Source organism: Pinus tabuliformis, chromosome 7 (genome assembly GCF_031772625.1).
Source record: "Pinus tabuliformis cultivar Carrire ecotype Pingquan chromosome 7, CPIR1, whole genome shotgun sequence".
Lineage (NCBI taxonomy): Eukaryota > Viridiplantae > Streptophyta > Pinopsida > Pinales > Pinaceae > Pinus > Pinus tabuliformis.
The window spans coordinates 891125481-891269659 of NC_142293.1; positions in this window are offsets into that span (position 1 = coordinate 891125481).

Consider the following 144179-nt stretch of genomic DNA (forward strand, 5'->3'; position numbering starts at 1 on the left):
CGTGAACCATCATCCCTATTAGTGCTAGATTAGGCTTTTCAAGTTCTAGAGGGCTTATAGCATTCGTCTCATATTCCAGCCTTGGCAGTGCCTACATGGTTAGGTTCTTGCATGTGGTCCTATACACCCATAGAACCACTGGTACACGCAGGTCCCAGTCAGTTTGTTTTTCATTATGGACCCTGTTCAGTACTTTGCACACTTTGTCAAAGGCTGCCACGCAGATAACCTTCTATGCACTTAGTCTTACCATACCTCCTGGTCCCAAAAGGAGGCATTGTCCACATCATTGTATTGCTTTCTCCTTCTATCGATCATGTTTCCTACCGCGCGGACGGTGTGCCTTTGTGCAGGTTGCGCACCATATGCGTGTATCCATATGGGAAGGTGGGCACGCAGGTCGTTCTGTCCATCATATTTTTCCTTTATCCGCATCTGAGGCTTTCCAAATCCTAGGCGCATCATCCTTCTACATTCACGCCAGTCCTCAAAATTCTGTGGGTGCATACCCCACCACCTTGTGGGTGTAGGCACAGTACCCATTGCAGAGCATCGAAACGTTGTTGTTCCTACTACTTTTTCAAATTTGTTCAGGAACTCCTCTACCTCACTTAACTCGTCATATGTAGGCAGGTCTCTTGTCTCCATTGCTACGCAGTGAAATGACCTTATCATCATGTTACAGTTGAGCGTGGTTACCTCGTGTAACTAATTCTACCATCGTTTTATCTCTTCGTCAAAATCTAATGTGCAGGAGCTTTCGCACTCCCATGATATTTGGCCATCCGCAGTGGGATTTACCCAGTCTTTCTCCAATGTGGTTATCTTGTAGATGCAGTCCAGATTGTCATTGTTGTCATTGTTGTGCACTGGTTTTGTGTAGCGCGATCCTTCTGCAGGGTCTAAAGATACCAATATGCGTAGTGACTTTTTCTCAAAAATCATCTTGCATTTCTTTATATTTATCACTCCATTCATGTCAGTGACCCAATTTATTCCCAATAACGTGGGATAGGGATTGTTGTCATCAACAATCTCTATCACTTCGAAATCTACTAGCGTGCTCGCTCCTTCGATATCCATTGCGATTCCCTGCAATCTCCCCATAGGCAGGATCTTTTGCTAGTTTTCCATTCATAGTTGGATAGGAGACCATTGCAGTGCAGGCCTACCCATGCACTCCTATGTCTACTTTGGTAGGACCTTCACGTCCGATCCTAGATCCAGAATCACTTGATCCAATTCATATTCCCTGATCTGCATGGTCAATCTCATCTCCATTCCTATTTGCATCTTGTGCTACCCAAGTTTTTGGACTACACGCGGCTCTCCTAGCACGGTCCCAGCACAACTAGCTATGAGTTCTTGTAGCCCCTTCACAGCCCTGCTTGTAGGTTTACAATACATATTTATACATGCCGAAGCATCCAATACCATGGACCGAAAACCATCGCGTCCAATACCATGGACCGAAAAACCATCGCGTCCAAAAAACATGTGCGAAAATCATGCACAAAACCATAGGTGGGTCCGCCCAACCTAACATATGGTCCAAAACCAAAATTTTCCAGGGCGCTACCCCGGACCCCATAAAGTGGGGTTACGGGTGTTTTTCAAACCCCCTATTAACTACGTGGAAAGAATATAACACAACCCAACAATCTCCCACTTGTTGTTTTCTTTCCACAGGAGGCCACATGAGAGCTTAGTCATTTTTTCAACCCTGAGATTCCCATTGCTTCTCTACACCAAGAGAACTTCTCAGAGCTCACAGATTTTGTCAATGCATCTGCAATATTCTTCAAAGTGTCCACCTTTACCAGCATCACCTTTCTGTCTTCTATCATATCCCTCACAAAGTGATACTGAACATCAATGTGCTTTGTCTTTGAATGATAAGCAGGGTTCTTTGCCAAGAAAATTGCACTTTGGTTGTCACAGTCTATTCTTATAGCTCCCTTTACTAACCCCATACTTGAACACAATCTCTGCAACCAAACTGCTTCCTTGCTTGCAGGAGTGGCTGCCATGTATTCTGCCTCTGTAGTTGATAGTGCCCCTACAGATTGCTTCTTACTCATCCAACTGGCTGAACCTCCAAATAGGTTAAACACATACCCACTTGTAGATCTTCTCTGATCCAGATCTCCAGCCCAGTCTGCATCAACAAAGCCATGAATATCCAACACTCTGTCCAATCCTGGTCTTCCTTGGTAGCACAAACAATAATCACTAGTGCCACGCAAACACTTGAAAATCCACTTCACTGCTGTCCAATGCTCCTTCCCAGGTTTTGACATAAACCTGCTCAATACTCCCACTGCATGTGCAATGTCTAGTCTAGTACAGACCATTGCATACATCAGGCTACCCAATGCACTTGCATATGTGTTATAGACATTTTTGTGCCTTACAGCTCTAAGCATGAAATGTCCATAAACCAAGGGATCCTAAGTCCCTAAAGGTGTTGTTCCAGCTCCTAAAGAAACACAGTCAACAAATTACAGCTTCTCCCAGAATTTCTCCACCAGAAACTGCTCAGAACTAGTCAAATCGGGATCATTTCAGCTGCTCCACTAGCTAGCTGCGTTGCAAAGCACCCAAATACACTGGCTAGGTGTGTTGCAATGCACTTGAATGCACTACCAGGGTGCGCTGAGCAGGAAATGACAAGTGGCAGAGTCATTCCAAGAGGTGGAGAGACAATGGAAGCTTCCAGGATCTTCTCCAATGACACTTGCCTCACTGAATTCGAACAGTGATGAGTATGAGGCTCTCAGTCTCCAAGTGGAAGCAAGAACTGACAGAGAGAGGCCACTAATCAATTCATGAGCTGACTCATCCCCTTTGCATACATCTATATATGGATCCCTCACCAAGAGATCCAGAGGCTGGAATTTTGTACATTGCAGAGAATTGTTGTTGGTTTTGAGATAGATATCAGAGTATTGGGTGATTTATGCTTTGTTGGAGGTGAAGAGGGGATTCTATGCTGGGAGGTTGATGCTGGATCAGGAATCATTGGTTGTAACTCCTCCTGGATCTTCTTGTTTTATCAATAAAACTATTTGAGTTTCTCCTGCATGCTTGTATATCATTGATGTTTGTTATATTTGTATGTTTAGCTTAAATCTGATCCTAAGCTATTTATGAACATAAATCCATGTCTTTGTGTAGTTTCTTTCTTCTGTGATCTTACAGGAACTTAGTGAAGCTGGGCAAGTAAGGGAGAAGGTAGCTGGAAGCTGTCAAAGAGGAGAGAGATTGGATCAAAGGACTAGTGCAAGACATAGGTTGGTTCATCCTATTCCTCTTCGTTTATAGTTCATAAAGGAGAATACAAGAGTAGTTTTCCCTGTTTGTTTCTGAGGTCACTGTCACACCTCAGTGGGATAGGGTCATTCTGAATAGACACTTTTCCCGTTAACAAAATGGCGACTCCGCTGGGGATCGTGTCTAGTTAGTTTGTTTGTGTTTCTCTTGTTGTTTGTTTCATAAACTTAGAAGTAGCGAATCGAACTGCATTTGCCATTAACAAATGCAAAGTAGACATCTGCTGCTTCAATCCATTCACTAGATCTATTTATGATTTGAACAGATGGTTCACAAATGATCTGATTACCCTTTATGATAGCTCTTAAACCTTCATTAAATCAACACTCTGATTGTGCATTACTGATTGATTTTACCCGGCCAAAAACCATAGATTAAACTGCAAACCGTGACCCAGAACCCAGATAGAATTCTCGTTTCTGCCCCATCGCAGGTGCTGTGAAGAGTTCCTGCATTTCAGCGCAGTTCCCAAGAGGAAAACCTGCGTTGCAATCCAGTTTCTCTGTGTACCATGTGCGTTGATCAGCTTAGCCCTATGCAACTGAGGTTCTTTGCTCATTTTTTCCAGTTTTGTCTCTGATTTTTGCAGCCTGTGATCAGTGTGTGTGTCTATTTAAAAACCCCTTTTCTTTGCCTTAATTCCGCCTCAGTTATATAAAAGAAACTGTATTTGTTTTTGTGTGTTTGTTGCATCATTTACAGTTTCCCATTGCAAAAGTAGAATAGCCATAGTGTCGTCCTTTGATTTAGATCTGTCGTAAGTGTCGATTTGATCTTAGGAGAAAGTTTATTTGCTGTTGACAGTTGATTATGCTTTTACTTTTGTCTTTGGCTTGAATTTGTGAATTTCTAGTGTCGAAAAAAGTGTTTACTTCAAAATAATAAAGTGTCGTAATCGTCTCTACCTTTTGATTTCGAAAAGAAGCTTGTTTATGTTTTTCGCTTGAAAACGAATTCAAATTTGTACAACAACTTTCTTTTTAAGCATCAATATTAAGAAAGTGAAAAACAAATACATGCACATGTGCATTTGCATATTGACAGTCTATTTGGCTTGATTTAGGAAAAGTGTATTTACAGTGTGCTCTTTGCTCTTTGAGAAAAGATTGTGTCTTTCTTTTCCCCTTGTAGCTAGGATTTTCATTGCTGAAAAGAGATAAAAGCTTGCTTATCATCTTTAGATTGCATTTTAGGAATTACATCTACATCTCGTGGTGAACCCAAAAGGCAAACTTCATAAGAAAGATCAACCTAAAATAAATTCAATGAACTTAACAACGCTTTGTAACTTAACGCACAACATCTAGAGGTCTAGGCTAGAGACGTATTCCGACGTCGTAAAGCCTGGTAACTGTTGTCCTCACTGATGGTTGGGTGATTCCTCCACTTTGAGGCGATAAGTGCCAGTACGGACTTGTGCTCCCACGTACCATCGAGTATATATTGGGAGACCCCTATAGGCATAAAACCTGTATCCATAGGAAGCCGTGTCGGCCGCCCTACTGATCGCAATGCACCGAACACAGCATTCGGGAAGATTGACTGCCGTACCGTAAAAATTATTATGCAGTTTTACGATTGGTTTGGTACTCCCTCTACCTAGACCTCCAGAGCAGTCCCTTTCGTTCCTTTTTAGACTCCTTAAAGGAAAAGGTCCATCTAAGCACTTGTCACTTCAGGCTCATTAAAAATCGAAGGAGACTAGAGTCATCTTTTGTTTTTTCTCGACTCTTAAAAACTGAAAAAACAAGTTGTGTCAAAAGCGTCTAAAATTCATTTAATACGGAAACATACTTTCCCTTTTATTTTAGTTGATCGAGTAATCCGCAATCGTGGAGGAATGTCAATTGAAACCCCGTCGTTCGCGGAGGCTTACGAGTCAACCGTCTTTGTCTCCGGAAGCGAAACCAGTACGGACAAAGCGAACTCGTTTAACCGGATCCAAGTCTCCTATCAAAGTTAGAACAAGTGTTCCAACAACATCAGAGACTCCGGTTACTCCAAACATTTCTGGAATCCCTGCCTCAACAGAAGAAGTTCAACAGCCACAGAAGGACAGTGGTACTGATCCTAGTTTGAGAATAAACACTTGTGTTACTAAACCAGTTCCATCTATAACCGGTTCAGAGAGTCTTACTCTTCAAACATCTGTCGCTGCCTCTTCGGCACCAGAAATATTTTACGGACCTGACGGTCTTCCCCTTCCACCTGGTTTGATTGTGATAGAATAAATTGTAGAAGATCCTCAAGCAAGTACTCCAACGCACTTTGGAGTCAGGATCACTCTATTTCCTTCGACATCAGAAGTTAGTCTACCACCAGCGGAAGTTCCTGTAGAATCGCTAGGTAATCTTTTGGATAGACTACAAATGTCTGAACAACCGTCAACATCTAGGACTGTGTCTTCTGACACAGCGACGGCAGAACTCCCTGCTGTCACTCCAACAATGTTCGCCGGCATACCATCTGTCCCGACTACCTCACAACTGCTAGAAGGAGCCCATCCAGGGGCTATTTCGACAGTCTGGTTCGTTCCTGTTTGTTCATCCGGAATTATATCCGGAAACTCTTATGTTAAGTCTCAACAAATTGATCCATTTGGAGGTCAATTTGGGTAGTCCGGGCCCCAAGGGCAAACAATTCCCTTGAGTTCTGGATTACCACCGTATGGGGGGCAGTATGCCCTGTCATTATCCCCTCTGGGAGGATATCCATACGGGAGTTCACAACAGCATTCAGGTTATACTGGAATTACTTCAAGTGGTTGGGTACCTATACTACCTCAATAACCAAGAGTTGTATATTCGATGCAACATTGCGTAACTGTGTCGAACATACCGACTGCGCCAGCTATTGTGACGGTGTCGCAAGTTCAAGCGCTGCCTGTTGTATGTCAACCTCAAATTTCTCAGGTTGTAATGCAACAACCCCTTGACCCTGGGACTCAACCACAATCGCCGACTAGTGGGGCGACACAGGCCCAGACGAGTACAATTACCCCTCACCTTGGTCAAACGGTTAGTATCGGGCAACAGCACATGGCTGGTGCAATACCAACAACCACAATTCCAGCAAGTATACCAAGGTGCTGAGCAGCAGATCTTTGCGAACAGTGGACAGCCATACATTTAAAACGGTTAAAATCAACCATTTTATAATGGTCAAGTCCACCAACCTTACCAAACATACCAGCATCAAATGCATTATGCCGGTATGCAAAGACCAACTGCTCAGGCGATTCCATCGTATCCTGGGTATGCTTCACCTAACCTGAATCAACAGTTACCATTCGTGGCAACTTTGGAGTTACCTAATTTAAACCGGTTAACAAACGATCCAATTGCTTACGCCCCTTGGTGGCCAGCGATTCCGCATAAACTTCCATCAGATATTCCTAAATTTAATGGAAATCTGGGTGAAGATCCATCGAATCACGTGATGACATTTCATCTATGGTGTTCATCAAACACTTTAAATGATGATTCGATAAGACTTCGCCTTTTTTAGAGGACGTTAACGGGTCCAGCGGCAAAATGGTACATTGAATTGCCTAGAGCTTCGTTCGACAACTTCAGCACCTTAGCCACAACCTTTTTAACCCATTTTCAATTACCGATAAGGTATGAAACGAGAACAGAACTTCTTACCAACTTTAAACAGACAACAGCCACTCACATATCTGATCATATACATGAGTGGCGACGTCGTCGTAGGATGGTAAAAACGTACGTTCCCGATCAGCTATTAGCTGAATGGTTTATCAAGTCATTACTACCTTCCATCACGGAAGATGTGGCAAAGGGGGGAGTCGTAATGGAAGAGCAAGTGATCGCTCGTGCACAATATCTGGACTTGATTTACACTCATTCCGGCATGCTCTACGACAAAATACCTGACGCCCCTAGACCGGAATTCTCAATTCCTCCTCCTCCTAAATCGAACAATGACTCTCACGCCGGCGATGGCGTGATTGGCACAATAGACACGAAATCGACAAAGGCTACGTCCAAGAAGGCCTGTAAGATTTCAGATCAAAATGCAAAAGATGAACTCCTTGCTTCGGAAGTAAATGTTGTGTCGTCAGATAAGGGCAAAGAAACCAAACAACCAGGAAGCAAGAAGAAAGGCAAAGGGAAGAAGAAGAAATAGGATGAGCAATCACCTGAAAAATCTTCTTCAAACCCTCCTGGAAATAGGAAACAAAAATATCCATGCATGATATGCGATGAGGATCATCGGACTTTAGATTGTCCACACAGAGCTGAGCTTAAAAAATTCTTTAAGAGTTCGAAAACCTCAGCAGTGTTAACTGATCCGTTTCCAAATCTAGGAACAAATCTGGTTGAAAGTGGAAATGCTTCCCCGTCTCAAGTGCTAATGTTGTCGATTTCAAAACAACAGAATGATGCTTTGATTTCGACAAGGAACAAAGATTACGGGAATCTGAACCTGTCGAACAACAAGGATAAAGATCAACCGAGTAGTTCGACAACAACTTCGACAGAAGTTGTACCACCCACCATCCCTGAATTGACAATAAAACCGCCTAAGGGAGTAGTACACAAGTCGACATTTAATCCCCGCGCTAGAGCGGCGCAGCATTATAACATAGTGGAAGATTTGGCCCAATCGCCATTCGCTATGTCGACTCTTGAAGTACTACAAAATTGCCCATCCCAAAGGCAGGCGTTGTTATCAGCCATTGGTGGGATTGATCCAAAGGATTCCAATCTTGTATCCTTCGACCACAAAGGGTACGATCCTCAGTTACCAGCTCAATTAGCTTTCCTTGTTCAAGTGAAAGCCCTCAACAAAATTGTTCACTGAACGATTATTGATGAGGGGGCATCTACATGTATTATGTCGATGAGTTGCTGGAAAACTTTAGGATCTCCAACCTTGTCGCGATCTGCGACAACATTAAAAGCATTCGACGGAAGGACATATACCCCATAAAGTATCCTAAATAACTTGAAAGTTGAACTAGGAGGGAAAACAATAGAAATAGATGTTGAAGTCATCGATGGGAATCTTGATTACAACATCCTACTAGGACGACCATGGATATATGCCATGGCAGCTGTTGTGTCGACCTATTTTAGAAAGATTGCATTTCCCTTTCAGGGAGGGATTACAATCGTCGACCAACAAAACTTCCTCCCCAATGGTTCACAAGTTACAGGAAGCATTCCCATGATCCATGGAAGCCCCCATTCGCTTCAGAATATCGGAGTAGGCCTACTAAAAGATCCTATACTAATGGGAACTTTCGCTCTTCCACCTCCAATCAATTTGGCGGAAGTAGCGTCGATAGGAACCTGCAACATGATATCTTCCACAAAGATCTCAGAAAACGATATCAACATGGATCATGCAATGGTTTTGCCCCCGAGCCTAATAGAAATATTATAGCAATCAATGTTTCTGGCATGGAAGGCAAACCCAAATCAATGCTCATCAAGCATTTGGATGGATAGGTGTAGAGAATATGGTACTCCTTCAGATCCTTGGTCGCAAGTGCATGACACCGACGAAGGAATTCTCCAAGCTATGGTAGTTGAAGGAGCACCATGGAATGATTCCCACTATCATTCTCTTCTTCCGAATTATGAAGAAGATACTCAAAATGACCTCTACCATCCTTTAGTAGTTGATTTTCTATCAAATACTATAAATACGGTGGATTCCGAGCGAAACTTATCCAACATAGAAGAGACTATAGCCATAAATATCTCGACCAAAATAGATGTTGTAGAGAATATTTATGTCGGCAAATGTTGTTCTCCGTCAGAACTGGAAGTGTATAACGCTCTTTTTCGCGAATTCAGAGATGTCTTTGCTTGGTCATACAGTGAAATGCCAGGCATCGACTCAAGTATCGTTGAACACGAAATTAAGATGTATCCAGATGTTAAACCGGTACGGCAACGACTGAGGCAGGTGCACCCCAAGAAAGCCGCTGTCATTAAGGCAGAAGTTGAAAAACTTCTCCATGCTAGTTTCATCTACCTGGTTCCTCTAACCGATTGGGTATCGAATATTGTCCCTGTTATGAAAAAAACAAGGGACAATTATAGTGTGCATCGATTATAGGGATGTAAATCAAGCTTGTCCAAAAGACAACTACCCTTCACCCTTCATTGACCAGATAATTGATGAATGCGTCGAATGCGAAATCTTTTCATTCATGGATGGATTCTCCGGGTATAATCAAATAAATATCCACCCACAGGACCAGTCAAAGACTGCATTCATTTGTCCGTGGGACACATTCGCATATCGAAAATTACCCTTTGGTTTAAAGAATGCAGGGGCAATGTTTCAGAGGGCAATGAATTATGCCTTCCATGACATCAAAAACATCGTTCAACCTTACCTCGACGACCTTCCGGCTCATTCGCGAAAGCGGACTGATCATCCGCAACATTTAAGAGCGATATTTCTACGCTGCCGACACTACAAGATACAACTCAATCCGCACAAATGTGTATTTTGCGTCAGTTCTGGTCGTTTACTTGGCTTTGTAGTCTCGAAGGATGGGATTTGTCTCGACCCGTGTAAGGTACAGGCAATCATAAATTTGCCTCCACCTTCAAATTTTCTTCAGATTCAGAAACTCCAAGGGAAAGAAAACTTTCTGAGGAGGTTCATTCCAAATTACGCCGAACTTGCTAAAGGTTATACTCGTCTCTTGAAAAAAGAGGTACCCTTTGACTGGGATCAGGTCGTGCAAGCTTCCTTTGATGCTTTAAAAGATTCCCTAATGAAATCATCATTAATGTACGCCCCTGATTATCAAAAAGACTTTAACCTGTATCTGGCTGCAACAGATATGACCATCGCAATGGTTTTAGTTCAAGAAGTCGATGGAATTGAACATCCTATTTATTATTTAAGTAAGAACTTAAATGATACAGAAAGCAAACATTCTTATGTTGAAAAACTAGCGCTTGTAGCTGTTCAAGCGACACAAAGATTTTGACACTATGTCCTCTTCCGGAAAACTACCATTCTGTCAGATTGCAACCCCATGACTTATATATTGTCGCGAAAGTTGCTGGGGGGAAAATATTCAAAATGGATAGCAATCCTTCAAGAGTTTGATCTGGAATTTGTGAAATCCAAGTCAAAGAAAGCTCTAGTTTTCGCAGAATTATTATGCGATCTCCCATCGTCGTCCAACGATGAAACATCCGAAGAATCAATCGTGGATGAAAGTTTGTTTCTAATATCTACAAGCAATGAGTGGTATGGGGATATAATCATTTATCTCCAAACCCAAAAATTTAGGCCAAACACCACCCACTCTGAACAAAAACGTATTCGATACCAAGCAAAAGACTACATGATCGTCGGTGATACACTTTACCGTCGTGGTATAGATACGGTTCTGAGGAGGTGCCTCACCCATGAGGAAGCCGAAAAAACCCCGAATGAGTGTCATTCAGGCGCGTGTGGGGGGCATCAATCTGTATATGCTACAGCACAAAATTTTTTACGAGCAGGATACTTCTAGCCAACAATGTTCAAAGATTGCATAACCGCAGTCAGAAGTTGCCATGCTTGTCAAATTTTTGATAGCAAAACCAGAAGACCACCCGCACCTCTACAGCCAATAGTTGCTATTGGGCCATTTTCCAAATGGGGCATCGATTTCATGACATGTAACCCCACCTCGACCGGGGGGCATGGGCATATTATAGTCGCAGTTGACTATTTTACCAAATGGGCCGAGGCGATGCCTACATTAGATAATACTGGTGAAACAACTGCCCTTTTCTTTTTTAATCATGTAGTCGCCAGATTCAGCATACCACAAGCTATAGTCACAGATCATGGATCGCACTTTCGAAATCACATGATGGTTGAATTAGCTGCCAAACTAGGGCTATCCCACGACAGCTCTACTCCATATTACCCGCAGGCCAACGGACAAGTTGAAGCGATCAACAAGGTCCTGAAGCGCATGCTACAAAGGATGATCGGAGTTCACAAAAGAAGATGGCACCTAATCCTGTACTCAGCTTTGTGGGCTTACTGAACATCGGTAAGGAATGCAACCGGGTTCACACCCTTCCAACTGGTATATGGCCTGGAAGCAGTCTTACTGGTCCAGTGTGAAATCTCGTCTCTCAAACTCGCAATCGATCTCCTCCCTGTAACTTCAGAAGAAGAAGCTCATTTCTTGGAATTAATCTAATTGGATGAAACCCTTCTTGACATCGCGTTGGCTAACGAAGCCCATAAGAAACGAGTCAAGGCACAGTTCGACAAAAATGTCAAACCCCGTGTCTTCTCAGAAGGTGACTTGGTCTTGCTTTACGACCAAGAATCCGATAAATTCGGAGCAGGTAAATTTAAATCTTTATGGATGGGCCCTTACATTGTTAAGCGGGTGTTAGCAAAAGGAGCCTACGAGTTGATGGATTACGACGGGATTCCACTGGCGCAACCTCGTAATGGGTTGTACCTCAAGCGTTACTACGCCTAGTAGTAACCAATATGCTTTTGTTATATTTTTGTTTTCGCTAGAGTGTTTGTTTTGGTCGAGTAATCCAACTTTTTACATTTATTGCAGATGTCAAACCCATTGGAGCCATGTGTTGGATATGCCGACGGAGCGAGTCGTAGTTCGCAGAACCTGTCCTCCGCAGCCTGGGCCATTTTTGATCCAAGCGGTGAGTTAGTAAGTTTCAGAGGTGTATGTATTGGTCGATCAACGAACAATATCGCTGAATATAGCGCGTTGATAGAACTTCTCTTTGATGCCATCACTCATGGTATACGCCGACTAATCTTCAGGCTAGACTCACAGCTCATAATACTACAACTCAATGGTATATATTCCGTCCGAAACCCAGCTATTTATCGCATGTTCCTAAGGGTTAAGATTTTGGAAAGACAATTTCATCTTATTCAATACCAACATATTTCCAAAAACTTAAACACATTAACCGACTCATTAGCAAACTATGTGTTAGATAGACATTTGCAACATTTATAAAAAGAAACACACCATCAATGTTTTACATGTGGATCACATAACTCAACCAGAATAAAACTCCGAAAATCAAAAATCCATATATAGCTGTTTATGGTTTACACATAATGTTCTGTAACCAAGACAAAATCGGTCACATGACCCAAAAATTCAAAATGCTAGGGGGTACATGTTTAGTCAATTTAGTGTTTCTAAATTGATGTCATTAATTGTCAACCCGGGGCTCGTAAGCTGATGAAGTGAAGGTGTACTATATGTACTTAAGCAACCTCTTAGAGATTTTTGTCGTTTGGGGTGTTGTTTGTGGTTAATTTATCTTCCTAAGATGGAGTGATGATTTTATAAACAGATGAGTGATAGTGTGTGTAAGGTGAATTCTAGATGAGTGAGGGTGTGTGATTGGTGGTTTCTAATTACTTGCTGAAAAGGAAAAGCTTGAAAGAAATAAATAACTTGAAATGAACTGAAAGCAAAGAACCACTTTCTAATGGCATTAGTCACTACTCATGTTGCTGCAAATAAAAAAAGATAAGAAAATCACTTCAAAGACCAATGATAATGTTTATCTCTTCCTAACTCTCTGCTTCTAACACATAGTACTGTGTAAAACACGATTAGGAAGTAGCTAAAGATAAGTCTAAGAAATGATAAAAAATGAGAAAAATCTACTTTAAAGACTAGTTATAATGTTCAGCTCTCTCTAACTCTCTGCTTCTAACATATGGTACTATGTAAAGCACGATTAGAAAGTAGTTAAAGATTAGTCTAAAAAGTACTCAAAGCCAGCTGTAATTCATTAGTATTCTGCTCTCTTAAAGATAAACAGTTTATGATAAAGAGACCATTAATCAGTTAGCATACAACTTGAGAAACTAAACTAAAAGCTAAACTAGAAAACAGAGAAAACGACAGCACTATGAATAAGACAACTGAAACTACCACTAGATATAAAGCAAATACACAAACACACACACAATCCCGGGTTTAAAAACCTGCAAAAAGAATACTGATCAGTTTAAAATGAATGCTGGAAATAAAATGACATGAAATCAAACTATTATACATGAAAATAAATAAATATTGCTGAAAGCATGGAAATGAAACAAAACACTATGTACACGGGCTGTCACAGATGGGGGCCCTCCATCCACGTAGCCAACTTGAAAGATCAGCTACTAAAAAGTGAACAGAACAGCACTGTCTTCTATTACTCCATATGCAGAAAATTACAGTCAAGAGTGCTAGAACAGCACTATCAAAACAGAGTCTTGAAATGCACTAAAATTATAACAAGTTCATAAAACACAGCAACTCAAAAGTAACATTAAGCGTACACAGACGCTAGTTTTTATAGGCATCTAAACGATTGCCTAATGCGTAAAGCTAAAAACTGAAAATTAACTAATCTGTCATGCGTAATAAAGGTTCAGAAACACGTCATGAGCCTCGTGGATGAGCTGGAGGTTCTGGTCGTTATGGGAATTGAATCCAGGGTTGGATTATGTTTCCCACAACCTACGTAACATGGACAAATCACCAGTTGCATTGACGTGACCCAACATCTTACGCAACACTATTTAAGCTGCCTTTGTTGACCATGGATTGACCCTCGTTGACCGGAGGTGTAGATGATGTGGCTGACCGAACCAATAGCACAGGAACCTTGAGCACCTTTATTCCCACGTGCCCATGTGGCTCGTTTTGCAAAATGACACGTGGAACCTTGAGATTAACAAAAAGGCTGCGAAATCACTAGATGGCTGCGGAATCACTGAATGGCTGCGGAATTGCCAGACAGCTGCGGAATCTCTGTAAATATGTCAAAATCTAAACAAAACAGTCACACATTAGCAAAGTTCACTTAATCATGCTTAAAGACATCAAATGTAATGATCTGGGTAGGTTTACAAGGAAAATAAGGCAAAAGAGAGAGATGAGTGAGGGAAAACTGTAGGTAATGATGGATAATCAAGTGCAAGTTAGAGGCTCTACATACCCCCACTACGAGGGTGTTGCATGTCCTCATGCAACAAAGACATTGTTTAGTCCACCTGCTGAGATGCCTCTGCTAAGACATCCAATCTTCTCCTCTTCCTCTGTGTGGCCACATTGACTCTTGGTCTTTTCATCAAACACCTGAATTTTAAGTTGATCAAAGCTCTGTTTAACTTCCTGCATCTCTTCTTGAGCTTTTTGTTTTCCTTTTGCCAAAGGCCCATATGAAGCATGGTATTATCTTGGACCATCTTGTCCACATTGCTTCGTTCCTTCAGTCTTTCATTTTCTTGTTTGATGTGGCGATTTAGTACCTCTAACTCAAATACTTCTTGCTTCAGTGATTGAACTTGCTGCTCCAAAGGTTGAACAGTGCTTGGACCAGCAGCTGCTTGTTCTAACGTCTCCAGGTAATTATAAACTTTCTGCTGATCTGGGTCAACCTCTGGTGACCTCTTTGGGCTAGGCTCATGCTCAAATTCAGGTTCATGTTCAAATTCAGGCTCATGCTCAAAAGGACTTTCCTCACGTGGAGGGCTAGTCTCAACCTGCTCAACATGTGGGGAGCTTTTCTCAAAGTCAAGTCTTGTAGCAACCTTTTGAGGTGTGCTCAAGTCAATAAAGAATGAATTTTTGTTCTCTGTGGCCCCCTTTTTGCTTTTTAACCTGCTGCTCCTTCTCACGGTGGTGATGCTCTGTTTTTCTTTTTGTTGCTTCTGTTTTTGTTTTTGCATTTTTTTGGAGAGGGCAGCCTCATGAAGTTGGGCCAACCTATGTGCCAATGGCTGAGTGTCCTCCTCACTAGAATTCTCAGGAGTAAAGTAGGTTTCTTGGGCTATGGATTTTCCTTTATCTTTCTTTTATTTCTTCCTACTTTCCTTTTTCTTTTGAGCAGCTTCTTGTACAATTTCTTGCAGAGTTTCTGTGATAATTCCTTGGGCTGTTTGATCAATGTCTTCAGCAGGTTCAGGGTCAATTTCATGTTCAGAATGATGGGCAACATTTTCTTCTTCAACAGGGTCTTGGACAGTTTCTTCTTGGACAACAGTTTCAGGGGTAGCCTCTTCTCTTTTTCTTCTACTCTTTCTAGGCACAGAGGTTTCTCCTGCCTCTTCGAAATGGTTTCTCACAAGAAATCTCTCCCAGGTATCTCCTTTTGCTTTTAACTGTTCCTCAACTAGCATCTTAACAAGACCATGACGATATAGATGTGGTTCAATGTTTCTTGGGTTCCTTTGGACAATTGAACACATTTTTCTAAGACTTGAGAGTAGAAAATATGGAAGGTTAATATCATCTCCTAAGAAATGCATCATGACTTTGGCATGGTAAACATATAAAACTCCAAACCTTCCCTCACAAGTAAAGAATTTTTGCACTAATAAAAGTAAAGTTGTCCATTCTTCCTTGACATAAGTAACAGGAATTCCTTTTGTAAAAATGCTGGTATCCATACCTGGATTCTTTAAGATTTGCTTCCACTGTTGGTCTTGTACTGATCTGTTTTTAAACCATCTTTCTCCAGTTTGTGGGAGTGAAGTGGCCTGTGCTATACTGCTCTCAGTGACTGTAAACTTTAAGTCCCCTATCTCCACTTGATTGTCTTTGTCTCTAAAGGAACGTGCAAAGGCCTTCGTAACCTCTTTGTGGTAACCTCTGAATTTCTGGATGCATTGGAGCCAGTTTGCTTTCTGCAAAGCCTCTTTAACTTGAGGATATCCCTCCAGAAATTTTGAACCCTCTGGTTCTGCTCTTAAGAGTTTACCCATTGGCTCTACAGCTCTGTTCTAAAACTTTTGGAAAAAAAAAGGTTACACGGCTTCAACAGTGGCCTTAACACAGTAAATTTACGGCTCTAATGTAACAGCCGTAACATACTTTCACTGATAATCAGAATTAGCAGAGAGGAAGAAGTAAAACAGAGTATGGCTAAGGTAGCAGCGTAGTGAGCACAGCGGAATAAGGGAACTGTGGAAATAAAACAGCGTGAATGGAATGATACAAGCGTAGGAGGGTTATGAAATGATGGGTAGAAACAGTTAGGTCCTTAGGCTTCGGTCATAGGTTTACACTTGGCTGCAGGATTATGACGTAGAGAGACGTAGTACAGTAGTCTACGTCACTTAGGTACGAAAACCTTAATGGAGGAGCAGCCGCAATTGAGTTTCAAAATCTTGATGAACAGGACCGATAAGTGTGGGGGATACGTGGATTTTTGTTTGCATGATGGGAAAGACTGGTAATCATTACATTAAATGGCAAAAAACATAACCCGGAAACTTTGCAAAATGAGATAACCGTAAGTTTAGGATTTAGATCATACCTCATATCCGCGCTTGGATTGCCTTTGATCATTTGCCACTAACCCTTCATTGTTTTATTGCTGTTGCATGACTCTTTTCCACTTATTGTTGATGACTTCTGAACTATAAATTTCTTTTCAAACAGACTGTGTTTCTTTTATGCAGGCGCAGAGAGCTGCGGAATTGCTGAATGGCTGCAGAATTGCCAGACAGCTGCGGAAACTGCAGTGGTACCCTCCGGCTGCACAAAACAACTTTAGTTATCTAAAAAAAACTTTATTGATGGAATGAAATGTAATGGATGGATGAATGAAAAGAAATGAGGTGGAGTGAGAGTGGTTGAATGAATAAGATGGTGAATGAAGTGGATGAAATGGCGAAATGAGATGGAAGAGAGAGAGATTTTTTTTTTTTGGAAAACATGAGGTGTCAGGTGACCCTAATTTTCACCTCAAGTTTTCTGCATAAGACCGCCAATCAGAAATTGGTTTTCAGGCTTATACACTTATTCTTTTTTTTCCTTTTTTTTTTCTTTTTTTTTCTTTTTTTTTTTTTTTTTTTTTTTTTTTTTTTTCAAAAACCAAAGATTAGGCTGATGGAGGAGAAGAATCCTTCTCCACCAACCTGATTGCAGAATCTTCTTTAAACAATTTGACAAACTCCTCTTTTGAGAGTGGCTTCTGGTAGACTTTCAGGCGACGGCCATTCACAATAAGAGGAGTATGAAATTCATCAATAGTTTTCACTCGAACTACTCCATTGCTAAAGACTTCATCAATCTCATATGGCCCAAGCCAATGAGTTTGAAACTTTCCTTTGAAGTCTTTGAACTTTGAATCAAACAATAGAGCCCAATCTCCTTTCTGAAACTTTCTTTCTTTGATATGACGATCATGCCATTTAGATCTTTGGTGCTGAACTAGATCGGTCCTTAGAATTGCATCTTGTCTTATTTCATCTAGCTCATTTAGCTGGTCCATTCTGTGTCTTTGGGCTTCTGTGAGGCTCATTCCCAATTGGACTACCATCTTGAAGGTCTTGATTTGGAACTCAATGGGGAGCAGGACTTCCTTCCCATAAACAAGTTCATAGGGAGAATGTCCTGTTGTGTTCCTCCATGTGGTTCGATAGGCCCATAAGGTTTCAGGAAGCCTTTCCGCCCAATCTCTTCTATGAAGATGAACAGTCTTGGTGACAATGCCTTCAAGAACTTTATTGGTAGATTCCACTTGGCCATTGGATTGCGGATGGTAGGGAGTAGATGTTCTGTGCTTGATCTTATATTCCTCCATCAGCTTCTCCATCAATTTAGATGTAAATTGGCTGCCATGATCTGTTACAATTTCCCTTGGGACACCAAAACGAGTGAAAATATCCTCAAAAAGAAATTGAACAACTGAATTTTCAGTGGCAGAAGGCAATGCCTTGGCTTCTACCCACTTAGTAACATAATCAGTACAAACCAGTATATACTTCTTTTGCTTTGATGGTGGATTAATTGGTCCAACGAAATCTAGAGCCCATTTCTCAAAGGGTTCGATGCATACCTGAGGTTGTAGTGGCATTTCATTTGAAGGAGTTGGTTTCCCAACTCTTTGACAGCTGTCACACCTTCTAACATACTGCTTTGCATCTTTGAAGAGAGAAGGCCAATAATATCCTAGAGAAAGGATTTTATAGGCTGTCCTCTTGTTAGCAAAGTGCCCGCCGCATGGTTCATCATGACATGCCTTAAGGATGTCAGGCATTTCATCTTCCCGAACACACCTTCTGATTATACAATCTGGCCCTGTTCTGAACAATTCATTAGAAATCCAAGAATAATGTGAACTCTCCTGAATATTTTCCTTTTTTCATTAGGAAATAAGTGTAGAGGAAGCTTCCCTGTAACTAGATAATTAGCCATATCTGCATACCAAGGAGTCTTGGTAGTCACTGCAAACAAGTATTCATCTGGAAACTTATCTTCTACTGGAGAATCCTCATTAGTGTTTTGGATACTAGACAAGAAATTAGCTATTGTGTTTTGTTTTCCAGGTCTATCTAACACAGTAATGTTGAATTCTTGTAAGAGTAAAAGCCATCTTGTAACTCTACCATTAGTAACAGGTTTGTTCATTAAATATCTTATGGCAGAGTGATCAGTATGGACAAAGGTTTCATAGCCGGTTACGTAGTGTCTGAACTTATTGATCGCATGTACCACAGCTAAGAACTCTTTTTCTGTAACAGTATAATTTAACTCAGTGGGAGTCAAATTTTTACTGGTGTAATAAATGGCATAAGGGATCAAATCCTTTTGTCCCAAAACAGCTCCTAGAGCTGTATCTGAAGCATCAGTAGAAATGTGGAAAGGGAGTTTCCAATTTGGCCCCCTTAAGATGGGTGCTTCGGATATTCTAGTCTTTAAAGCTTCAAAGGCAGATTGACACTCAGGATCCCATTTAAACTCACAGTCTTTGGTAAGCAATTTGAAAAGAGGAGATGCTATCTTAGTGAAGTTTTCAATAAATCTTCTGTAATATCCAGTAAACCCAAGAAAACTTCTAACATCCTTCTGGCAATTTGGAATAGGTAACTTAGAGATGACTTCAACTTTGGATCTATCGACCTTAATCCCATCTCCCGAAATATGATGTCCTAAAACAATCCCTTCAGTAAACATCATAAAACACTTTTCATGACTTAAAGAAAGATTTGTTTCCTTACATCTTACCAGTACTTTTTCCAAATTTTCCAAAGCTTCTTCAAATGTATTACCATAAACTGTGAGATCGTCCATGTATACCTCTACACAATCATGAATCAGATCTGAAAAGATTCCTAGTACAACCCTTTGAAATGTAGCGGGTGCATTGCACAATCCAAAAGGGAGTACTCGGTAGGCAAAAGTTCCCCAAGGACAAGTGAATGTGGTTTTGTCTTGATCTTCAGGTGCTACCTGAATTTGATTATACCCACTAAAACCATCTAGGAATGAGAAATACTTTTTACCTGCTAAAGTGTCTAGTACCTGATCAATAAAAGGTAGAGGGAAATGATCCTTTAAGGTTTCCTTGTTCAATTCTCGATAATCAATGCAAACTCTCCATTTACCATTGTTTTTGGGCACTATAACCAAGGGAGAAACCCATTGGCTATCTAAAATGGGGTAAATGAAGTTTACCTTGAGCAATTTCTGGAGTTCTTCTTTCACAATTTCCCTAAGGTTTGGATTCATCCTTCTTTGTGGTTGCCTAATAGGTCTGCTATTTTCTTCAATATAGATGTGATGAATACAAGTCTTAGGATCGATTCCTTTCATGTCAGTGTATTCCCATGCAAAGGCAGTGGAATGTTTTTGCAACAGTTTAGTTAATTCTTCTTGTTGTGGTCTTTCCAAGTTTTTGTTAATGTTCAATGGTTTTCCTGGAAGGATTTCAACTATAGAACTACCAAACTCTTCCATTGAGAAGAGAGACATCTGTCTAGAGGAGAGATATTCAATGTCTGCATCTAACTGAAACTGTGTAGAGTCATATTCTAAAGGTATTTCAAAATTTTCTAATGTATTTAGAATTTGACTATCCTCACTGATCTCAGAGATGGTTAGAACAGGTTGAATAGTATCCTCATCATCAACCCACTCATCTTCTCCTATTTCTGTTATTGCCTTTGCTGGAGGATACAAGTTGAATTTCTTGGTGGAATTACCATCTGATATATACATGTCCCCAGACCTACAGCTTATGAAAGCATCAACTGTGGCCAGCCAAGGTCTTCCTAAAATAAGAGGATGTCCTCCTAGATTGTTCTTGGGAGTTAAAATCATAAAATCAACTGGATATTCCCAAGAATCTAGAGAGACTGGAATATCTTCCAATACACCATCAGGTTTAATGATTGATCTATCTGCAAGTTGCAGTAAAGTAGGTGTAAAGAGAAGGTTAGGAAGCTTTAACTGATCCATGGTCTGTCTACTCATGATGTTGATAGCGGCTCCTAAGTCAATCAAAGTATTTGGGATTTCAACCCCATTAATATGAGTTTTGACAATAGGGCCACCGAGATCCACATATTTTTGCATGGTAATCTTACCCATCATAATGTCTGCAATTTTTCCAACTAGATGTATCCTTTTAGTATCTCTGGTTCTTTTTCCTGTTTTCTTCAAACTCAACTCCTTTATTGTCTTCGCTAGAATGGGAATTTCCTTAATGGATTGTAACAAGGGGATCTTGATACAGACATTCTTCAATTCATCTAGAAAGCTATAGTCAGGCACCCATATTTGCTTTTCCACTCCTTTGTCAATTTGTAATCTTTCAGGAAAAGGAGGTGTAGCTAAAGGTGTAGGTTGCTCAACTATGGGAGTTGTAGAGGTTGATTCTTTTTCTTTTTATTTTTGGATATTTTGGTTTTGAAATGATACTTCAGAACCTTTATTGACTTTGAGAGATTCTTCCTCAGAAATGCTTGGTTGTTGAACACTTGTAGAAGGTTGATCTAAGATTCTACCTGATCTGAGTTGTACTTCATTGAGAGGAACAACAATATAGGTAGGGAATGGTTGACCTTCCATCATGTAAGCATTTTGAGGGTTCCTATTATTTGGATTTGGTAATGGCTGAGAGGGAAGTTGATTTGATTTCTGCTGGGATTGAAGCGAGAGTTGAGAATTTTGATTTTGTGGAGGAGGTTGTTGTTGTTGAGGGTATGGCAATGATAGTTGTTGACCTTGATTTGGAAGTTGTGGAGCTTGCTGATTCTGAAATGATGGAGGATATTGATAGAATTGAGCAAATCTCCCATAAGGATTTTGCATGCTTTGCATCCATGCTTGAAAAGCATTTTGAGGTTGAGGCCAAGATTGTTGCCAAGGATTCCAATTTGGTTGGGGTTGAGAATTCATAGAGTTATTAAACCCTTGATTCTGTTGCCCTTGCCAAGGTCTCCTTGCAATAAAACAGAGAGATTCAAGTGTACTTGGATCCTCTTGAAAGACTGCTTTGAGGCCAGGTATTGAAGGACAATCCTTGGTCTCATGAGTTTCTGAGCAAATTACACATGTTTCTACAACGTGTGCATCTAAGGGACATTCCCTTAAAGCATGTTTCTTTCTACATTTCGGGCAAAAGATAGCCAAAGCCTCAGCTTCTGCTTTTTGTTTATTGTGAATCTTAAGGGTATCTAGTTGTTCACTAAGACTCCCTAAGATGTCAGTTTTAAATTCATCAAGCATATTGCCGATTTCAGCCCTACTTACTGATCCTGTTGCAGATTTATTTGCCCTACGGAGAGAAGGATCTCTAGGCCCTTTTTGAGTTTTTGATTTGCCCCTTGAGAGATGGATACAGAGTTCTGCTATATCATTGAGTGAAAGTTGAGAAATATTCCCTTTCCCCATCATGTTTAGGATATCTATCCATTCATCCCTAATGGCTTTTAATAAGAGGGCTTTTAAGGTCTCTTCATCCAAGCTACTCATTTTTGCTCTTTTCAAGTTATATTGAAATCTTTCAAGTAAATCTTCTAAGCTCTCATCTTCTCTTTGTATCATTTTAAAAACCTCGTCCTTGTGATTAGTAGGCATACAATAGTCCAAATACCTATCCAAAAATGTCTGTTTCATTTCATCCCAAGACCTAATGGATTGAGTGAGTAACCCCATGAACCATTTCAAGGCTTGATCCTTCATTGTTGAAGGGAACAATTTTAGTTTCTGGGAGTCATCCAGGTAGTCATAAGTTCGACACACCACTTCAAACTCAAACAAAAATGTTTCAGGGTCCTCAGTTCTTAACCCATGGAAATTTGGGAGGACAGATGGTGATATGTTTTTCATAGTGGCTTGGGAATCCTCATTAACAATGGGAAACCCAAATGAATTATCCCCATCTCTATTTCCTCCTCCAAGGGGACCTCTACCTCCATTATTGTTTTTATTTCCTCCTCCTCCTCTACCTCTACCTCTACCACCTCCTTCTTCCTCTGCCATGATGGTTCTCCTAGGGATTTCAAAATATTCTGGTTCTTCTACAAAAGGTGAATGAGAAGAGATTTCTCCTTCTTCTTCAGATGATTCCACTTCCTCAATGACAATTGGTTTTTCTGTAGGAGAAAGAGAAGAGTCTCTTCCTAGTTCAAATTCAATAGAAGGTGTAGGAGAGTCAACTCTTGGCTCTTGAATTCCAGGAATTCTAGGACTAGGAGTGTCGGTTGGAGATAAGGGGGATGTCTCTTGTCTATCCCTTGAAGCAGATGGACTTGTAAAAATTGAACTTCGAGCTCTAGCTAAAAACCTTCCTCTAGAATCTCTAGCTCTATGCATGTCATTTTTTATTATTTTTCTTCAAGTCAAGTTAATAGTTCTTTTTCTGATCTTCCAGTTCACTCTAGGTGCAAGAAGAGAGCATACTCAAGAAACTATCAAATCAATAACTTTCTCTTTTCTGATCCTCCAGATCACCTTGCAGTGCAAGAGGAGAGCATACTTTGATAGGTTATCAACTTCTTTCCTTGAAATTTTTATGTTTTTTTTTTTTAAGAATATGGCTACTTAATTTCACTTCCCCGGCAACGGCGCCAAAATGTTTAGTCAATTTAGTGTTTCTAAATTGATGTCATTAATTGTCAACCCGGGGCTCGTAAGCTGATGAAGTGAAGGTGTACTATATGTACTTAAGCAACCTCTTAGAGCTTTTTGTCGTTTGGGGTGTTGTTTGTGGTTAATTTATCTTCCTAAGATGGAGTGATGATTTTATAAACAGATGAGTGATAGTGTGTGTAAGGTGAATTCTAGATGAGTGAGGGTGTGTGATTGGTGGTTTCTAATTACTTGGTGAAAAGGAAAAGCTTGAAAGAAATAAATAACTTGAAATGAACTGAAAGCAAAGAACCACTTTCTAATGGCATTAGTCACTACTCATGTTGCTGCAAATAAAAAAAGATAAGAAAATCACTTCAAAGACCAATGATAATGTTTATCTCTTTCTAACTCTCTGCTTCTAACACATAGTACTGTGTAAAACACGATTAGGAAGTAGCTAAAGATAAGTCTAAGAAATGATAAAAAAAAGAGAAAAATATACTTTAAAGACTAGTTATAATGTTCAGCTCTCTCTAACTCTCTGCTTCTAACATATGGTACTATGTAAAGCACGATTAGAAAGCAGTTAAAGATTAGTCTAAAAAGTACTCAAAGCCAGCTATAATTCATTAGTATTATGCTCTCTTAAAGATAAACAGTTTATGATAAAGAGACCATTAATCAGTTAGCATACAACTTGAGAAACTAAACTAAAAGCTAAACTAGAAAACAGAGAAAAAGGCAGCACTATGAATAAGACAACTGAAACTACCACTAGATATAAAGCAAATACACAAACACACACACAATCCTGGGTTTAAAAACCTGCAAAAAGAATACTGATCAGTTTAAAATGAATGTTGGAAATAAAATGACATGAAATCAAACTATTATACATGAAAAAAAACAAAGATTGCTGAAAGCATGGAAATGAAACAAAACACTATGTACACGGGCTGTCACAGATGGGGGCCCTCCATCCACGCAGCCAACTTGAAAGATCAGCTACTAAAAAGTGAACAGAACAGCACTGTCTTCTATTACTCCATATGCAGAAAATTACAGTCAAGAGTGCTAGAACAGCACTATCAAAACAGAGTCTTGAAATGCACTAAAATTATAACAAGTTCATAAAACACAGCAACTCAAAAGTAACATTAAGCGTACACAGACGCTAGTTTTTATAGGCATCTAAACGATTGCCTAATGCATAAAGCTAGAAACTGAAAATTAACTAATCTGTCATGCGTAATAAAGGTTCAGCAACACGTCATGAGCCTCGTGGATGAGCTGGAGGTTCTGGTCGTTATGGGAATTGAATCCAGGGTTGGATTATGTTTCCCACAACCTGCGTAACACGGACAAATCGCCAGTTGCATTGACGTGACCCAACAGCTTACACAACACTGTTTAAGCTGCCTTTGTTGACCGTGGCTTGACCCTCGTTGACCGGAGGTGTAGATGATGTGGCTGACCGAACCAATAGCACAGGAACCTTGAGCACCTTTATTCCCACATGCCCATGTGGCTCGTTTTGCAAAATGACACGTGGAACCTTGAGATTAACAAAAAGGCTGCGGAATCACCAGATGGCTGCGGAATCGCTGAATGGCTACGGAATTGCCAGACAGCTGCGGAATCTCTGTAAATATGTCAAAATCTAAACAAAACAGTCACACATTAGCAAAGTTCATTTAATCATGCTTAAAGACATCAAATGTAATGATCTGGGTAGGTTTACAAGGAAAATAAGGCAAAAGAGAGAGATGAGTGAGGGAAAACTGTAGGTAATGATGGATAATCAAGTGCAAGTTAGAGGCTCTACAGTACCCTAGTCTAATGATGCTCGTGATAGCAGGTCACAACCTGTGCGATCATGCGTAAGAGACAAGTCCATCGTCTGGGCACACTAGTAGTGTGCCGCTGTAACTGCAAAGGTAGCTCGTCGATCCTCACATCTGGAATACCGAGAGTAAGGCTCTCAACCTGCTCCTGCACAGCTGTAAGAGTCTCGGCCACATCAAGGTCACGAAGAATAACCCTTCCGGCTGCCTCTCCTATTGGGGCAACAACTGGTACTCTTAGGCGAACTACTGGACGAACAGGACCAAAATCTGCATGTACACATGAGTTTGATTAGAGTCTTGATAGAACAAAGTAGAAGGACATTATAAACAAAAAGAGTAAACAACAATATGGTCAGAGATTTACCAATAACACCCCACTGCTCGCCATCCGGTAGTACCAAATTTGGATCACCCCGGAAGTCCATGCCAGCATATGGATACTCGGAATAAACCATCTCCTGACGATCAAACCACCTGAAGAAGGTATCAGAAAATGAAATCTGAGACTGACCAGCATGCCTAGACATATGGTAAACCCATCTCTGCGTACGTGGTTCAGTAGGAGAAGGAAAATCGAGTGCAATGTATTGCGGCTGCATCAGTGGTATCTTCTCCAAGGCAAAGGCGGTCAAAATAGAACCGAACCCAAATTTCTTCAACCTCCCGTTCTTTATCTTGGTCAGCTATTCTTTCATTACAAGAAGTACTGCGTCGCACCAGTTGAACACCTTCGGTTGGAGGCATTCCAAGGCATGCTGCATATAGGATCTGTTGGCTACATGAAGAGATGCGCTGCCGGCCATCCTACCAAAAGTAAATAGGATAGTCCTAAGGGACCTATCAGTGACATCACGGATGATGATCTTGTCGTCTTTACTCGGCTGAGATCCTTCCCTGCAATACTGGCGGACATAATCTCTCACAGAATCACCTCCTCGGGTCGAACCTGACAAAGAGATGGGGGCACCCCGCCTCGACAAGCCAGTCAAGAAATAGATGTCTGCTGCATTCAAGGGGATAGATTTGCCCCTAATCTGGAAAACCTGGTTGATAGGATCCCAAGAGTCAATCAAATACTTCAGTAAGTTAATCTGTTGTCTCATGCTAGAGATGCGGAAGAACTTCAGCAAGCCGCAATTCCGCAGCGCGTTCACTGTAACAGGATCATGTAGGGCAATCATGTCCTCTTCTTCATGTTCTCATTCTCGCCATGTAAGGGTCATTTTGCTCCAAGATCTCTGAAAAAACAAACAAGAGAGGAGATTAGATCCTGATTTTGATGAGAAACAGGAAAAAATTCCACCAAAAACTGTGCAACAAATCCTCTTTCTGCGCCCAACGCACCTGCAGCAGTGTTACAGGTGCGTTGAATGTCAAACTGCCTTCATACAGGCCAACATTCAACGCAGGTTTCGATGTGCTCAGGGTGCGTTGATGGCAGAACGAATCCATCAAACCCCAGGGACTCAGAAAATCAGGGAATAAAGCACAGAATGCAAAAAGGAAACCATGAAATGAAAGAGCTTAGGTTTAGCTCCTACCTGGTCCAGACGGCGCCGAGAATCATCCACAGAATCTCCCGAAATCAGCTGATGAAAATCAAGGGGGAAAACACCTCCAAAGCTCCAACAAACCAAGTTCAAATGAAATGGTAAAATGAGAGGTAAAAAACACTTTTTAAATACTTTTACGTAGTTCAAAGTAAAGTATTAGCGTTTTAATCTCATTTTCAAAGCAAATATTGTTCATTTCTAACTAGTTTGATGAAGCAGTTGAAAAATACAGTATTATCTTTGGAAGGAAAAAGCTATTTATGGTAAAAAAATCAAAGCAAGACCATAAGATCGAGTAGTTTTTAGCGCATAGTTCAAGCTCGTTAAAAAATAAACATAAGACCGAGCAAATGTTTCCACCCGCGTTTAAGCTCGTTAAAAAATGAACTATCCCCCCGGTAAATAACCACCATGAGTGAAGCATTTTCAGCCATTAAAGCCTTGGTCGTGTTTGCATCGTCACCTCCACTTTTCCATTGGCCGATCATTCACCTCCATTTGATTGTTTACCAATTTTGAGGAACAGCTGCGAAGAGTGATTTCACTAGCCATCCTTGTGACACTGTCGTGATTGGAAAATTCCAAACCTTACCTGGAATCGGCTGCTACCCTTTTTATCGCTCGTTCCTCAAAAGACGAGTCTTCTTTAAGCTCTTTTCAACTGACTCGTAAAATATGAAAATATTGCCGAGTTTTGGCCTTCTAGCTCATTAAAGCGACAGGAAGTGCTATCCCTCCTCTAGATTTTAATCTTTTTGGACCTGAGGGATTATTGCACAAAAAGATCGAGCGCTTGTTTTGTTCGGCTCGTTAAAGCTAATCGAAAATTCATCCCTTCTGTATTCTTTTATACTTTTTCGGACTTAAGGGATTAGATGACGAAAAAGGAATTTTGGAGTTACCTTTACGTACCTTTTCAGAATCTCTAAAAATGAAAAGGACCAAGTTATCTTTGTCGTTAGACACGTTAAAAAGATTAATAGTGACAAACTTGTCTTTAGGCGAGAACGAGTTTCACTATCGCTAGGCTCATTAAAACATAGCGATGGGTTTGCCCGAAGGGAAAATTATAGAACAAGCATATGTTATCCTCCTCAAGCTTGACAAAAATAAATAGGTACTGGTCAACAATGACTAGGGAAAAATTGGGAAGAAAACTCAAAGAAACTTTATTGGTAGCAAGTTGCTCTTGAACATGACACTTCCACTCCATGCCTGAGCCGGGTTGGGTTGTTTCATTCACCGGTCACATCACCATGGTCACGCCATACCATCCACATTTGGGGTAAATGCTACCAATCCATCACATAAGTGTCGCCGACATGTTCAAGAGAAGTCATCCAGAAAAGTCACCCGTGTCCCATCCACTACCGTACATTATACTTCATTCTTTCGTGACCGCCACCCTGAACCATATATCACGAGATCGTTTTCACCTCCATCAAAATCATTTGCTCCATTCCGCGTCATTGATGTGGGATTCATTAAGGCCCTCCTTTGACGGATCGCTTCTTGTCGACATCAGCTCATTATCCAAGAAGTTGATTTAGGAACAACCCCTTCAGTACTTTGAAGCTTGCATGCCTCAATGGCAAGTTTCTCACTTCCGGTGACAGGTATACATCAATGACCTTCAACCGAAAGATTTTGCGTGGTGTTCGACGCCAAGTCCTTTATTCACACCACGTGAATTGTACTGCAGTACCTTGAGGGTCATTATCATTATCGGTGATTCCTCTCACGCTTGTTAATAGTTTACATCATTGACTGGTAATCAAGCGATGTCTTTCCATGTTCGACTTCAAAACATTTCTCACATGGATCGACTTGTACTTCGAGTGAAGATCAGACGAGATTGAAGACCCTGGATCTAGTTTCATCCATCCGGGCTGCGATATATATTCAGGAAAAATAAAGACATTGAAATGTACAGCATTGCAGCATAGATAATCATCCTACCAAAAGGATGATGACTTCATCAGAATCATCAGTCTACCATCAAACGATTGTCTGTCCTATGTACATGAAAATGAATTTATAAAGCTCAGCATGGGAATTCCCGCCTCAGCTAGATCATGAAAACAGTATGAAGATAATGTATTGTATTGTATCTTATTACAGGTCTCCTCCCAGCATTGAAAGAACTTCGGATCCTCCTAATAAAGCATTTCACCCGATAAACGGCCTCATACTTTAGGGGGCAACTGTTATAGACATTTTTGTGCCTTATAGCTCTAAGCATGAAATGTCCATAAACCAAGGGATCCTAAGTCCCTAAAGGTGTTGTTCCAGCTCCTAAAGAAACAAGGTCAACAAATTACAGCGTCTCCCAGAAGTTCTCCACCAGAAACTGCTCAGAACTAGTCAAATCAGGATCATTTCAGCTGCTCCACTAGCTAGCTGCGTTGCAAAGCACCCAAATACACTGGCTAGGTGCGTTGCAATGCACTTGAATGCACTACCAGGGTGCGTTGAGCGGGAAATGACAAGTGGCAGAGTCATTCCACGAGGTGGAGAGACAATGGAAGCTTCCAGGATCTTCTCCAATGACACTTGCCTCACTGAATTTGACCAGTGATGAGTAGGAGGCTCTCAGTGTCCAAGTGGAAGCAAGAACTAACAGAGAGAGGCCACTAATCAATTCATGAGCTGACTCATCCCCTTTGCATACATCTATATATGGATCCCTCACCAAGAGATCTAGAGGCTGGAATTTTGTACATTGCAGAGAATTGTTGTTGGTTTTGAGATAAATATCAGAGTATTGGGTGATTTATGCTTTGTTGGAGGTGAAGAGGGGATTCTATGTTGGGAGGTTGATGATGGATCAGGAATCATCGGTTGTAACTCCTCTTGGGTCTTCTTGTTTTATCAATAAAACTATTTGAGTTTCTCCTACATGCTTGTATATCATTGAAGTTTGTTATATTTGTATGTTTAGCTTAAATCTGATCCTAAGCTATTTATGAACATAAATCCATGTCTTTGTGTAGTTTCTTTCTTCTGTGATCTTACAGGAACTTAGTGAAGCTGGGCAAGTAAGGGAGCAGGTAGCTGGAAGCTGTCAAAGAGGAGAGAGATTGGATCAAAGGACTAGCGCAAGACACAGGTTGGTTCATCCTATTCCTCTTCGTTTATAGTTCATAAAGGAGAATACAAGAGTAGTTTTCCCTGTTTGTTTCTGAGGTCACTGTCACACCTCAGTGGGATAGGGTCGTTCTGAATAGACACTTTTCCCGTTAACAATATGGAACACGAGACATGTCCTCTTCCTCTTCTTGTGTCTTGGGACACTGTTCAGCAGATAACCTCACATCTACAAGAATAGGAACCTTCACCGGTTTACTATCCTGCATATTAAACCTCTGCAGTATTGTCTCGACATACTTCCTCTGGTTTAACCAGAGCTTCCTCTTTGACCGATCTCTTTTAATTTCCATGCCCAAAATATAGTTTGCAGCACCAAGATCTTTCATGTCGAATTTGGAGGAAATTGGGTCTTCAAATCCTGGATAATTTCTTTGTCATTTCCAACCAGCAACATATCATCCACATACAAGACCAGATAAATAACACGGTCACCAATTAATTTAAAATACACACAATGATCTGCTTTGCTTCTGGTGAAGCCAAGTCCCCGTATAAATGTATCAAATTTCTGATACCACATCCTTGGTGACTGTTTTAACCCATACAGAGACTTCTTTAACTTGCATACCAGTTCTTTCTTACCCTTCACTGCAAAGCCTTCAGGTTGCTTCATGTAGATTTCCTCTTCCAAATCCCCGTGAAGAAATGTTGTCTTCACATCCATCTGTTCTACCTCAAAATCAAAAGCAACAGCAATAGATAAAAGTAATCTAATAGAAGTTACCTTGGCAACAGGAGAAAAAATATCACCAAAATCAATTCCCAGCACCTGGGAATAACCTTTTGCTACCAACCGAGCTTTGTATTTCTCCACCTTTCCTTCTGCATTCATCTTCTTCTTGAACACCCATTTGTTGCCAATGGGTTTCCTTCCAGCCGGAAACTCCACCAGATACCAAGCCTCATTTTTGTGCAAAGATGCCATTTCATCAACCATGGCCTCTTTCTAGAGTTTTCCATCCTCTGAATCCACTGCTTCCTTCATAGTTCTGGGATCATCATCAGTAACAGACAAAGCAAAATTTGAACTGAAAGCAGATGGACTATACATTTCTGGCTGCCTTCTTTCTCGAACTGATCTTCTCACAGCCAGAGTTTGTGGCTCTTCATCTTCTGATTCCTCCTCTGCTGCAGAGTCTGATTCTTCCTCCTTTGGCTCAAACTCTATCTTCTCAGGTTCCTTTGGTTGGACTTCATTTTGAATAAAATATTTTACCTCTCTGAACAACACATCTCGGCTGTACACAACCTTCCGTGTGATTGGGTTCCAAAGCTTATAACCCTTTAAACCATCCTTATACCCAATAAATATGCACTTTTCAGATTTACTATCCAACTTGGTTCATTTCTCCTTTGGAACATGTACATATGCATCACATCCAAATACCCTTAGATGTGAAAGAGAGGGTTTCTTACCATTCCATACTTCTTGTGGAGTCTTATCCTCCAACACTGATGAAGGTGATCTGTTGATCAGGTAACATGCAGTATCCACCACCTCTACCCAGAATTCTTGTCCTAACCCGACACCATTGAGCATGCTTCTTGCCCTTTCCATCAATGTTTTGTTCATTCTTTCTGCGACTCCATTTTTCTGAGGTGTATATGGAGTAGTCTTCTGCCATGCTATACCACACTTCTTACAGAATTCTTCAAATTCCTTGCTGCAAAATTCTCCACCATTATCTGTCCTCAACACCTTTATCTTCTTATCTGTCTGATTTTCTACCAGAGCCTTAAATTCTTTAAACCTGTCAAAGACTTCAGATTTCTTCTTAAGGAAATATATCCATGTATTCCTTGAGAAGTCATCTATAAATGATACATAGTACACAGACTTACCTAGTGATGGAACCTTCACAGGTCCAAACACATCACTGTGCACAAGCTCTAATATCTGTTTCGTCCTCTTACCACCAAAGGGGAAACTCACCCGATTCTGCTTCCCATATACACAATTTTCACAGAAATCAAAATCCAGAGAGCTATTATTCATACCTTCTACCATACCTTTACCATGAAGTATTCGAAGGCCCTTCTCTCCAATATGTCCAAGCCTTTAATGCCACAACATGGTCTTCTCTCCAAAGACCACTAGATTCTCTACTCCATTTTCAGGAACCATAGAACTATTGCACCCATCAACAACAGTGCTACCTTGTAGCTTGTACAGAGTTCCAATCTGAACTCCCTGCATTAATATCAGTGCTCCTCGAACCATCTTGCAGGTATCTTTCTCGAACACCGTCTTTACACCTGCATCATCCAACTTGCTTACAGAAATCAGATTTCTGGCCAATGCAGGAATATGTAGAACACCCGGAAGTGTTCTAACCCTTCCAACTTGCAACTTCAACTTTACTTTTCCCCGACCAATGATTCTAGCCTTCCTATCATCTCCTAAGAAGACATCACCACCATCGTATTTCTCATACTCGCAGAACCACTCTCTATGAGGAGTGAAGTGAAAGGATGCACCTGAGTTAATCAACCATGTCTCATGATCTACATGTGTACTTGAAGAAGCCAAGTACACATCCCCACCTTCATCTGAGGTGGTTTTCGCCTCTGCAGAAGGAGCATCATCAGATCCCTTTCCTTTATCAAGAGCTTTAGATTTACAATCCCTTCTGAAGTGCCCTTCCTTTCTGCATTTCCAGCACACCACCTTTGTAGGTTTTCCTGGAGATTTATATCTCCCGCTCGATGACTTATTCTTGTTTCTATTCTGGGACCGTCCTCGTACAGACAAGGCATCACCATTCTGGATTTCCATATTTTTCCGTCTCATCTCCTCCGTCAGCAAGGCTGAGACTATTTCATCAAACTGCAAAGCAGTTGCATTGCTACCTATTACAATAACCAAACTATCCCACGAATCTGGTAGAGAACACAACAGACTGATGCACTTATCTTCATCTGAAATTTTAATATCAACAGATAATAACTGACTTACCACAGTATTAAACGCATTTAGATGCTCTGTCACCGAGTCTCCATCTTTCATCCTCAGGTTATACAGCTTTTTCCGCAGGAACAGTTTATTCACTAGAGACTTAGATTGGTACAAAGTCCCTAACTTGACCCACAAAGCCTTTTCTATAGCTTCCCCTGATACATTCAGCAATACTGAATCTGAGACACACAATCGTATTGTGCTCTTTGCCTTCCGATCCAACTTCTTCCATTCTTCATCGGTCACTCCCGATGGTTTAGTACCCGGATCTACTGCGATCCACTGATCTTTATCCACCAACAGATCCTCCATCTTGAGTTTCCACAACTCAAAATTCTGACCATTGAACTTCTCAATCTCTATCTTTCCACTACTCTCCATCCTCTTTCACCACCAGAATCGATCTCGCAGATCTCCCACTGAACAGGGTCTACCACAGGCCCGAGCGAAACCCCTTAGCAACAAAGGCATCCCCTTGAAGCCAAAACAGCTCTGATACCAAATGTAGGTTTTAACCCTGTACAGAAATTACCTGCATACGAATTCTTAAACAATGAAAATAAACAATGCGAGAGCATAACCCATAAAACACATATGCACAGAGATTTTTCCCTGGATCCCAAAAGCGGGACTACCAGCTTGATTTTTCATTATATTCCTTTCAATGTTACAATACATATTTATACATGCCGAAGCATCCAATACCATGGACCGAAAACCATCGCGTCCAATACCATGGACTGAAAAACCATTGCGTCCAAAAAACATGTGTGAAAATCATGCACAAAACCATAGGTGGGTCCGCCCAACCTAACATATGGTCCAAAACCAAAATTTTCCGGGGCGCTACCCCGGACCCCATAAAGTGGGGTTACGGGTGCCTTTCAAACCCCCTATTAACTACGTGGAAAGAATATAACACAACCCAACACTGCTATCATGCAGCAGCTTCATGCATGTCTCTAAGAATGTAGTGAGCATCGATGGGTCCATTTCTGGTTCCAATCTATCTTTACTACCTAAAGTGGAGGCATCCACGAAGCTCCTCTTAGTTTCCATGAATGTCTCTTTAGGGCACTCCAAATCACATTCAGGTTCCTTCGTTAGAGCCTTGTGAACCCAAGTACTTTCTTCGGGCTACGTGCTCTTATCATCCCCTATGGTAATATTGCTTCGAAGCATGATATTTACATTATGTTCTTCCTCGCGTGGCTCAGACCTCATCATTTGCAAGTTCTGAGTTAAGGGAGGTTGGAGTGCTCCTTTATCACACATCCTCGCTATCAATGTTGGACAGTCCTCTATCTCATGATTGAACAATGTACAATACAACCACAATGGTCGCATTGGATTTTTACAATTGTGGTTATAATGTCCTGGCCCTCCGCAGTTGTAACACATCAGTTGGTTGTGACCTCTTCCTGGTCCCATTCCTCCTCAGCTTCGCCCGCACCCCTGAAATCCAGTGCACGCCATTCCTATGTTTTGATCAAGGGTCCGTGTTTCAGCTTGAACTCTGTAGGTAGGAGTTTAATCCATCATCAGTTCATAACTTCTACAGGTGCACTCATCATGTCCCACCGATCTGCAGAAATTACAGAACAATTGTTGGGAATTCTGTGTATACTTATATAATAGATGTTATTCATCTGTAGCATGCTTCCCTCCTATCTGACTAATCGCACACCACAATGCAAGCACCGCTCTTGGTCCTACTTGTGCCTCTGGTCTCAATGGCATTGGTCCTCCTCCCGCAAGGTAATTCACGAACACCAAGCAGTGGTCCCACGGGGTTTCGCCTAGTAGCATTGTGATTTCCTTGAATCCAATGATCGACTGTGCTTCTGATTTTGGTCTACTAAATTCCTTGTTTATCGCGGCTTGGATATCCGTTATCCCTGCATTCAGATTGTCATTGGAATGCTTAATGTACCAGGTCAGCGCACGATCCTACAGAGTGCTAAGCAATGTTGTGTTCTTTATATTGTCGTCCATGACACCCTGTGCTTCCCATACCACTTTTACCACAAGCCAAAATTGGTATGGATCTTCATTCCCTACTCCCTTAAACACTAGTAGCTTTATCGCGTTGGCCATACTACTTCGCAGTGGTGGAAGAGGTGGTATGGGTGAAGTCGAGGGTGAAGATGGTGAAACTGGTGGTGGTGTGGGTGGGGGTGGTATGCGCAGAATTATCTACTTTATCACATTGATCGCACTTCTTGGTGAAACCTTCGCGAGTTCTTCTTCGCCTCTGTGCGGAGGTGAAATCAAGGGGCTAGTTTCTAGTTCTATGCTACCTTTATTTCTATAGATCCTCTCACTCCGCATAGCCCCAAACATCAATCTATTCACATAACCCGCTTTTCACACAATAACATTTTAATCTAGGTGTTCAAAGATTTAATTTACTTACCTCGTGGCCCCTTGAGGAAGCATCATTCTGCCTCACTATAGCTTACTAAAGTATCTATCGCAAACTCAGTGATGAATCCTCTGATGATTTGATCCAACTAGTGATCGACAGTGCGTGTGATCCTATCTTCTGATGCTTCCAGTTTGCGTACCAACTTTGGAGTCCACACAATAGGTTTGTGGAGTTTACACCTTCCTTGGCTATCTTCTAGCTTCGCGATCCACTCAAACAACTAAGAGGGGAAGGATGCAAAGAAAATTTCGTGGATCTCTGTATACAAGTAGAAATCTAACCACTCTTCCTTTGATAATCATGGATTCCTATTTTCCTGCATTGTGAACTCATGAATCTTTCTGTCCAACCACTCATCAATTCCTTTCTTTGTCAAATTCAAGTGGTATGACATCAGAAATCTTTATGTAGATCTCAGTCCCAGCAACAAAACCATTTTTTGGCTTGTTGGGGCCTGACCCAGGTTCAGATTTAGTTAGCCAAACAAATCTCGATACTACTAGCTCTTTCGGTAACAACCCATAGAGCGTGGACTGAGGCCTCACCCGAAGTAGTATGGGAGGGTGCTAGAACTAGGTTTCTGCACCCTGGAGATGTCTGATGAGTTCGATTGGTTTGTGGTTTCTCCTTGTGTGCAGGTTGCTTTGCGCACCTTCCCATTCCTCGTGACCTAATACATTGCCTTCGCACAACCCTATCCAGGGGCTGTGTCGCATTTTGCACTATTACCTGAGACCTTGCTTATATTCAAAAGTTAGTTAATTATATTTGTCTACTTGAGTGCTTTGAGTTATACTTAACAACATAAAACATTCATATAGGTGCGCACAATAAATAAATAGTATAATTGTAAGTTATATCAATCATGCATTAACCCAAGAACAGATACACAAAATTATAACCAAACTTCTCTTTATTAATTCTTTCCATGGTTACAGACTCGACTCACCCTACGCACTCAGCTGCTGGGGTCCGCGCACTCAACTGTGGACTACTAGGCCTCTTCACACTCAGCTGCAGAGCCTTCTCCTACTCTACAACCCAAAGACACCCTTAACACTGCAACTTAACCACTTAGAATTCTCATGTTAATTATTTATTCCCTATTCTATCTATTCCCTTTACACTTAGGGCCTTGCTCTATTTATATAATCCCATGGTATGCGGACCATGGGTAGGTCTATCTGGCCGACATTACATTATAAAACTAGGGTGGATAGCCCTATGACTCTATCATACTTTCGCGGCCCGCGCCCGCAATTCACATAGCTTAAGATTCGGTCAAAAATTGGGCTTTGAGCCCTAAAACATGCCTTGGGGGGATTCCATGCCCAACATTCCCACAAGACAAAAATTGGGAAGATAGACATCAAAATGATCACAAATATTCCATTAAGAACAATTATCTACACCATGGTTTGAATGCCTGGGGTACAATCCCTACATGAGGCAAGAAAATCCCAATTCCAATAAGCAGTGGATTGCCTCAGCCCGACCATGTTCAACTGGTGTGAAGGATTACTGGTCAATATGAAATACCATCTCACCAAATTCAAGACAGGTAAACTCAAATAATTTGGCGACATATCAATTCTGGTAATGTTTCTAGAGTGTGTTCCAATGTTCATATATCAGTGGGTGGAGGTAGAATCTCCCGGACCCAGGGATCCACATTTACTGCAGTGGGGAAAGTTGATGTCTCGTCATGGAGGTGGTCAACAAATGTCCTTTCTACCTGCGTTTTTTATATGGCTACGTCAGCAGCTCATCATGGTGGATGATTGAGCCTATGTTGGGATAGATTTTTTAGGAGATCTCGATCTCCCAATTCCACCTGGAGCGCATTGGAATGACTCAGGGAAAGAACAACTTCTTTTTTTAAGTTTTTCAACATTTTTAATGTTTTTTAATTATGTGAACTAAGACTGAGACTTGTCATATTTTGCAGATGTGGGACCAGAGAGACCTCCAGGGGTTTCTTCGATAGTGAGGAGGGTGGAACAACAGCTCGAGGATGCACCATATGTGGAAGGAGTCGATCCTACAGTGGAGGTGGAGCACAATCTAGAGGCCTTGACTAATGGTATTCCAAATTATGCTACTATTGATGAGGTGCCACTTCGGTATTAGAGGCATACCATGGGGGTATCACCTAGACTGCATCAGCTATTAAGCTGAGTTGTTAGGGCTATATCATGCTATCATGAGAATCATGTTGGCAGATAAACATGTCTCTAGTCTTATTTTTGCACTTATGTAGGCTCAAGGATCCATGTGTCTCAGAACATAAATTTTGTTTTTGATGTAAGAAAAAAATTGCAAAATCTATATGGTGATCTATATATACATGTTTTACCTTATGTGCCTAATGTTCCTATCATACCATGGCTTTTATTTTTACATATGTTTCAAATGTTGATCTAAAACACGATTAGCTAATGCATCTATGTTGTGGGGAAAAATGCCTATGCAGGACGATCCTATCCACCTAAGGTGTGACAGTGCCTTAGCAACAAACAAAGACAGCTATTCTAGTATTCTTCCTTTATGAATTAAGAATGAAGAGAGATGGATGGACTAACCGGTGTCTTCCGTTTGTCCCTCGATCCGACTTCTCTTCTCTTTGGGAGTTCACAGCTACTTGTCTTCTTGCTCGCCCAGCTTCAACAGGTCTCTGCAAGATCACAAGAGAAGAACACTACACAAAGACATAGATTCATAATCATAACTAGTTCAGGATTAGAAGTGAACTAAACATACTAATGCAATCATACATCAAATATACATCAGTATATAGGAGAAACCAAGATAGCTTTATTGATGAATAACAAGGTTCAGGAAGAGATACAACCCAGAGGGCTCCAATCCAGCATCTCCTTCCCAGCAAAATGGAATTCCTATCTTCACCTCCCTTCAAAGCATTAAGCACCCAATGATTTCAATCTCAAACCAACAACAATTCTTTGCAATAACAAAATTCCAGCCTCTAGATCTCATGGAGGAGAGATCCATATATAGATGTTTGGAGAGAGGATGAGTTAGCTTGAGATCTAACTAGTGTCCTCTCCCTCTGTCAGTTCTTGATTCCACTTGGAGGTTCTTGCTTCCACTTGGAGATTTGGAACCTCTTACTCATCATAGTCGAATTCCCTGAGGCAAGTGTCATTTTGGAAGCTTCCTGGGTTTTGACACCTTGAGAAATGAGCTTGCCACATGTCCACTCTCGCTCAGCGCAGGTAGCCAGTGTTGGCTTTGACATTCAGCACAGGTAGCCAATGGAGGCTTTGACATTCAGCGCAGACAGCTAGTGGAGCCACTGAATTGATCCTGAATTGACTTGTTTTTTAGCAGTTTCTAGTGGAGAACTTCTGTGAATTGTTGTGGTTTGTTAGCCTTGTTCCTCTAGCGGTAGGAACAACATGTTTAGGGACTTTGGATCCCTTAGATTATGGAAATTTCATGCTCAATGCTGTAAGGCACAAAAATGTCTATAACAGTTGCCTCCTAAAGTATGAGGCCATTTATCGGGTGAAATGCTTTATCCAGGAGGGTCCGAAGTTCATCCAATGCTGGGAGGAGACCTGTAATAAGATACAATACAATACATTATTTTTCATACTGCTTTCATGATCTAGCTGAGGCAGGCATTCCCATGCTCAACTTTATAAATTCATTTTTCTGTACATAGAACAGACAATCGTCTGATGGTAGACTGATAATTTTTTATGAAATTATCATCCTTTGGGTAGGATGATCATCTGCTGCAATGATGTACATGTCAAATGTCTTTATCTTTCCTGAATATATATCGCAGCCTGGATGGATGAAACTAGATCCGGGGTCTTCAAACTCATTCGATCTTCACTCTAAGTACAAGTCGATCCATGTGAGAAATGTTCTGAAGTCGAACATGGAAAGAAATCGCTTGATTACTGGCCAATGAGGTAAACCGTTAACAAGCGCGAGAGGAATCACCGATAATGATAATGACCCTCAAGGTACTGCAGTATAATTCACATGGTGTGAATAAAGGATTTGGCGTCGAACACCACGCAAAATCTTTCGGTCGAAGGTCATTGATGTATACCTGTCGTCGGAAGTGAGAAACTTGCCATTGAGGCATGCAAGCTTCAAAGTACTGAAGGGGTTGTTCCTAGATCAACTTCTTGAATAATGAGCTGATGTCGACAAGAAGCGATCCGTCAAAGGAGGGCCTTAATGAATCCCACATCAATGACATGGAACGGAGCTAATGATTTTGATGGAGGTGAAAACGATCTGTGACATATGATTCAAGGTGGCGGTCATGAAAGGATGAAGGATAATGTATGGCAGTGGATGGGACATGGTTGACTTTTCTGAACGACTTCTCTTGAACATATGGCGACACTGATGCGATGGATTGGTAGCATTACCCCAAATATGGATGGTATGGCGAGACCATGGTGATGTGACCAGTGAATGAAACAACCCAACCCGATTGTGGTACGGAGGAAAAGTGTCATGTTCAAGAGCGACTTGCTACCATCAAAGTTTTCTTTGGTTTCTCCCAATTTTTCCCCAGTCATTGCTGACCAGTACCTCTTTATTTTTCTCAAGCTTGAGGAGGATAACATATGCTTGTTCTATAACCTGCCCTTCGGGCAAGCCCATCGCTATGTTTTAACGAGCCTAGCGATAGTGAAACTCGTTCTCGTCTAAAGACAAGTTTGTCGCTAATTAATGATTTTAACGAGTCTAACGACAAGGATAACTCGGTCCTTTTCATTTTTAGAGAGTCTGAAAAGGTACATAAAGTTAACTCCAAAATTCCTTTTTCATCATCTAATCCCTTAAGTCCGAAAAAGTATAAAACAATACAAAAGGGATGAGTTTTTGATAGTTTTAACGAGCCGAACAAAACAAGCGCTCGATCTTTTTGTGTAATAATCCCTCAGGTCCAAAAAGATTAAAATATAAAGGAGGGATAGCACTTCCTGTCCCTTTAACGAGCTGGAAGGCCAAGGACTCGACAATCTTTTCATATTTTACGAGTTAGTTGAAAAGAGCTTAAAGAAGACTCTTCTTTTGAGGAACGAGTGATAAACAGGGTTAGCAGCTGATTCCAGGTACAGGTTGGAATTTTCCAATCACGGCAGTGTCACAAGGATGGCTAGGTGAAATCACTCTTCGCAGCTGTTCCTCAAAATGGGTAAACAATCATATGGAGGTGAATGATCGGCCAAATGAAAAGTGGAGGTGACGGTGCAAACACGACCAAGGCTTTAATGGCTGATAAGGTTACATTCACAGTGGTTATTTACCGGGTGGTGGTTCATTTTTTATTTTAAAATGAGCTTAAACACTGGTGGAAACACTTGCTCATTGCTTATGTTTATTTTTTAACGAGCATGAAGTCCGCGTTAAAACTGCTCGGATCTTGCGTTTATTTTTTAACGAGCATGAACTGTGTGCTAAAACTGCTCGATTAACCCAGTCATATGATAAGAGTGTCTCATTGAGATTCTATTTTTTATGGAGCTTCATCTCACAAAGTTATGCCCCGCACCTTTCGTTATGCAAGTTCGGAAACGACTAATCCTACGAGTTTAAAGGGTTAGAGGTCCTAAAAATTTAAAAAATAAATAGTCTCCCTTTGCTTGCACTCCAAAAGGTTTGCATGCCCCCAAGTATAAAGTATGATTTCAAGGTTACCTCTACTTCTTTTCCGTCAAAACATTTGTTTTAACGAGAGAGGCTTACCTCTTTCAGGTTACCCAAATATTGTCTCGTTCGCGGCCACGAATAAAACACTTCTTCAGCGATGTCTACCGAAATAAACAAAGGTGAGTGATGAAGCCCGCCAACTCACATAACTTTGACAAAAGAATCTTATTCTAGAACAACCCCTCTTCCTCTACGGATGGGGTACGGACTAGTCATGTTCTCCCACGGAAACCTACTCTATACCCAAAGTTTCCCTGCCGAAGCAGACCAGGACGCATGCCCCCTGGGTTCCAGTCATATCCTCCCGGATTACTCGCGCTCATCAGGAGGACGGGCCGTGGGTTGAGACACTTCTTGCGTGAAGAGACCATTTAGGGATGGTACATGACTATTTGCGATGCGTGATCCGGGAAATGAAAGTTGGTCCACGAGCTTGACCACTCTTCCTTCATGCGGAAAACACATTACTCTAAAGAGTGAGGAGACGATGGCTCCCATGCAATATATATAGTCTCGTCCGAGGAGTAGGTTATAATCCAAGGGTCCTTGAACGACCATCACGTTCATTTGAACGGTCTTCCCTTTCAATGTTATGGGCACATTGGGGAGGATCCCTAAAGGTCGACTGGTTCCTTTATCAAAGCCTGATAGATTTCTCATTTCAGGCAAAAGCGTTGGCGAACCAAGTGCTTTCCAAGCAATAGAGGAAAGGATACTCACAGATGCCCCCTCATCAATGATAGTGCCAGCCATTACCATTCTATATATTTGAACGATAATTCTGAATGGTATACTGGCTGGCAACCGGGGTCTGCCTAGTTGGTTCCAGTCGAACGAGACAACTAGGTTGCTTGGTGGTGGGACCGAATAGACGGCCGGATATCGCTCTGACGAACTTCCCTCCTGCGATAAAGGAATGGGGGCATTGCCCCCTTGTTCATCAGAGTCAGTGTTGATGAAGAGAATTTGGACGATGTCGTCTTTATTCTCCTTTGTGATAGTATCATTCGAAGATAGAGCCTCTGAAGGAAAAACCGGGTCAACTGCCGCCTCAACCTTTTGACTTTCGTCAGGTATGGATTCAGACGGTTCATCTCCAATGATAGGTGCTTCGGCTGACCACCTGAGTGGGCCAGCCGGGTTCTCAACCAGTGAAGGACTTGGCAGGAGTTTTTGATATCCAGGAGGAAGTTGCGCTCGTAAAATCGGGCGATCTTCCAAAAATCTTTTAGCCTCGTCTAAGAAGGGACAACGGTGGATGGCATGGTCGCCTTCACACAGTTTTCAGGGAAATTTAGCTTTCCCTCTTTGTCCTGTGGCTTCACTTCCACTAGTTGACGGTGAGCAATCAACATGGCTATCAGAGGTCGACGCTACCGAATTGTGCAAATGGGGAGACCAGTCCCTTAGTATCCGAGGGATGCAGGGACAATCTCTGTGGAAGTGGTCTCCCTTGCATATGACACATGGCGATTTAGGCCTTGTCAGTGCTGTGTGTGGATTTTTGTCAGACGACACTTGTTTTCCCCCAATCGCTTTTGGCTCCTTCTTCCTCTTCTCTTTCTTCTTCTTTTCCTTCTTCTCCTTAGGAACTCGGTTTTTTGTTTTACCAGTTCCGTCAAGCGAAGTGGAAGGAGGAGAAGAAGAATTATTTGAAGTCGAAGGCTGGTGGGCAACTCTGGTCTGGTCTAACTGTTGACTCGACTATTCAGGAATAGTGGTGTTCTGAACGACATTGGTTGAAAAGAGCCAGACCGGCAGGCCAATTGTCAATCCTGGAAGCGACAACGTGGCCATGTGGGGCGCACCAACATCTCCCCAAGAGGAGAAGGGACTAGGATTTCCTCCAAGGGGAATTCCTTGGTTGGTGGGCTCCATCTTTTCAACCTAAAGATCAACGCAGGAATAAAGGGTGATTGTTCCGTTTAAAATAAATTTTTAAGGACGCTTTAGACACAACTTGCTTTTTCACTTTTAAAGAGTCGAGAAAAAGCTAAAGATGACTCTAGTCTCCTTCGATGTTTTAACGAGCCCGAAGTGACAAATGCTCGGATGGAATTTTTCCGTTATAGAGTCTGAAAAAGGCCAAAAGGAACTGCTCTGGAGATCTAGGCAGAGGGTGTGCCAAACTTTTCGCAAAACCGCAGAATACTTTTTAAGGTACGGGCGGTCGATCTTCCTGAATGCTGTGTTCAGTGCATTGCGATCAGTAGGGCGGCCGACACAGCTTCCTAAGGATAAAGGTTTTATGCCTATAGGGGTCTCCCAATATATACGCGACGGTACGTGGGAGCACAATCCGTACTGGCGCTATCGTCCCTCAGGAGGAATCACCCACCTTCAACGAGATCGACAGTCACCAGGCTTTACGACGCTGAAACACGTCTCTAGCCTAGACCTCTATGTTGTGCGTTATGTTGCAAAGCGTTGTTAAGTTCATTCAGTTTATTTTAAGTTGATCTTTTTAGAATTTTGCCTTTCTGGATCACCACGAGATGTATGATACAATTCCTAAATGCAGTCTAAAGATGATAAGCAAGCTTTATATCTTTTCAACTTTGAAAATCCTAGCTACTAAGGGAAAAGAAAGACACCATCTTTTCTCAAAGAGCAATCAGCACACTCTAATGCACTTTTCCTAAATCAAACATGAAAACTATCAAAATGCAAATGCACAATGCAGGTGTTTGTTTTCCACTTTCTTAGTATTGATGCCTACAAAGAAAGCTTTTTGTACAACTTTGAATTTGCTTTTAAATGACTAATACAAACAAGTTTACTTTTTCGAAATCAGAAAGGGTAGAAGAGAATAAAACACTTTACGAATTTCAAAATGAGCACTTGTTTCGACACTTAAAAGAGACAAACTCAAACCAATAAGCAAAAGTAAATGTATAATCAACTGTAAACAGCCAATGAACTCTCTCCTAAGATCACAATGAACAGATCTGAATCAAGGGCTACAGTATGATTATTTCACTCATGCAAAGGAAAACTGTAAATGACGCCACAAACACATAAAAACACTCACAGTCTTTTTGTACAAAAGGAAGCGGAATTTAAGCAGAGAAAAGGAGTTATCAGACTGGTACTTATGCTGGTTACATGCTGCAAAAATCAGAGATCAAAACAGGGCAAAACAGAGCAGAGAACCCCAGCTCCACAAGGCCAAACTGGTTCAGCGCAACCTCAACACTGGGGTTTTGACATTCAGCGCAGGTAGCCTTCACGGGACCTGTGTTGAAATGCAGAACCTCTTCACAGGGGTCGCGCTGAAGGAGAAACTCTCGTTTCTCACTGGGTTCTGGGTCACAGATTGCTGATTAATCAACGGTTTCAGGCCAAATAAAAGCAACAAGCAAGGTACAATCAAAGGGATGCTTTGAGGGGGTACTAATATCTATCACAAAGGATCATCAAATCATTTGTGAGTCCATTGTTCAGATCATAGACAAATCCAGAGATTTGATCAAAGCAGCAACTGTCTACTTTGCATCTGAGAATAGCAGAAGCAGTTCGATTGTTGCTGTTGAGTCTATGAAACAAACAATGATAGAGACACAAATAAAATGACTTAACAGATCTCCCCAGTGGAGTCGCCAATTTGTTGTGGGGAAAAATGCCTATGCAGGACGATCCTATCCACCTAAGGTGTGACAGTGCCTTAGCAACAAACAGAGACAGCTATTCTAGTATTATTCCTTTATGAATTAAGAATGAAGAGAGATGGATGGACTAACCGGTGTCTTCTGTTTGTCCCTCGATCCGGCTTCTCTTCTCTTTGGGAGTTCACAGCTACTTGTCTTCTTACTCGCCCAGCTTCAACAGGTCTCTGCAAGATCACAAGAGAAGAACACTACACAAAGACATAGATTCATAATCATAACTAGTTCAGGATTAGAAGTGAACTAAACATACTAATGCAATCATACATCAAAGATACATCAGTATATAGGAGAAACCAAGATAGCTTTATTGATGAATAACAAGGTTCAGGAAGAGATACAACCCAGAGGGCTCCAATCCAGCATCTCCTTCCCAGCAAAATGGAATTCCTATCTTCACCTCCCTTCAAAGCATTAAGCACCCAATGATTCCAATCTCAAACCAACAACAATTCTTTGCAATAACAAAATTCCAGCCTCTAGATCTCATGGAGGAGAGATCCATATGTAGATGTTTGGAGAGAGGATGAGTCAGCTTGAGATCTGACTAGTGTCCTCTCCCTCTGTCAGTTCTTGATTCCACTTGGAGATTTTGAACCTCTTACTCATCATAGTCGAATTCCCGAGGCAAGTGTCATTTTGGAAGCTTCCTGGGTTTTGAAACCTTGAGAAATGAGCTTGCCACATTTCCACTCTCGCTCAGCGTAGGTAGCCAGTGTTGGCTTTGACATTCAGCGCAGGTAGCCAGTGGAGGCTTTGACATTCAGCGCAGACAGCTAGTGGAGCCACTGAATTGATCCTGAATTGACTTGTTTTTGAGCAGTTTCTGGTGGAGAACTTCTGTGAATTGTTGTGGTTTGTTAGCCTTGTTCCTCTAGGGGTAGGAACAACATGTTTAGGGACTTTGGATCCCTTAGATTATGGACATTTCATGCTCAATGTTGTAAGGAACAAAAATGTCTATAACAATCTGTCAATGTATTTAGATATCTTGGAATGTGTTGACATGTTATGTAATCAAAATTTCTTTCCAAGAGATGAACATGCAAATACATTATTAAAATGTTAGGGTTTCTCACAGAATAATGCATGTTTAATTGTAATACAATGAGTTTTGAATCAAGTTTAACAACCAATGCTCTAATACCAAGAGAAATAGCTTCTGATAATAGTTTGATGACCACACTATATTCTGTTATATTGTTAGTTGTGTTTCCTAGACATATACCCTGTAAACTCACTAACTCGTCATTGGGAGCAAAGAGTACCCATGCCGTGAAAGATAGGTTTTGTGTACTACGACAAGCATCACCAAGGAAATCGATATAAGGAAGAGGGTCCGTCAACATTTTTGAGTCGCAGTTACCAATGTGGCAATTTAGCGAGTCTCGTCAAGACGTTCTAAGTAAAGAAACCGTTCTTCTTCGGGTGATGTACCACGAACTATTTAAAAATCTAGCTTCAATGATGGGATCTCACACTCAATGCGTAGAGTGGATTCTAGACCATATACCAATTAGAAAGGTTTGAAACTGGTTGTCATTTTAGCAGCATTCGATATGCCCATAGGGCCAAAAAAAGCATAAGATGCTAGTTCTTTTTATGCATCCCAATACTTCGTTCAAGCATAATGACCAAAACTTTGTTGACAACTTCAACTTGACCATTGGCATGTGGGTAATTTGGAGTTGGGATATGGTGACGTAAGCCCAACTGAGCAGTGAGTTCTGTCGTCATGTAATTATGGAAATGGGAGCCATGGTCAGTGACTATGGCTTGCGCAACACCGAACCGAGATATGACATGATTACATATGAATAAGGCTATAGTTTTACCATCAACATCATATGTAGGCATCACCTCGGCCCATTTTGTGAAATAATCCATGGCAACGATGATGTACCCATGCCCCTTGGCTGAGTGAGGGTTACAAGTCATGAAATCAATGCCCCATTTTGCAATTGGCCAATGGTAATAACTGGGTGTAAGGGAGAATGTGGGGTTTGATGTTTCTAGTTATAGATTTAGCAAGCATGACATTTTGGTACTGCAAGAATGCAATCTTTGAAGATGGAAGGTCAAAAATAGTCGGTACGAAGGATATTTTGAGTTGCTGTGTATCTTAACATATGACTGTACAAGCTATAGAGTGGCAATAATTTAAATCTTTCTCAGCTTCCTCATGTTTCAAACACCTTCGAAGGATTAAATCCACACCAAGGCAGTATAAGGTATCCTCGATAATGTGATAGGGTTTGGATTGGTACTAGATTCGACATCATTCAAAGCGAGATAGCTCTGGTCTAAAGGTCTGAGTTTGGAGATATATGATGATATCTCCATACCATGGATCATAGGTGCTAATAAGGAAGAGAGATTCATCAGGAATCATCTCATCAAATATAGTTGTATCTACAGAGGGAAGATCACAGATAAATTCAGCAAAAACTAGTGATTTATTTGACTTAGCTTTAGTGAACTCTAAGTCGAAGTCCTGCAAGATGATAATCCATTTGGAGTATTTTCCCCCAGGCAATTGATGAGAAAGAATATAAGTCATGGGGTTACAATCAGATACCACTATAGTTTTGTGTAAGAGGATGTAGTGGTGAAAACGTTAGGCAACATGAACTGCTGCCAATACCAACTCCTCTACATGGGCATACCGAGTCTCAACATCAAAGAGATTACGGCTTAGGTAGTATATCACATGTTCATTTCCATCATCATCGTCTTGAACCAACACCATAGAAATGGTATTGTTAGCAGCAACCAAGTATAGGAAATAATTGTGATGGTAATTAGGAGGATGCAACAAAGGTGCACTAATGAGTGTGGTCTTTGAAGCATTGAAGGACTCATGGGAAATGTCATTCCAAATGAATGGGACCCATTTCTTCAAAAGGTGAGTAAAACCCTTGGCAAGCTCAACATAGTTCGGGATGAAGCGACGAACAAAGTTGGCCTTCCCTTGCAAACTCTGAAGTTGGTGTAAAGAATATGGAGGTGGTAGATTGACAATGGCCTCCACCTTAAGAGGATCGATTCGGATGCTTTCTTTGGACACTATGAATCCTAAGAGATGACTAGATTCAACACAAAAGACACATTTATGAGGATTTAACCATATATTATAGTATTGTCAGTGAAGAAAAATCGCTCAAAGGTGAGCCGGATCGTCTTGACGTTTAGCCGAGTGTGCAGGTAAATCATCAAGATATGGCTTAACGATATTTTTTATATCATGGAATGCATAAGCCATGGCCCTTTAGAAGGTTTCACCAGAATTTTTAAGGCTAAAAGGAAGCTTTTTATAGGAAAAATTTCCCTAAGGACAAATAAAGGAATTCTTATGTTGATCAGCAGGAAGGATGTTAATCTAGTTATATCTAGAAAAGCCATCTATAAGTAAAAGATTTCACTCCCAGCACATTCGTCGATAATCTAGTCGATAAAGGGAGTAGGGTAATTATCCTTAGGACAAGCTCAATTAATATCTCTATAATCAACATAGACACATATGATTCCCTACATTTTAGTCACTGGAATGATATTGGAAAACCAATATGTCAATGGTATGGGGTAAATAAATCCATCTTTGAGAAGTTTTTCAACTTCACCTTTAATGGACGTTGCCTTCCTTGGGTGCACCAAACGAAGATGTTGTCGAACAAGTTTGACATCCAGGAAAGTTGGGATCTCCTGCACCACAATGCTTGGGTCGATGCCAGGCATTTATTCATAGGTCCAAGTGAAGACGTCAAGAAATTATTTGAATAGGGTCATATAGATCTTAATCTCATCAAGAGAACAAGAGACCCCTATGTGAATGTTTTCTACTATCCCTAGTTTCACAAAGATGTCAATGGGTATGGTTACCGAGATGTTTCCCAAATTTCCTTCGGACAACACCTCCTGAACTAAGATGGGTGTATGAAAGGGAGCAGTCATTGTAGGGTAAACTAAAGTATCTAGATAGGTAGGAATCACACCAAGGATAGGAAGAAAAGAGGAATGATTATGCACATCATTCCAAGGGGTTTCTTCAAGAGACATGACTTCAGCGATTCTTTCATCAATAAGGAAAGTCTCATTCAAAGGATCTTTAGAATCTGAAGAACCAAGCTAAGAAGTTTTGAAATACGAGTCTAGGACCATACTCAATTGATCATTGGTTTCAAATGCATCCACAAAAGCCAAAAAGACAGCTTGGTAATCTTGTTCGACGAGGCTAAGCAGCATGGTGTCACCAAAATTACCAATTTGATCAGGGATAGGGATGATTCAAGGGTCATTACTAGACGAGATCATATTAACTGAGGCAACATTGCTAGGAGGAGGAAGGGAAAAATTTCCCATTAAGGAAGAGTCTTTGAAAAGACCCACTCCAACATTTTCATAAGGAATGATCTATTTCCCAACATAAGGTACATTACCAGTTGAAGAGTCACAAGAAAAGAAGTCCAATTGGTCTATTGTGACAATTTTCCCTTGGTGGGGAAAGCAAAGTACATGGAAAAGAGTAGAAACCACACAAAACATTGTGTGAGTCCAACTACACCCAAGTAGAAAGTTGTAATTGAGATTTGCGTCAACAACCTCTACTTACAAACTGAAATATTTCCTTCTAACTAAATGGGTAAAGAGTTGAGAATACCATATGGTTGAAAACCTTTGCCATCAAAAGCTTTCAAACTATTCGGGGACTGGTTGAGAGGAGGGGAGCCAAGGGCTTTCCAAAATTATATGGACATAATGCATGTAGAGGCTCCTTCGTCAACAACAGTTCGGTGAATATTTTTTCCCATAATGACAACTTGTATGAGAAAAGAAAGTTGAGGTGGTAGGTGAGGGACATGATTTTCAAGATTAAAAGTGATCAAGCTGAAATCCATGGGATCAATTCCTTCAATGGTAGATAGAAAATCCTTCCATTGTGATGGAAACATTTTAAGGACTTCCAAGGCTAACATCGTTGAGGGTACTTGAGCCAAATCCTCCAAAATATTGCACTATTGAGAAGCTCGCGCATTTGAATTATAAGACGATTTCCGAAGAACACCTTTAAGGGGTGGTCGGATTATGGAATCAGTGCTAGATTTATCGATATGGAGAGGACTGGAATTGGGTGAAGTGGAGGAAGAGGGCATATCAGTGGCATGCTTCTCCACCACGGGTCTTTCAAGAGTTGGATACTCTTTTGATATGGTGGCTACAAAAACAGGTTATGAGCCACTCATGAACACTTCAGATATTCTAGAGGTATGAGAGTGGGATTGGTCTACTCTTTGCGTCTATTGAGATAGGAAATGTTCCTTTAGCGTAGCTGGCATACCTGAGGTGCCTTTCATAAGTCGACTTACTTCAACACGTTGAGCGAAATCCTTAGTGTAATGATCCTAATCACAAATAAGGCAAGGATATTTAGGCTTTTGCTTTGATGAATCGTCAGTTGACAGTTTTGGGGAATCTTATTTGCGGGTATCCTACTTAGCTTTTCCTTTAACCTTTTTCTTTCCTATCAAGGATTTATCTGTTGTAGTAGACTACACAAAATTTACCTTTGAGGTTTTACCAAGATTATTTTAGTTGTCTATAGTATTGGAGGTTGCAGTGGCTTGAGCAGGTTTAGGTTTTGTAGAAGGAGTCGAGGTACTCCTAGACCACTGAGCCACAGATCCAATGACATCATCAACAAGTTGTGAATCTGTGGGTTTGGAGGTTGTAGGACCAGTCGAAGGTCGTGGGGCACTAAGTAGCAGTTCATACAATGTGTCATATTATGAATAAACAAGATCCAAATATTGGGCACGGGCGATAGATTTTTCCTCAGTTACACAACCACCCATGGTTATGTCTTTGGCGATAGAAGGGATGAATGATTTAGTAAACCATTCAGTAAAAAGTTGATCTAGGATGTCAAATTTGACGAGATGACTCCTACATCTCCATTCATGGATATGATCAGAGATATGAGTGGACGTTGTCTACTGCAAAGATGTTAAAATATGGGTTCTAGTCTCATAAAAAACATGAAATTGGAAATGAGTGAGGAAAGCCATGGCTAGAGAATTGAAATCTTGGAAAGTACCTTGAGGGAGCTCAATGTACCATTTAGTGGCAGCACACATCAAAGTGCAATAGAAAAGGCACAACCGGATTGAATCATCAACCCAAGAGTTATAGGAACACCAAAGGTGGTAATTCATAATGTGCGCTTGAGGGTATTCTCCATATTTACCTTCAAACTTAGGATAGTCACTAGGTATTTTAGTTGGTACCAAAGGCCAATAGAGTAAGTGCAGTATTAGGTCATTTGTAAGCCATGACACATGCGGAAATTCCATCATTTCCAAGAATGGAAGTTGTGGATTATATGGGATATAAGGTATTTGGTATGCAACAAACTGAGTATTCCAACCTTGCTGAGGTTGGGCCTACCCACATTGTGGTGGGTTTTGACCATAAGGAGGTTGACCATAGGGAACATATGGAGTCTGGTAAAGACCATATGGGGGGTATGGAGTCTATGAGGCAAAATGACCATACTATTGTTGGTAGGGTATCTGCTACGAATGTGGATACAGTTGCTGGTAAGGCCCCCGTTGTGATTAAAAGGGACCCTGCAGCTGCGGCTGCCAGTAAGGTTGTTGTTGTGATTGAAAGGGAACCTGTGAATGCGGCTACTAGTAAGGTCCTTGTTGGGATTGGAAGGAAACCTACAGCTGTGGCTGCTGGTAAGGTCCTTGTTGGGATTGGAAGGAAACATGTGGTTTTGTTTGCTGGTAAGGTTCGTGTTGGGATTGAGAAGAAACCTATGGCTGTGACTGCTGGTAAGGTCCCTGCTAGGGTTGGAAAGGAACCTGTGGTCGCAGATACAGGTAAGGTGCTTGCTGTGGTTGGACAAGAATATGTGACTGCAGAGGGGGATCACCAATCCCAGGAGGATACGAAGGATTGGGGCCATATTGCATTTGGATACCTGCTAATAGTGGAATTTGGGCCTATTGAGAACCAGTAGGAACATATGGCTGTTGGTAGGAAGGCTGAGTCAAGGGACTTGGTGACCTTGTAAGGGGGTCCCCGTGACAGTACCTGATATAGATGGAATTGATGTTCCACCTGAGTTATAAATAACACTAATGGGCTGATTTACCCCTAATGTGGGAGGAGGGAGTCCATAGTGTGCTTGGTTTCCACTAGAAACAAGAGGTACGTAGGGTGGATGTAGTTTCCTCATTGACAGTGGAATAGATAAAATCATAGGTTGTCCACTTTGAGTAGGGACCACAATTACCATGTCTACAGTTGAAAGAGTAGAAGACCCAAGGGGAACCTATGTTTGACCTATCATTACTGTAGGTTGGGCAAGGGTCTGCATAGGTGCTGATACGTTTGGAACAAATGAGCTAGTAGTAGGATTGACACTAGATGATCAAATGGGGTTATGAAAAAGTGAATTTGTACCAGAAGTTTGGGAAAAATAATCGCCAAGAGAGTTATAACCTGGTGGGACCAAGGGTGCACTATAAGCTGGAGTTTCACTTGGCCAACTCCTCAGATTGTAGGAAGCATAAACATAACAGAAGTTCTCCAGAGGAAGGAGTGATATAGGATCAATGTCAACAACTGCAACATGGGTTTCATATGTTTCCAAAGGAACACCCTGGGGTGTTAACTCTACAAATGGGTTATCACTATCTGTCACCATGTTTGGGAATAGTTCTCGAATGAGAATCTGAGATGCTCTAAGAGAAGGATCCAAGGGTACATTAGGAGTATCAAAAGGACTATACGAATGTGGAGGAGATAAATAGACAAGATCTAGATCAAAGAGTGGATTGGGAGGAAAAAGTAAGAACTCCAAAGTAGTTTGAGGACTAGCCGAAGGAGAGCCTTGAGATGAAGTCATCGACTCTTGAGGTGGTGTTCAGGAAGTAAGGGCTTGGACAAATAGGACGATACCAAGTTCAACACCTTATTTCTCAAGGGGTTCAAGCTCAACAGTATTGGAACCTATAACTCTAGGTGGATCAGGTGCATTATCATCTCCATAGATATTGTGTTTTGTATCTGGAGCCTCATTTTGGACTCCTTGTTGTAACCTGTTAGCTTCAAAATGTGAAGAGGATACAAAAGGAAAACCTTGTGCATCGCACGATGGAGGATTTGGTGACTTTTCCACGATGGCTTTTTCATGAAATCAATTAATAATTGTGTGTTGGTGAATACTTTTGGCTTAAATCTATTTTTACAATTAACCATTCATTTTGAGGACAAAAGGAGTTGTTTCACGGGTAGGATGTTATTCCGTGGTCAATTAATTTTAGAAATCAACAAAAAATAAATCAAAAAGGGGTAACTAGGCATGAAGGCTTACCAAGCAACTGTGAACTGCAATATACACCTTGGTGAACCAAGTATTTAACATACGGTAGCCAATCTCCCCGAATGTTGTGTTTGGTGTATCACGGTATACAAGGCAGAAGACTTAGTTACCTATGGATGGATAGAAACCTATTGGGTACTCCCAAAATATATGTGACGGTATGTGGGACTGTAGTCTGTAGTAGTGCTATCTAATGCATAATCATTCGATGAGAGCGTTCCCATATATTTACCATGCATGGAGCGCCTCTGATATACCCAAAATTACTAGAGAACAGTCCTATACACTTTCGTACATGGAATGGGAATTCACCTTCGTGATGCAATGCTGGAAAACAATGAAAACTCCTATGTTTAACGACGCTAGAACATGTCTCTAGCCTAAACCTCTAGATGTTTTCGTTAATGTTCTAAATGCTCCTTAGGTTAATTAAGATCAATTTTAAAGTTCATCTTGAATTAAGTTTCAGTTTCAAGGCTCAAAAATCTATGTCATATGAACACACCTACGATGCAACTCATATGAAAAAATGATTCTTTTCATTTCAATGAATGTTATCTATTGTAGGGAATAAATTCAAACATTGATACAACAACCAAGTATGCAACAAGAAAAGCTTCCTAACTAGATCTTTCACTTTCACTATTCCAATGCACCCACCAAAAATAAAAGGAATTTCAATTCACTAAAATGCACCTACATGATTTTTTTCACTTTTTATTTTCAATGAATAAGGATGCACTTTTCAGCTTTCAACGTTAAGCAATGTAATTTATGCTCAATGATAATCCCAAAAACGAATTTTCAATGCAATGTAATCTAATGAAATTTTGAAAAGTCAACTTTGAGATGAAAGCTAAGAAAATAAAAATTCCATTTATTTTATGGTTTTCAAAACAACTAATAATGCTTTAACCAATAGAAAATCTATATTCATTCCACACATACAAGCAGCAAACAGTAAATTCAATTGACCCAAACAACTAAAGACTCAACCAAAATTCACTTTCAGCACTTCAAACAATGGGATGGAATTTTGAAAACCAATAAGAAATCAACAAAAATACTAGAAAATTCTATGCACATGGAGTAGGACACTTCAGAGATTAAGACACACTAGACCTTTCTGGCAGAAACCCTAAAAATTCTTGATTTTTATGGACCACCACAGGTAGAAAGTGTGAGACATAGGTACAAGTGCGACTGTACTAGGTAAAATCAATGCTAAAAGCGCACCTGTTTCTGGAGAAAACACGTTGGGCGAGAAAGATTTGGAAAATGAAAAGAAAATCAAAGAGATATCCAAACTTGACATTCTAAAGAACATACTATTCGAAATGTGGACCCATAATGAACCTAAGTTATAGATCACTAGGAGGTTGTCCAAACTAATAAAAAAGACCAAACATAAAAGGAGGTTTGAAGGGTTATAGGCTCCCTAGTGGAGTCGACATTCTGTTGTGCATGCAATCCTTTTTGTGAACAAAAATGATCCCTCTATTCCTATGGTAGGATATAGCAACAAACGAAGACAAATATATGTAAATTTTCCTAGTCTATACCAGAAAACACAAAGGAGGATAGATGACCTACCTCACTCTAATGCTAACATCTGTTGGTTTTATCCTTGATTCTTTCATTTGAAAGCTCAATCTCCTCTTCATTGTTATGGATGAATACCTGCAAGGAAGATCATGTGGAGACAACAAATGCACACATAGCAAATCTTTTTCCAATATAAATCATGCAATAGATCAAAGAGTATTACACTAAATGAACAATAATTGACACATTTATGGAAAGCAAACACATAATGTATTATGTGTAGATGGTAAAGGGAGAATTATAACCATTTAATCCTTGATGTTGTAAGCCTCCTTTAGGTGAGTTTCCAAGTCATAGCCTTAACCTTCTGTTATGGTCCTATAATTTTTTATAAGATCATTTGATTATAGCTGATCATTATTATGTTTGAGATGTCGTAAATAATATTTCATCCTGCAATTATTTCCAAAGAGACACCAAGTATTAGAATTTAAGGAGATTTTTGCATGACAATGTTTAGATCAGATCAAACTGCATATTTTTTCATCAGAAAGAGCTTAGAAGCAACTTTCCAATGGTATATCATGCACTCAAATCCAATTCATGGATCAAAGGCAAGAGCAAGTTGAAGTATGCACCAGAAAGCACAGAAGAAGGCAGAAGCGAGAAATTATTTATTTTGAATTATTAAAATTAATTCAAAAAATAAATGAATAAATTTAAACTCTAAAAAAAACATGAAAAGTTGTTTATTCATTATACATCCAAAAGTCAAACCCTATGGCCCACCCCGCACTCATGCATTAATTCTCCCCCAATATTAAAGCCCTCGAGATATGTGCATATTAAAATGAAGGGTTATAAATATGTTTCGGACCGCCCCAACCCTTATGACATTCAATCAAAGGGAGGGTCCGAAAAGTGGTTTTCACTTTTACCCTCCTTTATAGCTATCACCCTCACTTTTTATTGGACCCCCCTCCCCCTAAACCTCTTACTACCTTACCCCCCCCTCTGAAAACCATTAACCATATTGTTTTGACTTTTATAAATGTGGCGAGAATGGAATTTCATACGATTATGAAATAAATGCTATGTGAATGGGAGGCTGAGTGAAAGAGATAAGGTGAAACGAGATATTAGAGGAAATTCACGGATGGAAGGCTAAATGGGTAAAATGAAATTCACAGATTCAAGGAATTTACAAGAGAAAGTACAATGAAGACTTTGCAATCATATGTTTATGAAACTAATGCATAGGTGAGCTTGGTGTAAAGGGATTTTACACATATGATGACAAGTAAAAATGAGTTTTTAGAGAGAAGCAAGATATTTTTGTTTTTACACGGATAAAAGTCAAAATAGAAATGTTTTACTAGCCATGGATTTACAAAAAACAACACAAACAAGCCATGGTTTTGAAAACAATGCATGGTTTTGGAAATTTATCCAAATATTCTAATGGCTAAAAGAAATTTATAGGTATGAATTTACAGAGGAAGGTAAAGGATAAACAACACATGGTTTGTTAAAACATTCACATGAATATGTCCAATTTTAATTATGAATTTCATTCAAAAGTTTAATCAAAATATTTTGGAAATATTATATATATATATTTCCAAAATATTTTGTGACACTAATGACATGATGAAAAGCAACAAGAAGCAAAAGGACACAGAAAATAGTGAGACCCTTCCAATAGCATATGTTCAGCACCACAGTCATCAAACAAAATGCGGCAAGAAAGAGGGACAACACAGACATCTGCCAGCAAGACAAATAACATTGCTCATTCAAAGGCCCAGTCATCACCAGAATGCCCAAAAATAATAGATTTTCAGTAGTCAGTAAACCAATTCCAGATTTGAATGCACAATGCTTGCAGGTAGTTCAGAGTTTCTAGCATGCAAATTAGAGATATTATCTTATCTTTAGTTTATTATGAAGTATTTTTCTAGAAATAGCCACAGTCAGCAATAATTCAATTTAAATTATGAACAAGAGATCATAAATAGTATAGACTTCCTATTACTTAGTTATATTTTGGGAAATATCTACATGTTTTTGGTAGATATTGTATGTAATAAATTTTATTCAAAAATTTCCAAAGATTATCAGAGAATATTTTGTAAATCAATTCCTTATTGGGATTTGATATTAGTTTACCAGAATATCTCATCATATTTTGTAAATAAACTTATAAATACTTCTCTTTTTGAAGTATGAAGGGTTGATTTTTGCATTCCAGAAAGCTATTGTACTATTTTCTTTTGATGGGTTGATCAGTAATAAAAAGGACATTCTTCACAGGATTCATGTGTTAGACTATTTGGTGAAGAACTTCTCTCACTGTATAATTGTTTATTCCTTTGTTTCCATTCTTATGTTTTCTTAAATCTGAATTATTTTACAAAAAGTTGATGAAGAGAATTTTCTGAAAAATACACTTTAATTCTAGTTGTGGATAATTTAAATGTTTTCTTCTGATATCATGTTAAAGAATTATTAATTGCTCTTTAACTTCAATTGAACATATATCTTTTCTTCTATCACACTTCATTTAAACATAAAGTATCCAGTTAGTTTGGCTAGCTCACCCTATGAAACTCCTTTGAAAATCTGAAACAGATCCACGTTAAGTTGTAGACTCCATAACCCAATGGAAGTTTCGGGAATTTAATCAACCAATCAATTTTAAAATCAAACTCTAAACTCTCATAACTAGCCTAATATCTAAATACAACAAAGTTAAATTTGATAGAGAGATCCCTCTCTGAATCTAGCAGGGCTAGATCCCAGCTTCCAAAGTGGTTTTGTGGTTACCTCTGTGGTTCTCTTTTACAACCTTGGAAAATTACAGAGTGCTAAAATTATGGTGACCATATTGGGGATCTGAACATTTCAGGTTCCTAAGAAAAGCATATCAAGTTCCATATCTAATTACCGATGGTGGGTAGTGATCAGACACAAGAAGGTTGTATCATTCACCTGGTGATTCCATCTTCATAGTATCTAGAGCTTCAAAGTTTTTAGGGCGATTCCATTGTCAAAGAATCCAGATTTTAGAGCATTCATGGCAACTCCACTACAAGTTGATCAGATTTCTTGCTAAATGAGATGACAAGGTATGTGGAAAATCCTCTATCTTGTTAAGTTTTAAATGAATTTAGGGATAAATTAGTCGATTTTAAAATTGATGAAGATTTTTCAACGACCGTGTTTTGTTGTTTGAAATCGAGAAAATTTTCTCCTGAAAGTAAAGTTTGTTTTCTTGAGTTAGTTGATGAAATATTCGAGACGAATATTGAACTTTTGGATTTTTAGATTCAGTCCTATAATTTCCAAGATCCTAAAGAATTCTTGGAAAATCTTCCTTCTCCAAAACAAGAGGAGATTGTATTTCCTTTTGATTTGCAGAGGAACGAGAGTATTTTTTTTGAAAATAAGGCTAAAACTAAATAGTTGGAATCAGGTTTTAACCTTGAGAATACAACTGATGAAATCTTCCATGCTCAATCGATAAATGAAGGCCTGCAAGGTAAACTAATTAATCATGCATTTACTAATCCTATAGCAAACTACATGGAGGTTCTTTTCAGCTCAAGTGTTCAATCATGTTTTCATGACCAGATCCAACAACATTTTCCATTACACTTTGCAGCTTTGATTTTATGGACAAAAATTCAAGTTGTCATTTTGATTTTGCTAACAAACAGTCAAGCAACTCACTTGTTTCAACAGCTACTTGACTGGCTTCATTAGCATTTTTGTATTATTTGATTCAACCTGATTTTCAGCAGTATAGGGTAGGTAGTTGTGTGCAAATAAGAGCAACACTCTGAGTGTCTTTTTCAAGCATTCTTTCCAGTTTCAGTTTTAGTTTGCAGTACAATTTTCAGTTTAGTGTATATTTCAAATTTCAGTGTGCAGAATGGTTTTGATTTTAGTTTAAGAGTTTCAGTCGCAAAGATTTTATGGCAGAACAGGTTGCACGTTTTGGGATCAACCCAATGGATCAGGCTACTAGTCTACAGTGTTCTTGTCACCTCATAAGGAGAGTGCCATCCCCAGCTGGAGCCATTGTTAGGGTCCTATAATTTTTTACAAGATTGTTTGATTATAGCTTATCATTATTATGTCTGAGATGTTGTAAATAATATTTCATCCTGTAGATTATTTCCAAAGAGACACCAAGTATTAGCATTTAAGGAGATTTTTTCATGACAATGCTTGGATCAGATCAGACTGTAGGTGTTCCAAAGATTATTAGAGAATATTTTGTAAAAAATTCCTTTTTGGGACTTGATATTAGCTTAGCAGAAGATCTCAGGATATTTTGTAATTAAACTTATAAATACTTCTCTTTTTTAAGTATGAAGGGTTGATTTTTTCATTCCAGAAAGCTATTGTACTATTTTCATTTGATGGGTTGATCAGTAATAAAAAGAACATTCTTCACAGGATTCATGTGTTACACTATTTGGTGAAGTGCTTCTATCACTGTCTATGTGTTTATTCCTTTGTTCCCATGCTTATGTTTTCTTAAATCTGAATTATTTTACAAAATTTTGATGAATAGAATTTGTTGAAAAATAAACTCTGATTCTAGTTGTGGATAATATAAATGTTTTCTTCTGATATCATGTTAAAGAATTCTTAAATGCTCTTTAACTTCAATTGAACTTACATCTTTTCTTCTATCACACTTAATTTAAACATAAATGATCCAATTAGTTTAGCTACCTTAACTTGTGAAACTCCTTTGAAAATCTAAAACAGATCCATGTTAATCTGTAGACTCCATAGCCCAATGGAAGTTACAGGCATTTAATCAACGAATCAATGTTATAATCAAACTCTAAACTCTCATAACAAGCCTAATATCTAAATACAACAAAGTTAAATATGATAGAGAGATCCCTCTCTAAAGCTGGTAGGGCTAGATCCCAGCTTCCAAAGTGGTTTTATGGTTACCTATGTGGTTCTCTTTTGCAACCTCATAAAATTATAGAGATCTAACACCTTCAAGAACTCCTTTCTCCTTAGCAAAATGGGCAGTAATTGGGCATAGTTTGGCACTAGGAAGGCAACCAATCATTAGCCAACCATTAGTGGATAGTAGGGATCTCGTTTATAGGGAAGGAGAGGGAGTTGAGGATCCATGAAAGGAGGGAGAATTTCCACATCTCAAGGGAAAGATCCATGAAAGTAGGATCAAGGACCAGGAATGGGAGGTCTAGTTACAATATTCATTCACCTGTAACCAGCTCATCGTTCTCAAGACTTCTAGTAAGAGAATCTTCTCCTCCATTTTGGGAAAAACTACCTAAAGAGACCAACGTGGATTTTCCAGATAAAATTTGCACTGGCAACACTAGGAGAGTTTGATGCAAAAAGTGACCAGCACAGGTCACTATTTATGAAAAATGCGCTAATCTTGAAAAACTAGGTTTTTGACAAGTCCTTCAGAATTTCTTTCAAGGCAAGTTTTCTTCTTTCTTCAAGGATGCTTCTGAACCTGATTCATGGTGAATACACTGGCAACTTTCGTCATTTTGTGACATTTGTGGCATTAATTACAAAATGTTCAACACTTCAAGATATGAGATGGGGAGTGTGACAAAATATTGTATACCACTTGATTGAATGAAAAACTTGAGAAGCTACAAGGCTAACAATTAAAGACTTTTCATTGCTTAGGAGAAGCAAGCAAAGGTAAATTTCATCATATTGTATATCCTATCAGACTTACAAAGGCAAAGGTAGTGTATTGTAATGTCCCTTTTTAACACTTAGAAGCAAAAGGAGTCTGATTTTTATCCTATCTAGATCCCATGGAATATTGACAAAAAAAATAAATGGGTCACCATAATAAGATAGATAATAATTAATTAAAAGGGTTCAAAAGTCACTTTCGGGGAATTAAGTGACCCATGGTTTTCGGAGGTGGAAATTATTATTAAAAGGGAGAAAGAGATTGAAGGGAAACATTAGAAGGATTATTAAGGAACATGACAAGGAGCTTTAGGGGCTGCAGAGATAAGGGGAAACCCTAGTATTTATATTTTTAATATTGGGAGGCACACCATAACTAAAGATCACTGGTATTTGTGTTGAAAGACACACCCTAGACAATTTTTGTATTGCAGGTTAATTTTGTGGCCAAGAAAATTAAATTGAAGGATGATTCCACCATTCATTGAGAAAGTTGAGCTTATTTCCTTTGGTAGCCAAGTTTGGAATATTGCAGGAATTAAGTTTGTATGTAGTAGGGATAAAGTTTGAGGATTGGTGGGAAGCAGTGATGTTGTTGATCAGGATGGATTAAACTGAATCACAGTGGCCAAAATTTTATATTAATCATTGAGGTTGAGTCTGGGGTTTGTAAGGTCAAGTTTGTGGTTTTCTATGGGCCAATTACCACATTATATTGGGTTGAGTGGCTCCATTTTGAAGCATATCTAAGGGCTAAAAATTTAAAATGGAGAGGTCCAAAGCTAACCAAGGCGGATTGGCCATTTTTGAAGTAAAAAGTTATCAAAAAATTTTGACAGTTGCTAGGTTGAATTCACAATTTTCTAGGGGAAGAATTCCTTTATTTTAAGGGCACAAATATTCCTTCATAAGGATTCATTTATCTAATGCATTGAGACTAAATTTTTGTGCCTATTGTTGAAAAAATTGTTTGAATAAGGAAGGCCAAATCAGAAGCCGAGTTTCTCTTATGCGACTTTAGCTAAATAATTCTTATGCCACACTTCCTAGATGAATTTTAGAGGAAGGTAATGAGCCCCAATATTACAATAAGAATGTTGTGAATCCTGAGGCTACCAACTTTAATTACCAACCCAGGGTTCATACCAACTTAAGAGGTGTCGACACTATGTGTGCAACATGCGATGTGTCCTTCTTTCATTGATCTGAAGGAATGAATCAAACTGATATGCATAGAGACAATTTGCAAGGCCAAGAGGGTAATGAACTAAATCTAAATCCTATTCTAGTTACATAGCCCAATAAATGTTTCAAGGAATATCAATGTAAGTTACTCCTATGCTACTGAATTCATGCTCAAAACAACTAACCCTAATTGCAGAAATAAATTTTAGTGATGAAAAGAAGATTTATAATAGGTATTTGATCTCTCTCAAGACTATTTCCAAGGCCTAGAAGACATTGTGGATTGGAAAGAAGAAAAAATTAGGTTTAAGGAGAAAATCTAGTCAAGTTCTGGTGGATTATGTGAGTTGTTACAAGATGCTTCAGGATTTCATCTGAAATCATTCTAAGCACTCTAGAAGCAATATGAAGGTGGGGGAATATGGTAGAAGGTTGTATAATAGTGAAACAAACCTTTCTAAGCCTATATCTACTTTGTAGCCCATCTTGCACAAGGGGAAAAGTCAAACTAATGGCCTAGATAACCAGTTTTGTAGAATAGTGAACTAGTAAGTTGATATAAGCACCCAAATGCCTGAGTTGATCAAGTGAAAATGATATAGTGTAAAAAAAATTATTAAGTTGGATTTTTTTAGGCTTAAATCCAAGTGGAATAAACTCTAAATAGTCTCATTAGCATGTGCTAAAATTTAGCAAAAATTTATTACTAAAACCAAAAATTTCAGGAAAATGGACTAGTAATTCAATATAAGTAACCAAATTCCTAAGATAATCAAGTGAAAATGGTGTGGGATAATTTTTTTATTAAGTTGAACTATTTTAGGACTCAATAAAAGTATAAAATCCTCAATATATACATTAACAAGTGCTAAAATTCAAAGAAAATTACTATTATTTTGCTACACGAAACTTCTAGAAATTCCATAATTGTACTAGTAAACCAATCCAAGTAGCTCAATCATGGATATGACTTTGAAAAGTTGTTTTAAGGATGAATCATTCTTGTGACTCTGTAAATAACCTATAAAATAACTCACTTCAATCATTTAACAAATGTAATCTACAACAAAGGAAACATAAATACTAGATGCAAAAATAAGAAATGCAAGTGATAAAGACATTCAAAGAAGATAAAAAAAATTGTAAAATAGGGCTCTGAGGCTCCTGGGATGGCCAAACCCAAGGATACTCAGATTCCTATGAAGGAAACCAAGCCTTAGTAGCTAAAAATGAAACCAAACTTCATTATTAAAATCAATTCAAGTACATCCCCACTAGAAATGAAAGTAAAGTTTCTATATAACAAGTTTTCTTCACAAGAAGACTAAAAAATCCATGCCCCTGGAGTCTAATTCGAATTGGTACTTATATAAATTGATGGGGAGGAATCCTCCTTGAAAGGATGCAACTTTCCTCTCCAAGATCCCTCAAAAAGTGGATCTGGTTCCCAATAGTAGGAACCTTCATTAAATACTAAGTTATGGCTTCTCCTGTAGGAGGGAACACATCCCTAGATTTTCTCAATCAAAGGAGCTCTATAACATGTCAATGATTTCATGATATCCCATTCATTTATTGGTACATCCTATAGCATGGAGAAATTCCCTAGATTATTTCATCTTCGAAATCTTCAGAATTGGCCCAATATTCTCACAATATTCTACAAAAATAAATATTAATAGACACATAATATGCAATTATCTCTAAACCTTACTAATGAACATATTAAAGCTAAAAGACTTTATAGTGCATAATGAAAGATTTAATATAGCTTTTATGTGCCTAAGAAAGGTTAGATGGCCCTTAGTTTGTATCTAATTTGAAGGCCCATCATACCCCCCTACTGAAATTGTTGCTCATCCTCTAAGAAACCTAGTCATCTTCCTTTATATGTTGTTCTTCATGTATGCCTCCAATAACTTTTATAACATCCCATATTGATGTGAATGTAGTTGCCCCTGCTGGATGGATGCCTACATGCTCTTCAATTATTTCCTTTACTTTTGGCTCAACCTGTATTTATTTATTTTCCTTTCACTCTAATTCTTTCTTTGATTCCTCACCTTCAGTATCAACTTCTTATTTTTATAAATCATCCTCCCATGGATTCAATAAAGTTTTATAAAAGTGGAACAATGAGTTTCTCTTTTATGCCACAGGGTTCTAGCATTTTTTGTGCAATCGGGGTTATTGAGGCAAGAATAAAATGGACAGTCTTTTTATGATCCTTATGAGAGGGACATACCCACAATGCAACTCAATACAATTTCATGTCATCCTCTTGTCATGGCCATCTAAAAAATACCCACACTTTACTTTTCTTCCTTCCCAAAATTACAGCAGAGACAACTATAGGATATGCTTTTGAAAATTTGAAGAGTTTTGTAAGCCATCTCATCAAAAGTTGATAAAGATAATTTATACTTACCCCTTCTCTAGTGCTTCCTTTCAATTCCTAGTGTTTGAATGGAAATAACACTTAGAATCAAGCTTCCTGGAGCTCCCTGGAACTTTCCTATAACATCCGGTGATTCTCCTGTAGCACCCGGTGATTCTCCTGTAGCACTCGGTGATTCTCCTGTAGCACCATGTAATTCTCTTGTATCACCTTGTAATTCTCATGTAGCAGCAATATAATGATCCTATAGCTTTCCTGTGCATTGGAGGTTGTTGTAGCTAAAGAATTTTTTGATAGTATTGTTTCAAAATTGAGGAAAGAAAAATTACAACATGCACACCTACCCTATTTAACACACCATGCTCATCCAATCCAATTGTTTTTCTTTCTGGAATTCAAACTATAAATTTACAAAGTGATTTTCTTGATGGATAAGGTGCTTTTGAAATACTTATTCCAAACATTGGAGAGGAGAAAATTTTACTTACATTTCCTCTAAATATTTCCTTGAATCTCGAGGCTCTTATGGTTGTTCTAGGCAAAATTGGCCTTCCTGTACACTCTGCCAGCTTCTTGTAGCAACCTGTAGGATCCTATAGCAGCCTATTTGTATCTTGTAGAAACCTGTAGGATCTTGTAGCAACTAGTTTGTATCCTGTAGTAGTGCTTGTAGGTTCTTGTAGTAGCTATATTGCATGCCAAGAGGTGGTGAGTCCACCTTTTTACTTTTATTTTTATTTTTATTTTTATTTTTATTTTTATTTTTATTTTTATTTTTATTTTTATTTTTATTTTTTTTTTATTATTTATTATTTTTTATTTTATTTTTTTATTTTTTTATTATTTTTATTTTTATTTATTTTTCTCTTTTTTTTCATAGAAACAATATTGCATGCAAAATAAACTCAGAGTGCTTTGAGTTAACTAAGTTGACCCCCACCTACCCCTTCACACTCCTTATCTTTTATCACAACTAAATTATTACAACCCACTTTCTCAAGTCTTTTTCACTTTTTTCTTGTTCCTCTCCCACACGTGTGGTTGTCTTCGCAGAAAAGTGAAGTTAACTGCTAGATAAGGTCAAGGTTGCTCTGCTACTAATTTTGGCTAATAAAAACCTTTTCCTTTATACACTTGCAACAAATTTTTGAGCTAAATTAAGTTTCTAGGAGTGGTTTTGAGGATTGCATACCTGGGCCTTACCCTTGATGTCTTTTTTCAGGTTATTATCACTTGATCTTTGCATGGAATTTATGGACATGGGTGAGGTTTCTTTTGAGTGTCTTGTGAGATTTCATTGCTTCATCTCCCTTTCTTCCTGCAATTTCTTATGAAAGGTATATTTTTTTATGTTTTTTTGTTGACTGAAGCTCGATGATGCAAGTCCTTTCTTCATGCAGGTGTAGTTTGGATCAGATGTTGTTGCTTGTTGGGTGATAAAGAATATTGTAGCCGCTGATATAGGGTCTTGTAGTTGCTTGAGGATTAGAGTTGTAATCTTTAAATGCTCCATTGTGACTGACTATTGGATATGGTGATCTAGATATGGTATGGCAAGGGATGTGAAGACTGCTACAGGATTGTGTGTCTTCATGTAGCAGTCACACAAAATTTTCTAAGACCTCTAATTTCTCCAAATACCACTTCAGAAAATTTTTCTCATTTATAGAAAAGCTAAGGATGGGTGTTAGAGAGCTATGTGGTGGAAGGAAAGGTGGATGAAGGGGCAAAAGGGATGGTTTCTTATGAACATAAAGGGGAATGGAAGTGGATAAAAGACCAACTAATGTGGTGATTGGTTGATAAGGTCATTGTGGACCTTCTCCCTTGTTCCAAAGAAAAAAACACACAGGATGCCTCTTCTCCTTGTATCGATCAACATTTTGTAGCAAATTTGGAACAATATTGTAGTAGTTCTCAGACAATCCTGTAGCAGAATTTTTTAACCCATATCTATAAAATGGTATATTTGACTCACCTAAAATATTTTTAGCATGTTTCCACCATCCTTATGCATCTCCCCATAAAACGTATTAGCCAATGGAGATACAAATCTTGAGAAAAATAAAAATGGCTATAGGTGACAGTGACCAATTTATTGAAAAATATGCACTAGAATTTATTGGAATTTTTTAAGAATGTTACCATCACCCTTATGAATCTCCCCATAAAATACATCGACCAATGGATTCACGGTTTTCAAGATGTGGTCAAAAAAAAATTCCTTGTGTGTTTTCGCAATCTTGTAGCAACACAGAACTTTCCTATAGCAACTATAGGACAACAAGGAAAATTAATGGAAAATGCTTGGGAATAATGGGTGAAGGTTGGAAATGGATGAGGGTGATTGATTGACATGGCCTTGATCCTATTGGAGCAACTTAGCAAAGGAGGTGAAAGCTCAAGCTTATTATTATGGTGTTAACTGGTTGTTCCTTGCACAAGTTGGAGAGCACCTGCATTCATTAGAGAGAGATACCTAAAGAAAAGAATCTTTTTCCTTTTCATTTTTTACTTTTTTCTTAGGCCTAATAGCTGCCTCAATAAGGTTTTCAACTAGCAAGTCTGCCTAGGAACCTTAGACCGGCAAGGAAAATTTTAAGGATGGAAAATTTTCTTGAAGTTTAAAAACATTGGCGAATCTCACTAATCCCTAATATGCAAACTATAAAATTTTTAATGATATATTTGCAAAATTAATGAAATTTATAATGATTTTATATATGGTCTCTATATAATGTTGGTGATTTTTAAGGTAAAATAATTTTATATTCTAAAATTTGGGCGAATCATCTTTTATAAAAATTGGAAATTAGCGAATCGTTTTTTGGAAAAATCATGGAAAATTAGCCCACTGGGCGAACATTAGCCCCTAAAATTTTCCATGCTTAGACGAGGTTTTCAACTAGGATATTTTTTCCCCTTATTTTATTTTTCCAACCCATTGATCATATCATGGAGTTTTTGAATCAGTGAGTCAATATTAAGTGCCTCAAATGAGGTTTTCAAATCAGATTTTTTTTTCTCTTATTTTCTTTTTTCTCGTATTCCTTTTTTTTTCTTTTTTTCTTATCCTACTCTACTTGAAAAAAAGAAAAAAATCTTTCAAGTATAGGAATACTTCCAATGGATCCATGTGCACATCAATATGAAAAATAAACTCATGTGGAGGCTCGAAATATATGCTTTGACATGTACCTAAATATGACAGACCAACTACTTTTTTGATGTCAAGAACTATTGAAGAAGAGAGTGATGCTCTAGCTTAATGATTTTTTCGAACCGAAGATCAATATAGCTTTGATGCCCTTGGTTCTCTTTCTCATCTAGATCATCCTGTATATCTTCTTATTCCATGAAATTCAGATCTTCTTATTTTTGTTTATTATTCTCTTGAACACAGAGGATTTTATGGTAAGCATAATGAAACTTTCTTAATCTCCAATTCTAATGTCTTCTTTTCATCAAATGCAATCCATGATTTTTTGGTCTCTTCATTTGAATCTTCTTTTTCTAGATGTTGTCCTTCAATGACATTAATAGAATCTCTTTTTTTCAATAATCTTCCTGATCTAGGGTGAATACCATTTATATCAAGAGGAGTTGTTTGGAAGTGTTGTACCTAAGAATTGTAAGTGGAATGAGTTACTTCATTGTTTGGGTTCAAAAATGGTTATATAGGTAGTTGAACGGGAGTAGATATTTGAGATGGATTTGTTCAAGGTTGTGGTTGTGGTGGAAGTGGATTATATAAATAGAATGTAGTTAGGTATGGAGGATATTAACGAAAAGATTGAGGATGTTATGGATTTCTCCCATAAGGTCATTGCCAACATTGTTTCCAAAATTGGTTTTGGGGTTGAGATGGCTATGGTTGCCAAGGAAAAGGTGTGTTCCAATTACTTTGATATTCTTATGCGCAACCATAAAATTGTGAATTAGGATCTTGAATCACGTGGGTTGAATAGGTTTCCATGGTATTCTTGGAGCTACATAATAGAGTTTCTTTGGTGTTTTATTTTCTCCATTGTCCTCTTGGTAAACTTCCTTCAACCCTAATAATGACAAACAATCTTTGGTAGCATGTGATTATGCACAGATAACAAAAATTTCAGCATCCTCCTTTTACTCATTTTGCATTCTTAAAATATCTATTTGTTCACTTAGATTGCCAAGAATTTCGCTTTTAAATTTATCTAGAAAATTGCTAAGTTCAACTTGACTTACCAATCTCGATGTTGATTTACTTACTCTTGCCATTCCTCTTGATATGTGCTTGCATATTTCACAAATTTCTTCAAATGATAATTGGTATACATCACATCTACTCATTATATCAAGGAAATATAAATCCACTCATCCCTAATTGTTCTAAGTAAGATGGATTTTAGTGTGCCAAATCCTAAATGATGTAATTTTACCCTCTTAACATTATACATAAATCTCTCTATTAGATCTTCAAGGCTCTGATCTTCTTATTGAGTCATTCTAAATATTTCCTCTTTAAGATCATGATCTTTATATTTTTATAGAAATATTCTTTGCATATCATTTCGTGATCTTATTGAATTAGTTCATAAACTCATGAACCATTTAAGAGCTCCACCCTTTAGTGTTGCCTGAAACAATTTCAACTTTTGAGTGTTTAATAAGTAACCATAAGATCTACAAAGTATTTCAAATTCAAAGAGAAAGGTTTCTGGATCCTATGACCTCACAACATGGAAGTTGGGAAGTAAATATGGAGGTATGTTCTTCATATGAACACTGATATCAGTATCTTGAATGGTCCAAGAGGATATTCCTCATTGCCTTCATTCCATCCATTTCGTCTACCTTCTCTCCCACCTCTTCTTCTTCTACCAGCAAACGTGGATGGCGATGTGGTTCTTACTGCACCATGTGATCAAGTGCGGGGTTGTGGTATTGAAGAAATAATTTTTTTGTGTTTATAATTTTTTTTTTAATGAGAATTTTAATGCAATGCAATTTTATGTTTTTGAAATGAAAGATGTCTAATGCAAAAAAAAAAAAAATTGTGTTTTTGCAAAAAGTAAAAGAAATGAATCAACTATGGAAGAAAACAATGCATACGTTGACACCCCAACAACGACACCAAAAAGTTATGAACCTCAGTATTGCAACAAGAATACTACAAATCCTTAGGCTAACAAATTTAATTATCAACCCGGGGTTCATACAAATTTAAGAGGTGTCGACACTATGTGTACAACATCCAATGTCCTCCTTTTGTTGATTTGAAGCAATGAATCAAACTGATATGTGCAGAGATAATTTTCAATCTCAAGAGGGTAATTGAATAAATATAAATCTTTTTCCAAGTACATAATGTAACAAATGTTTCAAGGAATATCAATTTAATCTACTCATATGCTATTGAATTCATGCTCAAAACAACTAACCCTAATTACATAAATAAATTGCAGTGATGAAAATAAGAGTTCTAAGAGGTATTTGATCTCCCTCAAGCCTATTTCCAAGTCTTGGAAGACATTTTGGATGGGTAAGAAGCATAAATTATGCTTAAGGAGCAAATATGGTCAAGTTATGGTGGATTCTATGAGGTGCTAAATGATGCCACAAGATTCCTATAGGATGCTACATGATTGCATCCGAAAGCACTCTAAGCACTCTAGAAGAGATATGAAGGTGGTGGAATATGGTGGAATGTTGTATAATATTTAAATTAACCTTTCCAAGCCTATATATCCTCATTATCCCATCTTGTACAAGGGGAAAGTCAAACTAATGGTCTAGGTAACCATATTTGCAGAATAATGAACTAGTAAGTTGATCTAAGCACCCAAATGCCTAAGATTATCAAGTGAAATTTATATGGGGTAAATTTTTTTATTAAGTTGGATATTTTTAGGATTTAATACAAGTGGAATCAACTCTAAATAAACTCATTAACATGTTATAAAATTTAGCAGAAATTTATTACTAAAACCAGAAATTTCAGGAAAATGAACTAGTAATCCAAACTAAGTAACCAAATTCCTAATCTAATCAAGTGAAAATGATGTGGGAAAATTTTCTTGATTAATTTGAATGTTTTTAGGAACCAATAAAAGTGGAAACAACTAAAAATATCTTCCTTAGCACATTCTAAAATTCAACAACTACACTTTTGCTACAAGAAACTTCTAGAAATTTGAGAATTGTGAACTAGTAAAACAATCCAAGTAGCACAATCATTGATATGACTTTGAAAGTTGTTATAAGTATGCATAATGCTTGTGAATATGTAAATAACCTTAAAAAAAACCAATTCAATCATTTAATCAATATAACCTACAAAAAATGAAGCATGAATACTAAATGCATAAATAAGAGATGCAAGTGAAAAAGACATTCAAAGAAGATAAAGAAATTGTACAGAAGGGCTCTGAAGCTCCTGGGATGTCCAAGCCCAAGGATACTTAGAGTATTATGAATGAAACCAAGCCTTAGAATCTGAAAATGAAACCAAACTTCATTATTAAAATCAATTCAAGTACATACTTGCTGGAAATGAAATTAGAGCTACTAAATATCAAGTTTTTTTCACAAGAAGACTAAAAAAGCCATGTCACTAGAGGCTAATTTGAATTTATACTTATAAAAATTGATGGGGAAACATCCTACTTTAAATGAGGCAAATTTCCCCTCCAATATCCCTCCAAAAGTGGATCTGGTTCCCAACAATAGGAATCTTCATTAAATACTAAGGTATGGCTTCTCCTATAGTAGGGAACACATCCCTAGATTTTCTCAACCATTGGAGCTCTAGAATCTGTCAATGATTTCATGATATCTTATTCATTTATTGTTCCATCCTGTAGCAGTGAGTAAGTCCCTAGATTATCTCATCTTCCAAATCTTCATAATCTGCCCAATATTTTCACAATATTCTACAAAAATAAATATTATTAGACACATAATATGCAATTATCTCTGAACCTTCCTAATGAACATATTAAAGCTAAAAAAAAAAATATTAAGTGTGAAAGAGAGATTTTATATAGCCTGTATGTGCCTAAGAAAGGTTAGATGAACCTTAATTTGTATCTAATTTGGAGGCCCATCAGAAGGGATATGTGATTTCAACATTTTTGGTGAGAAACTTCTCTCAAGCTTATTAATAGGTTCCATCTAAAAAATATTATCTAAAACTCCTCCTACAAATTCCTGCAATAAAAGAATTGTATTAGAGTTGCAATTTTCATTTTAGGGATTTACACATTTTTATTCTATTGTTGGTGTTTCCTATTTTGAAATTGTGTGGATTTATAGAATTTTGTGATAAAATTCTAATGCACTGATTTTTTAAACTAAAACCCTTGAATTCCTTGCAAATTAAATAAGGTGATTATTTTAGTGATATTAGATATGGTCTTATTTCCATATTGGTAGGGTTAGTTGTTCAAGATTCCAACATATTAGGGGCACATAACCTATAGAAAGAAGGAGTGAGAGGAAGAAAATGACCAGACAAAGGATTGAGAAAATCAAACATGGGAAAGCTTCAAAAAAATATTAAAGGACATAGCTAGAGGGAAAGAGAATTTAATACAAGAGTTAGACCGAGGAAATATGAAATGACCCAGATGGTAGATGGAGGGAAACATAAGGCAGGTCAATATTTGAATTAAGTCACAATCCATGGTCAACCTCTATGATAGTTAATATAATAATGGAATAAATGGATCACACAAAAGATACAACCTATTGGGACGAGATGATAATCAACATGTTGAATCTAGTAACTTCACCAATATGTTTCCCCCAATGGTAAACAAAACTTCATCAAATACACTCTTGGCCATGTTTTTGGAAGAGAAAGCAGATGTCAGGCAGAGGTGGGATGAAAATGTTTTCGACTACATGAGAGGGTACCATGAAATGGGAGCAAAAATTCAAGCCAAAATGTCACTCCAATATTATTGTCCCATCAAGCATAGAAACAAATCAAGGGACTGTAACAAATGGTGGATGAATAATGATATCCCAAATAAGGACATGAAAATAAATATACCCACTTTCAATGGAAATTTCATAATTTCAGCTAGAACTTAGGTGTATAATCTTAAAACATACTTTCAATTCAATCCTATGAGGGAATTGGAGGGAATACAATATGCCACCCTACATCTAGAGGGTGAATCACACGTCTGGTGGTACCATGGATTAATCACACTTGGGAATTCCAACATCAACTCCTATATAGAATTTATATAGATATTAATCCAGAGGTTTGATAAGAGGGTCTGATAGCCGCATTTTAGGGTCCTTGCACAATTGAAACAAATAGGGAGTCCAAACAATTTTATTTTAAAATTCCATAGATTAGCCATGATAATTATAGATATATTTCAGGAATGGTTAGTGATGTTATTCATGGATGGGTTAGTTAAACCATTTTGTGGCTAGGTCAAGGCCCTTAAACATAACAAATTAAAGGAGGTCATTTCCAATATGAGGGATATGGAGGAAACGGTGTTGTCGCGCGGAATGGGTCGATCTTGCGGACAAGATAGACCTTCCTAGAATCTAAAGAAGGCCTAACAACAAGCAAACCAACCAGACACTATCTTTCTCTAAATATGCTTCAATAAACAATAGCAAACAAAGGTTTTTAGGGCCTACCTTTGGTCCAACGCAATCTTGTGGATGCCCTCGCTCTTTTGATCCAAATGAGCTCCTCTTCGCGAATCTGCAAACACAAACAAGGCAAACAAATTAAATAGCACTTGAAAAACCAATTGCATGAAACATATTTAACATGAAATTCAAGGAGTCCATGAAACAAATAACATAAGATACTTGTTGAGAAAAATGAGTTTGATTGTATTAATTCAAAAGAAGAAGAACTTTACAACCTTTGCCTTGACGTTCTACAAGCTCCTCCCAGGGTCCAACAAGATGTCTCCTCTACTTTAACAAGCTTCACTCACTCTCCAATGGAACCAAGAGGTATGTGATCTTTCCTCTCAAGCTCAACCAAAGAGTCTTGAATTCACCAGCATTTACTCTCAAAATGTTTAGCTTCTGACCTCCCTAGTCCTCACCCCAATGCCTGTATTTATAGTGCAATGGAGGGAAGTTACTAGGTCCTCCTTCAAATGGATAAAGCCCTCCTTCAAAGGGATAGCTCCTTTAGTCAAGGGATTAGCTCCTTCTCTTTTGGGATGCATGAACCACCTCAGAGCGAACAATCCACGTCAAAATTCCTTCTAGAAAACTCTAGAATTAACCCAAAGTGAGTTTTTTAAGATAAAAATTGCGCCTTTTGACTTTCACAGGGGTCCGCACCTGCACCGTTAGGAACAGAGCGGGTAGGTACGCAGCTTTTGTATACAGAAGGTGCGGGACCGCAGGTGACCATGAGAGAAAGTGCGGAACCAGAGTTACATTGATTTTTAATGTCTTTCTCCCACTTCCAAAGCTTGATTTGAAGAGCTGAGGTCCTAGACTTGCTTAGGAGGACAGTACAAGTGATGATAGACCCATACTGACTGCAAATAATCATGGTGACGATATTTTTGTGTAACAGATTGCCCCCTAAAGTGCAAAGTCTGTAGTAGATGAGGATTTCATTTATCATATAGGAAGAGTGAAGTACTTTATCATTTCGAGGATTGTCTTATGGAGAACCCGGTCAGAACCTGTAAAAACATTCAATGCAAGATATATATATGAGATCATATCATCGCTGAGGTAGGCATTCCCATACTCAGATCAAAACTAACTAGAAATCTATCTACTGCTCTGATATAGGAATGATCTTGTAAAACATCATAAGTATAGACTCGTGTGAACACAGTATGGACGCAACCATCTTTTATGAATAGTCCACAACATAATGAGTACAAAATTCCTCGCTGCCTGGATGGTGGAAACTAGATCCAAGGTCTTCATTTCTACTTCCCTAAATAGTATGATTCTATCCATGCGAATAAATGTGTTGATGTCGAACACGGTAGAAACCACTTGATTACCAGTCAATGATGTAAACTGTTAACAAGTGTGAGGGAAACCACCAGTGATGTCAATGGCTCTCAAAGTACCCAGTACAATCCATGAGATGTGAGTAAATGTATTGATGTCAAACATATCACGGAATCCTTCGATCAAAAGTCAATGATGTAAACTATCGTCAAAGGCGAGAAACCTGCCATTGAGGCATGCAGATCTCAAGGTACTGATGATTTCTAGATCATCTTTCTAGATAATGAGTTGATGTCGATAGAAAGCGATCCGTCGTATGCAAGCCCACAACATGAAATCATAGATCATGTTGAAGAAATTTGGTTGCAAGGACTGACTCAGGGATGGTCAAGATGGATGACAGATATTTTGCAGATGAATGGCTTATTGGCAGTGACCTCTTGAACACATAACGACACGAGAGATGGCTTGGTAACAATTGACCCAAAGTTAATACCCAGAAACCGGCTGAAGACTTTCAATGTGGTTTGATCAACTGTTAGGCAAAGGATTTCCCAACCCAGGTGAATAAAATTGTTGTGTTCAAGAGTGGTTACAAAGTATGACAAACAGACTCATTTTCCTCTCTTTTCCCCCACCATTTCTAGCAAGTACCTCTTTATTTTTGACAAGCTTGAGGAGGATAACATTTGCTTGATTATAAGCTCATCCTTCGGATGAGTCCAACTTAGTTTAAATTCGAACCCTAAGAAGGAGTGGTTCGTTCTTGTTTGTAATTGAACAGGTCCTTTACTGTGAAATTTTAATGAGTCCAGTATAGGAGAAACTCGGCATTTTTCAATTTTAGAGAGTCTGAAAAAACTTAAGAAGACTCCAGGGTTGACCTTTTTCGTAAATTTGTGTCTCCCAAGCCCGAAAAAGTATAAAATAATACTTGAGAGAACCGCTTGATCTTTTACGACCAAGGAGTACTTTTTATTATCAGTGTCACTGACCCGAAAAAGTAAAAAAGCGATCAACGACACGTCGTTTTATAACTAATATCGAATTTGAAACAACAAAAATCCGGCAATCTTTTCATGTTTTTATGATCGGAAAAGAGTTGTAAGTGGACCGTCTTTTAATTCCGTTTTAACAAGTGTAAAAGAAACGCTCGGCAATCTTTTCATGTTTTAGGAGTCAGAAAAGGGCTTAAAGATGACTCTACTTGTTTTTTCGTTGAAAATGATAGATTTCGCCTGAATAATCCTGTATTCTGCACAAAGACACAAACATTACTCATACCTGTTTGAAATGGATAAAAGCGTTGCAAAATACCTTTTCAAAGTGAAACATAAAAAAAATTTTGATTTATTTACTCAAAAAACTTATAAAAAGGGCATTTGTCAATTCATTTTTACCGTTCGAGTTTGGGTGAGAAAATAGTGCTTTTGCTTAGAAAACTTCCCGTGAAGATTGTGGAAAATACAACCGTCGGAATCGAGTGCCGTCTTCTCCAGGTAATCTACATCACCTTATTCTTCATTTTCAACTGTTTATTTTTTTTATTTAGCCCCTCATTTTGTTTTTTGGGAGAGTTTTTAGGTGCAAAACCCGCGCGCGGGGGTCCGCAGGTTTACCATTGCGGACCCGCGGACCCTGACTTTTTCTCCATTGGGAAAAAGCTCGGGGTCCGCACCTTCCATGTAGGCAAAGTGCGGACCCACGCACTGTGTCTAACGTGGAGGGTGCGTACCCCGTAGCAAGGGTTTTGAACCTAAAATTCCTCAAAAATGGACCAATCAAAATGTTTTCTAGCAATCTAATTAATCTTTATACTTGATGCAGAGAATATATCATGCTAGATTGGTGAGAACGGGAGCAAGAGGACGTGGATACCGCCACATGGAATCATCAGCCTTCACTTCATGCTTTGAGGGCATGCGGACTGTACAAATTCTGGACCATTCCTTGCATGAGGGCTCAAGTAGATTTCTTACAGTGGCTGGTTGACAGGTGGAGCGTACAGGACCAGTGCTTTTTCATTGGCGGACACCGGCTCGAAATCGAGCTGGAGGACATTTATTTCTTGACTGGTTTGCCTAAGAGAGGTGAGGACTTGACTCTATTCGGGACTAGGCCAGGTGGCCAGTCTATCGATAGCCTCCAGCTAGAGTACTGCAAGAGCCAGGCTAAAGACAAAGGGATAGACATAAATACCATATCCCGTCCTGAGCTCATGGTGATTGCGTTTACTGTCACCAGACTTTGCGGAGCTGACGCATTACATGTTGCCACCAGATCCCAGATGCGTATGGCAGTTGATTGCTTTCAAGGCACCATCTTCAACTGGTGCAATGTTGTGCTGGCCAATGTGAAAGGCCAACTGACCAGGGCCAAGAGCAGACGACTAAAGACCTTTGGTTATGGGGCTTTGGTCGTGAGTTTTGGCCTGGAGAGGGTTCCTATGTTGATCCCACAACATCTTACAGTTGGAGCTGGGCTTCCTCGAGAGCCCAAATTGATGCGATGGGTCGCAGTCATGGCCCGTCACCCGGACGAGAGGACAGAGGTTGCTCGGTTCAAACCTGAGTACTTCCAATGGTTGGAAAACCAGGTCTTTTGCATTCAGGATTTCCATTACGCTAGGATAGATTTCCATGGTGACCCAGACATGGCTCTTCCACCAGGAGAGCAGTGGGACGAGTCAGGTAAAATCCTTTTCAACTTTCCCTATTTAATTTTTTTTTTTTTTTTTTTATTTTTCATCGTCTCAAAACTGATAGTAAAAATTTCAAATGCAGATGTGGGTCCACAGCAACCAGCCGCTCTCCGGCCTTTCGAGAGGAGGCAACCAGTTGCACCCGCGTCAGCCCCACAAGACGAATCAGCAGAGGTTTTGGCCGAGTTGGAGAGTCATCTTGAGCGCTTGACAGGAGATATTCCTGAGACTACTATCGACGACATTCCTCGTCGACTTCAGCGCTATGTGATTGGAGTCCCGGGACCTTTTAGGAGGTTCCTTTGCAAGGTGGCTCGGGCAGTGGTTTCTTATAGAGATCATCACCAGTGATAGGATGATCGCCTTTTGTGGGCACATGTGACATTTTTGTTTTTTGTACTTATCATTTTTGCCGATCATAAAGTGTTTTTCAACCTATGATCGAAGACGATGTATTTTTTGACACACTCCTATAGATATATATATATATATATATATATCACTATTATCGGCTTATCTTGTAAATCATGTTATGGAATGGTTCTAAATTTACATGTATGATTATTGCAAATGTCTATTTAACATTCGAGAAGAAATTGCATCTGCTAATGTATTTAAAGACCTTGGAATATGCTGGTATTCAATGTAATCAAACTCATGTTCCAAGAGACACACTCTCAAAAATAATCTTAATAACACTGGATTTCTAATGGCATACACTCTATTAAGCTGTAATACAACGAGTTCAGAATCCAACCTCACTATCAAACTCCGAATCCCAAATGAAATAGATTCAGATAATAACTCAATCACTGCACTATACTCTGCAATGTTGTTTGTTGTTTGACCGAGACTTACCCCATACATAGAAACTAACTCGTCAGAGGGCGAATAGATAACCCAAGCTGTGGAAGAGATGTTCTGTGTATTACGACAAGCACCATCAGCAAATCCAATGTATGTTTGGAGAGGCATCGACATCTGCAATATCAAGAGTAAAACCAAGATAAGCAGGAATAATGACAAAAAACACTCTCTAAGCTAAGCACACTTTTCTTTTTAAACTAAAACACACCAGCTAGAAAGAAAACTATCCTAACTAAAAATCTCCATACCCCATTCTTTTAAGCATAGTACCTTTTCAAGTAAATGCCATTTCTGGGTTTACCCAAAGAGTCCCCATCAAAGTCTACCAACTCATAGGCCCCTTTTGCTAGCTTTCGCTTAACAATATAGGGACCATGCCACATAGGAACGAATTTTCCAGCGCCTATTTTATCATTAGCTTGATCATACAATAACACTATGTCTCCTTCCGAAAAATTTCGAGGGGTCACATTCCGATCATACTGAGCTTTCATACGTTTTGTGTGAGTCCCGATCGCCAATGCAGCATCACGTCGATTCTCATCTAATTGAGCTAAGTATAACAAACGCTTCTCCTCTTCGGAAGTAGCTGGAAGTAACTCGATGGCCATTTGCAGTGACGGGATTTCACACTAATGGGTAACACAACTTCTAAACCATAGACTAGTTGGAAAGGAGTGAACCCTGTTGATGTTTTTACTGAAGTTCGGTACACCTAAAGCGCTGAAAATAGCATGTTGTGCCAATTCGATCGATGAATCCCAATGATTCGTCGGATCATGATAACTAAAAATTTGTTGATGGATTCAACCAGACCATTTGCTTGTGGATAATAAGGGGTTAAACTATCGTGACGTAAACCAAGATGGCCTGTAAGTTCGGTCATCATAACGTTTCGAAAATGACGCCCATGATCAGTAATTATCGCTTGTGGGACACCAAACCTAGCAATTATATGATTGAACATGAAAATTGCAGCTGTCTTGCCGTCTGCCTCGAATGTAGGCATCGCCTCGGCCCACTTAGTAAAATAATCTACCGCTAGGATGATATACGCATGCCCCCCGGCCGAGTGAGGGTTACATGTAATAAAATCGATACCCCATTTGGTAAAAGGACCAACGTAAATTATAGGGTGGAGAGGATCAGGTGGAGCACACATCTTACGATCAAAAATCTGGCAGTTGTGGCATTTTCGGACCGCCGTAATACAATCTTTAAACAAGGACGGCCAGAAATAGCCAGCGCGCAATATATTTTGGGTTGTGGCATACCCAAACATATGACCGCCACATGCTCCAGAGTGACAGTCATTTAGAACCCTTTCAACCTCTTCGTGAGTTAAGCAACGTCGAAAAATAGAGTCCGCCCCACAACAATAAAGAGTATCTCCAATAATTTTGAATTGTTGGGACTGGAATCGAATTTTCCGACGTTCCGACCTTGAAATTTCTGGCCGAAAGGATTGGGTCTGGAGATAGACGATGATATCCCCATACCACGGATCTAAAGTGCTGATTAGAAACAAAGATTCGTCTGCAATGGGCTCCTCTGCCACAGTTTCTGTGTCAGCACGCGGAAAGTCACACATTAACTCTGCAAAAACTAAAGATTTCTTAGACTTAGATTTCTCAAACTCCAAGTCGAACTCTTGCAGGATAACGATCCATTTAGAGTACTTGCCCCCTAGCAATTGTTTGGTCAAAATGTAGATCATAGGGTTGCAATCCGAAATTACCGTAGTTTTACGTAGTAAAATGTAGTGACGAAAACGTTGGATAGCTTGAACGGCTGCCAATGCCAATTTCTCCACATGTGAGTATTTTAGCTCAGTTGGATTTAATGTGCGACTAAGGTAATATATCACATGTTCCGTTTCGAATTCATCTTCCTGAACTAAAACCATTCCAATGGTGGAATGGGAGGCGGCGAGATACAAAAAGTAATCCTGGTTGTAGTTGGGAGGATGCAACAACGGTGCATGGGTTAACGCGTGTTTGAGTGCATCAAAATACTTCTGAGCTATCTCATCCCAAGAAAATTGAGTATTTTGTTTCAACAACTGCGTAAAACCCTTTGTAACCTCAGCGTAGTTAGGAATGAATCGTCGTAAAAAGTTTGCTTTCCCCTGCAAACTTTGGAGTTGGCGAAGACTCGAAGGAGGAGGAAAATTGATAATAGATTCAACCTTCGAGGGATCAACGCGAATGTCGGCTTTCGAAACTACAAATCCCAGCAATCGACCCTTTTCTATACAAAAGACACATTTGTGTGGGTTCAACCGAATACGATAATGCCTACACCTCATAAAGATTGCTCATAAGTGGACGAGGTGATCAGATCGATGTAGTGAATGAGCAGGCAATTCATCGAGATAGGGTTGCACAATGTGCTTGATTTCATGAAACGCATAAGACATCGCCCTCTAAAAAGTTGCCTCGGCATTCTTAAGCCCAAAAGGTAATTTGCAATAAGCAAATGTCCCCCATGGACAAATAAAAGCCGTTTTTTGTTGATCGGCAGGTAGAATGTTGATTTGATTGTATCCGGAAAAACCGTCCATAAAGGAAAATATCTCGCTGCCGGCACAATCATCAATGATTTGATCGATATAGGGAGTTGGGTAATTGTCCTTTGGACAGGCTCGATTAATGTCCCTATAATCGATGCATATTCTTATTGTTCCCTGTTTTTTGTTAACTGGAACAATATTCGATACCCAATCCGTTAGCGAGATCGGATAAATGAAACCTGCTTTCAACAGTTTTTCAACTTTTGCTTTAATTGCAGCAGCTTTTCGTGGGTGAATCTGGCGCAAACATTGTCGGACAGGTTTAGCGTTCGGGTAAGTTTTGACCTCATGAACAACAATTGCGGGATCAATTCCTGGCATTTCCTCATAGGACCAGGCAAACACGTCGCGGAATTCTTGAAATAGGGCCTTATATAATTGAATTTCATCATCTGTACACGAGGCACCTATATGAATGTTCTCAACAATTCCAGGCTTAACCGAAATGTCAATGGGAATAGTTCGAGAGATGTTTCCCAAATTTAACTCTGAATCGGGATGTTTCATTGGATTCTGAGGTTCCTTGACATATTCAGTCGTAAAGATTGATGAGAAATTATTTTCAAAACGATCATCCTCAGGTAAAAACGAAGATCTGTGATGGAGATCTTCCCATGGTAAATCATCTACACATAGGATTTCACGAATTTTCTCATCGGAGTGAACAAGTTCAGAAAACGTAGTTAAATCCGAGGTTGATGTGAAAAGTGATTCCTCACGGACCACATTCATTAAGTCTTTTTCGGTTGAACACGGGTCGGCAAAATATTGCACAGCTTCATAGGCCATTTCATATGGACTCAAAGGCATGGAATTACCAAATGAGTCTATTTCAGATTCAGAAGGAATGATCCAAGAATCGTCATAAAAAATAGTGTCTGATGTAATCATATGAATAGTTGCAAATGAAGATGATGCGTTTATTGGAGGAAAAGGAAAAGTTCCCAGTAAACCGGCATCTTTAACTAATCCTACTCCAACATCCTTATATGGGATAGTCGGTTTACCAACATGCTGAATACTCTCCGAAGAGGCTAGGTCAGATGAAAAGTAAGCCAGCTGGTCTATTGTTACGATCTTTCCATTATGTGGAAATTTTATGACTCTAAAGACCGATGAAACGACCGCTGTCATAGCGTAAGACCAACTTCGACCCAAGAGAAGGTTGTAGTCTAGAGGGGCATCAACCACCTCCACATCTAGACTAACGGTTTTTCCTTCAACCCCTATAGGCAAATCCTGTAGAATTCCAAAAGGATGAAACCCACGGCCATCAAAGGCCTTAAGAATCGTCAGGGATTGATTTAGTGAAGGAGAACCAAGCGATCTCCAACACTGTATCAACATAATACACGTTGAGGCTCCCTCATCAATTACAGTCCGATGAATAGACCTGTTTTTTACTATCACTGGAATCTGGAAAGCCATTTCATGAGGCAAACACGGTGTACTATTTTCTAGATCAAAGATTATTAGGTTCGGGTCCTGAACATCAACAGCTCCTATAGCCGACAAAAGTAATTTGCGTTGTGCTGGGCATGATTGCAGCACTTCCAAAGCCGACATTGCTGAGGGTGAAACAGCTAAATCCTCAACAATGTTATAATTCTAAGCCGCTCTCGCATGTGGATTGAAAGTTGACCTTCGAAGTACACCCTTAGCGGGTGGTTTGATTACTAAGTCTGGATTAGGTTTCTCGATCTATAGTGGATCGGAACCGGGAGCTGAGGTTGATGGATTGGAATGAGAAGATTCTGCTTCTTTGCCATCAACGGGACTTTTACTGCCATAATCCTACGATCGAGTCGCAATCCTTACATGGGACATCATCAATATGGGTTCTTCATTGGCACTCGAGGAAGAACCTATCATCTTGCTATCTTGATTTGGAAATGGATCCTTCAAAACAGCAGGAGTTTGGGAACCTTTGACGATTTTCGCAACCTCTGCTCGATGAGGGCAGTCTCTTGTGAAATGTTCTTCGTCACAAATGAGACACGGATAACGAGGTTGGCGCTTTCCATCATTGGATTCTGCCTTTTCAGGTTTCTCCTTTGAACTTTTGTATGTTTTATTCTTCTTCTTTCCTTTCTTCTTCCCGCCGGATTTTGATTTAGTTGTAGATGATTCTACAACGTGAACATCGGCAGAAACCTCTACAGAAGAATCTCCTATCGGGGAATCAGGCAAGGTTATGATAGGAGAAGAATTCTTGGAAGACTTCTTCTTACTTTTAGTGTTAATCGTACCAATCATACCATCAGCGGCATGAGATCCCGAAGGAGCTACAGTGATTTGATTCGACTTGGGAAGATCGGGGATCTTTTTGTGTAACGTACCTGACTGAGTATAGACCAAGTCAAGGTACTGTGCTTGAGCAATCACTTGCTCCTCAGTAACAACTCCGGCTTTAGCAACATCTTCAGTGATCCTTGGCAACAAAGATTTTACAAACCACTCAGCCAAGATTTGATCCGGAATGAATACCTTCACTAAACGTCGTCGACGTCTCCACTCATGAATATGATCTGAAATATATGTGGATGTCGATTGTTTTAGCGAAGTTAACAATTCCGTGCCATTGTCATATCGAACTGGCAACTGGAAATGAGTTAAAAACGAGGTAGCTAACTGACTAAAATTATAAAAAGTGCCTCGCGGTAACTCAATGTACCACTTGGCCGCGAGACCAATTTTGAAATTTTGAAATGAGAAAACTTTTCGAAATTTTGAAATGAGAAAACTCAAAGCGAATTCCTCAACAAGGGGAGATTTCATAAATGGTCAAACTCACAAGAAGACCAGTAGACACCAAGGTAATCTGAGGTCCCTAGGGCTTCTAAGCTCAGAGCCACTACACAACCAAAACGAAAAACAAGTTACCCAACAAGCAAAATTCCTAGGAATTCCACCTAAAACCCTAATGCTAATGAAATTAAACCAAGGAAAGTTTTTGACAGGGAACAAGCAGGTCTGGGCAATGGCTAAAACTTATAAACAAATTCTAAACTGATAAAAAAGAGGAAAATTTGAAATTCTTCAAATTTTTGACAGGGTACGCAGGCAACCTGTTTACACAGGTGCGTCTACGCTCTGTGCACAAAGAAAAAGTGCGTACAAGTACGCACTATGCTTAACTCAGAGGGTGCGTACCTCTCCCAAAACTATGAAAAATGAAAGCTAACTCAAAATTAACTAAATACACCCAATCCCACAATCATCAAGTCAAAAACAGAAACAGAAAATACAGTTTCTCAGGTCAAAGTATAGACAAAGAAAACAATCAAGTTCCCCATCGGAGTCGCCATTCTGTCGCACGGAATGGGTCGATCTTGCAGACAAGATAGACCTTCCTAGAATCTAAAGAAGACCTAACAACAAGCAAACCAACCAGACATTATCTTTCTCTAAATATGCTTCAATAAACAATAGCAAACAAAGGTTTTTAGGGCCTACCTTTGGTCCAACGCAAGCTTGTGGATGCCCTCGCTCTTTTGATCCAAATGAGCTCCTCTTCGCGAATCTGCAAACACAAACAAGGAAAACAAATTAAATAGCACCTGAAAAACCAATTGCATGAAACATATTTAACATGAAAGTCAAGGAGTCCATGAAACAAATAACATAAGATACTTGTTGAGAAAAATGAGTTTGATTGTATTAATTCAAAAGAAGAAGAACTTTACAACCTTTGCCTTGACACTGTACAAGCTCCTCCCAGGGTCCAACAAGATGTCTCCTCTACTTTGACAAGCTTCACTCACTCTCCAATGGAACCAAGAGGTATGTGATCTTTCCTCTCAAGCTCAACTAAAGAGTCTTGATTTCACCAGCATTTACCCTCAAAATGTTCAGCTTCTAACCTCCCTAGTCCTCACCCCAATGCATGTATTTATAGTGCAATGGAGGGAAGTTACTAGGTCCTCCTTCAAAGGGATAAAGCCCTCCTTCAAAGGGATAGCTCCTTTAGTCAAGGGATTAGCTCCTTCTCTTTTGGGATGTATGAACCACCTCAGAGCGAACAATCCACGTCAAAATTCCTTCTAGAAAACTCTAGAATTAACCCAAAGTGAGTTTTTTAAGATAAAAATTGTGCCTTTTGACTTTCACAGGGGTCCGCACCTGCACCGTTAGGAACAGAGCGGGTAGGTACGCAGCTTTTGTATACAGAAGGTGTGGGACCGCAGGTGACCATGAGAGAAAGTGCGCAACCAGAGTTACATTGATTTTTAATGTCTTTCTCCCACTTCCAAAGCTTGATTTGAAGAGCTGAGGTCCTAGACTTGCTTAGGAGGACAGTACAAGTGATGATAGACCCATACTGACTGAAAATAATCATGGTGACGATATTTTTGTGTAACAGGTGCCTAAAATTAAAGAATCTCCTAAAGGCCCACATCTTTAGTAGGCTATAGATAAGCTACCTCGTTGGAAGGAGGAGACCAAAAGTAGTAGGTTAGACCCTAGAACTCGAGATGATTTACAAAGAAAATCTATTATAATTACAAGGAGCCTTGGGAGCCAAAAATAGATGCAAGGAAAAGGGAAAAGTGCACAACATTGAGGTGCTCTTCGAAAGTGAGGGAGAGGAAGAAACATGACTAATGTAGAATGACGAGAATTATAATTCATAGGAAGAGTAGCCAAGGGAAGAAGCAGTAGGTGGCACTGTAACCACACTTTCAGGAGTCACTAGATACAACACCTTTAGATTAAAAGGTACCATATATGAGCATCAGTTCATTTTCCTAATCAATGGTGGGTCAAGCCACAATTTTTATTGGCTTGAAATTAATAGCTAAAAGAGGAATTCAATCAAAGGACTTTAGATCCTTTAATGTGGAGATGGAAGGTTGACTGAAGAAGGATCAACTGCAGAAAGTGACTAAGTGTGGGACCGAAGATTACAAACATAGGACCAAAACATGACCTGAACATGATCAGACACTTATATATGATAAACCACTCAAAAATGAAGCATTTATCAACATGTCATTGAAATGATGACAGAACAACACTTACTTCGAAGTGCGACACTTAAGATACACTTCACGATGACAACGATGACTCAGGTGAAAAAATTCTCGAGACTTGGGGAATCTTCTAATGAATATATTTATGATGGATGGAACATAGAATTGTAGGAGAATGCATCAGAAATTCCTTCAAGAATGAAAAAATGACTCCCTTTGACTATATGTAACATTTCCCTAACCACAAGACGACACTTGTGAAAGTAAGAGAAAAGTTCAAGAGACACTTGCAAAGTCTTAAAGAAAGTGAAAGTGACACATTCCAGAGTGAAGATAACATGAAAATGACACTTTTTAAAGTAAAAGCAAGAAAAACAACAGTTGAGAATATGAAAGTGACACTTTCAGAAGAAAAAAAAGGTGTGTCAAAGTGACAGTTGAGAAAAATCACCGAAATAGAAGTATAATTACAATCGAATTGAGAAATATTTTCAATGGAGAGTACACACTAACTTTCGACATGTACTGTGTAGTATGATATGATTATGGATTATACGGTCACTGTCACTAGTGATTCCGTAAGCCTTACCTTCAAGACTTACATAGTGCTTATCAAAGCTTTTATAGAAAGGTGTGTGTTTGTGAATTCATAAAAAACAGAGCATGTGTGAGCAAGTGAATTTGACGCTTAGAATAATATTAACACTTTTCAAAACATTAGATGACCATGAAGTGACCATAGAATGATAGATTGCAAGATCCTCAATAGGCTCCAAAATTCAAGTGTAAGCAAAATTTTGGAGGGTGTTTGTCACAACGACAACACTTAGTGACACATTCATAGAACTCTAGCTTCTTTGTATAGGTATTAGCTTTAAGTGAAAGGTCTCATCCTTTCAGGAAGTATTGATTCACCATGTAGTTTTCCCTAGATTTTCCACTTATCCTGGTAAAAGATATAGTCCCTTCTATTCCTTTCTCAATTTGGAACACACCATCAAAAGGCTAGTCATACCTCAACTTTTCGATACGGGAGAAGGATAACAAGCATACTCAGCCTTTTATGCACATTCCCCAATGTATTTATGCTCCCATAAAGTATGTTCATTACCCCGGTGGAGTCACCTCAAAGAAACACAAGCATCGCTTTGCTGCTAGTAGCCTTGTTTAGTTCCCCGACGAATTTGCTTGATTCACCTCTTTACGCAGGAAGCCTTTCTCTTCTTCACCATTTATTTTAATTTCTTAAAGATATGCTTGAATTATTTATTAAATATTTGTTGTATAGGTGGAAGAGGGATATTGACTTATTGAGAGCGGGAGAGGTTGTTCCTTATTTGAAGGATTTAAAAGATAATTGAAGTTACTATGCTCATTTTAACGTTTTTCTCTTTTCCCTTCTCTACTTGGTTGAGAAAACATGTCAAAACGCCATTCAATACAAGGTTGAGTTGGAATGAAGATCCTAATAAATATATGGGCTTTGTATTTCAATCAAAGGATTTTTTTCTAGAATGAGTCACATTTTCCATATAGACATCATCGAATTTAAAGATATGTAAACCCAAATAGAGAAGAGGAAACAGATTAGCCAAGAATTGTTCATCATCACAGTTCCCTTTTCAAATTTTACCACGTTGCCTTTTTGAGCCAAGAAAGAGCATTTTTCATGCAAAGTATTATTGAATAAAACATGAAAGAAAAGATAGGACAAAACTAGAAAACAAGATCAAAAGAAGCAAGTGGATGGAGAACTAAATTAAAAATAACATGCGCGGCAAAAATACGAAAATAAAACAAATGCAGATACTAGATGGTGAGAAAACGCATGATGAGTATGCAAGGGTAACTAAAATTCATCTAGACCTAATCCTAAGCTACCTAACTAGAAGGTAAGGGATAAGCGTAATTAAATTTCCAGTGTAGCCACTATAACTACTATCGACCTGCATACATAAAGATACTAGTGATTAAAACAAGTATAACATAATGTAAAATAGCAAAGTTAAGAACTTGAATAACTTGCACAATAGATGGAAGATATCTACTAAAGGCAAAAAGATGTGCCATAACGACTAATCTTAACCACCTATCAACCTTACCTTTTCAATGAGAAAACTAGTCATACAAACCTCAAAGGCTTCTTGTGGATGAATCTTCATCGGTGTTGTCCTTCTTAGCAAGCATCAAGAAATATCGAAACTTACTATTAGCAAACAAGCTTGATATGTAAGATGCTTCCATCTAGACATAGATTCAATCATGAAATTAAAAAAAAAAAAACCCTTTTGAAACCCACGAAATTCTTGAGAGAATGAAATTTCAATTAGCATACTCAAATTATAAGGAGAATCGATAAGATCAACTGATGTATAACAACTATCATTAGGTGTACTAATGGGAAAATGATTCATCGAGAGACAGTTGTTTGGACCAGTGTTATGACCAAATTGATGAATTAACACATGAGATTCTTCATTCTTCATTGGTTTCCTTTGTGTCCAATTCCATACTAGACCAGTAATACAAAATATTGAGGAATTAGAAACAATTGTTGGCCTTGTAAATTTGGGAAACAAATTGAAACAACATGTTGACAAAAGGTTAGAACGATATCTCAAATAAAATCTAGCATCCATATCATCATGAGGTTTTTCTCCACTAAATGATTCAAGAGTTGAATGTTTTTCAAAAGGATTAATTGGGATAGAACCAAAATGATTAGTTTAATAACATTCACGATGAATATTAGGATTTGATTTTTCACCAAAGCACTTAACATATATGAATCCTTCTACCAATGTTGATCTTTATCTTGACAATCAGAATGGTAGGCTTCATATATTTGGGAATGCATGAAAGATATACATTCCAAACCTGAATTTGATACAAGATATTTGCATAGAGAAGAATCAAGTAAAGCAAAGTCTTTTATCTAATTATAAACTTAGTGTTGAAAGTTAGAAAAAATATATCTGAGATGTTGAAAACATTTCAAGTAAGAGTTTGCATCCAATGAAACAATACGAAGGAAATAATTATGCGAGGAAATCCAAATTTGACATAGTTTAAGAATCTCACTAGGATTCCCAGAATTTTGAAAAGTTGGATAACCACATTTTGAGGATTGAGTTAGACCACAAATTCCATGTGGACAACTACTATCAGTTAAATTAACATGATCACTATTATCTAGATGGAAACCATCTCCATCACTAGTTTGATTAGATTTCTAACTTCAACAAACAGATTACTCAAGTCATAATATTTTTCTAATTGCAAATATGGATATGTATAAATATAAGAAATCTCGTGACAAACCTAATTTGAATGGGAAGAGGAAATTTCCATAAGAACTTCTTCTTTGACCAAATTAGATTCTAGATTGATATCTTTGAAATTAAAATCTTCTTGAGAAACCAAAAGATCAATTAGTGCACTTAAGCATTCATCATCATATACTTCAATAGAGTCATCATCATCAGAATGATGATTTCCCAAGCCTTTAGATTGATTAGGAAAATTAATTTCATTTGATTGATAACTGATACTAGTAGACTCTAAATCATCCAAGAATGGGGAAACATCATCTTAACATCAAGGACTTTGTAAAAGAGAAGAAAGACTGAAAGAATCTTCACCTTTCTACTCCTCTATTTGTGAAATGTGACTACTTTTGACTTAATCACTTCTTTCATTTGGAAGAGACTAATCAAGCATATCAAGGGACAAGGGGCTATGAGAATGAGATGATAGAGGAGGAAAAGCATCCAAATCAGATTCAATATTGAATTTATGATTGTTAGTACCATATTGAGGAATGGAGGGATTAGTTTTCACACTAGGATTCATAAACCATTCCAAGGTTTTCTCCATTGGATTTAGATCATGAGAAGTGGATGAAGGTTGAAGAGACGTATCAACTAGTTGATTTGTAGATTTCCCAACTTCAACATTATCACTAGGAGGCACCCAAATTGGTGTTGAAAAAGGAGGAGGACAAGGAATAAAAGGAATAGTAGGTTCCTCCTCTGAAATTAGAGGTGTCTCATGATTTACAAAATTTTGGGAAGAAGAAACATTGGGGGGTTCAGATTCACCATGAATCCCAATCCATATCTTCCTTAGGAAACTCATAAAATAGGTGAAGGAATTTATTAGAAAAATCCTCAATTGATTCATCAGGATTCATTCTTAGTTGATCCATCCTTTTAAGGACATCCTGGTAATCATACTTATCGAATGCTAAATGTCAAACCTTGATGAAGTGTTCAAAAGAATGAATGGAAGCGAGTGGTAAGGTGTGACACCATCGGTTAACTCAACATTCAAGTGTGAGGAAGAAAAGACCACAAGCCACATCTTCACAATTAATTTCATAATGTTCACAAAACTTGAGAAAAAGAGATGCATGCTCGGCTATGGATGTATCACCCTCACCATCAAACTTTAATTGAGACAAGTCATAAAGAGGTTCATTGGGGATGAAAATTTTACCAGTGGTTCTATTGGAAAAACACCCTGGGAATATAATTTGGGGATGGTTCATTTAGGATAAAAGGTTCAAAACAAACTCAAAGGGAACAAATTGTCATTTGGCCCTCCTTCTAGAGCCAACTGTTGACGGTGTTGGAAATTCATCAACCAAGGGGGTCTCCCCAATGTGAAGTCCCAATTAAACCTCACACTCTTTGGAGTAGGAGCCCCATCTACAATATCATCCCAACCACCATAACTCTAATGTTTTCCTCAACTACAATGGATAGCATAAGAGAGTATGCACATAACCTTTCAAATCAGTAAGTAAGTTGACACTGTGAAACACCAAATACGATGTGTAAAAGGAGACATTCATGAGAGGGAAATAAGAGTGAATCTCTAGAAGAAAAGTAATAGTACTATCCTAGGAGAGACACATGAGAACAAGGAAATATTTTTTAGTTATCTAGAGAAATAGTTCACATTGATACAATGAGCATTAAAGGAAATACAATACACATTCAACAAGATAAGTACCAAAGCCAATGGAGTAGTTCGATTTCCTTAGTGAATATTGTCGGGCCTCCAAAATGTCATCCTCTTTTACCCTCATTTCCATCATTTTACCATATTCTGTAACTCTTTACCATATTCTATAGCTCCATAAACCTACAATAATAACCATTTTCATGATCATATGGGTTTATCATTATTATTTTCCAAGTCATTTATTTTAATTATTTTAAGAGAATTTATGATTAAATATTAGGAAATTAACATGTTTTCATATATATCTAAAAGTGGTATGAGTTTTATGGTATTGTAAGCCTATTTGAAGATTCTAGAAGGGTCCTGTTTGACCACTTAACCACAAATTCGAATTTCAATTCCAACTCATGAAGACTTGTGGAATATTTGTAGAAGATTTGGATCATTGACTAAGTGCATTCAAAGGAGAAGAATCATGGATGTTTTGATATGTGTCTCCTATCAAAACCAGGAGAGAATTTTGAGAGGATTTGTATCTCATATTTTTAGGTGATTGGTTTTAACCAAAGGAGATAAATGTGGATCTAGGAGATATTTGTGGATCTATATTTATTTTTTAGTTATCTTAACTTTTTGTATAAATAGGAGTGCATCCTTCATACAAAGGAGTTCCATACAAGAGATGTAATTTGTAAAGTGAGGATAGGGAGGAAGAGAGTTTAATTATTGTAATATATTTGGAACTTTTTCCAAATTCATTTTATGGAATACAAGTTACTGCTTTGATCTCCAAGCTTTGATAATCGTTCGACGTGCTTGCTGAGGAGTGGAGGGCCCCCATCAACCGCTTTCCTTTGTTGTTCATTTATGCAAGTTTAGTTTACTTTATTTTATGTTATTTTGATTATATGGTTTATGTTGTTAAGATTGATTTAATTTCCTTATGTTTGGATTGGATTGGATTTCATTAATGTTTTTTTTATACGATTGATTTAATTTCCTTATGTTTGGATTGGATTGGCACACTAGTAATCTCGCACTAGTAATATCACATTAGTAATCTCATAGGTTACTAGATTCAATTATTTTTTTTCATTTCATATCTTAGATTAAAATTGTTGGTTTTTTTAGAGCTAGTGATTGAGAGAGAATGTGTGCACAAGCTTTTCATTTGCTTTCATTATTTTCATTGTAATTAGTTTCAAGTTTCTTGCATTAGATTAATCTATTCTGATAAATAATCAGCTAGTACATATAGTACACATATACCTCATTAGTTCACGAACCCTGGGTTGGAAATTTATTGACAGGGACTTAACTCACAATTAAATCACTCAACATTTTGGCACCATTGCCGGGGAGGTATACATAGGTGATTATTTTGAAATTTTATACAACTCATAATAGTTACATTCATTCTTAGATGCATGGTTAAAAGCATATTAAAATCATTTATGATGCATATTAAATATTCAATAATTTTTCAATACTTTGTACTAATCTGTGTGCAAGACAGGAAGTATCAACCAATTGGAGTAATTCACAGTTTGAAAAATGTGCTTTCAAATACTTTCTCGAATCCTAGCAACAACTGGGATATCTACCTCTCGAGAAGAGTATAGTTTAACTGTATTCAAAAACTTGTCTATCTCTCCACCTCCACAAAAAGATCTTCAAGTCTCTTTTGATTCCTCTTGTCAATCTGTTGAAGAGACTAAAGAATCATGGAATACTTTTGATGAGGAGCAACCACTAGAATCTAAGATTGAGGAATGCATAATAAAGGAGGATATTCAATGTGATCTAAACCAAGAAAGGAATCAGGAATGTCGTAGCTTTATTCAAATATGGTTCCAATCAGGGATCAAGTCACATCACTCTTTCATTCTTCCTTACTTCTTGACTGCATTATCAAAACAACTAGTCTTTCATGCTTTGATGTACTTTAATGCATATTTTTTAAACCTAAGCATGAATATATTTTTACTCCTATTATGCACATGGTTACACTGGAAATATGCATACATTTGAACCAATTTTTCTATTTCCAATAGAGTAGGGAAAAATCAATAAATAAAACCAAGTTTGGTGATGTTTTTAAGTTTTTTTAAGTTAGATTTTATTTTATTTGTAATTTTATTTTTGGTAATGTAGTAAGAGCCACCTCACTTACTAATCATTTTTCAAGAAAATCTAGAAAGAGAGGACAACAAACAAAGTTTTGAGAGCCAAAATTTGAAGTTAGAGATCGAATCATTTTACTTTGTTTTTTAAATTTTAGATTTCAAAAGAATAAAGAGTTGACAAAATTCATGAGTATGCTCTCTTCTTTCGCCTTGTGCAACCTTGAAGATCAAAAAGGAAAATGGAATAAAGTTATCTTTGAAACTTTGCAATAAAACTCATATATCTTAAAATTGGATAGGAGATCTAAATTCATTCTAAAAATACTCAAAATTTAATCTCCAAAGTTCAATTAGGTCTATCTCAAAATTTGATAAATTTTTCTTTAAATAAAGCCTTTATTTAGATAAATAAATATAACAAAAACAAAAAAACAAATTCACAAAAAAATTTAACATGTTCTTTATTTCCAAATAAAACACAAATAAAAACAATAAAATAAATAATAATAAAATAAAATAAATAAAAAACTTAACAAAATGAAATGAAAAATAAGTGCACAAACCAAAAACAAAACATTATAAAAATAAATAAAACAAAACAAATATTATATATATAAATATATATATTCATATTTATTAAAAAAAATAACCATTAAAAAATATATGTAGGGTGAAAACAATAAAATGAAAACCAAGAGCTCTTGTTTATAATGGAGGGTCAAGCATTGGGTCAAGAACACAATTTTCATTGCGAATTATTTACATGGAAAGTCACGGCTTGAAATCTTACAATCCATATGCGCCTTGACCTTCATCAAAACTTGCAATTATTAAAAAGCCAATTGTGATAATCTGAGTCTGATTGCAATTTGTAAAGCGGCAAAGCAGTGCAATGATCCTGGTTTGCACAATCATTCAAATTAATTGTGATCAGATGTGCATCGAAACATGTTTTTAGTAGGGATTGGATTCATGTGTCTAATTCTCCGGCAAATTTGTTATTCCCATCTCATGTGTCTTAGTCTCTGAAGGGTTTGTTATTTACGTGATAGTAGTGTGTGGGACTTCTAGTGATGTCAGCATTAGTTGTGGCATACATGTCCACACATTCCACTCTTCAACTGAAATATCAGAACCTATAGAACCATAGTTTCAAAATCGACGCAATCCGGTAGTTGAAAAACCAATCATCAGCTGCAAAATTGACACAATCCAGTAGCTGCAAAATTGACACAATCCAGTAGTTGCAAAATTGACGCAATTCGGTAGCTTATGAAAATTTGGCTTGTATTTTGTGGAGAAGCAGTCTCAAGTTCAAAATTGGCTAGATACACGTTAATACATCAACCTACCAAGTAAGCATGCCATGTCATCTTCCAATTTTAGCATCATGTTGCCACATGGCACCCATGCAATATTTTTTTTCATGTTTCATAAAAACTTCAAACAGTCATAAATCTTTCATACCACATCCATTTTTGATGATTCAGATGTCGATGAAAATATCTCGATAAGATATACGCAACTAGAGAGTTTTCATTAACATTTGAAATAGTAAAAAATTTAAGAATTTACCAACAAAACACCAACAGGTACTCTAAGGTACCACTTTCCAAACAGGTAAAAATGCATTTAATTTTTCTTCCTTGAATTTGTTTTATTAGTACTATTTCTATGTTTTTTGTGTATATATCAGATGAAGAGAGACTAATCACCTCTCTCTCTCGATAGTCTTACATTTTATTGCAAAAAAGTGCTAAGTTTTTGCAGGTTCCAGGACGATGAAAGAAGATCACTATATGCATGAGTGTTTTTTAAAGACCAAGTTTCTTTCAGAAGAGCATGTTCATTCCATGTCAAATCAGATCCATTACACCATTGCTAGTAAATAAGGCCTCTTAAATACCAGTTTTACCATTTCTACTAATTCTAAGCCTACAATTGATCCATAAACTTCCATCTCCCTACTGCCAAACCATGATTTCAAAACTCATTTTCCCTTTCGAATCTTCATACTTTCCTACCTCATTTTCACTCACCCTTAAACCAAAAATAAATTCATTCAGCCCCTTTACAAAGCTGAGTCACCTCATTTTCCTCTTCCTTTCTGGCAAATAAAACTTCCTTCATAATGAAAATCTTTCATCTATGGTTCTTAAAATTATTATTTTATACTCGTGTCAGATGATGGAGGATTAATTAAGGCCTCCATTCTAACAAGTCTTGACCCATCGACTCCAACACATCATCTGGGATCAAGACTAGAGATATTTCAAGTACCTTGAGGCTTGCATGCCTTAATGGTAAGTTCTCTCGCCAATAAACAATGGTAATACATCAATGTCCAATGTTTGTCGTATCTTCTAGGTGACTTGACTATGACATATCTATTCGTACCTAGTAAGATATACTTAGGCATCTTGACTCTCATTGACATCAATGGTGAGTAGTCTCGGGTTGGTTAATGGCATTCATTAATGACCAATAATCCAACAATTTATTTTCTATGTTTGGCATTGACACATCTATTCACATAGATAATAAGTATGCCACTGAGTGGGAATGAATGAAGACTATATGATTTCAGCAGCTTGTAGCAGGACTCAACTCATAATTCAGTAGACGTAGCATTGTCCTAGCAATAAAGATTCCAATTTCAAATTAGATCCATCCTCTATTCATACAACTAAGAGAAAGAAAAAGCAGATCAGATTATTTACTACACATTCCATGATCCAGCAACAACAACTACACTCTTATCTATATCTATATATATATATATATATATATATATATATATATATATATATATATATATATATATATAGATATAGCTTGTCCACTTTTCAGGTAGGTGAAGGTATGTTGTTTTCTAATCTTTAATCATGTAATTCCTTAAATGATGAAATTGTGATTTTGGAAAATCCCTCACCACATTTATATTCCCTTTCTCATTTTCCAAAAACTGAAAACACCTTTAGTTGAGGGGAAGGGATATCAATTCATATTCACATGTTACATTTCATTTCATCCTAACCAACATATTTTTCCCAATCAACTATTATTGAATTTTGATTCCAAAAGTTTATATATTTTTCAATGATCAATTAATAAACAAATTAAATGGATGACAGCCACAATGGGGCCTTAAAAAGGAATTCTCAATGTTTTCAAGTATTTTGATGCAACAAAAATAAGAAAAGGGTTGCAACACAAGAACCAATACTCATAATTTTTTTGTTGTCACACAAGAACCAACCATAAAAATATGTTGCAATCAAATGTCTTTCAAAGTACACTTTGCAAAGAGAATAAAGTTATCAAATGATATGATTATGCAAAGTTAAAAGAGAATCAATACAAAGCCAAAGTTCATATAGAAGAAAAACATTTCAAGAAGATCAACTGATGATTAAGAGAATCAATGCTAAGTTGCATGAGGACATGCAACATCTTCAGTTGGGGGGGAATGTTGGGCCTCCAAAATGTCATCATATTTTACACTCATTTCCATCATTTTACCATATTTCGAAACTCTTTACCTTATTCTGTAGCTCCATAACCCTACATTAATAACCATTTTCATGATCATATGGGTTTATCATTATTATTTTCCAAGTAATTTATTTTAATCATTTGACGAGAATTTATGGTTAAATATTATGAAATTAACTTGTTTTCATATATATCTAAAAGTGGTATGAGTTTTATGATATTGTATGCCTATTTGAAGATTCTAGAAGGGTCCTATTTGGCCATTCAACCACAAATTCTAATTTCAATTCCAACTCATGAAGATTTGTGGAATATTTGTAGAAGATTTGGATCATTGACTAAGCACATTCAAAGGACAAGAATCATGGATTTTTTGATATGTCTCCTATCAAAACTAGGAACGAACTTCAAGAGGATTTGTATCTCATATTTTTAGGTGATTGGTTGTAACCAAGAGATAAATGTGGATCTAGGAGGGATTTGTGGATCTATATTTATTGATTAGTTATCTTAATTTTTTGTATAAATAGGAGTGCATCCTTCATACAAAGGAGTTCCATACAAGAGATGTAATTTTTAAAGTGAAGATAGAAAGGAAGAGAGTTTAATTATTGTAATATCTTTGGAACTTTCTCCAACTTCATTTTATGGAATACATGCTGCTGCTTTGATCTCCAAGCTTTAATAATTGTTCGGTGTGATTTCTGAGGAGTGGAGGGCCCCCATCAACCGCAGCCTGTGCACCTCTTTCCTTTGTTGTAAATATTTATGTTATTTCATTTATGCAAGTTTAGTTTAGTTTCCTTTATGTTATTTTGATTATATGTTTTATATTGTTAAGATTGATTTAATTTCCTTATATTTGGATTGGATTGGATTTCATTATTGTTGTTTTGTTAAGATTGATTTAATTTCCTTATGTTTGGATTGGATTGGAACACTAGTAATCTCATTGGCTACTAGACTAAATTAATTTTTTTCATTTCATAGCTTAGATTAGATTTTTTTGTTTTCATAGAGCTAGTCTTTGAGAGAGAAATTGATTGAGAGGGAACATGCTTGAGAGAGAACGTGTGCACTTGCTTTTCATTTTCTTCCATTATTTTCTTTGTAATTAGTTTCAAGTTTCTTGCATTAGATTAATCTATTCTGAGAAATAATCACCTAGTACATGTATATCTCATTAGTTCACGAATGTCGGGTTGACAATTTAATGACAGAGATTTACCTCACAATTAAATCACCCAACACATATGAACAAAACATATACCACAAACATCTAAAGAATAGTCTTAAAATATTCACGATACATGCATGAAAATGTGTTGGCTCAACAAGCTTCTGATTATTAGGTGAAAGATCCAAGTATACAGTTACAATGGTGAGCCACTAGCTCTGATAGTGGAACATTAAGTCACTCCTTGCTTCTCCAAAGGATGATATTCTCTCCTATTCTAAGCCAAAGAAGACAAGGCTAGCTCTTGAAAGTCTATGACTCCAAAAATCCATTTGCTTGAGTTATGAGGTTTCTTTTATAACAAGAGGAATGACCTTCCATATCCCCTATGACTCTTTATTAGTATGAAGTATTTATGCAGGTGAGAGAAAATCATTTCATTTACATTATAGGTGACTTATAACCCTAACAACAAAACATGGTTGTGTCTATGCTTCATATCTGCAACAACGTGTTAGAAAAACCCTACAGAAAAATATGGCATGCAAATAGAAACATATAACAACAGAAATATAAGTTCAACAACCCAATGGAGAATCTGAAATATCAATTTTATTAATCAATAATAATACACATGGTGAGGAGTGATTACAGAATTGGGTTTGTAGATCCCCCTCCATGGCATGGGTCTTTCTTGACCTTGCGCTTCAACAATGTGTTTCTCTCTCTCAATTTGTGGTATTGAATGTATATCCAAGAAAACAAAAAATCTTGAACTCAAGTGGGAGCTCAAATGTTATGAGATGATAATAGAGATGATGAAAATGGTCATGGTGAAAAATGGAGAGAAAACCCTCTATTTATAAAAAAATATTGAGGTAGATTGAGAATTAGAAAATAATAAAATATTATTGATTAAATCAAAATCTAGCCACTGTGAATATTTTATTATATTTTTTGGGAGCAAAGAATATTCAAAATGGTCAAATATATTTATTTAGAAGTGGTTAAAGTGATTTATTAATCACTTTGTGAGGATTAAGACAAATATGAATTTAAAATAATTATTAAATAATCATTTAACAATTATCTCATAAGGAAAATAAGGGGATAAATATGGAATAATAAATAAATAATGATTTATATAATTATTCCAAGGAGATTAAGTCAAAAGTGATAAGAAATAATCATCAAATAATTATTTCTGGAGAATATTAAATAAATAATGGTTTATTTAATTATTCTTATGAGGTGTTTTGATTTTAATGAGAAAAAATTTAGGAAATTGGTTCACTAAATTATTTCCAATGGTGAAAGTGGGTTTTACCATGGTAGACCTCATCCTACATGGTGTATTTCGATCAACCTAGTAATAAATGGCTAGGTGGACATTTTTTGGGTGATAACACTCTTGAGTTACCCTCATGACTCTTGGACTTCTAATGTGACCTTTGGACTTCTATATGACTTTTGGACTTTTCCTAAAGACTCTTTATTCCATATATGACTATGTGATGTTTCATATTCCACATATGACTCTTGGACTTTCACACATTAAATTTTATGCTTCCCATTTGATAATTACATCATTACATCCACAAATGATGTGGTAAGACACATGGACATACATGACATTGTGATGGCACTAGTACAAGTCCAACTTGACAGTGATGACATGGACTCCATGATGAAGTGGAAATGCCAAGCTTCTCTTCCTACTACTTTGTCTTCAATCTTCATGAGAGGTGTGTTCAGTACTTCATTTCATGAAAGATATACTTTGTTCTTCATCTTCACCCTCCAAAGGGATGAATGATATGGAATCTTTATATGGTCCTGATTTTAGTCTTTTGTCATAAACTATGGTCCCTTCATCTTCTTGCTTTCATTTTTTTTTGTAGTCTTCATCAGTGTCACCTTGCATGGTCTCCTTGTCATCTTTGTTAAACATCATCTTATAATGTCAAGATAAAGTACTTGTAATTGAAATTCACCCATGACAAGAAGCCATCAGTTTGAAAAACCGCTAATCTAACTCTCTTCATGAAATCCACTGATTGGCCTAAAACTAACTATTGGACAGAGAGGAAGGCTCAGGGATTGCACAGTGTGTAGTTCCAGAGGCCAAGAGTGATGTACTAATGCTTATTATTGCGCGATGTGCAACACTGGAGGCCCATGAGACAAGACTGTGCAGTTGAGGGTCACAGTGAGGCAGGTTTTCCCATTGTAACTACGCAATGTGTAGTTCAGGAGAGAGAGAGGGATAAAGAATTATGTAGTTGTGTGGTTCAGGAAGGCAAGAATACACACTCTTGAGCTTGCAACTATTCAATGCACAAAAGGATACTTAATGGGAGGTAGAAGTGTGTAGTTCTGTGGAGAAAGAGGCAATCCTTGAGCACTATGACTATGCAGTGCATAGCCCTTGGAGGCAATGACTATGCATTGCATAGTTCCAAGAGGTAGGATAGGTTGACTAAGGCTTGATACTGTACAATGCACAGTTCAGGGAGGCAAACCGAAAAGGGATCAATTGTAGAAAATGACTAAGTGTGGGATCGGAGATCAGAGAGATTGGACCATAGCATGACTTGAACATGATCACACACTTATAGATGATCAACCACTCTAAAATGAAGCCTTTATCAACATGTCCTCATTGAAACAATGAAAAAACAACACTTACCTCCAAGTGTGACACTTAAGATCCACTTTGCGATGACAGTGACGACAATAGTGAAACAATTCTCAATAATTGGGGAATGTGTCTAATGCATATATTTATGATGGATGGAACACAGAAGTAAAAGAGAATGCATCATAACTTCCCTTCAAGAAGGTACAAATGACTCCCTTTAACTAGATGTGACATTTCCCTAACCACAAGACAACACTTGCGAAAGTAAGAAAAAATTTCAAATGACACTTGTAAAGGCTTAAATAAAGTGAAAGCGGCACATGCTAGAGCGAAGATAACATGAAAATGAAACTTGTTAAAGTGAAAGCAAGAAAATATGACAGTTTCAAATGTGAAAGTGACACTTGTGAAAAAAAAGGTGCATCAGAGCAACAGTTGAGAAAATTGAATGAAATAGAAGTACAATTATAATCGAAGTGAGAAAGATTGTCAATGGAGAGTGCACACTAAATTTCGTTGTATACTCCATAGTGCATTGTGATTATGGATTTTGTGGTCTCTATCACTATTGATTGCATAAGCCTTACCTTCAAGAGTTTCGCGGTGCCTATCTAAGCATGAACATAAAGGCGTGTGTTTGTGAATTCATCGAAGACAGAGCATGTGTGAGCAATTGACTTTGACACTTAGAAGAAGACTTAACACTTTGAAAAAAATTAGATGACCATGAAGTTACCATGGAATGGTAGATTGCAAGATCCTCAGTAGGCTCCAAAATTCAAGTGTAAGCAAAATTTTGGAGGGTGTTTTTCGCAGTGACAACAACAATGTTGGATAGTAAACAAGCCAAACACCAAGCCTTGGAAACTGAAATGGAAGGTATGATCAATAACTAGTTTGTTTCAATTTTGATCGATCCTAGATCTAATTTTAGTTCCATAAGTCCACAAGTTGCAGGAAAGTGTGCATTGCAAAGCATAACCCATGACAAGTCATGGTTGGTCTAGCTTGTCATGGGGACTAAGAAACTACTTGAACGTGTGGGAAATTCATGCCCAGTTGTGCTAAATAGCATGCCCATGACTAATATCTAAACCCATTACCATTGGGATCATATGACATGTTGGTTGAGATGGAATAGCTAGCAGTCCACAGAACTAAGGTCGACTGCTACAACAAGTCAACAAAATGTCTCAATGGAGAAGGAGAAAATACTACATTACAAGGAAAGAAAAATTCATGACAATTTGAAAAATCATTGCATTGTAATTGAAGAGGTGCAATAGGAAGGGGTGTGAATTGTTTGTTGTTCAAGTGACTAGCGAATCAGAGGTCGATAAGGACAAAGTCAAAGAGCACCCAAAAATAACACAATTTATTGAAGTGTTCCCTGAAGAGATCCCAGGACTACTGCTAAGGAGGGAAATTGACTTTTCAATTGAATTACTACTGGGATCAGCTCTAGTATCTAAAGCCCCATACCGAATGAGTAAACCAGAGTTTATAGACCTAAAACTACAATTGAAAGAGATGTTGGACAAAGGATACATTAGATATAGTGTATCACCCTAGGGAGCACCTATGCTATCTGTAAAGATGAAGGATGACACATTAAGGTTGCGTATATGCTATAGACAACTCAATAAATCCACAATCAATAACAGATATCCTCTATCAAGGATTGATGATCTATTTGACCTGTTAAGAGGAGTTGTGGTCTTCTCAAATATTTATTTGAGGTCTGGATACCATCAGGTATACAACAAAGATGAACATATTTACAAAACGACATTCAAAACCACGTATGGGCACCATGATTTTGTAATTGTGTCATTTGGTCTCACAAAGGGCCTAACAACATTCATGTGTTTAATGAATAATGTTTTAAGTCCATATTTATACAAGTTTTGTAATGTCCCCATCTACTTATGAGACATAAGGGGAATATTCTGCTAGCCTAATTAAGTTCTCGTAGCTAGGACAGGAAAATTAATCAAGGGAACACCATTCGACTAGGAGAAAACATTATAAAATCTAAGTGGGGAAAAATGGGACATGGGTCCTAGGCTAACAGAAAATCACTTTTAAATTATAAATTTAGAAAACCCACTAAAATGAATTTATTAAAATAAAAGGTAAAAATGTGATAAAAGAGTAAAGGAGTTATGTGAGTTATAAACAAGGGAAATGAGGAGTATCTCCTCATTCTTGCATTTGATCACTTGAAAAATAGATTTTGGAGACCTCTTGAGAAAGAGACAAGGGTTTTTGGAAACCCTGATTCGAGTTGCTAGTTTTTGTGTTGAAATTATACACAAAAGATAGTATTGGAGCAAGATCACTCAAATTCCAACATTGCACTTCATTATTGATGGATAAGAATGCATTGGCATAAATGGAGTGAGTTTAAATAAGTTATCAGTTGATTTTATAACTTGATCTTTGATATTCTCTATTTTCTGCAACAAATCAAGTTTATTCCTAATCTCTGAGGCCATTTACTTGAGGAGACAAGCTAATACTAGGAGGCTAAGTTTGATAAAAGAAGGGACCAAGTTCTAAGCTACACATGGGTAGAGTTATTGCTATTTTCTTGCTGCAGTTTTGGGTCAATTTTTATTTTTTTTTATTGGGTAGAAAAAATCTCTCTTCTTTACTGGATGAGATTCCTTGCATTTCTGGGCATATTTGTCATTTAACATAATCTAAGTTGTTTATATTTAAGAGGCATAGGGTCAAGTGCCACTTTTTTATCCAAGTTGATTGCTAAAATTCTTGAAGGGATGACTGATATTAAGGCCGAATTTCTAAGTATGTTCATGGAAGTTGAGCATCTCATTGAACGGTGTTGAGTTGCTTACTGTCTAGAGGTTGAGTTATTTACCTTCAAATTCTGAGTTGGATTGTTATTTATAAGGAGTAAATATATGTGTTATGCATACCATATTTGAATGCTATAGTTATGTGGTTGTCACCGTTGAAGGAAGCTCTTTTTTTTGGTAATTTTTTGAGTTCATGCAAGAGGGAAATCAGAGACATATTTTTGTTGCAAGTCATTATCCATGGTATGTAAATTTTCTAAGTTTAATATAAATTGTATATTGTTGTTTGAAGTATCTTCCTAGCTTCTATTTGGACTGTGCACACTTGTTTTAAATTAAATATAAAATAAATACACTTATAACCATATGCATGGAAACTGTTTGATAAAGAATCTCAGTAAAAAATTCAGACAAACTCAGAAATTTTATTGGGCGTTTTGAGATATTCCTAGGGGGATATCTTACAGTGGTATCAAAGCATGGTCTTGGATAGCTATGTGGTTTAAGGGGTATTTTATCACAATAATTGATGATTTTTTAAGACCACCCATACATCACCTATAAGAGACACTTCAAGGTCAGATAACCCACTCCAATTTCAAAGGAATAAGAAATTCATGAAGCATAAGAAGAAGAATAACTACCATTTGAGAAGGGTGGGGCAGTCATGGGAGATAAGAAGACCTAAGATATACCATCTTGGTTAGCATCCTAAATGATTTAGCCAAGGGCTAGAAGGTGATGATGGAGCTAATTAGGGAAATTAGCCAATAACACATTAGGGGAACAAATGAATCATGATCTCATCAACGATGAAGGATCTAACAGTGGAGAAGGAAATTAAGCATGTGCAACCATGCAAAGCCACCCACACATATATAAAAATACACCTAGACCCACTACTCCCCAATTTTTAGATGAGACAACAACAGGCCAAATAGTGCAAGTTGATGAGGATGAGCCTTTTAGGGCATATTTGGAGGAGTATAGAAGGCAACGGAAATAATTTCAAGTTACCATGACTTTCACTAACTTCTACAACCCAAAAAGTAAAAAAAATCCTAAGGGAGCCAGGAGGGCTATGATACATAATCAATAACTACAAAATACATTAGGGAAAGTGATCATCCCAAGCTTTGATGGGTCCTCGAAATGTTCAACTAAATTGTGGGTCCAAGATCTACACATATTTCCAGCTTCATTAGATGACAAAGATAAATTCCATTAATTTTGATACTTTACATTTGGATGGTGAGGCTCATGAGTGGTGGTACCATGGGTTAGTGACTTTGGGTCATGCCAAGATAACCTCATACTATGACTTTACACAAAATCTCATTGAACACTTTAACAAGAAGGAATGGGAGATTCATTTCAGAGAGTTGGCATAGCTCAAGTAGACTGGCAGTCCAAAGGCATATTTCTAAGATTTTTAGAGGTTGGGAGTGATTGTCACAGATATATTTGAAGCATGATTAATGATGTTTCTTTTTCATGGGTCATATGTACCTCTCTATGGTTGGGTTAAGCCTTATAGCCTGCCACTCTACAGGATCTAGTTGGTAGAGCTAGATACATGCAGGATGCTTTTCCTAGGAGTAGGTTTCCTCCTAAACCATCCCTTTGTTGGGTATATGACCAAAGTCCCACATTGACTAGAAGTGGGGAGGATCATGGATATATAAGGATGGACAAATATCTCCATTAGTGTGAGGCCTTTTGGGGTAAAGCCCAAAAACAAATCCATGAGGGCTTAGGCCCAAAGTGGACAATATCATACCATTGTGGAGATATGTGGTGTCCAGAGTCCTAACAACTGGTATCAGAGCCAAGTTCTATTTGGCTGATAAACTCGCAAGAAAGAAGGGTTCCTAGTTCGAGTGGGAGCAATGGCGGAAGATGGTAAGTTTAGGGTCGAGAAATTTAACAGCCAAAACTTCTCGCTATGGAAGATGCAGATGGAAGATTATCTGTATCAGAAAGATCTATACCTACCATTGGGTAGAAAAACAAAGATGCCGACGGGTATGAAAGACGAAGAATGGAACCTTCTCGATAGAAAGGCACTCGGAACAATACGGTTGTGCCTTGTTGCATCAGGCGCCTTCAACATTTCAAAGGAAACCACGACAGAGGGTTTGATGCAGACGTTGTCGAAACTATATGAAAAACCCTCAGCCTCAAACAAGGTATTTCTTATGAAACGGTTATTTAATATGAATATGTCGGAAGGTGGATCTATTGCAAACCATTTAAATGATTTTAATACAGTTACAAGTCAGTTAAGTTCTGTAGGGGTAAAATTTGATGATGAAGTTAGATCTCTGTTATTCTTGTGCTCATTACCAGAAAGTTGGAATGGTTTGGTAATGGCCATTAGTAACTCTGTTTCTGGATCTAGTACTTTGAAGATTGATGATGTTTTTGGTGCTATCATTAGCGAGGAAATGCGACAAAAAAGCTCCGGTGAGACATCGGGAAATGCTTTGTGTAGAGTCTAGAGGAAGAAAAATGGAAAGAGGAAAGAGCTTAGGATATCACAGTAAATCAAGGAAAGGCAGATCCAAGTCCAGATTGGGGATAGTGTGCTGGAAATGTGGAAAGAAAGGACACCTAAAGAAAGACTGTAGATCTCGGAAGGGAAAAGAAGAGATGCACAGCAAGAAAACAATCATGAAGCAAATGTGACAGGTGAGGTGTTACAAGATGCTTTGATTCTTTCTTTCGAAAATATTACTGATTCCTGGGTGGTAGATTCAGGGGCTTCATTCCATGCCACACCTGATAAGAAATACTTTCATGACTATGTTCAAGGAGATTTTGGACAAGTTCGTTTGGGTGATGATAAACCCTGTAAAATCGTTGGAATGGGTAAGGTTCTTGTAAAACAGCAGAATGGAAACCAATGGCTATTAAAGGAGGTAAGGCATGTTCCAGATCTAAAGAAAAATCTGATTTCAACAGGGTAGTTAGGCGGTGAAGGTTGTGTGACAACTTTCACAGATAAAGCTTGGAAGGTCACCAAAGGAGCCCTGGTAATAGCAAAAGGTGAAAAGGTTGGTACATTGTATTTGTGCAATGGTATTTCTAACTCTGTTAATGCTTTAACTTCCAAAGGAGCAGATGCAGCATTATGGCATCATAGGCTCGGAAACATGAGTGAAAAGGGGATGAAGATTCTTCACTCAAGGAATTTGTTGCCGGGTTTGAAGAATGTTGATTTGGACTTCTGTGAGAATTGCATTTATGGAAAACAGAAGAGAGTCAGATTTCTCAGAGTTAGGAAAGAAAAGAAGAATGAAAAATTAGAGCTTGTGCATACAGATGTATGGGGACCTGCTCAGGTATCATCTCTCGGTGGCTCTCGTTATTATGTTACTTTTATTGATGATGCAACTAGAAAAACTTGGATTTATTGTATTAAGAATAAATCTTATGTATTTGATACTTTCAAGAAATGGAAAGCTTTGGTTGAGATTGAGATAAGAAAGAAATTGAAGTGTCTTAGATCAGATAATGGAGGTGAATATTGTAGCAAAGAGTTTGATAGGTATTGTTCAAAGCATGGAATTCGCAGAGAGAAGACAGTTCCAAGAACACCACAAGAAAATGGTGTGTCAGAAAGGATGAACAGAACAATCATGGAGCGTGCAAGGTGCATGAGATTGCATGCAGGATTGCCTTTACAGTTTTGGGAAGATGCTGTAGATACTGTTGTTTATCTAATAAACAGAGGGCCTTCAAGTTCCTTGGATGGTGGCGTTCCAGAGGAAGCATGGACAGGTAAAAAGGTAAACTACTCCTTTTTAAAGCCTTTTGGTTGTGAGACCTTTGTCCATATTGATAAATAAAATAGAACAAAGCTTGAGGCAAAGTCAAAGAAATGTACCTTTATTGGATATTGTGTTAATGATTTTGGTTATCACTTATATGATTACGAAAATCACAAAATCATTAGGAGCAGAGATGTAATATTCAATGAAAAGGTCTTGTATAAGAATCAGTTGCAGGAAAAGAAACAGGGAAAGGAAAACAAGGAATACGCAGTTCTTGATGAAATCACTGAAAAAGGAAAGGTGCCTGAAAATAATAATAATCAACAACCACAACAACAACAACCACCACAACAACAACATGCACCCCAAACACCTAAAAGTGGTGTTAGAAGATCTACCAGGATAAGTAGACCCCCTGAACGATACTCTCCTTCATTATATTATTTATTGTTGACTGATTTCGGTGAACCCGAATGTTATGAAGAAGCAATGCAAGTTGAAAGCAGGAAGAAGTGGGAGGTAGCCATGGAAGAAGAGATGGACTCCTTAATGCATAACCAGACTTGGGATTTAGTTAGGTTGCCTGTAGGAAAAACTACATTGAAGAATAAATGGGTTTACAGGCTGAAGGAAGAAGATGGAGGAAAACAAAGGTATAAATCTAGACTTGTGGTGAAGGGGTTTGCACAAAAGAAAGGTATTGATTTTGATGAAATATTTTCTCCTGTTGTTAAAATGACTTCAATCAGAACCATTTTAAGTCTTGTAGCAGCTGAATATTTGCATCTTGAGCAGTTAGATGTAAAGACAACCTTTCTCCATGGGGATTTGGAGGAAGAGATATATATGCAGCAACCACAAGGATATGAGGTGAAAGGGAAGGAGAAACTAGTGTGCAGGTTGAAGAAGATCTTGTATAGCTTAAAATAGGCTCCAAGGCAGTCGTATCTAAAATTTGACAATTTTATGTCTGAACAAGGTTATACTAGATGTCACTCTGATCATTGTGTTTATTTGAAAAAGCAAAATGATGGCAACTATATTACATTGTTATTGTATGTAGATGACATGCTTGTTGCAGGATCTAACATGCAGGAAATAAATGTGCTCAAAAGAAAATTGGCAAATTCATTTGCAATGAAGGATTTGGGAGCTGCAAAACAAATGCTTGGTATGAGAATAACTAGAGACAGGAAAAATCGTAAATTAACATTGTCTCAGAATGAGTACATACAAAAGGTGTTGAAAAGATTTAACATGCACAATGCAAAACCAGTTAGTACACCTTTTGCTAGCCATTTCAAACTTAGCAAGGAAATGTGCCCAAAGACCCAAGAAGACATGGATTATATGTCTAAAGTTCCATATGCATCAGCAGTTGGAAGCTTAATGTATGCAATGGTCTGCACAAGGCCTGATATTGCACATGCAGTGGGAGTTGTAAGCAGGTACATGAACAATCCAGGAAAGGAACATTGGATGGCAGTGAAATGGATTCTCAGATATTTGAAAGGTACCACAAATAAAGCATTATGCTTTGGTGGTTCAAACATCTCCCTACAAGGATATGTTGATGCAGATATCGCAGGTGACAGAGATAACAGGAGGAGCACTACAGGATATGTATTTACTGTTGGAGGAACAACTGTCAGTTGGGTTTCAAAAATCCAAAGTGTTGTTGCACTTTCAACAACAGAAGCAGAGTATGTTGCTGCTATAGAGGCTAGTAAAGAAATGATTTGGTTACAAAGGTTTATGGGTGAATTAGGTAAAGAGCATGATATGGGCATGTTATACAGTGATAGTCAAAGTGCCATTCATCTTGCAAAGAACTCAGCATTTCATTCTAGGACTAAACACATACAGCTCAAGTACCATTTCATACGATCAGTGTTGGAAGATGGAGAGTTGAAGCTGGAAAAGATACACACTAGCCAGAATCCTGCAGATATGCTAACAAAATTTGTAACTAGGGAGAAACTGAGAATATGCTCAGTTTCAATTGGTCTTCAAGGATGACGACGAAGATGAGAAATAGCCAGGTCCAAAGAGGAGTCAGTGTCCAGCAAATGAAGCAGCGGTGGAGTTTCTACAATCATTCTCCAAGTGGGAGATTGTTGTGTGTGGAGCATGATTGTTCAGAGGTCTTTGTTTCAGCCAGATGTATACCCCAGGAAGTTTGTACACCCCTCCATGCGGGGGGTGCGAGGGGGACTTGTCCCCCCCGTGGGGGTCCGGGGGGGCCGATCCCCCCGGCTGGGGGGTCCGGGGGCCAGCGGTCCCCCGGCGGGGGCTCTGGGGCAGCGCCCCCAAAGCTAAAAACAAATGTAAAATTGCCTTGTAAAAGTATAGTAATTTCTAGTCAATCTGGGCCGTTCATTAGGTGGATGATCTGACGGTAGAACTTATGTTCAGTTTAGGGTTTTTTGCCCTAGAAGGCAATCCCTCTCTTTATATGAGGGTATTGTATTTTGAGGCTGTGAAAATAGATGTGTATTCGGTGAGCAAGAAACAGAGAGGTGAGACTGTGAGAGAAAACAGAGGATATTACAACGGATTTGTTGTAGGTTGTGTCTCTTCATTTTGCTGGATAATAGAAAGGAAGGACTGGCTGTTCGGGGTGGAAATAGCCCAAACTGGGTGAACCACGTAAATCTGTGTCTCTCTTGTTTTGTGCGTTCTCTGTGTTTATATTTCTACAATATTTTATGTGTTCCATTGCTCCGTAATATATAATTTTCTAACAAGTGGTATCAGAGCCATGCCTCGAAGTTAGCCAAGTGGATGAATCCTTGGAATTTCAAACGAAGGTGGTGGGCCTCGGTAATATCACGATGGGATCCGTGGATGAGCTCGGTTAGACAGGCGGTGTGCTCCGTATTCTTCATGGACGTGTCCTGGTCCCAACACGGTGAAGAGGAGTTGACCTGGGATAGAGCAAGCTCTCGAGGCAGGTGGTGCTTCCATGTAAGGCGTGTGCTTCCAACGCATTGGAGCAGAGAATCCTGGTTGGTAGAGAGTGGACGGATGGATAACCATTTGAGGGGAGGCTCGATGGTCCTTTGTTCGAGGGGAGGATTGTTGGGTATACGACCAAAGTCCCACATTGACTAGAAGTGGGGAGGATCATGGGTATATAAGGATGGACAAATATCTCCATTGGTGTGAGGCCTTTTGGGGTAAAGCCCAAAAACAAATCCATGAGGGCTTAGGCCCAAAGTGGACAATATCATACCATTGTGGAGATATGTGGTGTCCAGAGTCCTAACACCCTTCCCCAGAATAAAAAAGAGGTTAAACCCTTTCAAAAGGAATGGACCAGAAAACCAAGGCTAGATGAGGAGACCCTAAAAGAACTGAGGAAGAAGAAACTATGTTTCAATTGTCAAGAGCCTTAGCTACTAGGGCACATATGTTCATGGAAATACATGGTTGGCAAGACCCATTACATTGAGGTTTATTTGGAAAATGATAGTAATGACACTACAAGGAAAATACCTTCTAGAGAATGTTATAACAGAGGTTTTTAGTGTTATAAAATTGGAAAAAAATGTCAAAAAAGCCTCTACTACAACATCCTTTTGTGGTAGTGGATGTTTTAGCGGAGCTGATAACATAACTTCATCACAAATAAAAAGGTTTAGGCTACCGTAGGTTCTAAGAGATGTTTTCTTAGCGGTGTGGTTACTGAAAAGTTGCATCAATGCAATACTAATATAAAAGCATTGGTGCTGTAAATTTAAATAAAAGCATTGGGACTAGAAACAAACATTTGGAGCAATATTCCATTAAATTTATAAAAGTATTGGTGCTTTGATAAAAAAAAATGCATCAGCTCATTCCTAAACACAAACAACACTAATTCCTAAAAAGTATACCACCCCAATGCTTAGGTCTTCCAAAAACGCCCCAGGTAGTACTTTTTAGGAAGGGCACCAGGGCAGGAAAATAATTCTTGCAACCTTGGCTCTTTTATCTTCTCCAACACACTGAGTAGTTGTGCATAATAATGCACTCATGATGATGAGTTGTATTAATAACACCAATGCTTCAAAATTATAACACCCCATTTCTTATGTGTTTTCTAAAGCCCTGGTGTTGTACTTTTCACAAAAGGCACCGGGGCATGCAAAACAATTCTTATAGTATCGATGCTTTTATGTAATCTAACACACTGATGTGTTAAAGGTAATGAAGCACCAGTGTGTTAAAGGCGAATCACACCAATGCATGAAATGGATATCTTCCCTGTGCGTATTTATTTTACAAACGCATTGACATACCATTTTTTATTATTGTAAATATCGTTGTTGAAAAACTTGTATTCGGAGTGGTGCACATTAATATACGATGTCCCAGTATCCATTTTATCTTTTTTAGAAACATCGACCTATGAAAGTGCAATTATTGTGATTTTTAAAATCCATTATTCATCGAAAAATTGACATATATCTTATAACAATATTCGTATAAATTAAATTTTGATTGGTGCATTTGTATATGATGTTTGGATTAATTTGTTATATCATCATATTTTGCATCTCTTCATTATAATATTTAACCGTCCATATATTTAATCATTGGTGTAACATTTCATGGTGACATTGGACAACGCAATAGAATAAATGAAAATGTAATTTACTATATATGAATAAGAGGCTCTTTGTCATACAAAATGGGATAGCAATCATTGTCTTTCAATTGGGACAATATGTCCATTACATTAAACAAAATGTCTTATTTTTACAGACAATTATTTCAAAAAATATAATAGCTTGCATTGATATCCAAATAGATCGTCATTCTTCATTGGAACTATTGTCAGTGCTTGAGCTACTTCCATGATGGATTATTTGGACGAATGTTTTGTTGATTGCATCAATTATTTTCGTCTTCCTCGAGTTTCATCTACAAACATAAAAAGAAAGTGTAATGACTATATCCACATTTGTGGGAATAATGAAAATTGAAATAAATAATATAAATCAATTTAAATCGAAAAGAAATATACCATAGTTAAAGGTGAGTCCTGAATTATACACATTCTTTCAAAACCGAATTGCATGCCTTCTTTCAACAGCTCTTCTGTTGGCGTAGTTCCATACTTTGTTTCTTGCAAATTTTATACCCCATAATAAATCATAGATTTAATATAAAGGATTTTTTTTGTTCTATTAATTATAAACTCAGAAAAGTAAAACACCATAGATACTTACAAATTTCATAAATAATTTTTAGTATACCAACATATACTCACAACCCATATTTAACCCAATTTCAATCAATTCTTTCGATGGCTCTTCTTTGTATGTTAGCACCTCTTTGAAGACATTCAAGGATAGTTGCTATAAAACAACTTAAAATATACAAAAAGGAAATCTTAAGTTGTTATAAGGAAATATTAACATTAATCACAAACTTTGATATCAACCATTTTATTCCTTGTCGTCATGTTTTATGTGTTGAATGAGTTCCATTTTGTTTTCTTTTCTGCAAGAAAATACTTGAAAATTAATATTTAATGCTAAATTATTTTTTTATATGTACCTAATAGAAAAAATCAATGATTACATACATTTGAAGCACGTTGTTGTTGAGATGACTCCTCATGTGATGTAATTATATCCATTTCTTTGATCATTTCCTTGTACATTTTTTTGGACATTCCTATTGGCATGTTTTGGATACCAGTTCGTTGATCCTTTGGGATTTTCATAATCTTACTGAAATAATAATAAATTATTTAATATTAATATATAAAAGCTAAATATAACCAAATTGATATTAATAAATGAATGCTTTGTAGTAATATATACATATACTTCTAGAAAAGCATTTTAATTAGGAATATTACTTTTTGAATGATTTTGTTTTGTTGTGTATGCTTTTGCTATTGCAAGTTTAACAGGTTTCATTGGCCATTTCTTTGGAAACGCTTGTTGTAGTTTAAATATAACTTGGTTCTTGGAATCACTGGATTGATTTCTGTATTGTAAGTAGAAAATATGTCTATACATTTGTTCCACTATATCTCTCATAGTTTTGTAAAAGTTTTCCCCCCTTTCATTAACCTCCAACATCACTCCAAATGAGCTAAGGACCGATTCATCGTCATTTACATGTTCGAAAAAAAATAAAAAATAAAATAAAATAAAATCTTAGAACAACATACTTTTCCTTTGTTGTTGGTCCCTGTAGAACAGTAAACATATGTAAATTAATAAATTGTTTGAAACATGTTATCTAATATTCTTAAGTGTATTATTAATGAAAATTCAAAAAAAAAACTCATATTGAATAGTATTTTTTCACTCACATGATTCATCCTTCTACAATTTTTCTATCAGGATTTTGTGCTCTTTTACACTTAGATCAGAAAGAATCTTATCAAGCTTCATCATTTTGTGGCTTTTCATGATACACAATAACCAATACATATTTGTTAAAATTATATATAGTTCAAACATATTAATTTTGTAAAGAATTTACAAAGAAGTTGGCTTTCCTATTTTTTTGGATGTGCTATCATTATGCTGATCAATATTTTTATTACTTGACAACTTATCAGAGATTTTTTTAACAATGTAGAACTTGTACCTTTCAATACAGAAGCCATTAAATATATTTTATAAATAAATCACATAATTTAGAGCCAAAAAGAGGTCTGGTAACCGGTGCGCTTATGTGCATAAATGCACTGGTGCATTTAATTTAGTAAACACACTGGGGTGTTTAATTGTTGATCATCGACAACAATTCTTTTTTTAAATAACTTTAAATTATAAAGGTGTGATATGTAACAATAAAATCATCGTCATCAAAGTAAAAAATGAAAACATAAAAAATTAAACACAAGTTTTTTGGAACTAACGGTGCTATTTGGCAAAGGCGCACCAGTAAATAGATGTCATTTAAAAAAAAACAGACAGGGACGACAGGGTTTGGATTTGATTAAATAAGTAGTCCCCCTGCTTTACATGCCAAATGCCTTATATATAGTAACACAAACCCATTAAATCTAAAATATCTAAAATGAAAAGCCCTAATTGTGAAGTGGTAGAGGGAGTTAAACTCTAAGGTGAAATTTTGCACATATAAGGAAGAAGAAGCAAGGCTTTAAGGTAAGTATTGAATTTTTTTATTTTTTCTGAATTTTAATTAAATCTAACAGAAATTGTAAAAAAAATTATTAGTAAAATCAACAATAAAATTTAAAATTTTTACTATACAAGGTTTTGAGTGAATCATATTACCTTTCAAATTTTGATCTTCTGAAATAGTTATGTTGTTCCAAAGCATTTTGTTGCTCCACAATGCTCCCAGTATGTCTCTCTTGCAAATATCTCCCTTGAAATTTTGGGAAAAATAATGAAATAGTGAATAGCTTCTTACTATTTGTAAAACTTTATGAAATTAGATTTTGAAAAATAAATTACCGCTCATTTTTCAATTGGAAAAAACAAAATGTGTCTTTTTTTCCTTCAGTTTTTTGGAACATCGGTGAATTTCATCGTAAAAATCATCAGTGCATTTAATAGTAATGTGCACCAATTAAGATAACTTATTGGTGCACTAATTTTTTTTAACGCACCAATATGATAAAATTCTCTCTTTATTTTTGAAACCCTAGAAACCGGTACAATTATTATTTTAACCCATCGATGTGATTATTATTTTAACACATCGTTGCGGTTATTATTTAAATGCATTGGTGCGGTTAGTTTTACAAGAGCACCGATATGCTTTAAAATTTATCTAAATTTTAAATGGCATATATATCTCAAATTATCCTTTAGGATGCATCCACATGAGTTGCAGTAGTTCATAGTATACATTTTCCACTTAAAGTCACCTTATTCTTGAAAAATGGTTTGAAAACTATATTGAAATTCATATTGTGGTTATATGGTTCTCGAAATTAATTTTAGGTATGTACACAAAAAAGTATTGTTGATTTTTCCCAAATGTAAGGAGAAAATCTCATAATATGAAATGGCCAATTCTTCAAATTCCAGCTCGTTCCATATTGCTCAAAGTCTTTCGTGGAGTTCTCCCTTTCCATCTCCAATAAGTTCATATTTTATTTCTATTTCAATTATTTAATTGATTTATTTTTTTTATCCATGTCAATTTGAATAAAAAAGTATCCAGAATTGCAGGATCTTGATTCAGAATTGAGTTCAAATGTAAAAAATATTCCATCAGTTCAAAAACATCAGAATCTCTTATTAGGAGCAACATACCACAAGTAGTTGGTAGATGAAAATGGACAATCGCTTTACCCTACCAATTGTAACATGCCATCTTCCAACTGCAATCTTGGGTAAACGATGGTAATAATTTTTTGGTATAATGTAATTTCAACAAACCAATTGCATTATGCTTACTAATATCATTGATGTACTAATGTTCAATATTTTTTTAAATTAAGATTCTAGTGATGATGAGTGACCCACCTACCATCTTTCGGTGCACCCCACTACAATGTCAAATCGAGAGAAGGTTGCATTAAGAGAAAAAATCAAAGAGGAAGAATACCAAGAATGGTTGAATCAACCACCTATTCAATTCCCACTACGTCTACATTCAGAAATTAGGAATGACTACAACAATAGTAGTTCTTCATCACAAGTTGGTAATGGAGACAATCAAATAGAGGTTGGTATGGATGATTGATTATGGGATACGACTTCCATGGAGACAATTTTGTTAGATTCATTCCAAAATGATGAGCTAGGGAATGATGTTCATATCACTAATACCATTTTCGAAAGCCTGAAATCTTCTTCCACCAACCCTCTCTTTAGACCTAGCAGCTAGTCAAATTCTACCCAGTTGGGGACAATGATGTTATTGTACAACTTGAAAGAAAATTTTGGCATGTTGAATGCATGTTTCTCGGCAATATTGAGGTAATTAACCATGATCAAGTCCCTTATATTTTGAGAAATCTTGTCACACAATCAACATTAAAAATGGTTGATTTTATGAATGTTAAATATTGACATTGTACATTTATATTTCCCACCAACTACAGGTTATTTTAAGATAAGGTTCTTCTGAGTTATAATGTCTTGCCGGATAGTTGTGAAGAGGCAAAACAGTTGTTGAAAATGTTGGGCTTTGAGTACATAGCATATCATGCATGTTCGAATGATAGTATTCTATATAGAGGAGAATATGCAGACAAAGAGATATGTCCAAAATGTGGGCATGATGGGTATCATAAAAAAAAGGGTAAATCACATGGTCCTTCTCATGATATATTGATGCACATGCATATAATCCCAATGATTCAAAGGCTATTTTGTTGCAAAGAATTAGATATGTTGCAAGGATGGCATGCCTCACATAGAAGTGAGTCGGGAATTATGTGAATCCCAATAGATTCAATATCCATGAAGCATATAGAGGATACATGGCCTGAACAATTCAAGGATGAAGTATAAAGTCTATGAATCGACATACCCATGGATGGCATTAACCCATATTCCCTCCAAAACACCAACTATTTTGTTTTTCCTTTAGTAGTGATCAATAAAAATATCCCCCCATTTTTGTCCATGAAGAATGAACGTCTTATGTTGGCTCTCATAGTCCCTGGTAGAAGACAAGTGAAGAATATGGATGTCTACTTACAACCATTGGTATATGAATTGAAGGAATTGTGGAAAGCGATACATGTATATCATGTATCAAGACCCATCACAACAGATAAGAGTTTTATGTTGTATGGCATATGTGCTTACACCGCACATGATTATCTGGGCTTAGGAGTTTTCTCTATTAAATTACATGTTTATTGATTTGTTTATATACATAACAATATTGTTTCACATATTAATTTAATTCACTACAATTTTTCTGATCTTCATGATCGCTAACATGCCCTGTATACAATAATTTTGCAGATATTGTAACAAAGGGTATCATGGATATAAATATTACTGAACTTCTCTGAAGTTTAGGTGATCCAACCACCTACAAAAGTGATCTGAATATGAAACTACTTGAAATTCGTTTGCAAGGTATTCAATTCAGAAATAAACATATTTAAAAGCTTCCCATGTCTTGCAGAAATGAAACACATGATTTTTTTCAGCTGATTACAATCCATTTAAGCATAGCAGAATTATTTCCTTTTACTGTTTAACACATAAAAACGAATTTGTTCTGCAAAATAAACCAACCACATATGCACAAGAAGTTGATAAAGCAGTTCACCCCCTCCAGGGCTACGTCTGTTGGGTCCAAAGCCTCCAAATGGGCTTGTCCTTGTTTTTATTAAATGCTCAAATTGAAAATACAGCTGAATAGAAGCATCAACAGGAGAAATAGATGGTAGAAATGGATTCAGAACACATGAATCCTTCAGGATTGACTATTGGATCACCTCCAATGGATACCTGCAACCCTGTACAGTCTTCCCAATACTGGCCCCTAGTGGCTCCTAGAACTTTCACGGCTCCAAAACGTATGCAAATGACCTCTGATGGCTGTAAGACCTGCACCAATGGCTTCAGAAGGTCGAAAATACCCAAAATCAAAAAAACATTTGTCCAAAACCGACTTTCTGGGCCAAAGTTATGGCCATTTACTCCAGACTGCCAGTTTCCCCTAAAAGAACTCCAGCTAACTTTAGTGAAAGTCCAGTTAGCCCCGCCAAATATGGCGGGACCGCCAAATTTGGCGCTCCGCCAAATAAACCGCCGACTAAACTGCTGTAATATTAAATGCTTTCATCGGAGTGCGTGCTCGGCTGTTAGGTGTGCTGGCGGTTAGTTTAGCCCACGGTTCCTGGGCATGGTCACATGGAGGGCGGGGCTGGCCCTTAGGGGCTGGCCCCCTTCTTTCCCGCCCTTAGCACAATTTACAATTTTAATATAAATTCTTGCGCCCATTTAATAACAACTGATGCGGTGGCCTAACGGTAAGGCTTTGGAGTGATAAGGTAGAGGTCGCGGGTTCAAACCTGGCGCCTCCCAAATTTGAAATTTTTAAATGCGTCCAACAATGCATCGCTGACGTCATCTAGGGCCACGTGGTGCCCTCCGGGCCTGCCACGTGGCGCCCTCCGGGCCTGCCACGTGGCGCCCTCTGGGCCTGCCACGTGGTGCCCTCCGAGCCTGCCACGTGGTGCCCTCTGATTGGCTGCTGCAGAGGGAATATTCCCTTGAATATTCCTCGGAATATTCTTTTTTTAATTTTTTTTAAAAAATTCCAATTTTCTAATGTATTGGACAAAATATTCTTTTGATCATATCTTCTTCATACAGCGACCGTTTTCCGAACCGTTTGCGATGCCGGAATCGTGAGGACGAGCACTTTCCAGTCGTTTAGCTTCAAACCAGTTCTGAGCACTTTGAATTTGAGCATTTTTACAACACCTAGGACTTGAGCACCTGATCACGCCTCCCCATTGGGAAGCTTTTGGACCCCAAAAGCCTTCAACTACCTGTTAAAGAGGTGAGGGTACATCTCCCTCACTCTGTCCACCTCCATCCACTTTGCCTTGTTCGGTTTGTTGCCTTTGAAACCAACCCGAACATAATCTACACTGCCCCTCCTTGAAGTGTGTGTCCTTCTGTCAAGAATTGTATCTTCTTTCAGCTCATCTAAAAATTCTAGCGAGAAATCTTCTATAGATGGCAGCTGAACAGCACTTTCATGATCAGCAATCAAAGGAGGTTCATACAAACGTAAGTTCTCCACATTGACAACAGAATACATTTGCATGTAGGAAGGCAAATCTAATTGAAAAGCATTATTCCCAACCTTCTTGAGGATTTTGAATGGACCATAACGAATAGGCTTCAGCTTTTTACCTTCTCCTTGCATCCTTTCCTTACTAATGTACAGCCATACCTCATCCCCTTCTTGAAACTTGTGATCGACTCTATGCTTGTCGTGTCTTTCCTTGTACTTGCCTTGACTTTTCTCAAGCTGTTCTTGAATTTGCTGATGTATTTGCTGAATTCTTTCAATGAATGAACGAGCTTTGTCAATGTCACTATGTCCCTCAATGGCGACATCTTTCTCAAGAATGAAATCAAGAGGTGATTTTGGCAAGTAACCAAAACAAGCTTCAAACGGTGAGGTGTTTGTGGAAGAGTGCTTGGCACGGTTGTAAGCATGTTGTATGTAGTGCAAATGTTCATCCCAAAGCTTGGGATGCTTGCTGCAATAACCTCTCAAGAGGTGCACAATGGTTCTGTTCACAACCTCGGTTTGTCCATCTGTTTGCGGATGGAAAGCGGTGCTTTTCTTCAACTTGGTGTCCATCATCTCCCATAGGCTGGACCAAAAATTCCCCACAAATCTGGAATCCCTGTCACTAATAATGGAAGTAGGAAAACCAAAGTGAATCCATACATGATGAAAAAATAATTCAGCAGTTTGTTCAGCAGTTATAGTTTTCTTACAAGGCATAAGTATACACATTTTGCTGAAACGATCAACTACTACATATAAATAATCATGCTGCTTTCTAGATTTTGGCAAACCTCCTACAAAATCCATAGAGATGCTCTCCCATGGTCTAGAAGGTACTGGCAAAGGAGTATACAAACCAAGCTTCCTATTGCTAGGCTTGCTTGTAGCACATAATGAACAACCTCTTATGAACCTTGAAACAGAATCTACCATGCGAGGCCAATAGCAATACCTCTATAAATGTGAAACTGTTTTGCTCACACCAAAATGGCCAGCAATAAGAGAAGAATGAACTTCTCTTATGACATTTATCCTCTCCCCCTGTGGTATACACAACTTGCCCAAATGAAACAACAAATTGTTATGCATGTGATAATCATTTTCCTCTACATGATTCCCTTTACTCAAGTTAGCATACACATCTTTAAAGTCATCATCAGATGCATATTGTTCTATGTAACTATCATGTACAATGGAATCATTCTTAAGTAAAGTAACAGCACCAATAATAGGCCTTGAAAGCATATCAGCAACCTTATTCAAAGTACCTTTCTTGTACCTTATTACCAAATGGAACTGTTGCAAGAAGCCCATCCATCTGAAGTGTCGTGACTGTTGTAACTTGCTTTGTGATTGCAAGTACTGTAAGGGCTGATGGTCGGTATGTATAACAGTTTCTTTGCCCATCAAATAGTGTTTCCACTTTTTGACGCTTTGTACCAACGCATACAACTCCTTATCATATGTAGGATAATTTACAACAACACCATTAAAAGTTTCAGAATGAAATGCAATAGGCTTACCATGCTGTAGAAGAACTGCACCCATAGCATAATCACTAGCATCCGTTTGTATCTCAAATGGCTGTCTCAAATCCGGTAATGCAAGGACTGGAGCTGAACTAATCTTCTCTTTCAAAGATTCGAAAGCTTTTTGCTGCTTGCCTCCCCATTGGAAAGCATGCTTCACACTTGTCACTGCATGCATAGGAGCTCCAATATTGAGCTGCACCCAAAAAACTTCTTACCTCTGTTATGGATTTGGGAGTAGGCCACTTCACAATAGCCTCGATCTTAGCAGGATCAATTCTCAAAGCACCTCCTCCTACTATGTGTCCCAAATAAACCAAAGAAGTCTTTCCAAATTCACATTTTGACATTTTAAGAAATAACTGATTCTTCTTCAAAACATCAAGTACTTTTCTAACATGCATGACATGATCTTCTCTATACTTGCTGAAAATTAAGATGTCATCTAAGTAGACAATAACGAAATCATCAAGAAAAGGACGCAAGACATCATCCATTACCCGCATGAAAGTTGCAGGTGCATTGCACAAACCAAATGGCATCACAAGCCACTCAAAGAGTCCTTGTTTGGTTTTAAAGGCTGTCTTCCATATGTCACTTTCTTCAATTCTTACTTGATGATATCCACTACGCAAGTCTAACTTAGTGAAATATCGAGCATCTTTCAGCTGGTCTAGCAAATCATCTATCCTTGGGAGTGGGTAACGATTCTTTACCGTTATCTTGTTCAAGGCCCTGAAATCAACACACATACGCCAAGTGCCATCTTTCTTTGGAATCAATACAATCGGTGACCCACATGGCGAAGTACTTGGCCTTATGAAACCCTTGTCCAACAAGTCCTTGATTTGCTTCTTTATTTCAACATTCTCCATAATAGACATGCGGTACATGCCTATGTTTGGAAGAGGACAATCTAGATGCAAATGGATTTCATGCTGAATCTCCCTCTTAGGAGGCAAACCTGTTGGCTCCTGAAACATCTCATGATATGCATCAACTACATCATACAGATCTGATTTAAGTTTTGGATCACAATTGTCAAATGACTCATGATTCACATCAACCTTGGGCTTAATCATAAGAAGAACAAAATTCTTACTTGAATTGACCAGCCTTTTTACCTGTCCTACATTTACCATCGCTATATTTGTCTTCTTGCGATGACCTCTAACAATGAACTCCTTGCCATCTTTGAACAGATGATATTTGTTTTCATGGCGATGAAAGATCGCTTTCCTGTCAAACAAATAAGGACTTCCCAAAACAATTCCTGCTATATCAAAAGGTACCACATCAAGTTCAACTGTATCAATAAAATGTGCAGTAATTGCAAAGCGCAATGTGCACTTTCTTGAAACTTGTAAATTTGCATCCTTGCAAATCCATCCAAGTGGATATGGCTTCGGATGTGGAACGGTCTCAAGTTTAAGCTGCTTGACCAAGTCCTCTGATATAAGGTTTGCTTGTGACCCACTATCAAAAAGTGTGTCAATCTTAGTATGTTTTGAAATCACCCTCACATGAAACAGTTCAATTCTTTCTTCCTCATTAGGAGCTTGTACATGGCAGTTTGAGGTCCTAGTGCTGGCTTGAGTTTCAATTTCTTTTCCCTTCAAGTTTTTCAAACCCATGGCTGTAATTTTGGTTTCATCACCTGAATCTTCCCCTAAATCTTGTGGTGTAGATGTAGTAGCAGCAGTTTTCTGTTTCCCTTTGGATTTGTTAGATTGAGGTCTTTTTTCAGGATGTAATTTCCAACAGTTTTTCTCCTCATGGCCTGGTTTAGAACAGTGTTTACATATTACTTTCTCACTCTCCTGTTTGACAGATGCATTCTTTTTTCCTTTTCCCTTGGAGGTTTTCTCTTTGCTTTTCCCCTTGGGGGGCTTGTTTCTACCCTCTTCAAATGTGTTTTTTCCCCTTGCCTCTAAATGGGTAGCTTGGACACAAACCTCGTCCAGGCTAGTAGGGTTAAACATCAAGATGGTGTGTCTAAGGTAGCTATGCAAGCCACCAATGTATTTCAGCAAGGTTTCTTGGGTCTGTAAATCTACCCCTAACAAGAGAGCTCTTCTCCTGAATTCTTGGGTGTAGTCTTGGACACTCTGACCCTTAAGTTGTCTGAAATTTTGCCAGTTCATAATGGTTTTCTGCATGTGAGCAAGAGGATAAAACTGTTTTTTAATGGCTAACAGAAATTCAGGCCATGTTAAGGTAACCTTACCAAATTTCTTGATCTCCTCTTTAGTCTTGGCTTCCCACTAGACCAAGGCTGCTCCATCCATTCTCAAAGAAGCCAACTGAATCTTTGTGGCATCATCATGCATATTTTGGATCCTCAAGTAAACTTCCAACTGCCTAATCCAGTTGTCAAGCTTTTCTGCATTCACTTCACCATTAAACATAGGTAATTCGAATTTTACATCAAGCTTTAAAAAAGGACTTTTTCCAGAGGATCTATGCTTATGAACAGAAGAAGACAAAGATGAAGAGGAAGAAGGTGAAGATGGGGGTGGTGGATCACCATTTCCTCCATGTCCTTTCTTGGAATGATCATCATCCTTCTTACCTCCTGAAGAGCCTTCTCCTTCAGGTGGATGTTTGGACCCTTCTCCAGCCAATTTCTCATTTCTTTCTTGGTACAATATCCTCACCATTTCAGTGAGATCTAAGAAAGCCTTTCTGAAGATTCTTTCCTCTTCTCTTGGATCTGTCTCTAAAGGAATTTCTCCTCCATGTTCAGACATCCTTGAAGCTTCTGCTGAGACTCTTGAGGGTGAAATTGAAGGTGTCTGTGATGGCTCTCTGGCCTTCCTTGACTGAGGATTCTCTCTTTCTCTAGTCAACTGTCCTTCCCCTCTTTTAAGTTTCAACCTGGTAAGCATCAATACTTGCAAGACAATTAGAAGATCTTTGCACAAAAACCTTGAGCTCTGATACCAACTTGATCTGAATATGAAACTACTTGAAATTCGTTTGCAAGGTATTCAATTCAGAAATAAACATATTTAAAAGCTTCCCATGTCTTGCAGAAATGAAACACGTGATTTTTTTCAGCTGATTACAATCCATTTAAGCATAGCAGAATTATTTCCTTTTACTGTTTAACACATAAAAACAAATTTGTTCTGCAAAATAAACCAACCACATATGCACAAGAACTTGATAAAGCAGTTCACCCCCTCCAGGGCTACGTCTGCTGGGTCCAAAGCCTCCAAATGGGCTTGTCCTTGTTTTTATTAAATGCTCAAATTGAAAATACAGCTGAATAGAAGCATCTACAGGAGAAATAGATGGTATAAATGGATTCAGAACACATGAATCCTTCAGGATTGACTATTGGATCACCTCCAATGGATACCTGCAACCCTGTACAGTCTTCCCAATACTGGACCCTAGTGGCTCCTAGAACTTTCACGGCTCCAAAACGTATGCAAATGACCCCTGATGGCTGTAAGACCTGCACCAATGGCTTCAGAAGGTCGAAAATACCCAAAATCAAAAAAACATTCGTCCAAAACCGACTTTCTGGGCCAAAGTTATGGCCATTTACTCCAGACTGCCAGTTTCCCCTAAAAGAACTCCAGCTAACTTTAGTGAAAGTCCAGTTAGCCCCGCCAAATATGGCGGGACCGCCAAATTTGGCGCTCCACCAAATAAACCGCCAACTAAACTGCTGTAATATTAAATGCTTTCATCGGAGTGCGTGCCCGGCTGTTAGGTGTGCTGGCGGTTAGTTTAGCCCACGGTTCCTGGGCGTGGTCACATGGAGGGCGGGGCTGGACCCCTTCTTTCCAGCCCTTAGCACAATTTACAATTTTAATATAAATTCTTGCGCCCATTTAATAACAAGTGATGCAGTGGCCTAACGGTAAGGCTTTGGAGTGATAAGGTAGAGGTCGCGGGTTCAAACCCGGCCCCTCCCAAATTTGAAATTTTTAAATGCGCCCAACAATGCATCGCTGACGTCATCTAGGGCCTGCCAAGTGGCACCCTCTGATTGGCTGCTGTAGAGGGAATATTCCTTGGAATATTCCTCGAAATATTCTTTTTTTAATTTTTTTAAAAAAATTCCAATTTTCTAATGTATTGGACAAAATATTCTTTTGATCATATCTTCTTCATACGGCGACCGTTTTCCGAACCATTTACGGCGCCGGAATCGTGAGGATGAGCATTTTCCGGTCGTTCAGCTTCGAACCAGTTCTGAGCACTTTGAATTTTGAGCATTTTTACAACACCTAGGACTTGAGCACCTGATCAAAAAGCCAATGTATGATTGCTCCAAGGTATTCCTCCCAGAAGAACACCCTTACAGAAGAGCAACATCTACTTTCAATGGTAAATCAGAGAGAAACCAAAGGCCTCCAATGATGACACCAGTGTAATGGCTTAGAGAATATGAGAGAGGGAAGGAGAAGGACATTAGGTAAATGTTTTATTCAAATGGGGAGCCTATGTTCAATGATCCAGAATTCTTCGACACCTATGTTGAGAAATTTCCCATTGGGATGGAAAGGAAATTTGTCTTTTATGAGCTCCCATATTAGGAGCATTTTAAGATTTCCCACTTACTAGATCCCATGCATATATTTAAAAATGATTCATATTATTAATGGAGGCACATATCATCTAAATAAAATGACACATTGGCTATTAAGAGAGATCTTATTTCTTCAAAAACTAAAAAGAAACATTGGCCAAGACAAGAGAGTGGAGAAGAGATTGGTCCCTCTTGGTCTTTCAAAGAAGGAGATGCCCCATGGATTTTAAATAAAGATGATATTTATTTGGCAAAGGAATTTATAGTGGGTGTGAGGGTGCCTTCTTTATATGGGTCTTCACTACAGCGTTTCTTCACAGTGTAAGAACATTGGTCGATGTTGAAATCACATGACCATTTGAACCTTCTAAGAGTATGTGTAAAAAACATGATTTTATTATTTGTTATTATTTTTATGCCATGGGATAAAATATAATTAATTTTTGTATGTGTTTACTTTGTAGATTCATTATCCTTTGCTTGTGTGTGGGTGTGTGAACCATGACTTTCCCAAGACCTACAACATGCCATATCTAAATTATCTACATTTGTATGTTGGATCACATCAAAGGATATTCATATGGCTAGCATTTCATAGTGGCATCAAAAGATAGTTGAGATTGTTTGTATGTTTGAGAAGGAAATATCAACAAGTTTCATGGACTTGTAGGCTCATCTTCTAATTGACCTAATAGATGAGGTTGAATTAGTTGGGGTGGTTTCTTGTCATTGGATGTTCTTCTTAGAGAGGTACATGAAGAAATTAAATATTTTTGTTCGACAAAGAGAAAAACCCAAGGGGTCTATGGCAAAGGGGTACATATCATATGAGTCTTTCTATTATGCCAGTGATTACATCAAGCAAATCGACAACACACCAGGTGTGGTGATTTGGGATGACGAAAAGGATGAAGATAAAAGAGAAGGGGATCTTCTCACAACGAATGGAAAAAGGAACATGATAAAGAGTAAGTGACTTATCATTTGTCAAATTTATACACAATAACTATTCACACTGAACTTCATAATGTATATTTTGACCTCGTATGTACTATATATGTCAGTCTAATTTCATCAGCAAAATAAAAAATTGAAGCCATCAACAAATTCATTCTTTACAATTCGGAAGCAACACAGCCATGGGTTGCATTGTACAAACAAAAGAAAAGGAAATGCAATAGCGATAGGAAATAATTCAGATGGTTGAATAAAAGAAGTGTGCCTTATCCTGATCATTTAAAAGAAGATATTCCAATGATATTCCCTAACATTTGGGTTGTTGACCAAGTCAAGGAGAAATATGGTGCATTTGGTCATTACCAATGTTCTAAAGAGGATGCGCTAAACATAGGGATTAGGTGCAATAACTCGATAATAATCTCTTTCTATACATTTTTAACTTCATAATGCACCTTTGAATTGTAACATCTATATTTTATATTTTAATTATGTTTAGGTTATTAGACACATGACAATGTGATTTTTTTACTTTTTGATAGGTGCATTTGTTCCCATCTATGTGGGCATATGGACATCATTTTCGCACGAGGATATCGATGATGGATGCATGACTCAATACTGTGGAGTGGAAGTCGGTTTTGATCAATCTAGTCGTGCTATCCACTGTGATTAAAACCTAATACAAGGGACGTTAGTTTAAGCCGGAAAGATATAAGAGATCATTGAAGTGGACTTATCTTCATTTCAATGTGTTATTTTTAGGTGCAAGGGGTGGGACACCTTTGATCTAAATAATGTAAAGGATGATCGCAATAGTAAAATAATATATATCAACTCTAGAAAGATGTGACATGAAGCTAGGAAGCCTTATGGTTTCCCCAAACACTGCAACCAAATGTTTGTTTACCCATATGTGTTGGATAGGGATTGGTGGTTTGTATTAAGACATGACCCTAAATCAAAACATATTTTTGAGAATAATAGTGTTAACATGCCAAGCGAGGAATATAATCAGGGTGATGACAACGAGGAGCGATATGTACTTGTGTTATTTCATCATTTATACTATTGTTGTATGCTTTTATTTTCTTTATTTCGCTAATTATATTGTTTTTTATTCGTCGTCTTAGCATTTTATATAATTGATAAGATTCACAAACATTTTTACACTTTTTTTTTAAAGGAAACTCTTTTACACTTTAAACTAAGTATTTCTAATTGTGTATTATAATTTAAAAATTAAAATTTTAACATGTTTGTTTAATTTGGATTTTGTGATAATTTGGTTTTCAACTTCATTGTTTGTTAGTTTACATACTTTTATCATTGCTTTTGGAAATATTTAAATTATGCCCCCAATGTTGACTAAAACAACAATTAATGAAGTAATTTAAAATTTTGATTGCAATCAACTTACAAAATAATGACAAAAACACCAAATATAGGAAGATTTGCAACCATAAAATTTTAGGGTGAATAGAATGCTTATGATTGGAGATGATAACTTTTTTATAATAACAATTTTTCGGGTAGAAGATTCTATTAAAAAAGAGTAAATAATACAATGGAAAATAACTTTTATTCATGTGTAATTGTTTTTTGAAAAGGAGTTCATTTAGAGTGAATATGTATGAACTATCTATACAATCGAAAAATATTTATATCCAGAAAAAATCATGGAGCTAGGGTTTCTCACGAGCACGAACAAGTTCCTGGTTTTAGCCGCCATTTTCGACTCCATAGAGGGCTCAAAGAACAACATGAAGACCCCCTATCATGGAGGCAAGGGCTGGGATGGGCTTGTGTGGTTACTCTCCACGACCCTCCCCACGACCACCTCACAGAATGCTCCCCCTATTTATCCTGGTGCATCCACATGCTGACCCAGCAGATTGCAACTCCCTGGCGACCGTGGTAGACTTCAATTTTTGGATGGTTTCGAACTCAGGAGGCGAGCCCAGTTGGGGGTTTGCTCAGCGACTGCATAGTCTGTCGGGCTTGGTTATCACTTATCCATGGCAAGCTGCAAGGCGATTTGTGGAGAGCCCAAGATGGGTTTATAGCTATAGGGATGGATTCTGGTTAGACGCTCCCCTAGTTTTTGAAGCTCGACTGTTAAGAAGTTGGCCCCTACATCCTCCTCGAGGTCACCACACTTGTGAACACTGTGTCGGCAGACGGCCTGATCCATTGCCCCTCCACACACAGGCCCGGGTATTTGGCTTTCACGCGCGTTGTTAGGCCTATCATACTCTGTTTGATCCGACCTCTAGCAACGAATGATCTCCCCCCTGCAGCACAGATAATATGTGCCTTTAAAGCGGAAGCTGTCTCCTTGCTCCTGAAGGTCCAAACGGGACATGGGAACCAGGTAAGCCCAAACTGCTTTCAAATCTTTTTAAAAACTCCTGTTGGGGCTTCTAGTTTACTCTGGGTCAAAAACACAGACAAAGTACTTGATCTGAAGCAAAGCATCATGGGGAAATACAGATACCCTGGCTATTCACAAATCTTGATGTTTGAAGGAAAAATACTACAGGACCACCAACCCCTGAAGGAGTATCACAAACATCCTGATTCCACCATTATACTCAACATGAGGTTATGTGGGGGGGATGCAACCAAGGGTAGAATAGGGTTGGGAGGAAGCAAACAGTCAGGTTCAGGATCAAAACAGAAGCAAGCACATGAGGGTCTATCATTCAAGAACATTCTACAGGGGAAAAAGACAGCCTCTTAACCATCCAAATAGATAGGAAATGCTCCAAACCCCTATATAGTGGAGCAGTTGAATAACAACCCGGAATTAAATATTGATATGTCAGAATCTGATGAGCAATGCGCCTCCTTTGAATATCTAGAAATTATTCGTTGATTTAACTATTTCTGGCCTAAACCAATAGAGCTCTTCCATTGGATTTTAACAAACTAGTCATTAGATTACGACATCCGCCTTTGCTCCAAAGGATTCTTTGTTGTAAAATTCCCGTCCCCTAAAGCTAAAGACAAAATTCTACAGGAAGGACCATGGTTCTGGGGTTCAACCGACTTGTTTACCACTCTCTGGTTCCCCAATTTCGACACAAACACCATGGTCGTCTCCAGAATGCCAGTCTGGGTCTGAATTCACAACCTCCCCCTTCATTTCTGGGAGGACAAAGTTCTCACTGGTATTGGCAACAGCCTTGGACAATTCATAAAAAAGGACTCCCAAAGAATAGAGGAAAAGATTTTCACCCATGCACGCATATGTGTAAAGGTAGACCTCAGCAAAGGACTTCTGGACGGCATCCGATTAATTCACAATAAGCTAATTTGGACACAGAGCTTGGATTATGAGAACACAACTTTTTGATGTAGGAATTGTAGATAGACAGGGAATTTACACAACGTGTGCCCAGAAGCCAAAAAGGATACGAGAAGGAAAAAGAATCAAGGTAAAAATCCCAAAGGTTGGCAATACCCCCCACCTGAACTTGAAGAGGAGGAGGATTAAGCTCCGGATGAACCATCCCCACAAGAGAAAAGTCAGAATCCAATGGAACCTGATACACAAGGGGGATCTCCACAAGACCAATCAGATGCTAAGAATCACAGGGTACAAGCCGACGTGATCCCTGACGAGGGGGACATCAGTGGGAATAAGTGCTTCCACACATCAGATAACTCAGACCCTGACAAGGACAATGCCAAAATGGAGGTAGGAAACCATCTTGCTCTTGTCTCTTCAACGCCATCGCAAGGGGAATAGCTCAGGGTAGAGAAAAAGAAGGGGCAGAAAGCTTAGCTTCCCCCACCATGTATTTTATCTTGTTTTTTTTCTGCTTGTCTTTGCTTATCATTTGGTTTCTGACTTGATGATGTTGCTTCTAGCTAGTACAACATGTAATTTTGTTATTCATTAATCAAATTTATGCATTTTTCTCTGGAAAAAAAAATAGAAAAATATTTATGGTAGTTTTACAATTATAGTTTCAACCTTAAACTTTGTAATAAAAATATCTTTGCATTTTTTATTTAAAGTAAGTTTTTTTGCATGTAATTTCATATATATAATTTGATATAAGTTCACTAATATATAATCTATAATAAATATATATCATTTCATAAAAATAAATATCATGATGATAACCATTTAACAAACATAAACATAATCTAAAATACACATTCAAATTCACTAACATCATGCAATTATATACACCTCTAGCACATATAAATGCTATTAGCTAGCACACAAATCTAATAATTTAAAAATGCATCATCATCGTGGTCACATCTAACAATATCTCATGCTAATTATATTGTTTTTTATTCGTCTTGTTGGTATTTTATATAATTTGTAACATATTAAATTTAAATTGCTTAAAACTCTCATAACTTTAGTGATAAATTAAATTTAGTTAAAATATAAATTTTTAAGTTATATTAAATCTAAATTAATTATAAAAAATTCTCGCTTGAGTTTTTTAAATTTAACAATATATTGAATTTTATAAATAAACTTAAAAGATTATTTTTATATTTTTTAAATAAATATTATTGATAATAGTTTACTAATTTCATTTTCTTATTTATTAATTTAAACATTATAAATTAAAAAAACAATTATAATTAAAATTTAAAAATAAATATTAATTTAAAAACTATATTTTAAATAATAATTATAATTAATAAATATATATTTTTTAATGATGCTTCATTCATAATTATTTAAACTTTAATTTATTAAATTTATAAAATCAAATTAATTGTAATGTTATTTTTATAATCTAATATTTTATGAACATTTTTTTTAATTATAGTTGATTTTATAGACCAATCAGTTATATATTTTAATTTTATTATAAATATTTTGAAATTTTTATTTAATGATTACATGTTGCAATATACGTTTTGAAAATTAATTGCAAATATTAATTAGATATTGTCTAACTCTTGTATTATAAGTATAGGTCACAACTTTCTGATTTCTATGCTTGACTATGACTAGAAAGGTAGTTTTGTTTAGAGGTTTGTACAATTTAATTGTGTGTAAAATTGATTTTGTTTTGTAGTGACTATTTTTTAGACATGTTTTATAAATGCTTTATTTTTATTTCTATGTTTTCTATCAATAGGGACCATGCTACTCGCAACCCTTGTTTGAATAAGAATTTAGTTAGAATGAATAAGTATTTTTTTTTCTATGTAAAATTGATCTATTTGTAAAAACATAATGTACAAAGAGGCACCAGCCTTTGTGATACTAGGTCAGCTATATGACCAATTTAAACAGCAAGTCTTGACATCGCGACTACCCGAGTTGGGGAAACCAGTCCGAGAATGAGATAAGAAAAATTCATTTTACCCACGTAGGGGCTATAATTCCAGAATTCAAAATTTTTAACCAAAAGACTGTAAAATTCAGAAAGACAACCATAGCATAGTTCAAAATTAACCACAGTAAAACAATCCAAGAGAACCAAAACTCGGAACCCGAGCTGGACGTGAGACTCAAAAATGACCATGGTAAAACAAAAATGAACAAAACCGAACTCAGAACCCGACACGTGACCTGGCATGCAACAGCTAGGTGGCTTATGTAGGTGGCTTCTCCTCCACAATCGGACACCAGCCATATTCTTTTAAACCAGTTTCCACTTATTGCCCTCCACCTGAAGTGTCCTGAGGCACACGGTCCACCACGAGAATTCCTTTGTCTTACAGGTGGCGTCGCCTCCCAGAGTTTGCTGACGGCTGCTGGACGGATGGTTCATGTCTCTTGGCAGGGGGCTGGAGCTCGATTCCCCCTGAAGGTTGATGAGTGAAGGAGGAGCCTGGTTCATTTCCAGGCTGAGCTCAGGTTCGGGGCATGAGTCAATTACCTCTCTGAAATCCACCGTGATGGTGGCAATGATGACCGGCCTAACCATGGAGCAGCGAAACCGGAACTATGATTGTTGGGAAGAAGCAGTGGAAGTGGTGTGTTAAGCGTTTCCGCCTGAACGCCGAATTTCACGGGTGCCCATTCTACCTCAGCCACTGCAGGTGTCCCGGTATCTACCAAGGAAGCAAGAATTGGAAGGGCTAGGGGGAGGGCAGGTGGACAGGGAGGTGGAGACAGGAGGGTGTAGAGACGAAGGGAAAGTGGCACCACCCCGACTGCCACCTCGCCTGCGCCTCATTCTATGGCGATGGTGCATGATTCTCTGACTAGAAAGCTATAGCGAGCGATGAATTTCAAGGTCAGGAGGCGGAGTTATTGGCATTATGACACAGGTTTGGAACTATGGCATAGGTGTTGTCCTTGATGGCAACTCACTCAAAGGGTAGATCACAATTCAGGCTCTCATAATAAAATAAAATGAGGTATACGCAGGATCCTCTTAACAAAATTGCGTATACACGCGGGTGTACCGATCAAAAGGCGTGTATACTTATGAACGCACTTTCATGCAAAGAAAAGCACGTACATGTGGGAAAACTTATGGTTGGTCCATGGTATTTAGTCTGACATATTTGAACCTATGGTTTTGGTCCTTGGTATTGCATCCAAAGTGTTGAACCCAGGTATTGAGTCCCTAGTATTGGATCTCTATGGTTTTGGACCATGGTTTGAGTAAGGCCTAAGACTATAAAAAGGGAAGGAGATCATTTGGCAAGTGAATCAACTGAAGCATTGAATATCTTATGAAGAGCAAGATCTAGAATACTGTCATTGGGTTATGGTGCATAACTAGATCTGAATCAAGGAGGAACCTGAGCGCAAGGAGAAGGATAAGTTCTATTGATGGGTCAAGATCTTAAGGCGGCTTGAAGAGAAGTATCTTTGTGTAATTTTTGATCTGTTATATTTGGCGCATGACGTGATCTATAAATATGATAATCTGGGTATAACTAATGTTTGAATAAGTGAAAAGGATAAATTATCTTTTATAGATCTGTACGCAAGTTCAGCACAGCAGAGGCGCGTATACACGTTGGTTCACTAACTTAAAATAGCGTATACACTGGTTGGCCTTAATACAGAAGCGTATGCACGCAGGTTCCACATATAGAAGTAGTGTACATCTCATGAAATATGTTTTAGCTGCTTCTGTTTATTGCTGCAGTGTTCTGGGTTTAGAATTGGTGTTTGGTTACTGGTATTATTTTCTGGTTACAACATTCTGAGAAGTTATTGGTTGATTCAGTATTTGTTTGTACAAATGAGTTTGGTTAATGCAGATATACTTGATGTTTGATTGATATTCATGGATCCAGTCTGAAAATTTATGAAACGTGGTCCCTAGAAGAAAAGAGAAGGTTGTAGCCTTCTGTAGGTCAACACCTATGTACTAGTACCTCAGCTAGTATAAGAGCTAAGGGGGTTGTAGCTCCCTTCCAGGAGAAGTTGGAGAACGAGAGAAGGTTGTAACCTTCTGTAGGTAGCAGCCTATGTACTGGTATAAGACTGCACCAGTACAAAATCATTGTAAAAGGAAGTTTCTAATTTAAAAGAAGATAGAGACAAATTGCAGCAGGTGGTTTTCACCCACATTGGGTTTCCACCTTATATCTTTGTGTCCATGTGTGTGATGATATGTTCTGTTTTACTGCTCCTACTTACTGTTCTTATGATTAATGAAGTACTGATGCACTGATTAAAGATCAAACAATTAATGAATCTTAAGTTTTCTGATATACGCTGGTTTCTTTAGACATAGTAGCGTATATACACAGTTTCACATAGCCGAAGTAGCGTATACAAATCTGATTGTGAAAAGGAAATTAATTGATTTGATAATACTAATTCACCCCCCCCCTCTCAGTATTATTTCCAACAATTGGTATCAAAGCAGGTCCTTCAGAAGAAGCTTGATCGCTTGAAGGAAGATCTATCATCATGAGCAATTACGAGAAAGAAGCATCGATCAGGCCACCAATTTTTGATGGGAGCAACTTCGTCTATTGGAAGGTAAGAATCACAACATATCTTCAATCTCTTGGTACAGAAGTCTGGGATATTGTGGAAACAGCATACACATTTCCATTAGCAACTCCTACAGATACGGCTGGTAAGAAGCAATATGAAACAAATGCAAAGGCTGTCAATACTCTATTAGGGAGTCTATCTCAATCAGAATTTGTCAAGGTTATGCAGCTCAAAACCGCAAAAGAAATATGGGACAAGATCGTTCTGAGCTATGAAGGAGATGATAAGGTAAAATGAGAAAAACTACAAACTCTCAGAATTCAATATGAAAATCTCAGAATGTACAATGATGAAAGTGTGGCTAACTATTTCCTACGTATAGATGAGATTGTTAATTGTATGAAAAAATTGGGTGAAGAAATAAAAGAACTTGTTTTGGTTGAAAAGGTTTAAGATATTTGTCTTCTAAGTTTGAATCAAAAGTTTCTGCCATAGAAGAAAAACAGAATCTACAGAGCCTTACCATGTCACAGCTACACGGAATCCTAACTACCTATGAAATGAGAAAAGGGGGACCATCAGACAAGAGAGAAGCCGCATTCAAAGCCTCAGGAAAAGGAGATTACAATGACTCAGGACATATGTCGGAAGAAGAGGAAGAATCAAATTTTGTCAAGAACCTTCAACGGGGTTCTAAAAGATTCAGAGGTAAGCTACCTTTCAAATGTTTTGCTTGTGGAAGAGTCGGTCACTATGCTGCCAAATGTCCTCATAAAGATAAGCTTGACAAAGGTGAGGAACCAGTTAGATGGAACAGAAAACAGAATGTAAGTAAGAAGAGCTATTACACACATGAAGACAGTGATGGACTTTCAAATAGTGATGAATATGAAAAAGGTAATGATTATAGACTTTTGATAGCTTTTGAAGATGATGATTTCTTGGATGCTATAGATGAAGAAGGTCTTTATGAAGAAATTTCTAAACTCAAAATTTGCTTAGAAGAGAAAAATATGATTACAGATACTCTGACATTCCAACTTGCTGAAATGGAGAAACACAGTGAAAAGTTAGAATGTGAAATTGTGGGACTTAGAAAGGACATTGAGAAAACGAAAGCTCTTAATCTTAGATTTTCTAAAGGATCTGAAACTTTAGATGAGATTATCAAAGTGCAACGTTCTCCTCTAATCAAGATAGGTCTTGGGTATACTAAAGAAACATCTCAAGCACAGAAGCCATCTACCTCCAAAAGTTATCTTGAAGCTGCAAGGAGAAGTGAACAGGTTGACAATCGACCGCAAAGGCACAATGAAGATCACCAGGTAAATCAGGGAAAATTTACTTCAAGAATGAACAGAAATCACTAAGTAAATCGAGGGCAATCTACTTCAAATATGAACATAAGCTACAACCAACCACAGGTAAATCATTCTCAATTTACCTCAAGAATGAATGGTTATTACAATGGAAGGTTTGATGGTCGCAGGAACTTATTCAATGGCCAATGTTTCTCCTGTCATAACTTTGGACATAAAGCAGCTCAATGTGTTGCCTACAAGACCATCATGACCAGAGAAGCACGAAATCAAAGGAGTGTGACTGGAATCATGAAAAGAACATACAATAACTTTTTTGCTCTTAAAAATGAAATAGAATGTTCTATCTGTAACAACTTTGGTCATGAAGATTTTGAATGCAGGAGTAGGTTTCGGCAAACAACTCAAAAGGAGCAAGCTTCATTAATCCCCAAAACATGGAGGAAGAAAGAAACGCAACCAGAAAGATGTGGCATGGCCTTATATGCGAAAGGGCGGGAAAATCAGTGGTACATCAACAGTGGATGCTCGAAACGTATGACAGATGATAAATAAAAATTTCAATCATATAGTGCCTTCAAAAAGGAAAATAAGGTCTCATTTGGAAATGGCACCGCTGCATTCATAAAAGGTAAAGGTTTTGTTCTTTTGAAAGAAAAGGTCAAAGCTGGGAAAGTTATGTATGTTGATGGTTTAAAGCATAATCTATTAAGTGTCAGTCAAATGTGTGATCAAGGAAATGAGGTAATATTTCGATCAAATGGATGTATTGTTAGTGAGCTTGATACAGGAGAAATAGTGATCAAAGGCATAAGAACACCAAATAATTTATACATACTCAAGGGAGGACAACAACAATGCTATCTAAGCAAGAATAATGAACATTGGATATGGCACAGAAGATTGGGGCATCTAAAATTCTCTCAGATAAGGAAAGCATGTAAATATCAGGTGGTTCGTGATCTCCCTGACATCAGAATTCTAGACAATACAATATGAAAATCATGTCAGTTTGGTAAGAAAACCAAAACTAATTTCCCTGAGAAGGAAGGATCAGCTAGCATGCCACTTGAACTTGTCCATGCAGATGTATGTGGTCCATCTAGGAAAAGGTCACCTCGAGGAGAAGAATACTTTATATTGTTCATTGACGACTTTTCCAGGATGTGTTGGTTAGGACTTATGAAGCATAAAGACGAAGCTTTCGAAAAGTTCAAAGCATTCAAAGCCTTGGTTGAAAATGAATCAGATCGTAGAATCAAATGCCTCATGTTTGATAGAGGTGGGGAATTTACCTCGGATGAATTTTTCGATTTTTGTGAAGAACATGGAATAAGAAGGGAATTCTCTACTGCAAGGACTCCTCATAAAAATAAAGTAGTTGAAAGGATGAATAGAACGGTTCAACAAATGGCTCGTGCTATGCTTGATGAGTCTGAAACTCCCACAACCTTTTGGGGTGAAGCCACATTTGCTGCAGTTACTATTCTCAATAAGACAAGCGTCTGGGTAAACAACACTTAGACTCCTCATGAACTTTGGTATGGTAAGACTCCCACGGTAAAATACTTCAAAATTTTTGAAGCAAATGCTACATCAAAAAGACTGATGAAAACCTTGGAAAGTTTGAACCTAGAGCAGATGAAGGCATTCTCCTTGGTTACTCTCCCCACAGTAAAGCATATAAGTGTTACAATAAAAGACTTGGAAAAATTGTTGAAAGTATTGATGCAGTGGTTGATGAAGAAGGAAACACTCCTAGGCAAATAAAATTTGAAGATTTCGAAGATGATGAGGACTATCCTTCAACATCAAATCAAATTCATGATGAAGAAGAAACCCATGAGGCACCAGAAGAACAAATAAGGATAGAAGAAAAGACTCCATCCAGGTATGTTCAGACGAATCATCCAGAAACTCAAATTTTGGGACAGGAAGAAGCAGGTGTACAAACAAGGAGAACCATTTTAGAAGCTTCAAGCTATCTAGCATTTCTATCCTCCACTGAACCACACAATGTAAGAGAGGCATGCAAAGATGAATGCTAGGTCAAGGCCATGGAGGAAGAACTTGAGCAGATTGAAAAGAATAACGCTTGGGAGTTGGTTCCTAGACCAAAAGATATGAATGTCATAGGAACAAAATGGATATTCAAAAACAAGCTAAATGAAAATGGAGATGTTATTAGAAACAAGGCTAGACTTGTTTGTAAAGGGTATGCTCAACAAGAAGGCATAGGTTTTGAAGAAAGTTTTGCTCAAATTGCTAGACTTGAGGCCATAAGAATGTTCCTTGCTATTTCTAGCTTTCAGAAGTTCAAATTATTTCAAATGGACGTGAAGTCTGCCTTTCTGAATGGAGACTTGGATGAAGAAGTGTATATTGAGCAACCAGATGGGTTTATTCTTGGAAATGATCCAAAACTTGTATGCAGACTCAAAAAAGCTCTCTATGACCTTAAACAAGCTCCAAGGGCTTGGTATTATCGGTTGGATAAGTACCTCCATTAACAAGGTTTTACAAAAGGATCAATAGACAACAATCTATATATAAAAATTGACAATGATAAGTTGTTGATACTTGTTGTATATGTTGATGATATCATCTTTGGTAGCAATGAAGAAGACATGAGTCAAAACTTTGCCTTGGTGATGCAAAAAGAATTTGAAATGTCCTTGCTTGGTGAGCTCACATATTTTCTTGGTTTACAAGTCCAACAAACAAAGACGGTATTTTTCTATCACAAACCAAGTATCTCAAGCAGATATTGAAGAAATATGGGATGGAGGATTTGAAACCAGTATGTACCCCTATGGTAATAGGATGCAACCTCAGCGCAAACGATGAATTAGCAGCAGTGCATCAACCAACCTATAGATCCATGACTAGTAGTCTACTCTATCTAACAAGTACCCGACCATACATTATGCATGCAGTGGGAATAGTTGGAAGGTTTCAAGCAAATCCAAAGGAAACTCATCTTCAGGCAGTTAAGAGAATTTTCAAGTATCTTCAAGGAACTCAAAACTATGGCTTATGGTATCCTAGAGGTACAGATCTCACACTTCATGCATATACATATGCAGATTGGGCAAGAAGCGTGGATGATAGAAAAAGCACTAGTGGTGGTGCATTCTTCATGGGTCCTAGATTAGTATCTTGGTTCAGCAAGAAACAGATTTCAATTGCATTATCGACAACTGAAGCAGGATATGTGGTTGTTGCATCTTGTTGCACACAAATCCTTTGGATGATGCAAACATTGCAAGACCCTCAAATCACTTGTACTCCACCTATCTCCATTTTTTGTGATAATACAAGTGCAATCAATATTTCAATGAATCTTGTCATGCATTCAAAGACTAAGCACATACCTATCAAGTATCATTTTCTTCGGGAACAAGTGCTTGAACAAAAGGTTAAATTGGAGTATGTTCCCTCTAAGGAACAAGTTGCTGACATACTCACCAAACCACTGCCTAGGGAGACATTTGAATACCTCAGACAGAAGCTGGGGGTAGTTAATGCATCATCTTCCTGCTGAATCTTGTCTGTTTCAGAGAAAAGTGGTTGTACATGAGTTTCATGAGGAGGATCCGCATATATGTGTCAGTTTATGAAGATACAGTCGTGTATATGTTGGTTTAAAGAAAAACATTAGGCCAGCTTCAGGATGAAAAGAGTCTGATATAGGTCTGGCAAAGACCATCTGGCACAGGTTCAAGGGGAGCGTATACTCTTCTAATAATGCATTGTTGGCATTATCTTAAAAGATCTTGGTTTACATTCACAGTTGTTTTAATTTCAGGTGGAACAGGTGCATGAGGAAGAGCATGGTTGCTGGTCTGAATGATGATTGAGGGTTATGATGATTGATGATTGACAGATGCTAGTCTTGCTGTAGATATTTTGTCTCTATGTCATGTATTTTTTTTCTTATCAAGACCATGTAACGGCCTATCTTGGTTTCCCCACTATACCTGGGATGGATGAAGTAATGTTCTTGTTGTTATCATGTGTAAATTCTTGGTGTATCCCCTCTTGGTTGGGTAGATGAGTCAATCCCCACTTCGTTGGTAGATGGATGTATGTATTAGTCTTTGGTGATAGGAAGGTCATTTATAATGTATAAAGTCATGTTTCTTTTGTAGAACATCTTCTTTCAAACCTTACCTACAATCGGGGGGAGCTTGGACAACACAGCAGAGCAGAGAATTCAGCATGTACTCAGGGGGAGCATAACCCTTTGCCCTTGATGTCAAAGGGGGAGAATGATTTTGAGTGACTTGGGGTTGCCATCAAGTCCAAAGGGGGAGATTATTGGCATTATGACACAGGTTTGGCAATATGGCATAGGTGTTGTCCTTGATGGAAACTCACTCAAAGGGCAGATCACAATTCAGGCTCTCAGAATAAAATAAAATGAGGTATATGCAGGATCCTCTTAACAAAATCGTGTATACATGCGGGTGTACCGACCAAAAGGCACGTATACGTATGCACGCACTTTCATGCAAAGAAAAGCGCGTACATGTGGGAAAAATTATGGTTGGTCCATGGTATTTAGTCCAACATATTTGAACCTATGGTTTTGGTCCTTGGTATTGAATCCAAAGTGTTGAACCCAGGTATTGAGTCCCTAGTATTGGATCTCTATGGTTTTGGACCATGGTTTGAGTAAGGCCTAAGACTATAAAAAGGGAAGGAGATCATTTGGAAAGTGAATCAACTGAAGCATTGAATATCTTATAAAGAGAAAGATCTAGAATACTGTCATTGAGTTATGGTGCATAACTAGATCTGAATTAAGGAGGAACTTGAGCGCAAGGAGAAGGATAAGTTCTATTGATGGGTCAAGATCTTAAGGCGGCTTGAAGAGAAGTGTCTTTGCGTAATTTTTGATCTGTTATATTTGGCGCATGATGTGATCTATAAATATGATAATCTGGGTATAACTAATGTCTGAATAAGTGAAAAAGATAAATTATCTTTTATAGATTTGTATGCAGGTTCAGCGCAGCAGAGGTGCGTATACACGCTAGTTCACTAACTTAAAACAACGTATACGCTAGTTGGCCTTAATACAGAAGCATATGCACACAGGTTCCACATATAGAAGTAGCGTACATCTCATGAAATATGTTTTAGATGCTTCTATTTATTGTTGCAGTGTTCTGGGTTCAGAATTGGTGTTTGGTTACTGGTACCGTTTTCTGGTTACAGCATTCTAAGAAGTTATTGGTTGATTCAGTATTTGTTTGTACAAAGGAGTTTGGTTAATGCAGATATACTTGATGTTTGATTGATATTCATGGATCCAGTCTGAAAATTTATGAAACGTGGTCCCTAGAAGAAAAGAGAAGGTTGTAGCCTTTTGTAGGTCAGCGCCTATGTACTAGTACCTCAGCTACTACAAGAGCTAAGGGGGTTGTAGCTCCCTTCCAGGAGAAGCTGGAGAAAGAGAGAAGGTTGTAGCCTTTTGCAAGTAGTAGCCTGCATACTAGTATATGACTGCACATGTAAAAAATCATTATAAAAGGAAGTTTCTAATTTAAAAGAAGATAAAGACAAATTGCAGCAGGTGGTTTTCACCCACATTGGGTTTCCACCTTATATCTTTGTGTCCATGTGTGTGATGATCTGTTCTGTTTTACTGCTCCTACTTATTTTTCTTATGATTAATAAAGTATTGATGCACTGATTAAATATCAAACAATTAATGAATCTTAAGTTTTCTGATATACACTGGTTTCTTTAGACATAGTAGCGTATATACGCAGTTTCACATAGCCGAAGTAGTGTATACAAATCTGATTGTGAAAAGGAAATTAATTGATTTGATAATACTGATTCACCCCCCTCTCAGTATTATTTCCAACAAGAGCAAGAACGGCGGAGGGGTTGTTGAGAGAAACAGGGGAATTCAAATCCGGGCCAGAGAGGGGCCAAGACCTCAAAATGCAGGTTGCAGAGAAGGGACTGAAAAAAATGATGACCATTGCCTAGGTCGATGCAGCAAAGGAGTCTGCAACATCTTCCCGTAGCAGTGTGAAGGCTCAGCTTTGCTGCAAAGGCGTGGCAAGAGCAATTGAGAGGCCGAATGGGTGATTGCAGGGAGCTGAGCTCCATATTTATGAAATTGCAGAGAATTTCTCGATTTGCACAATTGGTTAATGGCGCCGACTGAGGAGCCTAGACCTTCCTTAATTTCCCACAAGGGAAGGCGCATGTTGCCATAAGGATCAGCCACCTGCTTGTCCGGCGGCTGATGTGCATGAATTACTCATCTAACACCCACATCTGGGGAGAATGAATAAGTATTAACTATTTATGCAATAGAAAAATATTTATGATAATTTTACAATTATAGTTTCAACCATATTAAACTTTGTAATTTATTAAAATACCTTTGCATTTTTTATTTAAAGTCATTTTGCATGTAATTTCATATATATAATTTTGATATGAGTTCACCAATACATAATCTATAATAAATATTATTTCATAAAAATAAGCATCATGATGATAACCATCTAACAAACATAAACATCATATAAAATACACATTCAAATTTGCTAACATCATCTAATTATATACACCTCTAGCACATATAAACGTCGTTAGCTAGCACACAAATCTAATAATCTAACAGGGCATCATCATTGTGATAACATTTAACAAAAAAAAAGCATTGTCTAACATCATAACCACACACATTCTAAAATATACGTCTCATATCAAATAACTATTGTAACATACACATATATCTGCAAGCACATTAAATGAACATATTTAACATGATCTAACAATATACACATCAACTCATATAAATTAAGTACATCAACATGAACAAAAAAATTGCACCATATATCTATATATATATATATATATATATATATATATATATAACAAGTCAACTAATTGCATCAAGTCAAATAACTATTATAAAATATATGATACAACAATACTAATGGTGACCTAGTCTGTAGCAGAAGACGATGGATGGTCAACTACCTCAAGAGTCGAAGAATGAGGTGGAGGAGGAGGTGGTTGGTCTGCTCTTTGAGGAGAAACATGAGGCAGTGAGTCATGAGGTGAATGAGGAGGAGGTGGAGTGCTACCAAAAGGATCACCACCCTGATCATCATGATCTAATGGGGTAGTACTGGGTGAATATTGTGTATATGTTGCATGTACATCAATTCTTAATCTTAGTATAAACCCGGTAGCTCCGACGATATGATGCATAAGACTCATCATATCACACGGAAAGTCTATCCAGAGCTCTAGGAGCCTACCATCTGCCCTAATGTCTCGATCTATCTTAGGGCAAACTCTTGCCTCAACCAAAATTCTAGAGAGTCAGTCGCTCAACTTCATCCTGAATCCAATATCAAGCCTACATTGCGGTCGCATGCCAATGGGTATCTGCATATGATTAGGATGTTCCTCACCCTCTGTGGCCTCATCCATATCCATATCTGCATCCAATGGGGGAGGAGGCATGTCCCCAACGAATGTGCCAATGTCTACAAAATATATAGTACACAACAATAATTAAACAAATTCCTTAAAGAATTTAATAAAACAAGATAAATAATGTGCTAGAATAAATTTTATTCTAATTAATTAAGACAATAAAATGAAACTGGATTAATTTAAAGAAACCACTAATATTACCTATGATCAAGGATCAGTATTTTAACTAAGAAATGAAAGTACTCAGAATTGCTTCAAGCCTAAATAACCGGATAGAGTTCATTGCCAGGATTCCAAAGCCACGAGCGATTTAAAAAATGGACATCGTATGCAAAAGTTAGAGATTTCGAAAATTTGGTAAAAGAAAGTCAAAGTCAAAGTTTGACTAGATACCCAATCCGCATGCAGAGAATATTCTCCAGTTTTAGCCAGTGACACTGTGACAAGTGTCATCTTCAGATTTTCCAAATGGTTTGTGAAGAGGTGATTTTGCCAATGACCTCCAAAGAATGAATAATTGTGGAATATTAGTTAAGTTTTGAAATTGGTATATATATATATATATATATATATATATATATATATATATATATATATATATATATATATTATTTTATATAGTTTTAATACTATATATTATAATTTAAATATTATATACATATAGATTAAATATTAATTACACCGTAAGGCGTTCTCTTTGAAATCAATTGCCCAAACTGCCCCCGTGTACAAATTTGCACCCTCCGATGAAATGTTAGACGATTGGAGTTTTGTTGACAGTCAAATTAATACTTAATAGTTGAGACAGTTACAACAAAAACTGTGTAACTCCCTTTCTTCCAGTTGAGATAGTTACGGAAAAAAACGGTATGGTTCCCTTCCTCCCTCACGCGCACATGCAGAGGAAAATCCATAACAACAGAGTTTGGACCCATTCCATTTCTCACTAGGTTTCCCAGTGAGAGCTGAACAAGAGGCATGTGCAATTTGCGAAGAAATTGCCCTTGTATCTTCTTTTTACTGTGGGGAATCTACCAGTTCTAAGAGCTCTTAAGAAACTCCAAGAAGGACATCAACATGGTGTTGATGAAGCAAAGTTTGCTCAACATAAATCTCAGGAAAGATCTAGTGCTCTTATTCGAGACAATCTTCGTGCTTTAGCAAGATGAATTCTGCACCTCCAGGACCCTGAGGCAGTACCGCCAGAAGCAGAGGCATGTCTCCATGAAGGCGGTGAAGAATTGGGTGCATCAAATATTGGAAGGATTGCATTATCTTCATAATCATAACCCTGGCATAATTCATAGAGATCTAAATTGCAGCAATATATTCATGAATGGCAATAATGGTGTTTTGAAGACCCAGGACCTGCGTTTTGCCGTTATCCTTAAAACATTTTCTCTGTTTTAGTACCTCTTTTTTTGCGGTGCTAGTTTTACATTCCAAACAATGTAGATAAGCTGTGTTTCTTAGTTAAATTGTAGATATTAAACTTTCACTACTTCCCCTTTATTTGTGTGTAAAACCCTCATCATCATTCAAATTCTTAGCACACTTTGTTTGGTTACCTAAGAGCCTAATTAATCTGTGGCGAGTTACCCTTTTTAATGTCTCTTTATTTTTTTATCTTTCAAGTTACTCACCTTTTGGTGCTATATGTCACAGGTTTGGCCAGCCTGAGAAGGAGCTTAACCAATGACCCTTCCAAGTAAATGCGTGAGGATTTTTATTTTTTACTTCTTTTTTGTCAACATCGATTTGCTTTGTACAGTTACAATTCATTTCGTCTAATTTCATTCTTTTTTTTTTCATGGCAGGTGCATTCCTTGAAATTTTATTGTTATTTCCTCCACTCAGGTGCCTTCATACTAAACATAGGTCATCGCTACGGGTCGAAAAGTATTGTTCCACATCGCTGCTCTTTATAGAAAAGAAATGCATTTTTTGGGTTTTCTACTAGTGTTATAAGACCCTTGTATGGTCCGCACACGTTAATTCCAGCAATGTCTTATTAGTTTAGTCTTTTTTCTTTGGTGTTCTGAAGATCAGGGACTTGGGTTTTCGACCTAGGTTTTGTCGCTATCCTGAAAATGTTTTCTCTGTTTTAGTACCTCTTTTTGCGCTCTGTTTTACCTTTTAGTCAATGTAGATAAGTTGTATTTCTTAGTTAAATTATAGAGATTAAACTTCCACTACTTCCACTTTATTTTTGTTTAACTCAATTTAATTATGAATAACAGAAATGCAATCCCACCCTTCGTGGTTTTCATTTTTTTCACTTGTTCCTTCTGTCGCTGAGTGTCTAGCCACTATTTTTACTGCAATATTTAAGGAAAACGTACGCCTGTTATCTCTCGACATCAACTGGCCCCGTTGCCGGAACTCTCTACATTTCGACCATGAAGATTTCATTCTGCAGCGATCGCCCCTTGTCGTTCACTGCTCCCTCCGGAGAGCTGTCATGGAGTTACTACCGGGTGAGTGCTACCTACGTTCTTGAATCCTTTTAAATAATAGTAATGCTTGAATTCTTGAAATTGAAGTAATAATGGTAATGAAGGGGAGAAGTGTAAAATTGAAGTAATAATGGTAATGAAGGGGAGAAGTGTAAAATTGAAGTAATAATGAATGCAGGTTGTAATTCCGTCGGCGAATCTGAAGGCTGTGAATCCATCTACCAACAAAGATAATCCCGTTGAAAAATATATTCAGATCGTGACGGTGGACTGTCACGAGTTTTGGTTCACGGGATTTGTTAACTATGAGAAAGCGGTGTGCAATCTGCAGGAATCGACTCGTCAGATTCAGTCCGCTCAGCTTCCAATTCATACGCATCATCCAGAACCTTCTACCTTCAACCCCACAGCTGCCCACGTGTATTAATTTTGACGGTGGAATGCGTTCATGTACAAATGTATTCGTAGTGGCGTG